The sequence below is a fragment of the Sturnira hondurensis genome, unplaced genomic scaffold (assembly GCF_014824575.4).
Source record: "Sturnira hondurensis isolate 20B ecotype Veracruz unplaced genomic scaffold, ASM1482457v3 Scaffold0004136, whole genome shotgun sequence".
Classification (NCBI taxonomy): Eukaryota; Metazoa; Chordata; class Mammalia; order Chiroptera; family Phyllostomidae; genus Sturnira; species Sturnira hondurensis.
Genome location: NW_028076767.1, coordinates 30,065,635 through 30,188,586, shown reverse-complemented (window position 1 = coordinate 30,188,586; position 122,952 = coordinate 30,065,635). Strand labels below are relative to the sequence as shown.

At 48.2% G+C, this 122,952-nt stretch overlaps 5 protein-coding genes and 1 long non-coding RNA gene across 11 annotated transcripts; 2 read left to right on the top strand and 4 right to left on the bottom strand.

Moving 5' to 3' along the window:
- Positions 1-6,625: 6,625 nt before the first annotated feature.
- NRSN2 (neurensin 2) lies at positions 6,626-12,496 on the bottom strand. The gene is made up of 3 exons (XM_037044720.1): positions 12,401-12,496; positions 9,637-9,831; positions 6,626-7,838 (listed from the first exon to the last, which is right to left on the bottom strand). The coding sequence occupies exons 2-3, from the start codon at positions 9,820-9,822 to the stop codon at positions 7,413-7,415; spliced, it is 612 nt and encodes a 203-aa protein (XP_036900615.1). The 5' UTR covers positions 9,823-9,831; positions 12,401-12,496; the 3' UTR covers positions 6,626-7,412.
- Positions 12,497-27,524: 15,028 nt separating this feature from the next.
- On the bottom strand, positions 27,525-30,829 carry SOX12 (SRY-box transcription factor 12). Its single transcript, XM_037044252.1, has one exon. The coding sequence runs from the start codon at positions 30,346-30,348 to the stop codon at positions 29,401-29,403; it is 948 nt and encodes a 315-aa protein (XP_036900147.1). The 5' UTR covers positions 30,349-30,829; the 3' UTR covers positions 27,525-29,400.
- Positions 30,830-31,704: 875 nt separating this feature from the next.
- On the top strand, positions 31,705-38,037 carry LOC118985916 (uncharacterized). The gene is made up of 4 exons (XR_005066228.1): positions 31,705-31,841; positions 33,462-33,625; positions 35,790-35,903; positions 37,932-38,037. It is a non-coding gene; the product is annotated as an uncharacterized LOC118985916 (long non-coding RNA).
- An 8,904-nt stretch (positions 38,038-46,941) lies between these two features.
- ZCCHC3 (zinc finger CCHC-type containing 3) lies at positions 46,942-49,829 on the bottom strand. The gene has a single exon (XM_037044251.1). It carries the CDS (start codon positions 49,586-49,588, stop codon positions 48,371-48,373), a length of 1,218 nt encoding a protein of 405 aa, XP_036900146.1. The 5' UTR covers positions 49,589-49,829; the 3' UTR covers positions 46,942-48,370.
- Positions 49,830-52,452: 2,623 nt separating this feature from the next.
- Positions 52,453-72,930, top strand: CUNH20orf96 (chromosome unknown C20orf96 homolog). Of its 6 annotated transcripts, XM_037044246.1 has the most exons (11): positions 53,841-54,129; positions 55,161-55,209; positions 55,467-55,554; positions 62,605-62,708; positions 67,047-67,205; positions 69,642-69,741; positions 70,652-70,809; positions 70,890-70,991; positions 71,143-71,229; positions 71,908-72,026; positions 72,628-72,930. In XM_037044246.1, exons 1-11 carry the CDS (start codon positions 54,110-54,112, stop codon positions 72,686-72,688), a joined length of 1,047 nt encoding a protein of 348 aa, XP_036900141.1. In that variant the 5' UTR covers positions 53,841-54,109; the 3' UTR covers positions 72,689-72,930. The 6 variants fall into 6 exon arrangements, with proteins under 6 accessions (XP_036900140.1, XP_036900142.1, XP_036900143.1 ...); XM_037044245.1 differs by lacking the exons at positions 71,908-72,026; positions 72,628-72,930 and adding an exon at positions 52,453-53,408 and having other exon boundaries at positions 53,959-54,129; positions 71,143-71,557; XM_037044247.1 differs by lacking the exons at positions 53,841-54,129; positions 55,161-55,209; positions 55,467-55,554; positions 71,908-72,026; positions 72,628-72,930 and adding exons at positions 52,453-53,408; positions 54,131-54,812 and having other exon boundaries at positions 71,143-71,557.
- A 44,605-nt stretch (positions 72,931-117,535) lies between these two features.
- On the bottom strand, positions 117,536-119,676 carry DEFB129 (defensin beta 129). The gene is made up of 2 exons (XM_037044757.1): positions 119,619-119,676; positions 117,536-117,978 (listed from the first exon to the last, which is right to left on the bottom strand). Exons 1-2 carry the CDS (start codon positions 119,674-119,676, stop codon positions 117,536-117,538), a joined length of 501 nt encoding a protein of 166 aa, XP_036900652.1.
- Between the last annotated feature and the right edge of the window lie 3,276 nt (positions 119,677-122,952).

Genomic DNA, 122,952 nt, shown 5'->3' with positions numbered 1-122,952 from the left:
GAAGGGGGCATTATTACCCCGTGTTTTAGATCAGAAACTGGGGCTCAACGAGGCTGACGTGGCTAAGGTCGCCCAGCTGGTCAGTGTGTCTCCAAAACACTCCCAGGACCTGTGCCCGGAGAGATGACTCAGTAGCCGGGGTGTCGTTCACACACCTGTCTGGAGCTTCTAGGGCACTTCTGGGGATTGGAATGTGGGCACATGCCTGGGCACACCCACACCCCTGGGCACCAAGGAGGGGCCTTTGGGCCACATGCTTCCCTCCCAAGGCTGGGGCTCCAGGTGGAGGGGCCTGCTCAGGGGGCACCGGGGCTCTCTCTGCTGGCAGGTCTCTACCACTGGGGGTAAAACTATTTTTTAAAGATTTTATTTATTTATTTTTAGAGAAAGGGGAAGGGAGGGAGAAAGAGCGGGAGAGAAACACCAATGTGTGGTTGTCTCTCTAGCACCCCCTACTGGGGACCTGGCCCCACAACCCAGGTATGTGCCCTGACTGGGAATCGAACTGGCAACCTTGTGGTTCACAGGCTCATGTTCAATCCACTGAGCCACACCAACCAGGGCTGAGGGGGTAAACTTTTATACTTCTCTGTGTCTCTGCCGAGGTACACGTTCTGGGTTGAGGAGGCCTTCGTCCTGTGATGGGAAATAGCAGCTCCAACACAGGGCAGGACGAGGCAGGTAGAGGCTTGGGGCGGGAAGAAGGAGGTTATGCTTGTGCTATGGGGACACACACACTGGCAGACAGCAGGCTGTTGGGGCACACGTGCACACACACATACCTCTCTTGCACACTCTCACTCTCTCAGACATGCCAACAGCTGCTCACACTGGCTGAGTCACTTTGTACCCAGCCTGCCTGGGGTCACTTGAGCTCTCAGCTGTGCAAAGGCAGGGAGGTGTCCACCCTGCTCACCAAGCTTCCACAGAGCCCAGCCCAGGGCCAGCCGAGAGCAGGCACTCAGGGTCTGGGGACCATCGTTACTGTCTTACCCTTCCCCCACTAACTCTCTAGGTCACTCCACCCCCGGGTCAGCACGGGGCAGTGCTGCAATCAATCCTGCTCCCTCCCCACCCCCACCCAACCAGCGGGCATCTGCTGAGTGCCCCATTAGATGCCTAGTCTTGGCAGCTCTCCCCCTGCCACACCTGCCTGTGGACCCTGCCAAGTGCACGCCCCAGTGGCCATCCTGTTTTCCTCCCTTTCTCTCCCTGCTCTGACCACGTGTGCTGATGAAATCCTGAGTTCTTTCATCACCAGGCTTGTGATGTCCAGAGCTTGACTTTCAGTCATATGCTCTGGGGCCTGGCGGGGCGGGACAGGAAGCTCACAGCCCTTGGTGACACCAGCCCAGGCTGACTTGGAGCAAGGCCAGAACCTCAGATAATCACAGCCCCATGGAGCACACCTGTGAACAGGCATGTGAGAATATGGCCAGGAAGAGGATGTTGTGTGTCCAAGGTCACAGGAAACGTCAGTGTGGGATCCCAACTGTGGCACCTCTGTCCACTCATGAACACGACTGCACAGTGATAGAGACAGACTCCACTTCCTGATAGCGCGGGACCAGGATTTAAGCCCGGCTATTCACTAGCTGTGTGACCTTGGGCAAGCTGCTTTGCTTCTCTGAGCCTTATCTTTCTTGGTTCTCACATAAGAGATACTCTGTTGGTGCAGCTGCTAGAAAAAATCGATAGCACAGTAAGTGCAAATGCACACTGTTTCAGCATGTTGGGAGACATACATCATCTTCATAATCTACATGCCTGTTGGTATGCACATGAACATACACTGGTGCACGTCTACACATGTAACATGCTTGTTCAAGGACTCATACATGAATCCACCAATTTACATATGGGCACAGGTGTCTGTGAGGTCGTTTGGGCGGGTTGTTTTTTTCCAACAACGACTTTCCAGAGAGTTCACTGAGCTCTCGTCATGGGCAGGAGCTGGTGTTTATCCAAGTGGATGAGCACGTTTGCCTGTGTCCGTGCGAGCCACCGCCGATGAGGTCGGTTAGTTGGTAGAATCTGTGAGGACTGGCATCGCCTCTGTGTCTGTGGATGCCAGGGGTCTGGGCATTCTGAACCTGGATAGTTTGGGCTCAAATCTCACCCATGCAACCATCGGCCGGATGCTTACGCCTTCCGTGCTCACTTTCCCATCCTGTGAGTTGGAGATCATGATAACCACCTTGTGGCTGTGAAGACTGACAGAATAGGTTTACGTAAAGGACGGACAACAGAGCTGGCCCAGAGAAGTGCTATCCCGCTGAATCTCCCTGCGTCTGTCCCTGTGGCGCATGACATGACAGCACTCCCCCCGTCACATCACCAGTGAGTGCCTCTCCACCAGACTGTTCTTTCCACTAGACTGGAAGACCCTGGCGAATGGGGCTGAGTCTGAGTCGTCTTCAGTTACAACCTGTGGCGGCGCATCACCTGCTCAGCCTGAGCCTCGGATTTCTCCTCCTTCATGACAATAGCTAGCATGTCACGGGCACTTCTATGGGCCAGGCACAGTGTTAAGCTCGTTAGGTCTTCAGACAGTCTCAAGAGCTTGGTATCCTTGTTGGCCTTGTATTAGAGATGAAGAAAGTGAGACTCAGATTGGTTAAAAAATTTCCCAGGCTCAGAGTGACTTGAACCTGGCCGACTGCCTGACATGAGATTTGAGTTGAAGAATTTGGGCCGTGAGTGTTGCAGACCCTCTGCCTCTCGGACTCCCCATTTGACTACCTCTCTTTCTCTGGGCACCCCCGCCCCATGAATATCCCTGTATTTCTCCTTCTCTCCGTGGGGCCTCTCAATTCCCAGCAGGGACACAGTGTCCCCAGAGCCCAGGCAACAGCGCCAGGTCACCCTTCTTTGGCCCAGTTGGGGGTGAGGTGGAGGAGCTTCTCTGAGGCTGGTCCCCTGGTCAGCAGGGGTGAGGGAGGAAGTGCAAGACTCAGCAGGAAGGAAGGGCAGCCTCTGGGTGGTGGGGTGGGCGCTCAGGCCCTGGCAGAAGAAGTGGAGCAAAGGTAGCCACCCCTCTCCTTCTCCTCCTCCTTCTCCCAGGTCTCCCCACCTTAGAGAGGGGAGGGACTGCAGGAGAGAGGGACAATAGATTCCCCACTGAGGTAGGGGAAGCTGCCAATCTGCTGAGCTGCCCCAGAGGGTGCCCAGGGCAGCTCTGAGCTCTGTGTCTGTTTAGTCCTCCCATATGCCCCTTGGGTCTCCAGGAGCCACCCAAGGCCCACGGCCTTGTGTATTCTGTGCTCGTTGGGTGGAGTGCCTTTTAAATGCCAATTAGGCCAAGTTGGGTGATGGTGCTGGTCAAACCTTCCCCACCTGTACTGATTTTCTGTCTACAGTTGCATCGTGTATTGAGAAGTATTGAAATCTGTGCCACAGGCTGGAAACTCAGGGAGGTCGCCAGGGCGATTGCAGGGCCCCTCTCATTTGTTTACTTCCTGGTTGGTTCTTTGGTTGTTTCCGGTGGGAGAGTGAAACTGACTCCCATTACTCCATCTTGGCCAGAACAATTTTATTATTTCTTTAGCTTTCTCTTGGAAATCATTTTAGATTTACAGAAGAGTTGCAAAGAGCCCAGGCAGTTCCTAGGTGCCCTCCTAGACGCTCTTCTTTAGTCGGTGAGTTTCGTGGTCTTTCTTTGTCTCCTGTGACCTTGACGCTTATAAAGAGTGCCGGTGGGGTTTTGTAGCATTCTTTAATTTGGGTCTTCCCATGGCAAAGCCAAAGCACGGATTTGGCAGGGAGAGAACCACACAAGGGAAGTACACGTCTCACATCATGCAGGTTCCGCGACATCAGCCAGACTTTCACCATTGGTTCGGGTAGTGCCTGGCAGCTGTCTCCACTGTGGGTCTCTTTCCCCTTCTACCTTCCGTGTGTTGGGAGTGAGTTGCTGAGCACAGCTCACACTCAAGGAGACGGGAACCAATCCTCACCATCCGGAGGGCAGAGCATCAAAGAACTTGCGGACGCAGGTTAAAGTCACCACAGAAATTAACTAATGAGTATTGGGAGGGGAGATTGTGCAGATACCCTCTTTCACCTGCAAGTTTCGCCCATGCCGCTTAGCCTTCACAGGTGGATTTTGCCTGAAGCAATCACTGCTGTGGTACGCTGGGCATTTTTCTATTTCTCTCAATCCCTCTGTGTCTATTTACGGAAATCCTTCTGTGAGGGAAGTCCCTTCTCCCCAACTTATTATATGTGTTTAGTCAATTACATTATTTTTAAAAAGTCAATGATCAGGGCCGGGGGCGGTGGGATAGGATGGGAGTAGAAGACAGAAAACGGTACTTGAACAACAATGAAAATAAAATAATAATTTTTAAAAAGTTAATTATGTGTTTAAACAAAATACCCTCCCATGGTTCAAAATTCAAAATGAGTGCAGGTCTCTCTCCCACCCCTGTCCCCAGCCACCCTGTCCCTGTCCCCTCCCCAGACAACCAAAGGCAGTAGAGACTGTGCGCATGCACCAGCAAGACCCATACATCTTTCTAGACAAACGGTTTTAAAGTGTTCATAGTGTTCTGCACCGTGCACCTTTTCACCTGACACTATATCTTGGAGATCAGTGGATCAGAACGCAAGGAGCTTTTTCATTATTTGACATAGTGCTCCCGTGTGTAACTGTGCCAGGATTGACCGCCTCGTCCCTATCAATGAACATTTAGGTGTTCCCAGATGTCTTCTGTCACAAACAGTGCTGCTGTGTCCCAAGTTCCAGTATGTATAAGGGAACCTACAGATTTACCCGCACAGGAGGGAGGGACCACAGGGCATGCTGGTTTCCATTTCGGTGTTGCCACACTGCCTCTCTTGCAGAATGCACCAGTCCACAGCCTGCCCGCTAAGGCTGCTGTACTGAGCACTCCATACCACATGACTTAAAGCAACACAAATGTATTCTCTCACAGTCCTGGAGGCTTGAAGTCTGGGAGATTTGGGCTTTTACGATGAGTGAGGTGGGGCCCCGAGCTGGTACAGAGCAGAGGAGGGTGTGGCCTAACTTATAGAACAGGGTTTATCTGGCTGCTCTGTCCAGACTAGACTTGGGGGGAAGGAGAGGCCGGAAGCAGGGAGGCCAGGAAGGAGCTGATGCAATAGTCCAGATGAGAGGTGGCCGTGGCTCGGGCCTGGTGGCTGCCTGTGCGTGTGGTGAGCTGTGGTTGGGTACAGGATGCATTTCCAAGGTTGAGTTGATAGGACTTGCCAGGGGACTGCATTCAGGCCGTGAGGAAAGGGAGGAGGCAAACATGACTCCATGCTTTTGCCAGGGGCAACCAGGAGGCTGGCACTGCCATTCTCTAAGGTGCGGGCAGCACATCACGGGATCGGTACAACACTGAGAACAGAGCCTGGACGGGGGTAAGCACCATCAGGGGTGAGCTGTTCTTCTTGCCTCTGAAGATCCCACTTTTGGCTCCAGCTCCCTCCCCCAAATAAACCATCCTTGACCACCCCCTCTCTCAGGGCTGGTGGGGCAGTAGGTCCTCAAGATGGCTGAGAAATCTGTTTCCCAAGAGGCCGGCATTTAAATGTACCCTTTGGAGGCCTAGGCAAGCAGTTTCACTTCTCTGACCATTAGTTACCTCATCTGTAAAATGAAGATAATAATTCCCTTTCTGGTGAGGAGCAAATGAGAAGCAATGGATGTAAGTGCCCAGCACGGTGGCAGCCTCCTTCCTCCCTCCCCAAGCCCCAGTGGTCAGGAAGAAAAGAAGCAAAGTCGGTACCCACCCCAGCTGTTTATTGAATGGGAAGGTGGGATGGAAGAGGTGCAGAATGGGGAGGTGGCCTGGGGCACAAGGGCAGTAGGGCCTGCCAGGTAGGAGAGAACTGAGGGACACCCGCCCGCCCCACCCAAAGAGGCCCCTCAAGGCTGGGGACGACACTGAGCCCAGGGGTAGGGGTGTGGCAAGGCCGGTTCTTTCCCGCTATCTTGGAGCGCCCCCTAGTGGTAGAGAATGAAGACGCTGCGTCACCTGTGGGTGATTGTTTCTGGGTGGGGGCTTGGAGGGACAAAGCCATCCTAGGTCTGCTGCTCCTAGTTCTTAGAGGCCATTTAAGAACATGTTCAAGAGCCACTTGGGATCATCAGGCTTCCAGCTAGTCTCCCTGGGCCAAGCCTGGCCCCAACCCCTGCGAGTCCCATGAAAGCCAAGAAGGTGCAGGGCCCTGCTCCACCTGTGGAACAAGAGCTGGCCCAGCCCTGCCAGGGCAGCTCAGTTGGTTGGACTGTTACAGCCTTGTCCCAATACGCCACAGTTATGGGTTCCGTCTCTTACCAGGGCACACACAAGAATCAACCAATGAGTGCATAAATAAGTGGAAAAGAAATCAGTGGCTCTCTCTCCTCTCCTCTCTCTCTCTCAAATCAATAAATGAAAAATTAAAAAATATTTTTAAAAGCCCTGGCTGGTGTAGCTCAGTGGATTGAGCATGGGCCTGTGAACCAAAGGGTTGCTGGTTCGATTCCTGGTGGGGGCACATGCCTGGGTTGTGGGCCAGGTCCCCGGTGAGGAGTGTGTGAGAGGCAACCACACACTGACGTTTCTCTCCCTCTCTTTCTCTTCCCTTTCTCCTCTGTCTAAAAATAAATTAAAAAATAAATAAGCAAAATGTTTTAAAAATATTTTTTTTTAAAAAAGAGCTGGCCTGGGAGGAGTCAGCAGATGTGAGTCGCTGTTCCTGCAGACTGCCAGCGGCCTCATCCGTGCACTGGGGCTCAGATAATAGCCCAGTAATAGCCCAGGATGGGATGGACAGAGGGGCTCAGATGCCAAAAGGCATGAAGAAAACACACTCTAGGGGCTAAATGGTTTGCGCCATCCTGGACAGGAAGTCCAATGAGCACCTCTGACCCATCCTGAGGCATCCTCACGCAGCTGACAGAGGGCAGGGGTCAAGGGAGGAGAATGACCCTGCCACCCCACCCCCACCCATGTTTGCCTGTAGGGGGTAACACTTAGATCAAGGGAGAATAGGAAAGTCATGGAACTCGAGGATCTGGTCCAAACCCCTTGTAATACAGAGGCAGGAATGTGGTTTGAAAGGGTAGGGGTCTGGGCCAAGGTCGCAGAGAGCGAAGAGTAAGGACAGGTTGACGCTTCCTGCCCCTGAAGGGCCTGGGGAAGGAGGGTGGCCGGGAAGTTTTGAGTGGACTTGGGGAAGATTGGCATCTGGGACGGGTTGGGGCCCTATCCCCTGGGAATGGGCATGAGGATGTGAGCTCCAGGCTTTCCAACCTAGAGTTGAGCCTTCTGGCAGCGTAGAAAGGAGGGTCCCTGCTGACAGGGAGAAGTTACAGAGACAATGGGAGGGCTGGGTGTGGTGGGAGGAGGAAGGGTCCAGACCCTGGGCCAGGTGCCTCCTTTGGCCGTGTGGGTGGCTCAGGAGTCCCACTTGGGCTGGATGGTCTGCACGGAGGATTTCCCAAAGGGGCTGGCGGGCGGTGAGAACCAAGCCTGGCCGCTGGCCTCGCAGAAGATGGGAGACAGCTGCTGCTCCGACTCATCCCCGAAGACCTCCACGTGGCTGTCGGCTTCCGTGTCCAAGGGTTCTGCCTTTCTGTCCTGGCTCAGCCAGCCGGTCATGGCCCAGAACAGGCAGATGGCCAGCAGGACGCCGGCTGCCACACAGAGCACTGTGCCTGCCAGGCGGCACGTGCCTAGAGCCTGGTTGTAGTCGGCTGCCCGCTGATCCAGCACCAGGAACTCGCCCTCTCCAATGCCCACGAGCTTCGGGGGCACCGCATAGCCTGTGGTCAGGGCTGCCACACCCAGCAGCAGAAGCAGGGTCCCCGAGGACAGGCTGATCTGGAGAGAGGCAGACAGATTGGGAGGCGGTCAGGGTCAACCCCTTGGCCAAGGGATCATCTTGGGTCCCAACTGGACTTAAAGGAGACCCCTTAGTCCACCTTAAGAGATGGGAGCCACAGAACACACCTGCTAGGGTCTAACTGACATGGGGCACACACTGATTCTACTTGGAATCTTGGGGCCTCTTGTTTAATTTCCTTCCCAGCTCCCACCTGGCAGGGGATTTCTCTTGCCAATCTTGAACCAGCCCCCATCATTATTCGGGTCCTATCTTATCCCTTTGTGCCATCTACCCTCTCTGTCTCTCTGTGTGGTTAACTCCTACACATCCCTGAGATTGCACCTTAAATCTCACCTCCTCAGGGAAGCCTTCCAGGATACTCTGAACTGAGTGTCACTTACACTCTGTGCAGATCCTGTGCCCATTCATTTTTCAGTGCACTCACCGTGGTGTATACTAGGGCGTGTAGTTTGGTTACTGTGTAAGTGATGTCTGCCTGCCCACCGGACTGAGAGCTGAGAGAGCCGTGAGAGCAGAGACTGTGTCCATTTTGGCTCACTAGGTGTGTTCCACGCCTAGCACTATGCTACGACAGAGCGGCAGCTGCGGGAGTGTTTGCAGAATAATTAAATGGACCACAGGTAGGAGCTTCTGGAGGGCAGGAACCACGTCTTCTTCAATTTTGTCTCACCAAGAGCCTAGCACATGGCCTGGCTGGAAGACGCTTTAAAAACATCAAATACCCGCTGGCTGGTGTGGCTCAGTGGACTGAGCACGGGCTGTGAACCAAAGGGTTGCAGTTTCAATTCCTAGTCAGGGCACATACCTGTGTTGTGGGCCAGGTCCCCAGTAGGGGGCGTGGGAGAGGCAACCACACACTGATGTTTCTCTTCCTCTCTCCCTCCCTTCCCCTCTCTCTAAAAATAAATAAATAAAATAAAATAAAAAAAGTCAAATACTCATTGACCTTCTCCTGCAAATCTTCCCTGACCACCCCAGGGAGCACTGAGAGCATTTCTTCTCCCAGCATCCTCTGCAAACCTGCTGAGGTTGAGAGCTCACCCTGCCCAGTTTATCAAAGAGCCGTGCCCGCTGCAGGGACTGGGCCTGCTGCCACCTCCACACCTTTGCCCACACGGTGCACCCTAGCTGGCCACTCTCCCAGGCAGATGTGAACATTGTTTCTCTCACGTCTTCCACCGCCCCAACAGCAGTACCCCAATAAGTCATTGGAAAGCACAGTAATATTTAAGTGGGAGGAACCCCCATTCCTGCCAGTCAGCATAACCCATCCCCCTGGCCATAATTATTACTTCAGGGCTGGGCAACTGAGCCAATCAGAGTCTATGCAATACTTGCCAGGACTTCCAGAAATAAAGCATTGTTTCTTTTCTGAAGGAAATACTGCAGGGTTTCCCTTGGATGCTGTAGAGTGGAAGACCGAGGGTCAGCATAGCAGCGGCCGGCTGGGGAACATGTGGGAAGAACCCGAAGCTAACAGGGGCTGCAGGGAGGCAGCCCATGGGAAGCCTGAAGACCAAGAGAAATCTCTAGTCCTCAGTGTGAGGGTTTGAACTGCTGAATCAAACCTTGCCTGAAAGCACACAACCTCTGGCCTCTTCTGCAAACAGCGACATTTTCCCTTCATTGTGTAAACCTATCCAAGCTGGGTTTTCTATTGCTTGAATGTGCAAAACTCCTAATCCCTGCCCTGTCCCTTTTCTTCCTCTCCACTGAGTCCTCCTCTTCCTTGAAGCTGCAGGAAATCACCAGTCGCTCCTCCTCAGGCCTTACCTTCCAGCAGAGTGAGGGCCAGGGTCGACGAGGACACAGAACAGGAGGCCCCTCAGGGTCATCGCTGAGGGCGGTACCTGCACAGTCCTCATAGAAGAGGTGCAAATAGGAACGGACCCCATACCACTTGCCGTCTTCCACGTTGGGGCCCCGGCTACATCCACAGGAGCGGTCATAGGTTGGCATCTTGGATTCCTGCGGGGCAGGCAGGGTTCAGCCAACAGAGGGAAGGGTCAGTGAGAGCAGCCCGTGGAGACCCTCCCAGGCTCCTAAATCTTCATGTGCCACCCACGTCTCCTGCTTCAGACACCCCACACTCAGAGCACAGCCTGGCCTTCTGGAATCCTGGCCTGGCTTTCCCTGGTATACTGTGAACAGGCCAGTGCACTGAAGGGTGTTAGCCCAGTGCCTGGCAATCGTAGGTGTCAGTAAAGGTGTGTGTTTGCTCTGGAGGCCCCTCAGTGGCTGGGACAGTGGGTTCTGGAGCCTGGCTGTCTGGACTGGAATCCCAGACCCACTGCTTCCTGACCGTGTGGCTTTAGACAAGTGCTTTTACCTCCTTGAGCCTCAGTTTCCTCATTTGTAAATCAGGGCTAATGACAACACCTTGCTTTGTACAGTTATTGTGTCCTCCAGCACCAAAAGAAGTGGTAGCTGTTGTGATGGTTATTATGACTGTAATTTCATCATTATTATTTTCACCCTGTACTTTTGGAGTCCCGTGCCTGGGATGAGAGGCCCTCATCCTCATCTCCTCTGCAAATCTCCCTCCCCTTCAGCGTATTCCTGGGGGTAGCTGACCTGGCTGATGCTTATCCACTCAGGCAGAGCTCCCCAAGCTGCAAGGCCTGAAAGGGTCTTTCCCCAGGGCTGCCACTCAAAAGGTGACAACCTCCAAGTCCCAGGGAATCTTGACTCCACAGGAAGTGAAAGTCAGGGGCCCTTGGGATTAGGGGCCCTTAGGGTCAGGGGCGTTAGATTTCTAGAGAAGCCTAGCTAAGATCCCCTCTTCTCACGCCCGGAACCACAGGTCTCAGGAATGAAAGGTATTTGCACATCCACACACAGGTAGGACCAGAATCAAAGCTGGGGAATGGGGCCGTGCTGGGGGAGGACTAGGCTCCTGCCCTTCCCACCTAAGTGACAGCCCTCAGACAAAATAAAGCAATGAGTTTGTTTACACTGAAGGAGAAAGCGAATTTCCAGCCCCCCTCTCACTTCCAATCAGATCCGGCCCTCAAAACCCTTCAGAGAGAGACTCACCAGCAACCCCCCCCCCCAAACAGAAACATACACAGATGGACACAGGTACACACGCACCACTGAGACCCACACCAACACAGACACACAAACACCCCAAAGAGACATTACCAGACAGCCACTCATATTATACCAAGCAGAGACACATGCAGATAAACACAGCACAGAGAAGCAAACACAGGCACACACAGACACACGCAGACGCACATACAGCCAGTGTTCATTGGGGTGATTCTCGAGGCCCCCCCCCTCCGAGATTCACACATGTCACAGATGTGTCGTAGCAACACCTGCCTATAAATCACAGCTCTTCACAGACCTCCCCTGCAATTCAGGAGAAAAAGAGGAGAAAAAGGAAGAAAGAGAGAAAATTGACAGGCAAAAGGCAGAGACTAAAAGCGAAGGCGGAGAATAAGGACAAGAGGGTTGGAGAGGGTTGGAGAGGGCGGGAGGGGCGGAGCTCTGAGGAGGCGTGGTCAGTACGGGGGCCGCCCCGGGCTGAAGAGCAGAGGAGCCGGGGTGGGAGAATGAAGGGGGCCCGCAGAACTGTCGAGATAGGGCAGCCACCATTAATTAAAGGCCCTAAGGGAGACGGCAGGGAAAGGGTGCAGGGATGGCTGGTCTGGGTTAGCTCCTCCCCTGTAATTCACTGTCCTTCCCCAAATATACATAATCACTCAATCTTGCTGGCAAGGAAGAGGGAAGGTGACCTTGACGCTGCCTCCCCCTCGGCCTAGCCCCTCCCCCCCTTCTCCAGTGCGGGGAGGCGGTCTGGCGGTCGGGAGGGAGGGAGAGGAAGCTGAGGACCCAGCGCGGGTACCCGGGACCAGGCTTGCAGAGGGAACACTGGGGAGGGGCCCAGAGGCGGGAGCGGGGAGGAGCTCGTTGGGGAACGAGCGGGAAGAGGAGGGGGCCCAGCTTCTGAGAGGGGGCTCCGCGGCCGAGTAGGCGCTTGGGGTTAGTTGCGCGGGTGGACGACCGGCGCGAGGGCGTGGAGATGGATGGAATCGCGTCTCTCTGCGCCGCCTCAGTCCTTCTTCCCAGAGCCCCAGACCCGCCCACCCGCGTTGCCCGGGCAGGAAGAAGGGGCGCCCTCCTGGGGGCCAGGCCGGAGGAATCAGGCCAACTCCCCTGCCCCCCACCTCACCAATGTTTCTGGCCCCACCTCGGTTCTCTGGTCGAGAGTAACTGCGTCCTTTCCCCTAGAGGTAAACTGAGTCGGGGTGGGTGGGGTAACGGCTTTTCAGTAGAGAGGTGGGCGCAGGTCTTGTCCTGTGAAGCCTCCGCCCAGCCTATCACCCCAGGGATGTCTCGGGGCGCTGGCTGGTGCGATCGCTGCCCCTTGCTACTTCCCCGAGAGCCCACCTCCCAAAGCCCGAGGCACCCCAGGGCTTGGGCGCTGCAGTGCTGCCCGAGGCGGGACGCAGCCTGGGCCAGGGGTGGGTGGGAATTCGGGCAGGGGTCGGGGCTCGGGGTGGGGGTCGTGGAGCGGCGTTCAACTCACCTCTCTGCCTGCCGTCTCAGCTGAGCCGGAGAAGGAGCGCGAGCAGACCGAAAGCCGGTTCGGTCGCGCCTGCGCCGCAGTCGGGGGTGGAAGGGCCCCCCCAAGGAGTAGCTGCAGATTGCGGACCCCTGCAGGACCGCGAGCTCCTGTCCCCTTCCAGAGTTCCTTTCTCTCTCTGAGTCTCCAGGCCCCTCGCAGAGACCCCACCCACCCCCTGGGCCTCACGCCTCATGCAGTCCCCCCAAACTCCTCACCCGAATCTCGCAGCACTCCTTCTCACCGAAGACCCTTGCCCTCACGGAGCCTTCATTTCCTCACTGTACCCTTCGTCCCCTCTCCAGGTCTCATTCCCCTCGTGGAGCCCTCACCCTCTTCGCAGACTTCCATCCTCACCCCTTCTCTCTGAGCACCCCCCATCACAAAACCTCACCTCTCTCCCTGAGATAGGGGCCCCTTATCTCTTACTGAGGATCCCACCCTCTCATTGAATCCCCCATCCTCTCTCCATTTTTTTTCCTCTTTGAGCCTCTACCGCTTGCTAAGGATCCGCCCCACCCCCCTTATCTTGAGAAGGGAGTTGAGATTGGGGTGGAGGGATTGGAAAGATTTCTTTCCCCAGGAAGGGCCGATGAGACAGGCTCCCTTGTGCTTTCCCAACCTACCCCTGATTCTGCCCTGGGCAGTGGGTGCCTATGGCCCCTCTCATTGGAAAGTCTTTGTCAGGTGCCTACAACCTTGGTTTTTTCCCCACATGTGCTGTGTGGCCTTCGGAAAGTCAGTGCACCTCTCTGGACTTCATCAGGTGCCACTGCACAAACATGTGTTCATGTCTTGAACATCCACTCTGTCTCTCTTCCTGCTAGGGCTGGAACACGGGGAGGAATGAACTCTGCACATCCTTTTTGTTCATTGTGGTCTACCAAGACTCACGCAGGGCTTGGCACTGAGTAGGCAGCTCAATAAATACTTTCTGAACACAGATTAATAATAATATCAAATACACAGAATGGAGCAAAAGTAGATTTACAAATGTTTGTATGAAAAACTACAATTAATAAATAATAATACAAGAATAAACTGTGTTTTGCCCTGGCTGGTATAGCTCAGTGGATTGAGCGCGGGCCTGCGAACCAGAGGATCAGGGCTCGATTCCCAGTCAGGGCACATGCCTGGGTTGCGGGCCAGTTCCCAGCAGGGGATGCACGAGAGGCAACCATACATGGATATTTCTCTCCCTCTCTCCTTCCCTTCCCCTCTAAAGATATATAAAATCTTTTTTTAAAAAAAGGATAAACTGTGTTTCGTAAACCTACTTTTGCTCCACCCTGTGTGATGCTCATTATGCGCAAAGGCTTGTCTGAGTGCTTTATATGTACTACTTCCTCACTTAACAGAGAGAGAGAGAGAGAGATGGATTTCAAACTATAAGCCTTGAGTGGAGAGGCAGGCTACAAGAGATCCTTCAGGGCCTCATAATGAGTTTGGACTTCAACCCAAGAGAAGTGGAGATCCATGGGAAGGTTGTAAAGAGGAGAGGGATGTGAACTGATTTGCACTCAAAAGCTCCCTCTGGCCTTGACTGGTTTGCTCAGTGCGTTGGAGCACCATCCAGTACACCAGAAGGTTGTGGGTTCGATTCCTGGTCAGGGTACATAGCTAAGTTGCAGGTTCCATCCTCAGCCAGGGCAAGTATGGGAGGTAACCAATCAATGTTTCTCTTTCCCTTCCTTCTCTCTCTAAAAACCAGTAAAAATATATCCCTGGGTGAGGATTTAAAAAATAACAATAAAACGATCCCTTTGGTTGCTGATCCCTTAGGGGAACAGGATAGAAAGCTCAAGAATGGCAGCAGAGAGACCGGCAAGGAGACTCCTGTCCAGAGATGCTGATGCCTTGCCCAGCGAGCTTGCAGAGAAATGGGTTCAAGAGACGTTAGGGGTTAAAATGAACCAAAGAGATGGCAACAAATTGGAGACAACCTGTGATCAGGTGAAACATGGCTGTAAATTCCTTAGCACTTCTCTTCTAGAGGACCCTCTCTGTGTGTTTGAGTGAGCTGATGACTGCTTCAACCGCTGGAGTATGATGGGCACGATGCCCTGACTTCCGAGGCTAAGACACGGAAGGAGGTGCACTTCCCAGGAAGCTCTAGCTCTTGGAGACCTGAGGCTTTATGCAAGAAGTCTGTCTCCTGTGAGGCTGCTGGGGTGCGAGGAAGCCAGTACCACATGGAGAGCCCACAGGAAGGCACTACAGTCTCAGCTGCACTTGGCCTTCGAGTCGTTCTAGTTCAGTCGTCGGACAAGCCAATGAAGAAGCACCTGGATGATTTCAGCACACTGCCATCTGAATCAGCTTCCGTTCTGATGGTATCAGAGAGGGGATGGGTGAGGCTCTGGAGGACTCGGGGCGGGGGGTGAGGTTAAAGGCACGGAAAGATGGGCTAGGCTTGAGCCCGAGCAGGAAGAATGCAGTGTCCTCTGCTTCATAACAAACTGAACCCTGGGGAGGGAAGAGAGAGTGGCCACTGGGAGAAGACAGAGGGTGCTGGGTGTGAACTGAACTCAGGAGTCAAACAGATTCAGGTGAGGATCTCCGCTCTGCCACTTGCTGCTTACATGATGTATCTGCTCCGAGCCTCAGTTTCCCTGATTGTGAAATAGAGATCGTATTCGTGGTTGCCTCTCAGGGGGTTAGAAAGAGTGAAATGAGATGTTCGTCTAAGACACTTAACAAAGTACCTGGAATGTGTTGTCACCATTAATAATGTTACGTTAGTTTATAGGTGGGAAGTTGAGTGACATGACACCTGATAAATTGAATGCTCTTGAGAGAAACAAGACCCATTATCTATAAAGAAAAAGAAAGGTTTTAGTTCAACAGGAGGCCTGAAAAGGGTGATAAAGCAGATACAAAAGGCCACATTTGGTGTGATTTTGGTGTGATTATATACAGGAACTATCCAGTAAGAAAATCTGTAGAGGCAGAAAACAGATGAATGGTTCCTGGCAGCTGGGGGAAGGGGAGAATGGGGAGTACTGCCTGCATTGATTTTTTAGGGTGATAAGAATATTCTAGAACTACATAGTGGTGTTAGTTCGCCAACGTTGTGAATACACTGAATGTCACTAATGATGTTTTCTGTTGTGTATATCTTACCACACTTTCTTAGAAAAGGTGGAGAAGATCCAGAACAATCGGTAATAACGACAATAGCAGTGATAAATACAACTTGTTGAGCATTTACTCTGTGCCTGGATAATCTACCTCCTCAATAACCTTGTGAGACAGAAGCTGTGATAATTCCAATTTTTCAGATGATAAGTCCTGGATCTCAGGAGGGTACGTCACTTGCCTGAGGTCATTTGGTCACAACCTGGCAGACTCTGAACTGGCTCAGATGGCTCTGAGGCCACGATCTGTGGAGACAGTGGCCCACATGGCTGTCGCTTGCTTTGCCATCGTCAGGAGAAACGGGGATGAAGAAGGCAGCTGATACCCCAGCTCCTGGGTTGGGTGAGGTTCTCCTGGTCGGGGCAGGGGGCAGGGGCAGAAGGAGGGAGTGATGGGGATGCAGAGAGTAGGGGAGAGAGCGGATCCCACAGTGAACCTCAGGAGGATCCTGACTCAGCGGGGAAGGACGCCAAGGCAGCCCAGGAGGGGAGCAGATGAATCTAGAGAAGATGCAGGGATTCTAGACTGAGGAGCTCAAGGAAGAAAAAAGAAATAGCTGGATGGGAAGGAAGGGAACCTGAAATCAGAGTGTGGGATGCTGTAGTTCAAGGTTTTAGATGTAGAACTTGTAAGAGGTGAGAAGGTCTAAGCCAGTGCCGTCCAACAGAAGTTTCTGCAAAGATGGGAATGTTCGTGCCGCCTGCACGGGGGCCACTGGCCACGTTTGGCTATGACGCCTTTGCAAAGTGGCTAGTGTGAGTAAGAACCTGAATTCTAAATGGTATTTAATTTTAATGACTTTAAATTAAGTTCAGCCCAGTGCAGTTAGTGGCCACTGTATTGGACAGCCAGGGCCAGCGGGACAAGCCTCACTGTCAGGGCCCTCCTTGGGACCTGCAGACCGCCATCTCAGACCCCCGTCCCTCCCCACTCACCCAGTGCTTTCACCTGCCCTCAGTGGCCTCTTCTTCACACTGCAGCTGAAACGATCCTTTAAAGCGTGAGTCGATTCTCTCCGTCCCCTGATGACACCTCAACTTACTCAGGGTAAAAGGAAGACGTGGTGGATTAAAGATGGCTCCAGAGTCTCAGTCCCCCTGCCCTTCCAGAGGCGGAATTTTTCCTGCCCCCCTGGAGGCTGCCCTGGCTGAGAATCGCTTTATCCCATGGGCTGTGGTAAAGGCAGGGACGATGCTGTGCCAGCTCTGGACGAGCCTTTCAAGAGGACTGGCTTCCTCTTCACTGTCCTGGAACACGCATTGGTGGGTCGCTCCCTCTTGGACCCCAGTCCCCATCCTGAAGGGGCCCAAGCCACGTGGAGGTGCTCCAGTTGACGGCCGCAGCCAAACTTCCAGCCCACGGCCAGCGCCGGCTAATGCACCAGACATGTGAGTGAGTCATCTTGGATGTTGCTGCCCACTTGAGCCCTCAGATGACGTCACAGGAGCAGAAGAACCATGCCAGTGACTCCCATAAACCCACCGAATCTTGAGACATACTAAAATGATGTTGTTTTACGCTACAAAATTGTGAGATGGTTTTGCAACAACAGATAGCTCAAACTAGTCCTAACTATGGCCTATAATTGTACCTCCTCCAGAACCTTACTTGCCTCCTTATGTCATCTTCTTTCACTCCCTCAGTCACTGTTCTCCAGCCACACTGGCCGCCTTGATGTTCCCGGAATGGGCCAAGCACATCAGGCAAACTCCTACCTCAAGGCTTTGCACTTGTCTGTCTCTGCCTTGTGCTCTCAGCTGGGGCTGAGGGTCAGGGGCCTCCTTCGGGCAGGACTCCACAGTTTATTGAGCTTCCTCATAGCCCAGTCCCTGGATCCCAAGGGCGAGTATCCCAGGAAAGGGGAGATGAGAGCTGTGAACTTCTTATGGCCGGAGTCTGCAGACTGGTACAGTGTCACTTCTACCTTATTCTGTTGGTCCCAGAGGTCATATTCAAGGGGCAAAAATGTACTCCCCAACTCTCTGTAGAAGCAATGTCAAATAATTTGGGGGCAATGTTTTAGAAAAGCTAGGGCACTCCAGAGCTGGTGCATGACCCTCCAGTTTCCTTCTTTCCTGTCACAACAGTTGTGGAGACTGCGTGTTTGCACGGTCATGTCAGAAGTCGGTAGTGAATGGAAGTAGGCTGCATTGTTGAGCCCGTGAGGGGAGGACAGCTGCTCAGGAGAGTCACAGCATCAGAATATGGTTCAGTAAGAAATAAGCCTTTAGCCCTGGCTGGTGTGGCTCAGTGGATTGAACACGGGCCTGCGAACCAAAAGGTCACCAGTTCGATTCCCAGTTGGGGCACATACCTGGGTTGTGGGCCAGGTCCCCGGTGCAGGGTGCGTGAGAAGCAACCACACATTAATGATTCTCTCCCTCTCTTCTTCCCTTCCCCTCTCTCTAAAAGTAAATAAATAAAATATTTTAATTTTTAAATTTTATTTTATTTTTTATTATTTTAATTTAATTTTTTATTAATTCTTGTTCAAGTACAGTTTTCTATCTTTAAATAAAATATTTTTTTAAAAAGAAATAAGCCTTGCCCTGGCTGGTGTAGCTCAGTGGATTGAGCACAGGCCTGCGAACCAGAGGGTCACGGTTCAATTCCCAGTCAGGGCACATGCCTGGGTTGCAGGCCAGTTCCCTGTAGGCCAACTCCCAGCAGGGGACACACGAAAGGCAACCATACATTGATGTTTCTCTCCCTTTCTCCTTCCCCTCTAAAGATAAACACATAAATAAAATCTTTTTTAAAAAAAGAAATAAGCCTTTACTGTGCCGGCCCACTGATATTTCCCATCATGTGTTAACTGGGTCACAATCCAGCCTATCTTGACTCATAAAGAAATTGGTACCAGAAGTAGGGTTTTTGGGTTACTTATGCAACCAAAACTAAAATAGGTGGCAATACCTTCGTGGCTGGCACAGCAGGCAAGAGGGCGGGCAATCTGTGATATACAAAAGGAAAATGTTTCGTAAAACCTTCACTGCGGTAATGTGGGGAGCAGGCTCTACAGGCACCTTGGGTAGCATTTGTCCAAATGTTTAAGAGAAAGAGGGGCTCAGGAAGGAGCTGGCTCATTTGCAAACAGAAACAAAAGGAAACAGAGTTGAGAAGTTTAGGTCCTTGCAGATGTGGCAAAGTCTGATGCCTCTTGGGCCCAAATAGTAAGAAATGAGCTTTTCAAAGATGCTGAGCGCAGTAAAATCGATGAATTCTCAAAATGCTCCAAGGCCAAGATTAGGTTAAGGCAGCAATTTCCAACCGTCCCGCTGCAGGAGTTTGTAAAACATGCAATACCTGAGCATTTAGTGGGGCGGAGGGGTGCGGGGGGCACTGACCTTTTTTCCTTCCGATTGCCCAATAAGAATTGACAATAGCCATCTGGTGTGAATGAATCAAAATTATACCTACTTTTTTTTGGTCAGACTGGCAAATATATATTTTCCGGTGTGCCACAAATTTCAGTAATTAGTTTATGTGTGCCAGGAGATGAAAAAGGTTGAAAGTCTCTGGGTAAAGAATATGGCCTTCACACTCATTTAAAAAACTTCTCAATGGATTAAAGTACCTGTGGCTAAAGTCAATTAAAATAAGAGATTGGATTTTAAAAGGTATTGGATGGAAAAATATGCTCACATGGATGAAATGATTCAGGGCCAAGATTATGTTAAGGGTGCGGCTTTACCGCCTGTTATTCCTGAGAACTGCCATTACAGGAAGAGACCTTGTCAGGGTAAGAAAGCAAAGGAATAAAGCAAACCTGAGCACTGTGTTCTGAAACATATGAGGGGTGCGGTTTGGGTGCATGCAACTGGCTGGAAGCAAAGAGATAAGATGACTGCATTTTTGAGGGAACTCTTCTGCCAAAAAAAAAAATCACGAGCCTGGGATAAAAAGCCCGTGATGGTTTGAATCGCAAAATGATCCAGGTGCCTACGTACGCCTGTTAGCACAGCCACTGTAAAAAACGACAGCAACACAAAATACATAACGTGTTGGTGAGGGGGTGGAGACGTTGGAACCCTGGCATCGTGTTGGTAAGAAAATGGTGTAGCTGCTGTGGAAAACACTATGGCAATTCCTTGAAAAATAAAAAAATAGAATTACCAAATGATCCAGCAGTTCCACTTGAAAGAACCAAAAGCAGGTATCTGGAAGAGGTGTTGTACACCCTGTTTATAGCAGCATTATTCACGGTGTTAACGTGGAAGTGACCCAAGTGTCCATGTATGGATGAGTGGATAAGCAAAATGTAATATATACACATGGTGAAATATTGTTTAGCCTTCAAAATGAAGGAAATTCTTGCTTTTTTAGAATATTTTATTTCTATATTTTTAGAGAGAGAGGTAGAGAGATATCAATGTGTGGTTGCATCTTGCATGGCCCCCAAGCCAGGGCTGGGCCACAACCCAGGCATGTGCCCTCCCTGGGAATCGAACCAGTGACCCTTTGGTTTGCAGACCAGCACTCAATCCACTGAGCCACACTAGCCAGGGCAGGAAGGAAATTCTGACACAGGCTATAACATGGATATACCCTGAGAACATTATCTTAAGTGAAGTAAGATAGTCATTAAAAGACAAGTAATGTAAATTCTGCTTATATGAGGTACCGAGCGTAGTCAAATCAGAGACAGAAAATAGAACGACTTTTGCGAGGGCCTGCGGGCAGGGGAAGGAGGAATTATTTGATGGGTGTAGTGTTCCAGTTTTGCAAGATGAACAGAGTTCTGCCGATGGATGGTGGTGGTGGTTACTCAACAATGAGGCTGCTTAATGCCACTGATCTGTACACCTAAAAGTGGTTAAGATGGTAAAGGTTATGTTATGTGTATCTACCGCAATTCTTTTTAAGTATCAAAATGTTAGAAGAAGGAGGAGGAGATCGTCCTAGGGCTCCCAACAGTTCGTATGCAGGAAGTGAAAGGAGAACGCTGTGGGCTGCCCAAGAATCCCAGGCAGCTCTGGGTCTGATTGCCTTCCAGTCCATTCCTTGCTCTTTCCTTTCTAGGCTGCATTTCCCAGTCACCCTTGTCAGCTGGCACACAGCTGAGCTCAGTGGAGAGGAAAAAGCAGGACTGGAGACTAGCAGGAAAAAGGGGGAAGCCACGATTTTTCTGCCCCGTCTCCTCTGCCTCTCTAGCCCACCCTGACTGATACAATCACTTCATCTGAAATAGTGGCCCCTTCTCACATTTCATCCCCTTCACCACATGCCATTATTATATCTGTTTAAGTGTTGATTTATTGTGTGTTTCCATCCACTGGAGTGTAAACTCCATGAAGGCAGGGACTGTCTGTTTTGCTCACTGCAGAATTCCCAATCCTTAAGACATTGCCCAGCTCAGAATAGGCACGGTAAACATTTGTTGAAAGAGTAAATAAACCCCACTACTGGGAATATATCTAAAGAAACCCAAAACACTAATTTAAAAGAACAGAAGCACCTCTATATTCATTGCAGCATTATTTACAATCACCAAGATATGAAAGTAGCCCAAGTGTCCATCAGTAGATGAGTGGATAAAATAACTATGCAACACAATGGAATACTACATGGCCGTGAAAAAGAAAACTTCCCCTTGTTGACAGCATGGATGGGCCTTGAGAATAGTATGCTAAGGAAGTAAGTCAGCCAGCAGAAGGCAAATATATGATCTCACTCATATGGGGAATCTCATGAACAAATTGAACTAACAAACAAAACAGAGGCAGACTCATAGATAGAGGATGACAGCTATGGGGGGCGGGGAGTTAGGGGGTGGAGGGATCTAGCGAAAAGGATAAAGGACTCACGGGCATGGACAGCAGTGTGGTGATTGCCAGGGGGAGGGGGTATAAGAGGGATTAATAGTGATGGGGAAAATACATTGAAAAAGTGAATAAATTTAGCAATCAGATAAAACAGACATGAGAAGAGAGAAAGCCTCCAGGAGCACCTGGCAGGTATTCGTAATCTGCATCAAAAGCAGAGGTCAGGAAACTTCTCTAAGTCACACAGCAAATCCTCGAGGGACTTCAAACTCAGGCCTCTTTCCATTCTGGGTTGGTATCCAGGTCTCTAAAGAGATCCTTGGGGGAAGATTGTTTTTTAAGACAGAAGAAGCAGAACTTGACATTCGCTTAGTTAACAGGAAATTCTGTTGCTAAGAGACCTCTGAGGATTGGGGAGAGGGTTAGAATCTATTGCTAGGCAACCTGGAAGAAGCCAGACAGGCAGGTTTGGCTATAAGCACCTTTCTCCCACCTTTTCATAGGCCAGGCAGGGTGTGCTCTGACAGGCCTCTAGTCCAGCCACCTGACTGAACAGAGGGGGACACTGAGGCTTCGGAAGGCCCTGTGATCAGCCCAGAGTTGCTCCCACTTCTCAACAAGAACAAAGACAAATGGCACGGGAGGCCCCTGTCATGAGTGGCCTGGCCTGGCTGAGGCGGTTTTAAGACGGAGCTGGTAGCCGAAGAAGAGCATGAAACAGTGAAGAAGTCCATTGCAAAAGGGCCCGAAGGCCAGGTGGAGGACTTGGACTTTATCTTGGATATAGCGCGGAGCCGCCGAGAGGTCTTCTGCGGTGGTCAGACTGCTGCTTTCAGAAGACCCCGCAGACTGCAGAGCGGAGACTTCGGAGAAAGTCCAACAGCCTCCAAGGCCCTTCATGCTCTTGCCGGTCTGTCTCCTCTCGCCCACCACCCCTCCGTCCACAGCTGACTTCTCTCCATATCAGCCTCCCTTGCCTTTACTGGTGTCTGAAAGCTTGCCTTTCTTTCCACTTGCCTTTACTGGTGTCTGAAAGTTTTGTCCTGTTCTTCTATTTAAAATCGCTGTCCCCCGACTCAGAAGTGTGAATAACCACACTTCTGTTCATTTCATTAGGCTCATGAACACTATGGGTCAGGAATTCAGACAGGGCAAGAGGAGGTGACTCGTCTCTGCTCCGTGAGGGCCGAATCTCAGCCTGAAAGGCACGCAAGAGCTGGGAGTGACTTGAGTGGCGGGGCTGGAATCCCCCTGGAGGCTTCTTTGCCTACACGTCTGGACCTGAGCAGGTGCCTGCATACCCGGAGCACCTCCCCGGGGCCTCTCCATGTGTTTTGAACTCTTCACCATGTGAGGGTCTTAGGGGTGATTGGACTTCTTACCTGGTGGTTCAGCGGGGCCTAACCTTGGAAATGCACAGCGTCGATCTGCTGTATCCTATTGGTTACAAGTGGATCACAAAGGCCAGCCCAGATTCGAGGGGAAGGACATTCACGGAAGCAATGTCCAAGAACTGGAAACCATGTTCTAAAACCACAACCACTTACTGAGATCTCACAGCTTAAAATCACCACCTCCTGGAGGGCACCCTGCTCCGAGGCCGGACCGAGTGCCTCCTCTGTGTTCCCAGCCCCGCTGCCCATCTCCATCAGTGCGTTTCTACCCCTGTGTTTGTGTATCTCTCTCCTTCTCAGATTTGTGGATTCAGTGAGAATGGACCATGTCTATCTTTTTCACCTTTGTCTGTCCAGAGTCTGACATCAGCAAACCCTTAATAAATAAGGGTTTTTCTGTTGAATGGGTGAGTGAATGAGACATTGAATAACCTGAAGTGTGGAGTCTTCCTCATGAAGCTTATATAATCATTGGAAATAGGGATGAAAATAAAAACCTGTATGTGCCAAGTATGATTAAGAAAAATAAAACAGCCCTGGCTGGTGTGGCTAAGAGGGTTGAATGCCAGCCCACAAAACAAAAGGTCACTAGTTTGATTCCTCATCAGGGCACAGGCCTGGGTTGTGGGCCAGGTCCCCAGTTGGGGGTGCGCAAGAGGCAACTGATTGATGTGTCCCTCACACATTGATGTTTAGCTCCTTCTCTTTCTTCCTCCCTCCCCCTCTCTCTAAAAACAAATAAGTAAAATCTTGAAACAATAAAAATACATAAAGAAAAATAAAGCAAAGGAGACAGTCTAAGAGGGGCGGGGTGATACTTTATGTAAATGGCTGGGGAAGGCCTTTCTGAGGTAGTGACATTGGAGTTGAGAAGTGAGGGTGTAAATATCTAGGAGACGAGCATTTTAAGCAGAGCAAATAGCATGTGCAAAGGGCCTGAGGTGGCTGTGTGCTTAGCAGCTTTGAGGAACAGCAAGGAAGCCAGTTTGGATAGAGCATGGTGAGCAGAGGGAAAGCCAGTGGAGATGGGTACCCAGGTGAGCCTTTGGCTTTGAGTCTGAGCGAGATGGAGACCCCTGGAGAGTTCTGAGCAGGGTGTGGGCGTCACAGTCTGATTTACAGATGAACCAGACCCCTCTAGCCGATGTGTGGACGATAAGACTGTGAGTAGGGTGAAGGAGAAAGGAGCCTAGTGAAGAGGCTGGTACAAGATCCAGGCAAGAGATGATGGGGGCCAGGCCCAGCGGAGTGGCCACAAAAGAGATGAAAAGTGGCAGAACGCAGGACACATTCTGAAGGCAGAGCCAAGGAATCTGAAGCTGTGGGAAAAAGAGGAGACAAAATGACAGAGAGGTTTGGGGCCTTTTACTGGTATGTGAAAATGTGGGTGAGGTTGGGGAGCAGGCTTGGGAGCTCTGTGGAAACAAGACTTCATTTTTAGACATGCTGAGTTTGAGGCGCCAATTAGATATTCCCAGTGCACATGACAACAAGGCAGCTAGACGTATAAGTCTGGCAACGTTGGGATGGAGATATAGACCTGAGAATCCACAGTTAGGATGAGCAGAATTCTTTTAATTGTATTTATTTTATTTTTAGAGAAGGAGAGAAACATCAATTTGTGGTTGCCTCTCTCACCTGCCCCTAAATGGGGACCTGGCCCGCAACCCAGGCATGCGCCCTGACTGGAAATGGAACCTGGTTCGTAGGCCTGCACTCAATCCACTGAGCTACACCAGCCAGGGCAGATAAGGGAATTCTAATACTGCTCCCAAGATTCCTACCCACGGGCATGCCTGCGGGACACAAGCCCTCCCCCACAGTGGGCAAGATCGGCTAGCATAATGGATGTCACTCTTATGATTAGGTGACATTATATGGCAAAGGTGAAGGAATTTTTCAGAAGTGTCTCAGGTCCACATTAGTAGAATTTCAGTTCATCTAAAAGGAGATTTTTCTGGGTGGACCTGATTGAGTCAAGCGCGTCCTTTAAAAAGAGAGCTTTGCCCGAGTCAAATGACCGGAAGCTGAGAGTCTCCTGCTGGCCTTGACAAAATACGCTGCCACGAGGTGGGATGGCTTCTGCAGAAAGAACCTGCGAGCGGCTGGCTGGGAGGAACCAAGCGCCGCACCAGGTGACGGCCAGGGAGAAAGCAGGAACCCTGTCCTTAATGACCGCAGGAACTGAGTTCTGCCCACCACCGTGTGAATTTGGAAAAGGGTGCTGGGCTCCAAGAAGGAATGCAGCCCAGCCAACGCCTGGACTGCAGCCTTGTGAGCCCGCCCCCAGCAGAGAGCCCAGCGAAGACACACCTGGACTCTTGTGAAATAATAAACACAGGTTGCTTCAAGCTGTTAAGTTTCTGGCGATTTATTATGCAGCAACAGATAACCAACACATTAGCGTGGAAGCGTCTTTAAATTCCTGGAACCAAGATGGCTCAAATAACCCAGGCAAGGGACCTGACGGTTCAGCCCGACTGCAGGAACACTGTGGGACACACCCCGACCCCAGCCCCAAATGCTTCCTACTCGTTTCAACCACTAGGTGTCCCCAGAGTCCACATAAGCAGATCTCTCCACCTTTCTCAGGTCAGAATCCATTTCCTTCTGAAATGGAAGGAACCAAATAGTAAATGGTGTCTCTTCTATTCCTGTTCCACCTCCTCCACTTTACTGCAAGGAAACGAAGGCCTGCAAAAAGGAAGGGCCTGGCCCCAAAGTCCCCCAGCGCTCTAGCTCTGTAAACCGCCAGGCTCTTTACCCCACCCCCCACCCCCGCCCCGACTCTGCCCTGCCCCCCACCCGGGGGATTCATTCTGAAGGGCAAACAGACTGATGCTGGCTTTGAAGATTTACCAGGGAAGGACTGGAAAGGAGAATGACATCAGCAGAGGGCTCCGGAGTGCCCTGGGGGGTGAAGCTGGCCTCTATGTGATGTCTACTGGAAAGGGTACAACCTCCAGTTTGGGACAGTGTTGGTGGTGAATGGAAGAGGCAACTCCTGAGGGTGGGGAGGCATCAGAGGTGCCCCGTGATGGTTGCTGAGCCCGCGAGCCACGCCCTGGTCCTGCCCCTGCACCCTCCATAGCAGACTGGGTTCTCCAGAAGCAGACACAGAGACTGAATTTGGGGTGCAAAGTATTTATTAGGGATAAACACCTGCGAAAAGAAAAGGGAGGAGGAAGCAGGCCTGTCAAAGGCCCCCTCACCCTGGAGGGGCCCTGGGCTAGGATGGGGGAGGGCGGTGCAGGTGCTGCCTGCCAGTATCTAACCCACACTGAAGTGAGATGGCCAGGCAGTCCAGTGAATCCCGCTCTGACACCAGACAAAGGCTGCCCCGGCTGAGTAGCTCTCCACAGCCTGGACAGACCGACCGGCAGAGTGCCAACAGCTGGGGGTCTCCACTGACCCTACTTCCCAAAGCTGAGGAAGTCCTTACCTGGAGGGGGTTCTGGGTGACACACCCATCTGCCACACCTCCTCAACCCATATAGGACTTCGTTTTTTGGTTGCCTTGCTTCCAATCAAGAGACTGAGAAGCCGGCACTGTAATTTCTACACTGCCCCAGGCCACCTTTCTGTATGAGCTCAGCCCTCCCAGAGCTGCTTTAGTTCTCCTTTAAGTCATCTGTAAGCACCCCAAGCCCCCGAATACCACCTCTGAATGAAGTCTGCACACTTGGCCTTGGTTCTTACCGGGGAAATGACTTTGTCCAACCTTAGGAATTTACAGGATCTGGTAGAGTGAAAACTAGGGTGAGGGGGCCTGGCGGGGGTGGGGGTAGGGCGGGGGGACAAAAGGATTTTGAAAAGCCTTGGTCTCAGTTTCCAAAACACACTGGTGAGAATCTCAAGGGCAGGAATCATGGCAGTTTGGTGCTTTTCTTCACTCACTCAATAAAAACATGCTTTGGGCCGGTTACGGGATAGGCACTGGGACAACCCCACCACTCCAGGCCCTGAGCCAGTCTTACACCAGCTACAGTTTCAAGCAGGGAGAGATAGTGCCCTTAAGGAATACAGAGACCAGTCCAAGATGTGGAGCTGTCTCTGACCTTGGCTGCTTGCAGGTCCTCCTGCACGTTGCGCCACCACTGTGACCCTGTTTCCTCCTCTCGACCGGGGAGTAGTACAGTTCATGGGACACCATGTTAAATGCTTCTCACTTCAAACTTCGTTTCCCCCTAAGCAGCAGATACAGTTCCCATGTTACACACAGGGCAGTTAGGGGGAAGTGAACTTGCTCAAGGTCATGCAGGTAATGGTGGACGGAGCTAGGCTTGGAGCCCACACAATGTGGCCCAACCCTGCTTTTCACTTCTCACTAAGATAAGGGTCAAACTCCCCCCCGCCCCAAGACCAGGTATGCCTGTACATTTCATTTGGTCCACAGAGATTTAAAAACCAGCTTTCACTCTGGAATTGAGATGTTCAGAAATACCCAGATTCCACTTTCTCTTGAAAAATCTAGCCACCCGGCCATTGTGGGCGGCAATCTCACAGGGTCACAACTGGCAGGAGGTGGGCAGTTGTCCCCACCTTGAAGCTGGTGTCCACCCAGACTCTCATGCATTTATGCTACCTGCCTGGCCCCTGCAGGAAGGAGTTTGGCATCAACGAAGACCAGGGAGTCCTGAGATAGAGGGAAGCAGAGGCCTGGAGCAACCAGGTGCCTTGTCCTGGAATTCCCAGCTCTTCCTATACAGTGCTAAATCAAAAGACTTGAACCTGGCAAACTGTTTGGGAAGGGTTGAGGAAAGGCACAGACATGTAGAACCACAGGGCGAGGTAGGGGCAAATACACTTTATTCAGTCCTGGCATCAGACTGGCGGAAGTCCTGCTGTGGGTGCCAGTGCCCCAGATGGGAGGGATCCCTCCCCTCAGCTACTAGACTAGTTCTCCAAGACCACAGACAATGACATCTCTTCACTCACATGACGTTTTCTGGTTTTTTTTTTCATTGTCTTTTTGTTGTTGTTTTACTTAAAAAAGAGAGAGAGAAAAAGAGCGCAAGAAAGGCCCAGAGCCGGAGCACCAAGCGTAAAGGAGGCAGCTGGTGGCTTTGTCAGCGATGGGAACGCGTGGGGCAGAGGCCAGCAGAGACCCTGGGCAGGGGTCCCGGAGGACTCTGGGACCGTTTGTTCCTGAGATTTGTGTGTGTGAATGAGAGTGTGTGCATACCCGGGGGGGTGAACACACGCCGGTGAGATACAGGTAGTGAGGGCAAAGGAGGTGGGGGTGGGGGAGGCCGGAGGGGCGGGGCCTGAGCAGGGAATTGGAGTTAGACGGGTAACATCAGGGGCAGGGTCCCTAAGGCACCCCGAACTGGACACAGCTTCCTCCTAAGCATTGCTATCCCTATTTTTCACGTGGAAAAACAGGCGCAGGGCACACCTCCACTGCTCCAACAGCCTTTCAGTCTCACTGGTCCAATCGATGGTCTCAAGTCAGCTGCTTAAAAACAAGGCTCTTAAAAATGAGGCTCTTCTTGACACTCCATCTGCTATCATGCTTCAGTCTCAAGCCCCTAGTAACAACGTGCCTCTTTTCTCCCACTGAATACTATCACTGGGGGGCACAGAGAGGCTTGAGTGATAGGACGAGGTTGTGGGCTTCAGGAGCCCAGGCTCGGGAGTGTGCCCTGAAGTGACCGGGCACTTCCGGGGCAGGGGGGAACGTGGCAGAACCCTGTCCCCCATACTGTTACATGTCTTGGTTCTGAGTTTTCTTGGTCATCCCTTCCTCTCATGCTGAATTTCCAGAGAAAGGTTCTACCCCCAATTCCCAGGTTGAGGAATGAAAGAGAGGTTTCTGGGGACCAAGATAGGCCGCAGAGGCATTCAGGTAGTTGGTGTGTGTGGGGGGTTGCCGGTGGGTCTGGGCGACCCCAGTAAGTGAAAGAAGGTTACGCCACTTGGGACAATTTCAAGTTCCAAACCAATCCTTCCAGACTGGCTAGTTAGTCCCTTTCTCCCCCTGCTGAGTGCTCCTCCCATTAAGGCAGTGACGCCCCGTCGGGTTGAAAGGAAGCCGCAGCTCCCGGATCAAAATATTTCTCAGGATAGCTCTGTACCCACTCCACTTCTGCCCAGTGCAGGCCAGAGGGACCAGCCCCCTCCTCCCAAGGAGCATTAAGCATGCGCAAAAAGGGGGCGGGCCCCTGCGCTCCCAGAGTAAAAGAAATGCGCCCCTCCCCCCCTTTGGGAGGGGAGGGGCCTGGGAGGAGTACGCGGGGCCTCTGGGCCCCAGCGCCCCCTTAAACGAGAGAGGAGGGGGGCTCAGCGAACGCGGAGGGATTCCGGAGCAAGGGCAGGGGCGTGTCCTCCGGCCTCGAGGAGGGGCAAGTGCATAGTGGGGGAGGGGCACAGGTCTGTAGGAAAGGACGGGAGGTATACCGGAGGGGGGCTGGCTGCTGGTGGCTGTGCAGAAGGGGGCAGGACGGGGAGGAGCTTGGATGCCAGGGAAAGGGTGGGGGTTGGGCTGCCTTGGGGTGTGTCTGCGGGGGAGGGGCATGTCTGGATTCGAGGGGGGATGGGCACGTCTAGGAGGGGGGAGGCTGCGTGGGAGATGGGGTGCCAGCCTCGGCCTCCGAGGGGCCCCAATACCTGATTCCTGTATGTAAACAGCTGGTTTGGGGGCTTGCGCGCCCCGCTGACGGTGGGCTCAGTAGGTGAAAACCAGGTCGGCGATGCTAGACGGGCGCCAGTCCCCCGCGATCATCTCGGTAACCTCAGGGGTGCAGTAGTCCGGGAACTCGAAGTGCGACGTGCCTGACGGAGGCTGCAGGTCAGGGTCGCGGTCCAGGGCGCTGCAGTCCAGGCCAGCTGGGCCAGGGGGCAGTCTGGACAGAAAGCCCAGCGGCTCCTCTCCCGACGCCACCGTCTCCTCTTCGCCTTCCTCCACCGCTGCCGCCTCCTCCTCCTCTTCCTCAGGCTCCTCGTCCTCCGACGGAGTGGGGGAGGCAGTAGTGACAGCCGCTCCCTCGCCCGACGGCCCCTGAGCGCGCTCCGCCGGTCCCCGGGCAGCCCGCCCTGCCGGGACCATCTTCCACAGCTCCCGTCCGGGGGTCTCGACCAGGCGCACTTCTAGCAGCTCCTCGTCGTCGTCCTCATCGTCGTCCTCGGGCGCCGCTGCGCTGCCCCCCAAAGGCCCTCCTGCCGCTCGGCGGCCCCCGCGGCTAGGCAGCTGGGACCCCGGCTTGAGCCGGCTGCCACCACCGCCGCCACCGCCGGGGGGGCGGGGCCGCGCCTTGGCTGGCGCCCCCTTGCTCTTTTTGCGCGGCCGGTACTTGTAGTCCGGGTAATCCGCCATGTGCTTGAGGCGCAGCCGCTCCGCCTCCCGCACGAACGGGATCTTCTCCGAGTCCTGCAGCAGCTGCCAGCGGCGGCCCAGGCGCTTGGAGATCTCGGCGTTGTGCATGTCTGGCCACTGGTCCATGATCTTTCGCCGCTCGTGCTGTGACCACACCATGAATGCGTTCATCGGTCTCTTAATGTGGCCGCTCGGGGTCTTGCACCAGCCAGGCTCACGCGCCCCCTCTTCGGCCGGCCCCGGCCCCGGGGGCGGCGGCCCGCCGTCCCGCTTGGCCCGCGTGCCCCGCTGCTGCACCATCGCGCCAGGGCCCGGGGCCGCTAGACGCCGCCGGGGGCCGTCCGCATCCTCCGCGGCTGGGGGTGGGGGAGGAGGCAGCAGCGACGGAGGGGCGGCCCCGCCCCGTAGCTCGGCCCGGCCCCCGAGAGCTTGGGAGCGAGGAGCTGGGCGCTCGGGCCCAACGGACGGCGGGGGGAGGTCAGCGGCTCGGTCTCAGGCGGGCTCGGCTCGTCCCCGCCGCCTCCCGCAAGTTGCGCCCCGCTGCACGCTACACATTGTTTTGCGGGGGCGGAGGAATCGCACCCCCGGACCCCCGCGGGCTCTCCTGGCAGGCTCCTGCTCAGCCGCGGCCTGCGCGCACCTCTCCCCGCCCGGTTGCCTTCCAGTGTCTTTCTCCCCGCGCGGCCCCGCTGGCGCGCGCACCACCCCTCCCCCTCGCCGTCTGCGGGCCGCTGCGGCGCGCGCGGGGCCGCCCCGAGTAAACACCGAGGTGCCCGCTTGGGCTGCGGCCGGGCCACGCCTCGCGCTCGAGTGGCGCGTCACCCGTTGCTGGGCAGAGAACCCGGTATTTGCATCTCCCAATCGCTGGCTGCCGGGACGGGGCGGGGCTGCGCGGTTTCGCGTCTGGGATTGGGGGTGTCGGATGAGATCCGTTTCTTTTCTTAGGTTAGGGACTGGAGGTGGGTGGGTACCAATATTGCCTCCCATCTGGTTCCGAAAGCTTGTCCCCGCCCCGCATTGCCTTTGAAATTTTAGATTACTCGGTGACACCTGTCGTCAGGTAAGACCTGTCCCCTCCTCTTTCGAGGCGTCTTTTTGGACCGTCCCGGAAAAGAATTTGGGGGACCCAAGGCTCAGGGGGGTCCCTGAGGGGGACCCTGGAAGCTCTTTAAGGGGATCGACTCATCGTGCCATAGATGTAGTTTCTGCCTACTATAGGACAGGGTCCATCCACACAGGGGCTCGACAATGCTTTTGGATCCAATGAGCCCTTTCATTTAGTATTTCGTTTGAGGCACCAGTAGAATTTTCTAAGAAGAGAATATTACGCTCACATCCAAAGTACGAAACACCGAGGACTTGTGGACTAGGGCTCGAATCCTAGGCTCTCTTCCCTGCTCAGCGTAAAAGGGGTCCGGACAAGTCGCCTAACAACCAAGTCCTGAGCAGAACGGACGTCCTGCTTTTCACAGTTCTAGCGCGAGATTCGAGAATGTGTAGATGCCCCATAACCAGATCCCATCACCTATTGCAACGGGTCTGCCGCGGGTCTAGGGCGCGACGCCCGTCCTGAGTGAGAGGGGCGTGCGCGGGCACGGAGGCGGAGTCTGGTCAAGGGGCGTGTCGGCGACGCACGCTCAAGGCTCACGGCGGGGAGGGGCTGCGCGCTCCCTGCTCACCACGTGTGAACCTGCACGGGCACTGCGGGTTATGTGCTAACCCCGGGAGAAGTCACCTTCACTGAGACCAGGACCTGGGCGATGAGAAGGGGCGCTGAGGCCTAGTCCCTCGAAGTCAGTTGCTGAAAGGGGTCGGAATTAGGGGCTTTAAAATGGCATTCAGCTGGGGTGTAGTGGGTGGGCACTGGCGGAGGCGGACGTAACTTATCTCTGACGGTATACTTTACCTCCACTCAGCGAGTGGAGGCTGAGAGCCTATCCGGAGGGTGTAGGGAGTGGGGGATGGGATGAGGTGAGGCTCCGCAGTAGCGAGGTGGGGGCGGGGTGATGCTCTGGGTGCCCTAGAGGGAAATTGGAGCATCGCGGGCGGGAGGGGATGACTCTTAAAGGCACAGGACACTCAGAAAGGGAAGGTGCTGCTCCCTACCAGATGCTTCCTTCCCTGCCTCACTAGGCGCTATCCCGGAGTTTGAACATTCATCATGGCAGCTGGTCCTCTCAGTGCTCGATGGGGTCAGAATTACTGTATTCATATCCCGGTTCTCTTCTGCTCATCTTAAAATGGAGAAAGATCAGTTTCTCTCTCATATGGTTGTTTCACAAATTAAGTGGGACAATGGATGTAAACACATCCTGGTTTACGCCTAGTAAAGGTATCAACGAATAATCATGGGGAAAATAAAAGCTTTAAGTTTTTTCTAACACTCACTTTTTCTACTTAATATTTGTTTTACTTTAAATCACATGGACACCGCCATCTTTTAAGTGTTTAGGGCCTCTTAAAGGTCTTACTCTGGCCCTGTAACTGCTGCTGCTATTATTGTTGTTGTGGTTGTTTACATGTTGGCCTCCTGGACATTCTGCAAAGACAGAAGACTTGGGCTCATCTGGTGGCCTTTGTACACGCTGTCTCCTCTGCCTGGAAAACTCTTCCACCCCCACCCTCACATGGCTGGCCCATCTCATTCTAGCCTCTGCTCAGAGGGGACCGTCCAGAGAGGCTGCCCTGACCACTCTGCTGTTGCTGACCCATCGCTGTACAAATACATCTCAGGTGCACAGCATTACTTGTCTGTGACACGTTTTCATCAGTGTCTGTGACGGGCTTACTCTATGTATGTATTCATTTATAAATAAGAAGAACCAGTGAAAGCAGCAACCTAACACAAGAACTGGGAAATTGATAATAACCTACCTTCCCTGTGAACTTCGGGGTCCCATCCCCTGCCTTCCTACACCTGATGTAATGCTTATCCTGAACCTTCCCTTGCAATAAAAAAAAAACATAACAGCTTTCTTGAGATAGAATTCGCATACCATACTATTCACCCATTTAAAGTGTACAAATCAATGGTACATTCAAAGTTGTGCAGCCCTCACCGCAACCATTTTCAGAATATTTTCATCATTCCTAAAAGAAACTGTACTCCCTTTGTTCTAACTCTCAGCTCTAGGCAACCATTAGCCTTTCTGTCTCCGTGGATTTGCTGCACCATTTTACGTTCCTATTAGCAGTGCACTGTGAGGATTCCAGTTTCTCCTCTCTTCTTTTTAAAATATGTTCTTTAAAAAAATACATTCTCTTTATCAAAGTATGATGCTGCATGCAGTATTCTGGTATTTACTTTCTTGGTCCACATTATAGTGCTAAAATTCATCTAAATTCTTGCCCCTGTGTGGGGCAGTACTGTTCATTTCCTACTGTGGGATATACATACGTTTCTTTCCCGTCAGTTCTGTACGTGGACATTGGGATTATCACCAGGATTTTGCTCTTATGAAAAATGTTACTGTTGCCCAAGATGTGTCCCTGGTGCTCGGAGCAGGAAGGTCTCCCAAGTCCCTCACGGCAGGCGTGACTGTGCATCTGGGGACATGTGATTGCTAATGTTTATGAGGTAATGCCAAACTTCCAAGTTGTACTAATTTACTTTTCCACCAACAAATACAAGCGATCCTGTGCACCCACAGCCTGTCCCGGGTTTGGTATTATCAGGTGTCTTTCTTTTGGTTGCATTATTCTCTTCCATCACCTTCCCTATCTTCTTCATGGTACCTACCACATCTGCAGTTATTTTATTTGTTCACTTGTTTTTCTTTTTTTTCTTTTTTTTTAAATTTTATTTATTTATCTTTAGAGGGGAAGGAGAGAGGGAGAGAAACATCAATGTATGGTTGCCTTTTCTGCGTCCCCTGCTGGGAGTTGGCCTGCAGGGAACCAGCCTACAACCCAGGCATGTGCCCTGACTGGGAATCGAACTGCGATCGTGTGGTTCGCAGGCCTGTGCTCAATCCACTGAGCTACACCAGCCAGGGCTGTTCACTTGTTTTTCAACATCGCATCTACACTAGAAGGTCAGCTTCAAGAAGCAGAGATGTTTGTTTACTGTTTTATCCTAAGGAGATTGCCTGGCATGCAGTAGGTGGTCAATAAGTATTTATTGAATGAGTCCAAGTCGGTGCTCTCAAATTCCTAGGGAAGCCCAAAGAAGGAACTAGAATTTCGGAGAACAACACTGCAAACTCCAGTCTGCACTGAGATGTGGTAGTTACCAGTACATGCAAACTACCTACCCTAAGTCCTTTCAAATGGGGGCCCCAGGGTCTAGACCTTACAGACACTCGGAGTTCAAGTCTCAGCTCACCATTGAGCGATTCAGTCCAGACTGCAGTAGGTAGGCAGCGAGGTTCTTGGAGAGCAGCTGACCACCACTACCCCACCAACCCAGGCCGCCATCATCTCTCATCTGGGTGCCTCCCCAGCCTCCTTTCTGGCCCCTACAGCTGTCAGGTCCCCTATCTGTTCCTCTCTCCTCCCTGAAGACAGAGTGATGGGATCTTCCAGTCACAGATGACTGTGCCTCTTCCCTTAGTACTCTCCAGTGGTTTTGCCATTACTCTCAAGATAAACAGCAGACACCTGGCTCACCGGGTTAAGCTTGGTCTGACCCTTGCTCGCTTATCTAACCTCCTCTCCCACTTTCGCTGTTTTGAGCCAGTTTCTAGTCCATCAGGCCACACAGGGTGTTGTGACACCCCTTCTCCTGCCCTTTCTAGCACTTGTCACCTGTCTCTCTCCTTAGAGCCCCCCTAACTCCGTGTTTCTTCCGTGCACCCACGGCTTACCTGGCTCACTTGTCACTTGAAACAGATCATTTTTAAATACTGCCCTCCTCTAAATGACATTTTTTTCAATAACAGTCATGAAATACAAGAAATACTAATGATAATGGTGAGAAAAGAAATGCAGACAGTGAAAATATTCTTTTATTGAACTTTGTACATGTAACTGTCAGTGAAAATAAATAGTACAATACAAAAAAGGAAAAGAGTATTGAACCAATGATTTTCAATTACATTAATATATTTCTTTGAAAAAAATACCCCTATAGCAGTCTGTTACAATAATTACGTTACATTAATGACATTACAGTTTTAAAACAAAGCACTTTAAACATAATCTGTAAAAGAATTTTACTAAATAATAGTACAATTTTACTGAATAGTAAAATTTGTAGTTACCACACTTTACAGTTTGCTCTTTGTTTTACTGGTGTACCTTTTCAGGGCAAAAGCTTTAAGTGGTCACATGAAATGAGAGAATTGAAGCAACTCAAGTTCTAGTTCCTTAGCTACGTCATCACTATGCCGTCATTGTTTATTTTGCATCTATTGTTTAAACACAGACATATGTTGTGCCAATGGGGCTGGAGACGCAAGTGCTCAGGAAACAAGCTTGAACAATTCCAGACTGTTAGGGACTTACTCTCAAACGAATGTGTGTGGCTGGGTCTGGCTTGGCGTGTGGTAGGGGCTGAGTATGTAACTGGGAGGGCTCCGAATTGACTTCCTTGTAGACCATAATGTTTATTAGTGTGTAAGGAATTAAAATATGCTGATTTGAACTTTACAAATACATTATTTAGACTCAAGTTAGACTCAACTTGATCTTTAGGGGGTGGAATTTTATCAGTGACATGGTTTAGAATTATGAGCACATGGTGATAATAAAATGCAGATTGCCTCTCAGTCAGTTTTATTGCTGTCTTAAATTCTCTGCAGACACAGCCCCACTTGGTACCTCATGGCAGAGCAGAAGCTCCATGCAATTGGAGGACCCACCTGATTCCCACTCTCACCTTTGTATCCCTAACACCCAGCCGAGTTTGGCACAAGGTAGACTGAATGTCTGTCCCACGAAGGAAGGAAGGAACCACTCAGATGGGCGTGGCTATCCCAGGCACCATCAAGCAATTCCACCCACCCCAACTGTCTAGCTACAAAACATCAGTCTGTAAACGGGTATGATCCTTTTATATATATATATATTTTATTGATTATACCATCACAGTTGTTCTATTCCCACCCTTCATTCCCCTCCACCCCCACACTCCCTCCCCCACCATTCTCCCCCTCTTAGTTTATAACCACGTGTCTCAAGTTCTTTAGATTCTATATTTCCCCTACTATTCTTGCCCTCCCCTCATCTATTTTCTATCTACTGTCTATGCTATTTTCTGTACCTTCTCCCCTCTTCTTCTCCTCCCACTCCCCTGTTGCTAACCCTCCATGTGTTCTTCATCTCTATGGTTCCACTCCCGATCTAGCTGTCCTCTTGGTTTGCTTTTGTTTTAGGTGTGGTTGTTAATAACTGTGAGTTCGCTGTCCTTTCACTGTTCATATTTTTCATCTTCTTTTTCTTATATAAGTCCCTTTAGCATTTCATATAATAAGGGCTTGGTGATGATGAACTCCTTGAACTTGACCTTATCTGAGAAGCACTTTATCTGTCCTTCCATTCTAAATGAAAGTTTTGCTGGATAAAGCAATCTTGGCTGTAGGTCTTTGGATTTCATGACTTGGAATACTTCTTTCCAGCCCCTTCTTGCCTGTAAGGTCTCTTTTGAGAAATCCGCTGACAGTCTGATGGGTACTCCTTTGTAGGTGACTGTCCCCTTATCTCTTGCTGCTTCTAGGATTCTCTCCTTCATTTTAGTCTTGGCTAATGTAATTATGATGTGCCTTGGTGTGTTCCTTCTTGGGTCCAGCTTCTTTGGGACTCTCTGAGCTTCCTGGATTTCCTGGAAGTCTATTTCCTTTGTCAGACTGGGGAAGTTCTCCTTTATTATTTGTTCAAATAAGTTTTCCACTCGTGGCTGTTTCTTTCCCCCTTCTGGTACTCCTATAATCCGGATGTTGGAACGTTTAAAGATGTCCTGGAGGTTCCTAAGCCTCTTCTCATTTTTTGGAATTCTTCTTTCTTCATTCTTTTCTGTTCGGTTGTTTTTTTCTTCCTTCTGGTCCACTCCCTTGATTTGAGTCCCAGTTTCCTTTCCATCACTATTGGTTTCCTGTGCATCTCCCTTCATTTCAATTAGTTTAGCCTTCATATGTTCCTCTAATTTGTGACTATAATCAACCAGTTCTGTGAGCATCCTGATGACCAGTGTTTTGAACTGTGCATCTGAGAGGCTGGCTATTTCTTGGTTGCTTAGAGTTATCGGCTCTGGGGCTTTGAGTTCTTCTTGAGCCATCTTTTGAACTGTTCGTGCCTGTTACCTATCAGGATCAGAGCCCTAGGTGTTCACCAGAGCAGAGCAACTCAGTCGCTGGGTTGGGATGCTGTATGTGGGGGCGGGGCCAAAGAGGAGCGATGGTGGTCTATTCTGCTGCCTCTCGCTGCTGCCGCCACCGCCACAGGTGCCGCAGCTGCCACCGTCACTGGGGCCCGCGCGTTTTGTCCCACTGTACGCGAGTGTGCTACCACCGTCAGCCCTCCACAACTGGGTTCGCCTGCTGGGGCCTGTGTGGTCCGTCTCACTGTGCACAAATGTGCGACCGCGGTCAGTCTGCCCCGCACCTTTACTGGGTCCGGGCTGCCTGCGTGCCTAGGTCTGGGGATCTTTCCTGCCCGACCCTGCTCCGCTGCTGTCTCCGCCCCCTCACCGTCCCGTTGAACAGTTCGTTGTTGTTGGACTTCCGTATAATTCAATTTTCTGTTCTTTGGCTGTGTCTTTGTTCTCCAAACCTTTGTTGTATTCAAACTTGGTTGTGGGAGAAGGCACAGTGTTTCCACCTATGCCTCCATCTTGGCGGAAGTCCCCGGATATGATCCTTAAAAACATTCATAATAAACAGAAGGTTAAGAGCAAGGTAAGTCATTTTTAAAGTCCTCACCTGAAAATATGTTTTTATTAATTTTAGGAAGAGAGAAAGAGACACATGTATTGGTCGCCTCCCATCTGCACCCCAACCAAGGACTGAACCTGCATCCTAGTTATATGCCCCGACCAGGAATCGAACCTGCGATCTTCTGTGCTCAGGACAATGCTCCAATCAGCTGAGCCATCTAGCCAAGGCAAGTCATTTTTTCATTTATCGAAATATCTTCTTAAAAAATTCAGAGATTATGATTGTGTATGTATGCTTATGATCGTGTGTGTGTGCTTCGGGCTCTTTCTTTTACTGCATAACAGTGCAGAGCTGTGCGTGTGGCCCTTGGGCACTTAAATATGGCTAATGCCAGTTGAAAGGTATTGTACAAACTCACAACTTTCCAAGACCGCATAAACATGTAAAAATGTTCTAGAAAATAAAGTTTATCACAAAAAATAGTACTAGGTTTTAAAAAGAATGAGTTTATCTAGACTTTAGAGCACTAAAGCCATTATACAGCCTGACTTCAAAATGGAAGTTCTTCAATGGATTAAGAGAAATATTAATTTATCCTACAGTTTTAGTATACTTTGAATCCAGGAGTTAAATTGTCTAATAGAAGTCAGCTACTTAGGTCAATGTCTCATGAACTCAATAGCAAAAACTCAGTGCCTTTAATTTGTATGTATTATATTTGAAATACATACAAGGAAAGATGACTAATTCCTTGATTATTTTAAATTAAATGAAAACACCCGTAATGAAAGAAATCCATGTAGAGATTTCATTGCCTAAAATTTAGTAGAGAATGACATATTCTGTTCTTGGAAATTTGTTCTCCTTAAATAAAATGCCAGCCAAAGATTACTCAAGGTGCAACTGACAGAGGCCTTCCTGTTAATTCCTTCTATTTTGGAGAATTCTTTTTTCTTTTTTGAAAATCGAGTCTGTTGCTACTTTGAAGCTAGAGGGAAAGCAGAGTCGAAGTTCATTAGTAGTGTCCCTGGGCCGAGGGCGGGCTCTAAGGTAAGGGACGGGTCCATTGGTGGGCTGTCGGGCAGCTGTGGGGCGGGGGTGCCTGGGATGGAGCTCTGCGTCCAGGATGGAGCTCGGAGCCCATTGGCTGTGTCGCTGGAGGATGGTGTAATGGACCGCCAAGGCCTATGCAGCCCGTTTCTACGGCAACGGAGGCTTGAAAGAACCACTCAGATTTCGGCGTTCGCCCCCAACTCCCCCTTCCGGAGGGGGCAGGGCGGCCTGGATTTGAGGACCGTTGCAGGAGGCATGGGGGCTGGGAGTTAAGGAGACAGGGCCTTCTTCGGACCAACCTAGCCAAGTAACGTTTGAACTGGGTTCGAGGAACCTGGCTTGCGTGGTCACTGGGGAAAAAAAAATCAGCCAACTAAAAAGGCATAAAGAAGAAAGAGGAAATGACATGTAATTCCATCCTGCACTAATTTCTGCACTGTTAACACTGACATGTGAACGAACACAAAGCCTGACACAGAGTTAGGAGCCCAGTACTCCATGGGAGGGAGAAAGAAAGGAAAGGGAGGGAGGGAGGGTCCAGGATGTGGGCAACGTGGCGTGAGACAAAGTGCCCGCCCTCTTGGGTGGAAAGTCCATAGACAGGCCCCTAGAGCTGACAGAGTATGACAGTCGTGGCCATGGGAGCTTGAGGGATAGAGGGGTGGCCAGTGCACTGTGAGGAGGGAGGCAGTGGCGAACAGAATCCTGAGTCTGCCCTAAGACAGCCTGGGTTCACAACCCCTCTGGCTCTGCCACTCACCAGCCGCCAGCGCTTCATCTCTCCAGATCCCAGGGTCCGTGTTTGGGGAGAAAGACACAGCACCTACTTCTCTGAGTTGGTGTCAGAACTGAACTGAGACAATACATGGCAAGTTCTTACTACAATGCCTGAGACAGTAAACTGCCCTCACCAGTAGCTATTACCGTAATTGAAGAAGGGGTAGGATTTGACTAGGTGCGGAGAATAGGGAGGTGATCATTACTGGTGTGGGTAAGGAGGGAGGAACTGTGTGGAAATCCTCCAGGTGAGACCGGTTTGGGTGTCATAGAGAAAAGCATGGAAGATGGTAGCCAGAGGGCGAAAAGGAAAAAATAGCACTGATAATTACTGTTTACCCAGGGCCTGGCTCTCTGCCAAACCTTGAATTGTTTCACCTCATTTTTTCACCAGCTCTGGTCAGGCAGATGCCATTAAGCCCATTTTTTCTGGTAAGGAAACAGCCCTGGAAAGGTTGCATAGGTAAGAAATGACACAACCAAGTGGGCATTTGTAGGGCCCAGGACAAGAGTACAAGTGGAGTCCCATATATCGCATGCCTCTAAATAGAAGTTACACGTCAATCTACAGTGATGTGTTAAATGAAATATATTCTGTTCTCCTCCTTATCTTCATAATCAACTGGAAAACCAGGTTCAAATTAAATTCCAAGAGCCTCAGGGTCCTGGGCCAGATGTGTTGGCCCAGAGAGAGCTACCCCCTGGATCCTGCCTCCAGCCTTTGTCCACCTGTCACCGCTCCTGTTGTGAGGAACGCCATGTCCGAGCTGTCTTGCAAAGAGCTACTTTGAGACCTAAGCCTGAGGTCTATAAAGGTGCACCAGACAGTGCAATTAGCTGAGATAGACCCAGAGATGAAGCCCACAAAGGATCTGTAAAAAAAAGCTTATGGATATTTTGGAAGGGAATGCTGGGGGCTCAGAGAATGTTCTAGAAAGGGAGGGCAGTCCTGTAAACCAAAACATTGTGGTTCCATCCCCAGTTAGGGTACATTCTTAGGTTTCAGTTCGGTTCCCAGCTGGGGTGGGTTCCGAAGGCAACCAATCGATGTCTCTCTTTGTCCCCCCCCTTCCCCTCTCTCTAAAAGCAATGAAAAAATGTCCTCGGGTGAGGATTAAAAACAAAAACAATAAAAACAGGGAGGGCAAAGACTGTGGGTAGGAAGTTCCTTTTGTGCCTACAGAATCCTCACCCTGTCCCCTGAGGAGGGAGTGGGGGCTCAGGGCAGGCGCTACACTCTCTGGGCATAAGGGAGTATTGAAGCCAGACGCTGGGAATCCAGGAGCCTGGTGCTGTCTTCTGTGCCTCTTGGTGCCAAGCGATGTGCAGACGACTTTTCGGTGATACCGCCTCAGAGACACAGGGAGCATGGGCCTGACCTCCCAGGCAGAAGGAAAGCCTCACCAAATGTGAGAAGACTGAAGGAGTGAATTACCCTTTTAAAGATGAAGGGATAAGTCCTTCTCCAGTAAAGAGCCAGTGATGGCTGTGCTTAAGGGTATCATTAAATAGGGACAAGTAGACACACGTCCTGACCTCTAACCTCAGCCAAGTTTCTAGATCATTCATGCCATAAATACTTACCGGGCTTTTACTGTATTCCAGGCGCAGTGCTAAATGCTGGAGCTACAGCCAAGAGCCAAAAAGCCATGGTCCCTGTCCCCTCCGAGCTCAAAATTGTGAGACAGAGGCAGGTATCAATCAAACCATGGCGTAAATAAACGTGTCACTGTATCAGCAGCAACTGTTGGGAGCAGAGGAGAATGTAAGAGAGAGGGTCTGGTCTAGAAGGCTGGGGAAGGTTGAACTAGGAAGTGGCATCAGTGCTGAGTGCTGGGGAAGGGAAGGGTTAACCCTGTCCGGGAGGGTGAATTCCTGGAATGACTAGCGGCAGCCTAGCCAGGGTGAGGGGTGAGGCCCAGAGGAGGCAGGGCCTATGGGCCCCAGGGAGAACACAGTCTTTGAAGGTCTTTAAGCTCAAATTTCATTTTTAGGACCTTTTTTTTTTTTTTTACATTGAAGGAGACCAAGCTTGGAAGCAGGGAGACCAGATTTGGTTGCTGTAGAGTGCTGAATTTTCCCACTAAAGCTGCTTATTTTTCAACGTAGGGGAAACGGACTCCTGCCTTTGCAGAGTCTACAGGAACTTCTTTGAAGTCCTCTGCCTTAGTCCTGATTTTTGTTATTAGTCTTTGGACAGTGATAATACGTGAAATAGTCAAAACAAAAACAAAATAAAAACAACGCCCCCCCCCCAAAATGTTTTCATCTCAAACCTCTAATTTCTAGTTCTTCTCAGAAGCTACAAGTTACCAATTTCAGTAATATCCTTCCAGTTATTCTATACATAAATAAGCACATTGATTTACTCCATCATTTAAAATCGTGATACGTATATAGATCACATCGAACATTTACATCTAATGATTTTGTCAATTACACCTCCATAGAGCTGAAAAAGTAGAATTGAAATGTAAACAGCATGCCACATCTTGCTTCGTTCACTTTAAAATGTGCTTAGAGACAGTTCCACGTTAATATATATAGAACCACATCTTTAGCAGCCGCACGGTGCTCCATTGTTTGGATGTGCCGTAGACCATCTAACCGGTTCCCTACTGATGGACAGTCAGATTGTTTCCAGTCCTGGGTATCCCAAGTGAGGCTTCAGTGAACTCATCCTGGTACATTCATATTTGTGATCATGTCCAAGTTTAGTTATAGATTCATTTCCTACAAATGACTGTGTGTTAAGGGATATGTGAATTCTAAATGTTAATAGTCAGTGCCAAACTGCTTTCCAAAGACGTTAGTCCACGTTGCATTTTAAAACGCTGCAAAAATTTCCATTCTTTTCTCTAATATTACTGTGCATATTTTCACAAAACCTGTCCTCTCCAAATATTCTTAGTCACACTGACAAGCCAGCAAGTGGTATGTATCCACTGGCTTTGCACATGGCTGGTGCGCTCTTCACGGAACTCTGCTTTCGACTTGGTATGATGTGAACCTTGCTCATCTCTAGCCTCCTCCTGCACCACTCCACACCCCACCATAATGAACTCTTGGCGCCACACCTAAGGTGACATGAAGAGAAGTAATGGGCATTCTGGCTGAGTATCAAGTCCCAAAGGAGCCCAGGAGCCTCCTGTTAAAGGAGTTGGATTGGCATTTAAAAAAATTTTAAAATTTATTTTAGAGAGGGGAAGGGAGGAAGAGAGGGAAACATCAGTGTGGTTGACTCTCGGGCGCCCCCTACTGGGGGGGGGGCTGGCCTGCAACCCAGGCATATGCCCTAGACTGGGGATCCAACCAGAGACCCTTTGATTCGCAGGCTGACATTCAACCACTGAAGGACACCAGCCAAGTGTGGCTGGATTGGCATTTTAAGATTATTTTTCCTTAGTCTGTCTCCTGCCCTCATCATTCTGCTCTGAAAGGCTCCCGCAAGTAACCTCCACGTTACTCAATCCAGTAGGTACTCTTCAATCCTTTGACATTTTTGAAAGTCAGTTTTACTTGATCTCTTGCAGCACTTGATACACTTGTTAATCCCGGCCACTTGCAACTCTCCTCCCCCGTTTGTATGTCTCCACACCCTTGTTTTCCTTCTCTCTTATTCACTGTCCCTTATTAACTTGTCATGATCTACTTTTCCGTCAGGGAAAACTCTCACAGAGTTGCTTAAGGTATGACCCAACTTGCTGTAATTTTTCTCCTCTCTGCTTTCTCTCGTGACCCATCAGGACATTGTAAAATCACTTAAAGGGTCATATAAGCATTTATAAAACAATGAAACAATAGAAAAAAAAATACCAGGGCACTACCCACAGGGTTAATATATGTTGTCAATTTGTTTTTTATATATATAAATACACACCTGCATACAGGTCCGATGGCGGCAACGTAAAATGTACATCTTATGTGGGTTGTGGATGGAGTGTGACAGCTCTGGCTACAGGACTCATATTTATTTCTTAAGCCCAGAACTCTCCTTAGAATTCAAGATTGTGCATTTGAATCACCTATTCCACATCTTCTCTCAGACAGCTTCTATGGAGACCGCAAATTCAACACATCCAAAATCAAGCTCAAAGGCGGGCACCTTTCCCCAGATGCTTCCTTGCCTCTTTCTCCTAAGCTCCAAGGGCCCTTCTTTCCCCTCTGTAACTGGTTCCCTGAGGCCACACAGCACGGCCAGCTCATTACTTCTTAAAAAGAAAACAAAAAACTTCTAAACATGGCCGACCAGCCCCCCTAAAATCTCTAGCCTAACTTGGTACTACCATCTCCCTCCCCCTCTCTGTATTGTAGCCACAGTGGCTGGGCTGGATATGGTCAGTCGGCAAACAACATCCATTCCCACTGTTTATGTGGTTCCTGCGCGATACCTGCAGGAGAGTCACAATGTTTCCTTTCAGGGGCTCCAGCAAGTAGATGCACTTGCATGAGATTTGGAAAGTGGAAGAAGGCAGAAGTCAAATAGTTTCAGCTATTTTTGCTTATAAGGTTGTTCAGACACCAGCTTACGGTCCCTGGCTTCACTTGACTTTTCACTGCTCTGGCAGAACTAGCCAGATGGAGTGGCTCTCGGATCCCAGCATCCTGTCCTTGGGGGGAGCTTCAGCAGTGTGCTCTCAGACTCAGCCTTTCCGGTGATGACCTCCTGGCTCCTTCCGGACCGTGACAGAGGCAGCGGCTCCCCTGGTAGGTCAGTTTCTGTGGTGTTCTAGGAGCCCTTCCATTTACCCAGCCTAGGGCCTATCACTTTCTTCAGTAACTAGAGTGGTTTCTGCTTGCAAACCTGGACTCCATTTGATTTCTGGATCAGACAGGGCTCCTCCTACTATAGAGTTGTCATACTTGTTATACCTTTTGCTTAGGCTAACACCCCAGCCACCCTTAACTCCCACCCCCATCTCTCAGTTACCTCCCTATATATCCTTCCCATCGCAGTTCAAACATGTTCTCTGCTATGTTATCCCTGATCTCTCAGACCGATCGGTTTCCCTTGTTCAACACGATGTCATTGCATGTTTAACGCATTAGCACACTTTGTAATTACGTACCTACTTGTGGGACTCTAGAATTTGAGCTCCAGGGGACTTGACTATTTTGTTTTATTCCCTTGCCTAGAGTTGGTGATTAACGTATGTGTTGAACGCATGAGCTGAATGGTGGCAGCTAGACTCGAGGGTGCTAGGACAAAATCAAACCTCCAAGTAACATGACAAACCCCAAGTCACCTTCACTCGGCCTTTACTCAGCCACCTCTTCCTGTGACTTTCTAGCCAGCTTGAACATGCTGTGTTCCAGGTCTCTGCACGGGCTGTTTCTTTTTCTTTTCATTATTATTATTTTTCTTTTATCAATTCCAGAGACAGGGGAGAGAAACATTGATGTGAGAGAGATGCGAGAAGCATGGATTGGTTGCCTCTTGCACACTACCTGAGTGGGGACCAAACCCGCCACTTAGGCATGTGCCCTGACCAGCACTGAACCTGCAGTTTGCAGGACAACACCCAACCAACTGAGCCACATCATCCAGGGCTGCACAGGCCGTTTCTGCTGCCTGGATATCTCTTCCCTCTTCACCTCGCTTCGTTCATCCTGCTGGCTTCAGATGAGACATTTTCTCTTCTAGGAAACCTGTCCTTCAGACAATTCTGTACTCTTCCTAATTTTCTCCAGTGTTTAAAAATACTTAATACTATATATATATATTAAAAGATTTTATTTATTCATTTTTAGAGGGGAAGGGAAGGAGAGAAGAGAAACATCAATGTATGGTTGCTTCTCGTGCATCCCCTGCTGGGAACTGGCCCCTGCCAGGAACTGGCCTGCAACCCAGGCATGTGCCCTGACCAGGAATCGAACCTCGATCCTCTGGTTCACAGGCCCGCGCTCAATCCACTGAGCTACACCAGCCAGGGCTAAAAATACTTAATACTGTATTAAAAATTGCTTGTTTCTTGTATGTTCCTTTGCAAGGGCACCGTCTTGTTCATGGGTGTTCGCAGAGTGCCTGGCAGCCAGGGGATCTCTGCACACTCCCCTGGAGTCCATGAACAGCGAGGATTTGTAATTTGGGGGCTGCTCGATCGGGAGAGGAAGCTGGGGGAGGGAGGTTTGTTCCACTCCAACCCCTGGCTCACTCCCCCAGTCGCCAGGCAGGAGGCCCTGGAGCGGATTCTGGGGGGATGGGCAGGGAAAGTTTCTCCCTCTGCTCCCTCCAGGAGAGTGGCGGGGGGAGGGGCGGAGAGAGGGAAGATCCTTCCTTAGGAGGCTTCTTGGCACAGAGCCTGCTAGGAAGAAGGGGGAGGGGAGCATGATGAATGCAGGCTTTTCTCCTGGCCACTAGCCTCCAAACCCTTGGAGGGAGGAAAACCCGAGGCAGAGAAGGGAGAGAGATGATGGCGAGGGAGAGGACAAGAGGGAGAACTAGAGGGAAGAGCCTGTTTGCTTTGGGAGACCGAATGGAGAGGGGCTGAGCTAGCTCTGAAAGGCAGGGTTCCCAAGAGCCACAACCAGGCCCCTACTACACTGTTACCAGCTCAGGAAATGCCCTGAAATCACTGGCTCAGAGAATCAGTACAGTAGGAACTTTCTTAGGACTCGATCATCTTAACGTCTCAGCTGGAAAATTCTTCTGAGGGTAGAGGGTAGTTCGTGTGGGGTAGAGGGGAGGGAAATCTCCAGAACCAGCTTGGAGTGAGTCAGCTCTCCAGGAAGAGCCCTGGACTTTTTCTCTCTTCCTTCCTTAATAACTGGAAGAGATGGCATTTTTAAAAAGCCCATAAATACTCTGCATCCGATTTCTGGCACAATAACTGTAAGATGATGAAACTGACATCTTCCCTCTGTCCTTCCCACTGGTTTGTAATTTTCCAAGGGTGGAGTCCCTCTATCTTAGTACCATTCCTAACTGTGGTCTCAAACCTGGCAGCCCATCAGAATTGCGTGGGGATGCTTGCTAAAAAATGTTTTTCCTCGTTCCAGTAATTCCAATTCCTTGCAGCTGAGTTAGGGACTTGCAACTTGAGTTTCAACAGTGTGCTAATAAGCACACTGGGTTTGGAGGTTGGGGGAGCAGCTCCAAAGGGCCTGGCACAACAGAAGAGGTGCTAAGTGTTGCCCAAAGGGGCTGGAACTGTATTTGCAGGGTAAACAAATGGTGTGTAGGAAGTATGGATTGAACTAGGGTCTGTGTACCCATGGATCTAACACCTTGAAAGGAAGTAACACAGCAGTGTTAGCAATACAAAAGATAAATATTTATTCAGAACAAAACTTTTAACAATGGATTTTACATTCTAAGCCACAAGGAAATAGCAAAACATAATGCAAAGGGAAGACAAAAACCAAAAGTAGTGTATTGTCTTTTCTCCTTTAACTTGATTAACAGTTGACCCAAAGCCCTCTCTTGGACTGTTTCGCAAGTATACTTTGGAGTTAACAACTCACTCGTAATTCCACTTTGAAACAGCCTTTCTCCTGGGAGTCAGAAGGCTGCAGATGAACTCCATTAGCTGCTTCTCTAGGGTTTCTAACTATTGAAGCTGAGGTGCAAATGTAAACCTTTGGTAGGTTTCCTTCCACAGGAGCACCCCCATTTGACACTGGTGGCAATGAATGGGGAAGGGGAAGGCCCCAAAAGATCAGGCACACTGTAATCCAGATGTGGTATCCCAGAGGGCAATGAGCACATCCTGGATTATATATAGTCTTTTGTCCCTTTTCTATATACCCCAAGTATTCAGAAGCCCCTGCTAAAATCTTGTTTTTCTGCTTCCTCCCCCAGATGATTTCTTAGCGTTCCTCTGGGCACGTTATTCTGCAGAGATCAGACTTTCTGGGCCCTGAAGTGTTGAGGAAAAATGTTGTGAAGTGTGAGAGGTAGTGGAATGAGCACCAGGCAGGGGTCAGGGAACTCTAAGCTACATGATTTCTAACCTCTCCGGGCCTGTTTCACTGTTGGAAAACCAGGGGATTGGTGTAAACCAATTTTGAGGTCCTTTCCCACAGGAAAATTTTAGATTCCATGATTCTGTGAAAAATGGCCTCTGAGCCACCAGAAGAGGTGTCACAACGTCCATGCGTTGTAATGCCGTAAGAGAGGCCCTGGGCCACGATTCAGAGCTTACTGACTCAGATTACATATACTTCTAACAATACTGGTTTCACAAATTCTCAGACCACACAGATTAGAAGCAGCAAAGTAAAAGGGAGAGAAAAAGCTGCAAAAGCTAGACACCCTGACAGAAGCCACCGTTAACACCATTTTCAAGGCAACCCTGATGGAGTGCCTACCTCGTGCTGGGCTTCATACCTAGTGCTAGGCATAAAACTGAGTCAGGCAGCCCAAAGGGGTAAAATCCAGGGAGAAGACAAGGGTATGGAGTAACAAGTACAAAAAAAAAATCTCCCAAAACAAAATTAAAAAAAAGGGACTGGAGACATATCTCCAGACTACAGTTCTCGGCAGTCATTACTGATGACAAAAGCCATCAATTCAGAAAAGGCTGAACCGGAGTAAACTTGGTTTAAAAAGGCAGAAAGAGATGTCTTTTATAGGTTTAAAAAGATCTCCTTCGAACACGATAAAAAACGGTTTGAAAAAAAGTTTTGGCACTTAAGAGGGGTAAACTGGCTCTGTAGTCACCCTGGCAGCAGGTGGGCGTTCAGTGCCCGGCTACGCCTGTCAGCTGAGCTGCCACAGAATTGTGAACCGCTTTGGGACACTGAGCAAAGGCGTGTCCACGCTTGCCACAAAGGTTGCACACGATGCCCTTCCTGCAGTAAGGGCTCAGGTGCCCCTCCTCCCCACACCTGAAGCACCTGTCCTGCGTGCAGCTGCCGCTCAGGTGGGTCCGGGAACCACATTTAAAGCACGTCTTGGGCTGCCCCTTGTACCAGCTGTAGCCCCGCTCGGCCCCTAGGAAGAAGGCCCCCGGAAGGTGCCTGACTCCACCCTCCCCCTGGCGCAGCTCGATCTCGCACTTGTACTCCCCAGTCCAGATCCCAAACCTGTCGGTCACTTTCACGGGCACGGCCAGCACTTCGCAGTGGCGCTTGAGCCAGGTCACGATGTCCTCCACGTCCACGGTCTCGTTCCGGAAGAGGATGAAGAGCGTCTTCAAGCTGGACTTGCTCCGCCCCAGCACCACGAAGTTCTCCCAGCAGTCCTCCTGTTCGCGCTTCTCTTCGTAGACGCGAAGGAACATGGCCAGCTTCTCCGCCGAGCGAAAGCTCACGTCGAACTCGCGGCTGCCCGGGATCTGGATGACCGCGTAGATGTCGCTGGGGTCCATACCGATGGAGCGCAGGATGAGTGAGCCGACCACGAAGTCCCGGGTCGGGCAAGCGCCCTCGTCTCCCTGGAAACAGATGCGCACGAGGAAGCGGCCCTTGCTCGGGCCAGGCGCTGGGCCCGCCACCGTTATCCCCGGCTCGTCCAGGGGCGGCCGCTCTGCTGTATCTTCGGTCGCGCCGGGCCTGTTGGGGGTCACCATGGCTGCCCCCTCGGCCTTCTTCCTCCTGCCCGCCTCTGCTGAGCCATTCTTCTTGCGGGGGTCCGCCGCCTCGCCGGCTGGGTCTCTCCGACGGCCTTTCGGGTCCCCGCGGCCGGCCGGGGGGAAGTCGCCCAGACCCGGCGCTGCCAGGCTCGCGGGGGCGCCAAGCCCCCCGCCCACGCCGCTGCTGCTTTCCTCCTCCCGCCGCGGCGGCCGCGACTCGCGGAACTCACCCTTCTTCTCCGCCAAGTTCTTCACCACCTGGGCCCAGCCCATCTTCTCGCGGCCGCCCTCGTTCTCCTCAGCCCGGACCGCTGGGCGCGAGGGGGTCAGAAGCTGCAACCGCCCCCTCTTCCTTTCCTCCTCCGGGCCGCCGCCGGTGGCCATTTTACCTCCTTCCCAGCATCCTCCACTCGCTCCTGCAGCCAAAGGGCGCCCATCGCGCGCGGTGCTGTGGGGTTTGGGGTGCTTTTTTTTTTTGAAATTTGATGCTGCTTTGCCCCGCCCCGCCAAAAATATTTACAAGCGGCGCGGGGCGGCCAGCGCCAGCCCGGAACCCCCTGGTAACGGCCGAGCCGAGTTTCCGCCGGGGCTCGCCAGCCCCACCTCCCGGGCACCGGCGCGGGACGGGGAGCTTGGAGCGAGTCCCTGTCCCTTGCGAGGGCTTGGCAGCCTTGAGCCTCGCTCTCGAGGATTTGGTATTTCGCAAGCGGTCCTCGATGACTTCATTCAAGCAGCATTACCAACGGCCCACAGCCGAAAGGCGGGACAGAGTTGAAGGAGATCTCGCCCATTTTGTTTTCTTTTGTATAGCTTTTCTATTAAAAGAAAACAAAAAGTAGCTCTCAGTCCTTCCAAAGCGAAGCACAGTGCTATTTTTTTAACGTGGTATTATGAACATTTTCAAACATGCAGAAAGTTGAAAGAATTTTACAGAGAACATCTTACCTTTAGCTTTTTACTATTTTAACTTTCTATTATTAAAAAAATAGAAAGTTAAAATAAATAAATAATAACTTTCTATTATTAAAATTTTACTATACTTCTATTATACTACATCTCTATCAGTCCTTGGTTTTTTTTGATACACTTTCAAGTAAGTTATATTCCATTATTTCTTTAGAAAAAGATCTCCAGCATACTCAATAACAGTTATAATACATCAAGCGTTAAAGTGCCCTGAACTGTTCTAAGCACATTGCAAGCCTTATCAAATAGAATCTTCCAAAACAATGCTGTAATTACCCATTTACACAGGGACTTGGAGATAGGGTTAAATCATTTGGCCAAGTGGCAGAGTTAATAGGGGACCCCTAGTTATAAACAGATAACATATTTATTAAACTTCTTTGCTTCTGACGTGTGGATCAAGGACTATTTGCATCATGCTCTCCAAGAAACCTCTTTACACATAGATTGTGTGGCTAAAGTTAGCACTGGATGGAATCTATTCCTCTGTCATTTGCCTCGACTGGTTCTTTGCAAGTATCGATACAATTGGTTGCGGAGATGGGTTTAACATCTTTCGTCAGCATTGCTTTCTTTCTGTATAGCTGTACATTTCAGGGTGCTCCAGTGACCTTTCCAACTTCAGTGGAAGAAAAGGTGAGCTGTGGAGTCAGGGAGACGCTAGCCTAGTGTGAATCCGAGTGCTTTGATTCTCAGCCTGGCCCAGAGGGCCAATGACTTAGTTTTCATGGCTTGGATTTTCTCATCCGTTAGGAAGAGGCATTAATATCTACTTGGCAGAGGAATGTGGGGGTTCGAGGACATAACCTGTGTTAAAGAGTTTGGTGCACAGTGCATTTCCTAGATAAGTAACAGGATTGGTTAATTTGATGGCTTGAAAATGCCATCCAGGCTATCCAGAAAGTGACAGGCCCCGTCACTTTCTTTTCCTCGATTCCATTCGGTTAACTCCCCTCCCAGTTCCACAGTTCTCGGAACACCACACAGATGTGACGGCATCTAGAAGCAGATGAGGGAATTTTTTTTTGCAGTGTCTTTTTTTTTAAGTGTGATGAAATTCTTTCCCAAAAGGCTCTGAGTAGACTTCCTACCCTACTCTTTGGCCAGATGTTTACTACAGGCCTAGACTAAGCCTGTAACTGGCAAGGGAAATGGGCCCTCAGCCTCGCTTAGATCAGTCAGGACTGCAGGAGAGGGAGCTGGGATTAGGGCTGGGGCCTACCTCCTCTAAAGATCCTGTGTATCTGAATAAGATCAGGGGCTGTTAGCTGAGATGGATGGGGAGAAATGGGTGTTGAGTAGGCAACCACCTAGGTTTGCCACATACTGATACCTCCTACTTTTTAACTGCTTCATGGTACAGAGCTTCCTAGCTGGAGTGCGGTGGTACAGTGGGCTCTGCAAATGGGGTCGCCTGACATAGTGAGTCCTTCAGCTCTAAGGGCAAGCCAGAGGGTCCTGGATGGCCAGAGTGCCCAGCTGATCACTTATCATAGCAGTCTCTTTTGTTTACCACAGTGTACTGTCGAATTTAAAACATTTGCCTATGATTTTAAAGAGGGGGATAAGGTTGGGAGCTCTGGCCTAGTATTCTTTTTTCTTTTTTAAGATTTTATGTATTTATTTTTAGAGAGAGGGGAAGGGAGGGAGAAAGAGAGGGAGAGAAATGTTAATGTGAGAAACATTGATCCGCTGCCTCCAGCATATGCCCCATGGGTGGGTGGGTGAACCTGCCACCCATGCTTGTGCCCCGAGTTGGAATCCAACTAGAGGACTCACACTTTGTGGGACAAGGCCCAACCCACTGAGCTACACCAGTCAGGGCTAGCCTGGGATTCTTTAGTAACATTTCCTGATTCAAGTTTAAATGATTTCAAATTCCTGTGGTACTCGTCAGCTTCCCAGTACGTGTCGCATTTTGGTGACAAAATAATGTTTCAGCACTTAGGCACTTGCTCACCAAGTGTAGCACTTGCTACAACTTGTATAAGTCATGATGTCACCTGGCAACAGAAAATGCTTCAAACAAGTAGCGAGGTACCACTATATTTGCTCTAAATTATTTTTTAAACTGGAATGCACTTTTTAAAAAAGATTTTATTTATTTATCCTTAGAGGGGAAGGGAAGGAAAGAAGGCGAGAAATATCAATGTATGGTTGCCTCTCATGAGTCCCCTGCTGGGAACTGGTCTGCAACCCAGGCATGTGCCCTGACTGGGAATTGAACCGGGATTGTGTGGTTCGCAGGCCCGCGCTCAATCCACTGAGCTACACCAGCCAGGGTGTGGAATGCACTTTTAAATTTATGCTCCATCCATCAAATCTGGGGTGTGGAGAGAGAATTGGAGTGGGGCTGGAGTGGGGCTGATACTATAGTCCAGGCGTGAGAGGAAAGTGGAGTGTGTGTGGGTGGTGGTAGTAAGTGGTCTGGTTCCAGACATACTTTGAAGGTATTGCTGACAGATTTGGATGACTCCAGGAAGAGCGCTGACATTTTGACTTGAGTGAAAATATTTCTGGGAAAACATTGCACGCTAGTTGCCTATTCGGTGTTCAAATGGAGATACTGAGTAGATAATTGGATGTAGGTGGCTGGAATTCAGGGGAGAGGCTGAAGATGTCAGTCTGGGAAGCATCTGGATAGAGGTGGCATCTGAAGTCATAAGACTGGAAGGGAGCACATGGAGTGAAAGGAGACAGAGAAGAAGAGAGGACCAGATCTGAGTCCTGGGGGGATCCAATAACAAAGGGAGAAGAGGAGGACCAGCAAAAGAGAAGAAAAGGAGGTAGGAAGCAACTCAAGCGAGTGGTTTCCTGGATGCCAAGTTTAGAAAGTGTGTCAAGGAGGGAGGGAATGACCCATTGTGCCAAATGCTGCAGATAGGCCACGTAAGATGAGAACTGAGACGTGACTGTGAGGTTTAGCAGAGTGGAGGTTACCGGTGGCGCTGACAAGGGCAGTTTCAGTGGAGAGGCGGAGAGTGAGAGCCTGGATGAAGAGGGAGAAAGGAACGGGAAGCAGAGTAGGCAAACCTCAGTTTTCCTGTGAAGCAGAAATGGGAGGGGAGCTGGATGGAAGTGGTCGAAAAAAAAAATTAATCCTCACCCAAGGACATTTTTTCATTGCTTTCAGAGAAAAAGGGGGAGAGGGAGGGGGAGAGAAACATCCATGTGAGACGGGAGCATCCATTCGCTGTTTCCTGTACACACCCGGACCTGGGACTGAACCGCAGCCTAGGTATGTACCCAAACCAGGAACTGAATTTGCAATCTTTTGGTTACAGGATGATGCTCCAACTAGCTGAGCCACACCAGTCAGGGACCACTTTTTTTTAAATAGAAGAATTTAAAATATATTGGTATGCCAGTGGGAATAATACAGAGGAGAGGGTGATGGGAGAAAATGGGGTGAATTGCTGGGGAAGTATCTTAGAGAAAGTGAGAATAGGATTCAGTGCATAATTGTAGGAATCGGTCTTAGCAGACAAAATAGATAGTCAAAGGAGAGAGGAGAGTATGTGGGCAAATGAGGTGGTGTGAACCTTTGAGTTTACTGGCCCTACGACTTTCTTAGTGAAATAGGAAGCAAAAGAGTATGGATGGGTAAGGAAGTGATGTAGCCTTCATGAGAAGAGAGATATGACATAGTTCTTTAGGATGTTGGGCGGGACCTGCCAAGGGATATTTGAAACCAAGTTGAGAAGAATGTGTAGAGAGCTACATTTTGCCCTGCGAGATTAGTCCCTCTAGGCGCTCGGTAGTCTGAGTCCGTTTCCTTGGAGATGTAGACCGAGAGGAAGCATTGGATGTCCAAGGGAAGTTTGAGTGGCCTGAGTTATCAGGCGATCCACGCTGAGACAAGAAGATGGAGAAGCTGAATAAATAGGCATCCCAAGATCAGTGGCCCACAGACTTACGACACTTCTTCCATTTTCTCCAATGGCGTACGTCTTTCCGAAGTAAGTAAAAGGAGCATCGCAATCGCGATGTGGTGAAGTGCGCAAGCGCATCCTCCCGTCCAGCCCTCGCTGGGAGGTCCTCACTCGGACTTTTGACCCCGCCCTCTCTCCGCTCACAACCCCCCGTAGCCCCGCCTCTCACTGCTGCTCTCCGGGTTCTGGCTTGGCTTGTGTCCCTAGTAAACTGCGGTTTTGGATTCGAGGCTCCACGCCTTTTTCACGTTTGCCGCTTGCATCCCCATGGGGGTTGGGAATGATGGAAGTTCTTTACTGTCTCAACTCTTTCCAGACCTTTCTACTCGGGGAGTCGCTCCACAGTCCAAAAGTTCCCAATTCTGGTGAGTTCGGGATGATCAGGGCGGGGGTTGGGGGCTCACTGATCCTGAGCCTGCTGTCCCCTCGTAAGCGACTGTCCTGGGTAGTAGAGTATGGAGACCTGAATTCCAGGACCTGCTGTGTCGCGCATTTGCTGTGGGACTGGCGCATGACTCCGAACCTCAGTTTTCTCACTACCTTATGGGAATATAAGGGTATATTATGTTGCTCTCTTATTTATGTCTGATTGCTACTCTTGTTTCCTATTGGGTCTAAGCAGAAAGGCAAGTCATCCACTCTGCTTCCAGTCCTACAAACCAGTGGCCCCAAGAAAAGCAAAATGAAGACTTGGATTAGCATCCAGCCAGGTGAGCAGAGGTATTTGGGGGCAGGTGTGGGAATTCCGGATAGGACAGAGGGGATGTTCTTGGCTCTTGGTGACACCGCCCCCCCCCCCCCNAAGTGCGCAAGCGCATCCTCCCGTCCAGCCCTCGCTGGGAGGTCCTCACTCGGACTTTTGACCCCGCCCTCTCTCCGCTCACAACCCCCTGTAGCCCCGCCTCTCACTGCTGCTCTCCGGGTTCTCTGGCTTGGCTTGTGTCCCTAGTAAACTGCGGGTTTGGATTCGAGGCTCCACGCCTTTTTCACGTTTGCCGCTTGCATCCCCATGGGGGTTGGGAATGATGGAAGTTCTTTACCGTCTCAACTCTTTCCAGACCTTCCTACTCTGGGAGTCGCTCCACAGTCCAAAAGTTCCCGATTCTGGTGAGTCCGGGATGATGGGGGGGGGGGGTTGGGGGCTCACTGATCCTGAGCATGCTGTCCCCTCGTAAGCGACTGTCCTGGGTAGTAGAGTACGGAGACCTGAATTCAGGACCTGCTGTGTCGCACATTTGCTGTGGGACTGGCGCATGACTCCGAACCTCAGTTTTCTCACTACCTTATGGGAATATAAGGGTATATTATGTTGCTCTCTTATTTATGTCTGATTGCTACTCTTGTTTCCTATTGGGTCTAAGCAGAAAGGCAAGTCATCCACTCTGCTTCCAGTCCTACAAACCAGTGGCCCCAAGAAAAGCAAAATGAAGACTTGGATTAGCATCCAGCCAGGTGAGCAGAGGCATTTGGGGGCAGGTGTGGGAATTGGGGATAGGACAGAGGGGACATACTCTCCTCTCTCCTTTGACTATCTATTTTGTCTGCTAAGACCGATTCCTACAATTATGCACTGGTGCATAATTGGCTCTTGGTGACACCCCCCCAAAACCCTGGAGTTATCTTCTGGAAGGGGGGCGCCTTGTAGTACAGGCTTCCCCCAATGGGTGAGTGTTCTAGGAATCCATCTATATTAGTGTACCAGCTGGTATTGTTGTGAGAGGCTGTGTTTGGCTTCAGTGAATTTTTTTTTGAAGAGTCTTTCAACACCTCTGCTTATTTTATGATGGGTGATTTAGGAGTGCACCTGCCCACACTGTGCTGAGTGTTCAGCAGTTTTTGACTAAAACCAGCATGACCCCCATGCCTCACCCTTCCTATTCACCCAGTCTTGCCCTGAGTGAATTTTTTTTGTTTCCCCAAATGAAAAAGTCCTCAAAGGGAAATGTTTTGTGGATGTGGAAGAGGTGAAATAAAAAACAGCAGCAGCATTATAGGGATCAAAATTGACGAGTTTGAAAACTCTTTTGTGCAGTGGGAAAGTCTCGATATGTGTATTGAGTCAAACGGAGAGTACTTGGAAGGTGACTGAAGTTTAAACATGTGAGAACAAATACACAACTTTTTATAAGTATATTGTTTTTGGTCCCCCCCTTGTATATTACAGTAAGCTGGTGACTTTAATCAACAATCCTCGGATTTCAAGTCTTAATACAGTAGCTTATATCTCAAATATGTCAATGTACATTTGTGGGTCTGGGCAGCAGGAGGAAAGCTTTTCTTTTCTTTTTTATTTTTTTAAAGATTTTTTATTTATTTATCTTTAGAGAGGAAAGGAAGGAGAGAGGGAGAGAAATATCAATGTATGGTTGCCTCTCGTGAGTCCCCTGCTGGGAACTGGCCTGCAACCCAGGCATGTGCCCTGACTGGGAATTGAACCGTGATCCTCTGGTTCACAAGCCTGTGCTCAATCCACTGAGCTACACCAGCCAGGGCAGAAATCTTTTCTACATGATTATTCGGGGACCTGGACTCCTTTAACCATGTGGCTGTGACGTTTTGTAAGGCACTGAAGTCCTCTGCTGGATACTTCTGTATCCAGCAGCAGAAAGAGAACAGAGAGAGAGCAAGAATATGGCCCAGATTTGAAGTGATATTCTTCCACTCATATTCCAGTGGCCACAACTCAGTCATCTGACCACCTGTAAGCACAAAGGAAGATGGGACATATAGCCCAGCTCTGTGTCCAGGAGGAAGAGAAAACAGGGCTTGGCGAATGCAGGATAATCCTGGCCACACCGCTGTCATTTCTGCCAGGGGATACTGAGTAGATAATTAGTATAGGAGAGAAGAGTAGGACTCCAGGGGCGTTCTGAAGCCCTGGCTCAGGCAGACGTGGCTTCATATCTTGGCTCTGCCTTTACTGTCTTGGGAAGGGCATTTATCTTTCTGGGCTTTAGTTTTCTCATTTGTAAAAAGAGGACACTTAGACTTTCCTGATAGGATTGTTGTGAGAGTTAAACGAGATCTCTTTAGATTTTAGTTATTTATTTTTAGAGAGTGGGGAGGGAGGGAGAAAAAGAGGGAGAGAAACATGGATGTGTGAGACAAACATCGGCTGGTTGTCTCTTGCATGCTCCCACCTGGGGACTGGCCCACAACCCAGGTAAGAATCCTGACTGGGAATCCCACCAGGGATCCTTTCAGCTCAGTTCGTAGGCCGTTGCTCAGTCCACTGAGGCACACCAGCCAGGGCTAAGTGAGATCTCTTTAAAGCATCCTTGTTCAACCTCGCCAGATCCAACACTCCTTTAATAACTACTATTTTATAATATTCCTTTAGTGTCCTGGAATAACCTTCATAGATAATATAACTTATCTACATCTATAGTAAAAAGTTAGTGTAAAGTAAAAGGAAAGCTGTTTATAGTTAAGTAACACGTAGTTCAGTATGTAATGCGCAGGCTAGAATCCACTGGAAGATACAATAACTTAGAAGTGTAGTCATCGGTGTTCAGTCCTGGTGAATGTACCATTTTCAGAGGCAACCACACATTGATGTTTCTGTCCTTCGCCTCCCCTTTCTAAAAATGAATAAATAAAATCTTTAAAAAAAGAAAAAATAATGTAAAAGTGTAAAAATTTTACAGAAAAACATAGGGAAGAAAAATCTTTGGGCCAAGTCTCTACTTTTTTAATGAAATCCAATTTATCTATTTATTTCATTTTTCTGTTACAGATCAAGCTGTCTGTAAAGATAAATTGGATTTCATTAAAAAAAACAAAAAAATCCACTTTTGTTCTGTGAAAACTTCTGTTAAGAGGATGAAAAGACAAGCTACAGACTTGGGGTAAATATTTGCAAACCCACATATTTGACAAAAGACTGCTATGTAGAACACATCAGGAATTCTCAAGCCCTGGCTGATGTGGCTCAGTGGATTGAGCGCCAGCTTGCCAACCAAAGGGGTGCAGGTTCGATTCCCAGTCAGGGCACATGCTTGGGTTGTGGGTCAGATCCTCAGTGGGAGGGCATGTGAGAGGCAACCACACATTGATGTTTCTCCCCCTCTCTTTCTCTTTCTTCCTCCCTTCCTCTCTGTCTAAAAATAAATAAGTAAAACTTTAAAAAAATTCTCAAATCTCAACAGAAAATTCATTTGGAAAATGGGCAAAAGACATAAAGAGACATTTCACTGAGGAGGATATACAGATGGTAAATAAGCGCGTGCAAAGATGTTCAACATCATTATCCATTAGAGATATGCAAATTAAACTACAGTGGGTTGTCACTGCACACCTCTCAGAATGGCTAGAATGAAGAATAGTGATAACAGCGAATGTTGGCAAAGACGAGAAACTGCATGATGCCGTCGTTGCTGTGAGAGTATGAAGTGCTGCGGCCATGCTGGAGAAGAACACGGCCGTTTTCAATGAAACCGAACATGCCCTTCCCATAATGACCTGAAAATCGCACTTTTATGCATGCATTTCTGAGGAATGAAAACTCACTGTCACGCACAGACCAGAGCATGAACATTTCATAGCAGCCTCACTTATCGTACCTCCAAACTGGAAACAGTTCAGATGTCTTTTAGGGGGTGAGTGGTTAGATCATCTGCAGGACCCCCATGTCATGGCATGCTGGTCAACAATAAAGAGGAAAGCACTACTGATACACTTAATGACTTGGATCAATCTCCAGAGAATTTTGCTAAGTTTAAAAACAAAAAAAGGCCAATCTCAGAAGTGACATACTTTATGATTCCATTTGTTTGACACTCTGGGAATGACAAAATTACAGAAATGGAGAACAGATTAGCGATTCTTAGGGGACAGAGATAGAGGTAAGGAGAGGATGGTAAGGGGAGGAAGGTGAGTATAGTTATAAAGGCAACATGAGTGATCCTGTATCTTGCCTGTCTTATTGTCAATATCCTGGTTGTGATACTGTAATTAGTTTTGCGAGATGCTACTGTTGGGAGAAACTGAGTTAAAGGTACACAGGATTTCTCTGTATTATTTCTTGAAACTGCAGATAACCTGAACTTAAAATAAAAAGGTTAAAAAAGAAGATAAACCGGGATTACAACATTAATGAAAAGAAATACTCATTTTTTTAAAAAAGACTTCATTTATTTTATTTTTAGAGGGGAAGGGAGGGAGAAATGGAAAGAAACATCAATGTGTGGTTACCCCTTGTGTGCCCCCTCTGGGGACCTGGCCTGCAACCCAGGCATGTGCCCTCACTGGGAATAGAACCAGGGACCCTTTGGTTCCCAGTCTGGTGCTCAGTTCACTGAGCCACGTCAGCCAGGGCAGAAATACTCATCATTAGAGCTATAGATTTTTCTAAGTACTTAAGTTCAATTTATAAATCTTATTTTTATGAATACTTGTAAGGGGGATTTTGGAAGGCAGCTATGCTCACCACTCTACCGCCAACTCCAACTGTAAGGGGGATTTCGGAACTTGGTTAATTAAATTCTTAATCTTTTAAGGTCCATTTAAAAGTGAATATATTCATTTCATTTCTAAATAGTTCACTTAGCTGATTAACAAAAACCAATGGGCATTTAAGTAATTCTTGTATATATAATAAATAAATCACTAAATACAGTTAATCTTAAGTTCTTTTAAAAGTTTGGGGGTTTAGCCCTAGCTGGTGTGGCTCAGTGGATTGAATGCCAGCTGGCTGACCTAAAGGCCGAAAGTTCGATTCCCAGTCAGGGCATGTGCCTGCGGATTGTGGGCCAGGTCCCCAGTAGAGGGTGTGCAAGAGGGTCTTTTTTCCTCTCACACAACAACGTTTCTCTCCCTCTCTTTTCCCTCCCCCTCCCTCTCTGAAAATAAATAAAGTCTTTGAACAAATTAAAAAACATTACACTAATAAAGTAGAACAATCAGTGATAGGCAGCTACTAGTGCCAGAAATAGCTGTTGCCTGGAGAGGCGGCCACTGAGCACAGGCAGCCACACGGACATTCCTGTGGTAGGTAATAATAATAAGGGGGAAGTACAATTCGGTCTCCTGACAGGTGGGCACCGGGACTGTACGGGAGCTGCTTCGGGAACGGGAGCCTGCCATCCACCGGTGCCTCCCCTCGTTGGCGCAGCCCACTCGGGGTATAGACAACCCTGTTATTAGAAAGATCTTTATTTTATTGAGACCAAAACATCATTCCCTGTAATTATGACCTTTGGTTCATGTCTAATCCTGAACATATACTTGGCCAGAAATTAGCCCCTGAGGGACCTGAAAACCGGATTGGGTGATTTCCGTGATAAATGTGTAGAATCACTCTGCTATGAAAAAGAAAAAAGAGCAGCGGGCCTGCGAACCACACGACCGTGGTTCGATTCCCAGTCAGGGCACATGCCTGGGTTGCAGGCCAGTTCCTGGTGGGGGACTCATGAGAGGCAACCATACATTGATATTTCTCTCCTTCTCTCCTTCCCTCTAAAGATAAATAAATAAAATATTTTAAAAAAAGAAAAAGAAAAAAAGCAGAACAATCATAATATACTATATGAAAAGTTATGTGAAGGTGGTCTCTCAAAAAATCTATTGTATTCCCTGGGTAGTGTTGCTCAGTGGGTTGAGTGCCGCCCTGTGAACCAAAGGGTCACCGGTTCGATTCCCAGTCAGGGCACATGTCTGGGTTGTGGGCCATGTCTCCTCTGGGCAGTGTATGAGAGGCAACCACACATAATGTTTCTCCCTGTCTCCTTCCCTACCCCGTCTCCTAAAATAAATAAAATCTTTGAAAAAAGATTCTCTAAAAAAATCTATTGTACTGTGCTGACCCTTCTTCTTTGATGACGTGAGGTGATACAATATCTATGCCACGAGGTACAGTGAGGTGAGGGAAGCAGGCCTCGTGACAGGACACTAGGCTACCGCTGTCCTTTTCATGACACGTCAGCAGGAGATCACTGAGCCGTGATGTCCTGTCTTCCACGCGCGGTTTAATGCCTTTTCCATCTTGACTGAGCGATTAACTCTGCACTGTGGCCATCACTTGTGCAGCCTGAGGTCGATGGCAAAACCAGCACCGATTTATTTTTTCTTCATCACAATTTCATGGTTAGAAGATTTGTTCTTATTGTAGACCACAGCAATCTCAGCATAGGATTTTTTTCTTTCCTTGTTGAGAACTTGCTTCACCTTTTCACTCAAAGGAGCTCTTGATGGCCCCGCTTTGGTACTGAATCTCCAGCAGCGCTGCTGTCCCGCCTCAGGGCCATTGTTGAGGAAAGGGAGGGTGCCTTGCAGGCAGGCACTGCGGTCCCTCGACAGTGGCTCTGGTCATGCAGATGGCTACCAAGTGACAAAGTGGCAGGGGCCATACAGAGTGTGGAGATGCTGGACAAAAGGAAGACTCACGCCCCAGGTGGGGCGGGCTGCATGGCGAAATTTCCTCCTGCTTCTCAGGATGGTGGACAATGAGAACTTTGGAGTTGTTTATTTCTGGAATTTGCCGTTGTCTGCTCTTGGATCGAGGCTGAGTAACCGAAACTGCAGAAAGTGAAACCACGGAGAAGGGGGCACCACCGTACAGGTGATCCGCACATTCACACAAAACTGTTTGAATTTACTTCATCGCTTCAATACTTAATACTAAAATTTTCCAGGACAAAAGGTTCCTTAGAAACAATATTTTTCTGACATTAACCAGGGACTCTGGCGGGGCCTGAGAACGCGGCTGTGGCATTTGTGATGGTTTGGGTGTCGTGTCTCCTGTTCGTGCAGGACACGCTGAGGGGAAGTGGGGATTCTCAGAACAGGCCCCTCAAGTGCCTCATTCTGATCGGGATTATTTCCCCATACCGCTTTTCTGGCAGGAGCACAGCTTTCATAGGCCTATCATAGCCCGTCGGAGTTTCCCAGCAGCCTTTGTTTGATGGTGTGGTCCTGAGGCCCGTTCTCAGGTCATTAGTGAGAACAGACGACTAGTAATGTATATCCAGCACTCAATATATTAGCGACTATTCCAAACACTGTAAAATACAGTAACTTCTTACTTAATTTTCAGGACAACCCTATCAGCTAGGCATGATGGTTATTTCTGTGACACAGACGGGGTGATGGAGGGACAGAGATCATGAGACCTGCACAAGGTCACACAGCCGGCAGAAGGCACAGCCTAGATTCCAGCCCGGGCTGTCTGGCTCATTAGTTCTTGTTCTCAGTCCCTACCCTGTTTGAGCTTGGAGGTCAGGAGATCGGAGGTGCCTGGCTGTTTCCTGTACTCCTGCTCTAGTCACTGAGTATGAGGAAGTTCCCTGGGCTTCTCCGTCCCTTACATCAAGGCCCAGAGTGGGGCTCGGGAGGAGCCCCACTGGTGGGTGTGAATTTCATCCTCTGCCTGACTGTCCCACAGTATAAAGTGGTGAGTGCACAGGGCTGGGAGCCTGGACCATCTCTCGTGGGATGCGTGTTCCCTGGGACCTGATCCCAGGCCTGCCTGTGCCCTCACTCTCTCTGCTCTGTCCCATGCCCTAGGGTATTCCAAGCCCACTATGTTGAGGACAGGCCAGCCGAGGAATCCACAGGAACCTCTGGGAATGCAGTTGGATTCTACAAAGGCCAAATTCCGGCTACTGAAGGTATTGGGAGCCTCCTCCCTCAGGCTCTGGGGCCTGGGTGGGGTGATGGCGGTGGGGGCCACAAGCACGGGCAGAGCGCTTTGTGAGTCTGACTTGACTCAGTTCCTCCTCACAGCAACTCCGTGGACTCACTTGTCATCGTCCCTATTCTACAGATGAGGAAACTGAGGTGCAGGGAGATAAATGACTTGTGCGAGGTCACACTGCTAGAAAGTGGCAGTACCTGGGGTCAAAGCCAGTTAAGCAAAGTGCCGTTGTATTTAAGACTCAGGAAGGACAGTCAGAATCCCTTTTTATTTCCCTGCATTAGGAGTGCAGTCTGTGGCTAGTTCATCTTCAGGAAAGTGCTTTCATGGAATACAGCGCATCTTGAAACAAGGCTTGGAAGAGTACTGTTAATTTGTTTTTACATCAACTGATACAATTTTGAATAATGAAGTTCCTCACCAACCATTGTTTTTTACAGCTTCTGACTGATGTTTCAAAATATTTGAAGTAACTAAAAGAAGGAGGGGGCTTTCGTGTCTATAGCAAAAAGTATAACACTAGCCCTGGCTGGTGTAGCTCAGTGGATTGAGCACAGGCTTGTGAACCAGAGGATCGCGGTTTGACTCCCAGTCAGGGCACATGCCCAGGTTGCAGGCCAGTTCCCAGTAGGGGATGCAGTAGAGGCAACCATACATTGATGTTTCTCTCCCTCTCTCCTTCCCCTCTAAAGATAAATAAATAAAATCTTAAAAAAAAAGTATAACACCAAATACTATAAGTATTACAAAATACTGTAGAAGAATTCTTAATTTCTCCAAGAAAGTGTTTAATAGCTCACTGAACAGTGATTACTGTATAAACAAGTAGCGGAAAATGTATTTGCTTTGAGATCTTTCTTTCCTTTAACCTTCAATTTTGCAAAAACAATTTAGAGGCAGCCCAGCATTCTTAAAGAACTTGCATTTCTGATGTTCTTGGTATTCTGACTTTCGAAGGGTGCGTGTGTTTTGTTTGATAAAGAATGAACCGAGTCAGTCTGGCTCTAAAACCTGTGCCCCTCCCAGTTTCTGACACTGCCTCTTGTCATCATTCATTTGTTTACTTAGGCAACAAATATTTATTGAACACTTACCGTATTTTGCTGGATATAATGCACTCTCGAGTGTAATGTGCACCCATTATTTTTGGGCCAAACTTTCAGGAAAAAAATCTTTAGTTTCAATTTTTAAATCCAGTTTATGTATTTATATTTAGAAACAAAACCAATTTTCATATTCCAGGGTATTATTTTGCATACAGGTATTATTATTACTCTCTAGAGTTACACTTTTAAAAAAAATTTTATTTGTTTATTTTTAGAGAGAAGGGAAGGGAGGGAGAAAGAGAGGGAGAGAAACATTGATGTGCAAGGGAGACATTGATCAGTTGCCTCTCGCACGCCCCAACTGGGGACCTGGCCTGCAACCCAGGCATGCGCCATGACTGGGAATCGAACCAGTGACCTTTCAGTTTGCAGGCCAGCGCTCAGGCCACTGAGCCACACCAGCCAGGACTAGAGTTACACTTTTAACACCTAAGCATAAATATAAGAATTAAAAATATTTATGTAGATATGGAATTAGTACCACCCATGTATAATGCACATCCTTATTTTCCCCTCAAAAATTTGGGCAAACAGTGCACATTGTGCAGGGTAAAATACAGTACTGTGTCCCAGGCCTGTGCCGAGTGCGGGGATTCACCAGCCATGTGGCCTCTGATGCTCGCATTCTACTGGGGGAGACAGACAATGAACAAGACAAGTGTGTAGTATGTGTGATGCTAATGGCTTGTGAAGAGGTGTAACAATAAGGCAAGGGGGCTAAAGAGGCACAGAGGAGGGAGTGGCCGTTTTGGAGAGACTGTTTCGGACAGGGTGGTCAGGGAAGTCTGTAAGGTGGTGACATCGGAGGGAGGAATGCTCCGGGCAGAGGAGCGACAGCTCAGAGGCCGCGAGGTGGTGTGAGGATTGCGTGTCTGGAGCAGTCGATGATGGGAAAGATGCTGGGATGCGAGGGTAAGCGGGATTGCTTGTGTGCGGCCCTGTGGGGGAGGAGGGTCCCGTGGTCCACGGTTCCACTTGGTGTGTTTAGACAGGGAGACCCTGGAGGGCTCCCTAGTGGAGCAGGGACATGACTGGCTCTGATTTTCCCAGGAGTCCTTGGGGCGTTGCTGCTGTGTGGAGAAGGACTTTCGGAGACAAGGGGGAAACAGGAAGGGAGTAGAAACCACCCAGTTGGTTTGTTTGTGGGGAGGGAGTGGGATCCTGGCTCTGCCTCTTGGCCTCAGGATGATTATGTATTTGATCTGCAACTTGAGGGAGAGTGCCTACTGTATGCCAGGCACCATGCCAGCTGCTGGGGACATAGTCATGAACATGGCACTCAGCATTTGTGCCGTTACAGAGCTTCCGCTTCAGTGGGGAGAGACATAATGGATCTAAAACACCCGGGGAATAGGTGTTCATTCAGCCCACCCCTGCGGGGCTCTGGGCGCTGTCCTGTGTGCTGCAGATGAGAGCTGTGACAGAACGACCCCTGCCCCTGCCCTCTTGGCTGTGACATTCTAGGGAGGACAGACAGGGAACAAGATAATAAGGAAAATGTGTTTTGTTGGGTGGTGGTAAGTCCTAGGAGAAAAATAAATTGGGAAAGGGGAAGACATAATTATAAACTATAATTCGTAGTTACTAGATCTGGGGGTGAGAGAAGATCCATTTCTAGAGTGGGGTTGTTAATGCTACAGTTTATCTGAATCTCTGGGAATGGGGTGTGTTAAATGCACAGATTCCTGGTGTGAGCCCCAGCGGTGCTGGCTCAGTGGCCCAGAGACTGGCATTTTTCACAAAATGCTTCTGGGTCCTGTGGGCCATATTTGGAGATATTTTGGGGTGGAGATGTGGAGGCAGGGTGGTGGAGTGATCTTGGGTAACTTACCAACTCTTCGGATCCTCAGTTTCTGGGTCTCTAAGGCGAGGTTAACTGTAGTGCCACTGGAGGTGGTATGTGTGACGTGCTTAACGCTGTTCGAGGCACACAGTGAGCACCCCATAGGTTTGCCCTCTGACTCTTACTATTACGTGAGGAATAGGGAGCTGAGGGAGTAAGGCGGGTGGTTCTAGGGTTCTAGCAAAGGACCTAGAAATAAGGAAAAAGAGAAGGAATAAGGGAAGGGCACAGAGGTATGGCAGAGGTGGAGATTTAGAGCCGGCGAGAGAGTGCCAGCAGCTCCTGTTCACTGATTGCACACTGAGTGTGCGAAGCATTGCCACTAAGTGGCCTGATTGTGAATATGATCTCACTAATGTGTTTTTCACAGCAGCTCTCCGAAGTGGATGTTCGTTATCCGTGTTTGAAATGAGTATACTGGGGCTCTGGGGGCTTAACTCACCCCTTGTCCTTTAGGTGGTAAGTGACAGAGCTGAGATGAAGCGAAGTGTGTCTTGGCCTAACATCCAAGTCTTAATCACTTGGAGGTTCAGCCACGCCTTGCAGCTTTAGGCCTACTCAGCCCCTTGTCTCAGCATAATGGAAAGACAGACTGGGGGTCAGAGGCCTGCCTTTCCAGTTCCCCGGGCTCCCACTTCCTGGCTGTGTGACTTGGGCAAGTCACTTAACCTGTCTGAGCTTACACCTGTCAGTAAAATTGAGTTAGTAAACACAGTGTTGTTAGAGGATGACCTGACACCATGTGCCATGTGCCAAATGAAGCACAGTGCTCAGACACACAGTAGGCCCTCAACAGTTGGTGGCAGTGGTGGTGTTGTGGATTCTGTGTACCTGCTGGACAGGACTTAAGCCCTTAGACCCTCACTGTTTCCACAGGGGTGTTGTATGAGATGCCTGATGGGAAATGTTAGCAATTATCATTCAGTCTGCCTCCCTGCGGCTTCTTCAGACATGGCCCATCACCTTTGCCACCTTTTTTACCTACCTGGGGCATTTTCTATTATAATGATTATTATTATGTATCATTGATTCTAGGGAGCCATTGATAATAAGGCACACCTTTATTTTATTTACCTACTAATAAAATATATGTCAGTTAGATTGCGACACGCACTAACTGGAAGATGCATCCTTGCATTAGAGATGCAAAATGTTGGGAAAAATGGGCATTTCCGAATGGATGAAATAGTTGGAGATGCTGTGACCCGTAGACAATGGGGAGCCGCCTCCCAGTCCTGGCCGCAGTTGCCAGTCGAGGCCACTAGGAGGCGAGTGTGCGATGGGAGGGAAATGGTCCCCAGACTCCGGGAGCTCCGGCTGCCTGGCGCAGCACCGCCTCCCATCCGCTTCTCTCCGCCCACAGGTGATGCTTAGGAACCAGCAGATCTCACTCCAAGAGCTCCGCAACCAGGAAGTCTTCCTTACCAAGCTCAATCAGGATCTGATCAAGACCATCCAGGACATGGAGGACAGCTCAGCCCTGAAAATGCGCAGCATGCTGCAGCAGCAGAACGTCTTTCGGGTGAGGCCTCGCTGGTGGCCTTTCAGCCCCGCCTCTGCCCTCCGAGCCTGGGACCTGCCCACCGAGCCGCCCTCCTGAGCGCTCTGTCGCCCTCTCCTGGCCGCTTCCGCTGTTTGCACAGCTACCAGGGCTTTGAAATCAGACCGGGTTTGGCGAGGCTCATTGTAATGGCAGTACTTACTACCTGAGAGACTTTGAGTTAACCTATGAGCTCTGTAAAATAGGGCTCAATAGCACCCATTCCAAGGGTGGGGGGCGGTTGTACTTTGTACACAGTAGGTGTACAAGAGAAAGTCGATGCTATAGTAACCAGGCAGCAGCAGATACTTCCACAGTGTAATACTAAGTGCTTTGTGTATAATCAGGTATCCTTACAAGAACCTTATGGGTGGGCATTATTATTTTCTTTATTTTACATATAAAGAAGTGGATACACAGGCTAGGTGACTTGCTCAAGGTCACTTTCAAGGTCATCCAGTCAGCAAGGGTCAGAGTTGAGATTTGAGCCCAGGCAGTCTGGTACCAGGATCTGTGATCCTTCCACCAGCTGGGATTACCACCCTCATCCCATCGTGGCACTTCCGGTCCACAGGTGAAGTGCGACTCTGCAGATAGCCCAGGGAATGTCCTCTGCCTCCACTAGGAGAGGCTGGGTGAAGCTGTGGTGAGAGGCTAAAGGTTCACAGGGGGCCCAGGAGTTTGGGCCAGAGAAGAGGCAGAGAAAGTGGTTTAGTGGAGAAATGAGTCCCCTCTCTGACTGCAGTTTGCCCAGGAAGAAGAGAGACTAAGTTCACCAGAGCCTGTGAGACGAAGAGAAAATTAAGTTTTGGGAACCTGGTTGGCCTGCTTCGGCTGCCATAAGCAAAATACCACAGAAATTTTGGCTTAAACAACCTAAATTTATTTCTCATAGTTCTAGAGGCTAGAAGTCTCAGAACACGATGCCAGTAGGGTTGACATCTGGGGAGGTCTCTGTCCCCAGGGTGCAGGCAGCTGCCTCATTGCTGTGTTATAAGACCTCACACGGCCTTATCTCTGCTCACGTGGAGGGGAGGTCTCTGGCGTCTCTTCCTCTTCTTATAAGGACTCCAGTCCTACTGGATGAGGGTCCTATCCTTTGGATCTCATTTACCCTTAATTACCTTCCCAAAGGGCTTGTCTCCAAATACAGTCATGTTTACAGATGAGGAAACTGAGGCTAAGAGAAGTGAGGTAGCCTGCTGAGGGTCGTACAGCTGGGGGCCAGAATCCGATCTGAGCCTGCCTCTGTGTCCTGCCAGGGTCGCTCTGGGGGTCTGTGCCTGGGCCAAGCACCAGGTCTCCTGGCGTGTATCCTGCTGAGGCCGTGGCTGCAGTATATTAGAGCTTCAATATATGAGTTTGAGGTGGGGTGGGAGGGACACAGTTCCGTCTATAACAGAGACCAGGGGCATACAGAGTTATTCAGCCCAAGGAAACTTAGTAGAATATTCTCCATACAGACAAAGTCGTTGTCTGATTTCCTCTCATTGATCCATTCATTTTTTTCATCCTGAGGACTTCCTGTAGGCCCTTGGGAAACTGATCAGTGGGACACCTTGTGCACTGATCCAGGCTCTCATTCTAGCGGGGTCACAAGCAGTCAGAAAGACATTTGTGTGTACTGTGATTGGGACTCAGGACTCGGAGCATAACAGGGCTCTCTAACCCAGACATGAAAGGATCAGGAAGGCTTCCTGGAGGAAGTGGTGCTTGGGTTGGCACATGCAGCCGTAGGTATTAACTGGCAGAGAGCAGACGAGTGTTCCAGGCAGAGGAAATGGCTATAAAGGGCCTGGGGTGAGAAGGAGCTTAGCCAGCTCCAGGTGCCACGTGTTGTGTAGTGTGGCCAGACAGTAGGTGTGAGGAAGGGATCAGAGGGAGGTGAGACTGGCCTGGGCCAGATGGAGGAGGACCTTGTTTCCAGGGCAGAGGGGAGCCATTGGAAGGTTTCAAATAGGAGAGGGACAGGTTGCCATTTTTTAAAGAGACATCCTGACTTCTGCAGGGAGGATCAGTCAGAGGAGAGGACCAGTTAGGGGTAGCTGTCACCACGTTTCAGACCGGAAATGAAGGGACCCCGAGTAAGGTAGTTGCGGTAGAGAAAAAGGTGTGGCTCTTGGTGCAGTTTGGGGTGTAAAGTCCATACCACTTGGTGACGTTCTGGGTGAGAGAGGGTAGAGATGGATGCCTGGGTTTGGGCCCGTGTGCCTGGCTGGGTGGTGGGGCCACTGGCCGAAGTGCTAGTTAAGGGGACCTGTGGGAGGCAGTAGGGAAGTAGGTGACTGCTTTCCAGCCTCTGGAAAGGGGTCGCAGCCTGGGAGTGGGGGTGGGTTTGGGGACTCCTCCAGGGCAGTGCTGAGCCCCCCAGATGGCCATGCTCTTTGGTGGGGCAAGCCAACCCTGCCGCCCCCGCAGGCCATCGTCCACCTCTTGGTGTACTCGAACGAGAAGAAGCTGCAGCAGACGAGGTGGGAGCTGCAGCAGTGGGAGGAGAAGGAGGACGCCACGATGCACTGTAAGAATCCACGCGGAAAGCTTCTCGATCTTCTCCCAGCCCCCCAGGGAGGCCGTCTGCAGGGCGCTGACCCGCTGCCTGCTGTCCTGGGACCATCAGGCCCGTCGTTTCCCTTCTTAGACTGGTGGAGTAGCAGACATCCAGAGCTGATAGCTTGCCAGTGGAGCACGCGGCCCTTGCAGGCCCACGTGTCTTCACTTTTATGGGCACACTCTGTCATTTGAACCACCTGAGGCAGGGAATATTCTCGTATTTTACAGATGAGGAAACTGAGGCTAAGAGAAGTGAGGTAGCCTGCTGAGGGTTGCACAGCTGGGGGCCAGAATCCAATCTGAGCCTGCCTCTGTGTCCTGCCAGGGTCGCTCTGGGGGTCTGTGCCTGGGCCAGGCGCCAGGTCTCCTGGCGTGTATCCTGCTGAGGCCGTGGCTGCAGACTTTCCCCTGAGCAGACTGAGAAGCCTTCTGAGCAGAGGAACGAGTGTTAGCCTCAGCTGCTGGGGGTTCCCTCCAAGGAGGACAGCAGGGGAGACTTACTCCTGCTGTGGTTGTGTCTTGGGAGCCAGCATTGCCCCGTCTCCCTGGGCTTGTTGTGTTGGGGATGTGTGTATGAGGGGACTGATGTCCGGACAGGGACGGTCTTGGGGAGGGTCACAGTGCAAGTCAGTGGTAGAGCGGGAACTAGCTTGGGGACGTTGCACCAGCTTCGTTTCTCTTCCCCACCCTGTGCTGCTGCCTCTGTTGGGGCAAAGGACTCTGGGGCCTTGACTTTTTCACTCCCTCCCAGCCTGGTGTGAGCTGGCTTCAGCCCAGAACCCACTCCATTGGCCAAGGAGAGCTTTGCCTCCACGAGAGGGGGTCCTGGAGGGAGGATGAAAAAGACCTTTGCCTCCTGCTCCTCCTGACCTCTCCAGACCTGGAGCAGCAGGTGGAGCAGCTGAATGTCAAGATCAAGAAGATTCAGGAGGAAGTGAACTTCCTGAGCACTTACATGGACCACGAGTACCCGGCCAAGGTGGTCCACATTGACAACCTCGTGCACCAGCTGCAGCAGGTGGAGGACAACCAGCAAGTATGTGAGTCCCTGGCTTTGCCCTGTGGGACCAGCGGGGAGGCAGGGCTGGGGGCCAACACGCTCCTGCTGGCCCCCAGGATGAGTTGGATGACCTGAAGGAGATGCTCAGAGCAGTCCTGGACTCATTGTCTAATGAGATTCATATGAAGAGAAAAAAGCTGCTGAGCTCCCTGGTGGTGGTGAGTTGCCCAGCGGGGACCCAGGTCCTCCATCCAGTACTGCCTTCTCCCCTATCCTCTGCCTCCAGGCCCCCTGCGCCCCCTCTGGCCTCTGCCGTGCACTGCTGCGCAGGAAGAGGCGTGTGGGGGCCAGACTCCGCTTCATTCACAGAAAACCCAGCAACCCTGCCAGGAGGTTCTTCTGCAGAAGACATCGGAAAACCGTAACATGGTGAAGTACACAGACAAGTTCAGAGACGTGAGTGGGCAAGGATGGCAGTGGTCCGTCTGTGAGGGAGCAGAAGGGTGGGCAGTCCCCAGGACCTGTGGGTGTCAAGCTTGTCCTGATCTGGTGCTCAGGGGGGTCTCGGGAGTCTGGTGTCAGCTGTTCTCCTTGCTGGTGCCATTACTGTCACTTGTCACTCATCTGAGAAGGGGATTTGCAGTGGCTTAGGCCTTGCCTTACGAACTGTCACCACTGGGCATGACCCATGGGTAATATCACCAAGCTGCGCCCACCCCACCACCATTTTACTGTCACTAGCCACCCACTGTCTTCACCCCTTAATTCTTGTCTTGACTATCACTCATCAGCCTCTTCATTGTCATCATCTCGCACCTTCATCAGTTGTCTTTGTGAGTGGCCTTCCCCGTCTCTGCCAGCCCTCATTCATCTTCATTACCACTCACTGCCCCCTGCTTTGCAGTGTCTCCATTCTTTACAGTCCCCTCACTTTTCTTAGGACCAGCAAACATTGTCACTAACTCGTGAGCCAGGCCTGCCCTGCCTGAGGGGACCCTCTCCGGAGCCCCGGGATTCCCAGGGACAAAGCCCAGGCCACTTCTCTAAATGTCTTTATTCCTTGTCCATTTGCCCTCGTCTTCCTTTGGTTGGGGGGGAATTTGGCTTCTCAGTGTCCCCTGCTGTTCCCCTCAGTTCGCCAACCAGTTCGAGCGGGAAATACCCAAGTTAAGGGCCGAGGTGAGACAGCTCCAAGTCCAGGTCCAGGCCCCCCGAGAGATCGTGTTTGCAGACGTTCTGCTTCGGAGACCCAAGTACGTGAGCACGGTGCAGTGGTCTGGCCTCGCCAGGAACTGTTCTTCTTGCTCCCGGTGTGGGAAGAATAACGCCCGTCACTTGCCAAGCCCTCACCACATGCTGGCACGATCCCATGTAGTCTCCAGCCAACGACTGAGGTTGGGTTGCTCTCTGTTGGCAGATGAGGGACGGAGCCCGGGGGCCTCTGTCCCACAAGGAGTGCACTAGCGCCAGCTGGAGGGGCGCTCAGGGCAGCTCGGAGCCAGGTCTCCACATGGGTCACCGACTCCAAAAAGAGCATTGGACCCGAGGGGCCCCGGCATTTCAGAACAGAGTTCCCTCTCCCCCTTGTCCTTCGGCCTCTTCAGGGCATCGTTGGTTCTCACACACCCTCTCCTTTCTCGTTCGAATGAGTGTGTGAATGAGTGTGCACGGTGTGCAAGGGCAAGCCCTCACACAGTTGGGCTGTGAGGTTGCAGATGTGTTTTGGGGTGGGGCTCCCCAAGCAAGTACCTGTGATCTAAAGGGCAGGGCTTCCCTGAGGACATGCTCCCCCACCCCATCACTCTGGCGCCCCTACTTGGCCTCTCACACCCCCTCTTTGCTCTTTCCTACCAGGTGCACCCCAGACATGGATGTCACCCTCAACATCCCGGTGGAAGAGCTGCTACCCTTCTAGGTGGCAGGGCCAGCCATAGCCACTCCTTCCCTGCTGTCTTCCTACACCTGGAGCCTTGAGTCATCTCCTTCCCAGACCACATCCCCATTTAGACTCCCCTCATCTGTCTCCCCTGCATCCTTCCCCTCCCCCTCCCTTTCTCCCTCCTCCTCTTCTTTTGGTGCTGCTGCTTGGGCCAGGTGGGCATTTCCAGTCAGGTTTACCATTTCTTTTTGCCAATAAAACTGGATTCATATTTGTGCTTTGCCGGTGCCTGGGCGTTCCCAGCAGGCCCTGTGAGAAGATGCAGTAGGAACGGACTCTGTCTTAGCGTAAGAGCAGCTGTGCCGGCTGCACCTGGGGCGCAGAGCATCCTGAGGAATACCACACTGACCCCTGCCTGAATCTCCAGGGCTCTGTGGCTCCGGCCACCCCTCCCTGGTGCAGTGGAGGCCCAGGTTCCTGTCCAGGTAGTGCCCAGACCTGTTAACACTGGTGCAGACCAGTGCCAGGGTAGAGGGGAGACTCCCTGAGTTTGGTGCACATGGGAACCGGCTGGGCCCTCATTGTGGGTGGCTGTCTCTCTTCTGGTCCCACTGTCTGTCTGTCCATGGCCTCACCCCAGCTATGTATGGACATGGACACAAACTAATGCTCAGGTCTACAGCTCCCCACTCCACGCTCTTCCGTGCTGGGCTTGGAGATGCGTCATCCGGATCCCCCTTGGAGCAAGGGCTTGCTGCTCTGGTTATTGGGGGTGCCGTGGCTGGTGGCCTTAAGCTGTTGGGCCCTTTAGGGTTTTCCGGGGCTGCAGAAAGCTACCATTTTACTTTCCCACAGGGTTCCAGTTTCTCATATCCTCATTTACAGTTATTTTTTCTTGTTTTATTTTTGTTTGTTTGTTTGTTTGTTTATTTAAGAGAGAGAGAGAGAAACATCAGTGTGGGGTTGCTTCTTACCTGGCCCCCACTGGGGACCTGGCCTGCAACCCAGGCATGTGCCCTGACTGGGAATCAAACCTTTGACTCTTTAGTTCGCAGTCCACGCACAATCCACTGAACTATGCCAGCAAGGGCTTCTTTTTAAAAATTTTTTTATTTATTTATCTTTAGAAGGGAAGGGAAGGAGGGAGAGAAATATCAATGTATGGTTGCTTCTCGTGCGTCCCCTGCTGGGAACTGGCCCGCAACCCAGGCATGTGCCCTGACTAGGAATCCAACCTCGATCTTTTGATTCACAGGCCCTCACTCAGTCCACTGAGCTACACCAGCCAGGTTCTTTTTTTATTTTAAAAAAATATTTTATTTTTAGAGCGGAAAAGGGAAGGAGAAAGAGAGGGAGAAAAACATCAGTGTGTGGTTGCCTCTCATGCATCTCCTACTGGGGACCTGGCCCACAACCCAGGCATGTGCTCTGACAAGGAATCAAACCGGTGACCCTTTGGTTCATAGGGTGGCACTCAATCCACTGGCCCACACTAACCAGGGCCAGAGCATGTTGTCCTAACAGTGAGTCTGAATGTTAGCTTCCTTTGCCATTGGGTAGCTTGGGTACTTCTAAAACCACCAGATTGTGCTTGCATTTGGGGTAACAGTTCTTTCCTCAGTTTATCTCTTCTCACATTTTACTAGAAGCAGCAAGAAATCAGGCCTCACCTGCAGCACTTTTCTTGGAAACCTGCTCGGCTGGGTGTTGAGGTTCATGGCTTACAAGGTCTCCTTTCCACACAGCAGGACGTGGGTCCCCTAAGCCACAGGTTACAGGACCACTTTGTCTCCAGTTTGCAGTGGGTGTTGCTCATTGTCTCCTGACTTCCACCAGCGTCGCCTTTAACATCCACATCTCTACCCACAATCTATAAATAAAAACTTCATTGCAACCTCAGCGCCCCTTTGCTGTGTATCATGAGGTATTCACAGATTCCAGAGATTGGGACATGGATTTCTTTGAGGGGGCATTCTGCCTCTCACACTTCCTCTTGCCACATTGCACTTCTGCGGAGAAGCCCCCATTTCTCCACACCAGGGGACTCTTGTCCCCAAGGCCCACCCAGCACTCAGGCAACCTTTAGGGGTCTTGGAGGCTAGGCTTGCTTGTGCCCGACACCTTGGGTCACGTCTGGGGCACTGTTTCCTTCGCTTTTCTGCTCTGCAGCAACCCAGGAGAGAGGAATGCCGCCCAGATGAACCCCACTGGGACAGACTCGACAGCCTGCTTCCTGGAAGCATCACTCTCACCCATCCTCTCCTGGACACAGAGCCATCCTCATGGTGGGGGAGCCCATCTTCCTCGTAGGTAGTCTTGGCTCCAGAGGGTGGCTGGCCCAATAAAACCTGATGGCCAGGAACATGAAAGATGGCCCTGTGGCCTTGTTAGTTTGGGCCAGGAATGTCCCATACCCATCCTAGGAGACAAATGAGCCCCAAAAGATCTAAGCATAGCAAAAAGGCCGTACAGTGACAGTCCACGGTCGTGATCATTGTGGCTGAATCCCACGGTTGTGGGTGCGTGGGAAGGGGGCAGGGAGAGGGGGCAGTTGCCCATGGGTCAGCAGGAGTGAGCCCTGGGCTGACAGCACCTGGTGGGGAGGCCCGGCCAGGTGTTTGAGGTGTTTCTCAGAAGTGTCAATTTTAAGTTACTCTGCTCACGACTCACTGTCCACACCACAGTCTCTGTGAAGCCGGTGCCTTGCCTCTGCCTCATGTGAAAGTTCATCATTGTTATTAGGGAGGCCCTTGTGTCTTTGGAATTTTGGCAAAGCCTCATCAGGATTCCAAATCAGCACATTTGGAGCCATGGTTGGTGGGGTGGGGGGACTAGATAATGAAAGACCCCACGCTGTCATCTGGTCAGCCCGCCCACCACCCGCTATGGGAGCATTACAGGGCTGCGGGAGTGAGAACAGCTGCGTGGAGATGGGAGGGGGAGGGGGAAGTTGCTCGGTATTATTGCCTTTAATGGCAGGAACAGGCGTCTCCAGAGCGTTTTTGCGAAGGTGTAGAATGCCCAGAAGGTGGAGAATTTAGCGTGATAAGGGGTGTGAGCAGGCATAACCCAGGCACTGTTGGATGACCAGGTATTATTTTTAAATTTTAGTAGGGGGTGTTTGAAAAGCCTTCTCTGGTACTCAGTCCAGATAATCGAGTAAACGTAAGTTTCTTGTTCTAAGGCCCATCTCTGTGGATATTGTGAAGTTCTCGGATCTTAATCTAGTCTAGCACGCCAGGAGGATTTAGGAGAGTTTTGGTAAGGTTCTGGGCATGGAGTCTCACAGGGTCCAGTAGAAGCGGGCACTAAGCCATTGTGCGTCGACTTTGGCGTGGGCATGCCGAGTATAACCAGAAGGTGGCGGTAAAGGGCAAATAAAAAGAACCCGTCAAGCACTTCATGGTCCGGCTCTTGGGGAACAGGATGGATCCCCAGTTTGTAAAATCGCCAGTGGCGGTTTTTATTGAGGAATTCACAATTGGAGACGATCATTTTGGCCATCAGTGTGCAAGTGGGAGGTCTTTTTCTTTTTTTTTCTTTTTTTTTGCTTCCATCGCTATCCCTCACTCTATCCGCCTGAACCGGCCTCCAATCAAATCTCACCGTTCTCCTGTCCCTGTTTCTTAGTTTCACCGGCTTTCTTTACTCCGCCGAGCAAGCCTTTGCAGTGACTGGTCCACTGATCAGGATACTGTTCTCCAGGTCTTCATGCAGCTGAGTCGCCATGCCTTCTTAGTTCTAGTTTCTTATCTCAGGGAAGTCTTGCCTGACCACCATTTCCCCTTGCCCTCCATCACAACGCTGATGCATTTTCATTAGAGCAGCGATCACTATCTGATATTACACATTCATTTTGGTAGGTTGTGTTTGTTACCGGATTCCCCCAACCATAATGTAAGCTGCATGAGTGTGAGCAATTTGTCCTCTTGTTCACGGCTGCCGCAGTGCAGGGAGCAGCACCTGGTATGCAGGTGGTGCTCAATAATTATTTAGTCCATTAGTCCTGGCTGTAGCTATTGGAAAGCCAGGTCTCAGCAGTGACACTTCCATTGCCGTGGCAATACAGCTGCATTTTAGGGGGACATCCAATGATGGGGTAAAGCAGTGCAGGCTCACACCCTGCACTGTGAGGTTCCTGCCGGTCTGTGAGCCTGTGACGACAGGCTGGGGCGATTGGCTGTGTCCTGCCACCCTGCTGAGGCAATAAACAGCGCTGGGTACCTGAGCTGTCCTTCTTCTCTTTCTTTGAGTACCTATATTTTACATTTTTATTGGATTAATAGGGGTGACAGGCTAATAAAATTATATGTGTTGCATGTATACAGTTCTACAGCACAGCATCTGTATATTGTGATGTGTGTTCACCACCCAAAGTCAAGTCTCCTTCCATCACCGTTTCCCTCCTTTACCCTCTTATTCCTCCCCCTATCCTGCTTTCCCTCTGGTAATCTCCACACTGTTGTCTGTGTCTCCGAGTTGTTGTTCTTTGCCTAATCCCTTTATCTTTTTCACTCAGCCCCCCACCCATCCCCCACTCATGGTTGTCAGTCTGTTCTCTGTGTTTATGAGTTTGTTTTTATTTTGTTTGTTAGTTTATTTCTAGGGTGCCAAACTCATTTTCACTGGGGGCTACATCAGGCTTGTGGTTGCCTTCAAAGGGCCGAAATAATTTTAGGACTGTATAAACGTAACTACTCCTTAACTGTTAAGGAGTTGAAATTACATTTGGCCGTTTTTAAAAAAACATTTTATTTATTTATCATTTAGAGAGGAAGGGAAGGAGAGGAAAGACACATCAATGTATGGTTGCCTCTCGTGGGTTCCCTGCCGGGAACTGGCCTGCAACCCAGGCATGTGCCCTGACCGGGAATCGAACCATGATCATGTGGTTCGCAGGCCTGTGCTCAATCCACTGAGCTACACCAGCCAGGGCAACATTTGGCCTTTTGAAGGCAATTGTGAGACTGATGTGGCCTCTGGTAAAAATGAGTTTGACACCCCTGACTTAGCATAATAATCTCCAGGTCTATCCATACTGTTGCAAAAGGTAAGAATTCCTTCTTTCATATGGCCGTGTAGTACTCCATTGCGTAAATGTACCACAGCTTTTTTTATCTGCTCATCTACTGATGGGCACTTGGACCATTTCCAGATCTTGGCTATTGTAAATAACACTGCTATGAACGTAGGGGTGCATATATTCTTTCAAATTATATGTTTTGGGATTCTTACGATGTATTCTCAGTGGTGAAATCACTGGGTCAGAAGGCAGTTCCATTTTTAGTTTTCTGAGGAAACTCCATACCGTCTTCCACAGCGGCTGCACCAACTGCATTTCCACCAACAGTGCAGAAGGATTCCCTTTTCTCCGCATCCTGCCAGCACCTGTTTGTTGATTTACAAGGGTGAGGTGATAGCTCGTTATGGTTTAATTTGCATGTTTTTGATTAGTGCCTTTGGCCATCTTTTCCTATGTCTATTGGCCATCTGTATGTCCTCTTTGGTTGGAGAAGTGACTGTTTAGGTCTTTTACCCATTTTTTAATTGACTGGGGGTTTTTTTGGTGTTGAATTGTGTAAGTTCTTTATACATTTTGGACATTAACCCCTTATCAGATGTATCATTGGTGAACATGTTCTCCCATTCAGTGGATTGCCTTTTCATTTTGTTGATGGTTTTCTTTGCTTTGCAAACCCTTTTTAGTTTAATGTAGTCCCATTTGCTTATTTTTCTTTTGTTCTCCTTGCCCAAGGAGATATGTCAGAAAAAAAAATACTGCTATGACAAATGTCTGAGATTTTACCCCTTGTGTTTTCTTCTGGGTTTTTAAAAAAATATTTTATTTATCTTTAGAGGGTAAGGGAAGAAGAGAGGGAGAGAAATAGCAATGTGTGGTTGCCTCTCAAGTGTCCCCTGCTGGGACCTGTTCTGCAGCCCAGGCATGTGCCCTGACCAGGAATCGAACCACGATCCTTTGGTTCACAGGCCCGAGCTCAATCCACTGAGCTACACCAGCCAGGGCTCTTCTAGGGTTTTTATAATTTGGAATCGAACACTTATATCTTCGATCCATTTTGGGTTTATTCTTGTGTGTGGTGTGAGAAGGTGGCCTAGTTTCATCTGTCACACGCATCTGTGCAATGTTGCCAACAGCATTTATTGAAAGGATCTCTCGTCTTCACAGAGGTGGGTCCCACGGTCACACATCACAACAGCATTTGTGCCGCTTTTTCTGGTTGGGTTGAGTCTGCAAATTGTCTTCTGAGACACAGCAGCTGTGGCGCCCCATCTCTCGTCCCCTGCCCCGCCCCCCAGCCTGAGCAGGGTGCCTCTGTTTCCTGTGAAAGTTCATCACTGTCACTAACTGTGAGTTTGCCCCAGCGCCCCTGGAATGTAGGCAAAGCTTGTGCCTTAGACAACGCACCGATTCCCACAGGGAGATGCATAAGGGGCCTAATGGAAGCTGGAAAGTTAACTGTGTGAGCTCTTTGTCCTCAGCGCTCAAGCTGGCGGTTTGGTTGTTACTAGGCAGTGTCCTGGGGCTGGGCTGGGCTTTTGTTAGTATTCAAGTGTAGATGAAAATAAGTGTTTAAATAACTGTATAAAACTTACGTAGACTTGCATAATTATGGGCAGACTCCTTTTGAACAAGTCAATGACAATACTGGTATGACAGCGACTGAACGATTTTTTGTTTTAAAAGTTCACTGTAAAACAATTCTAAGTTAAAAACACGTCGGAACACGCCGTGGTGCTCTGGCCCGAACCATCCTTGAGAACAGCAGGCTGTTCCATCATCGCGCCCCTCGGTCTGACCCGCACCCCTGTCCCTGAGGCTGGCTCTCAGCTTTGGCGCTTGTTTCAAGAAAAAAGGAAAAAGGAGCTTTCAGACAGTCGGCTGGGCTTGTGACCCAGAACACTAGATATGGCCAGAAGTGGCTGCAAGCCGGGTGGCTCTTGACTTTGCCTCTCCTCCCTAAGTTTCCAGGGACCCCGGCTGGCCCGTCGGGGCGCTCTGCCCGCGGCGTCTCTCCTCTTCCATCACAGCCCCCGCATTTCCACTTGGGGAGCCGACTCCCGCCCCATTCTCCGTCCATCTCTCGGTGAGGAGGCCAGTTCTGTTTCTGAATTTGGGGCTGGGCTTTATATTCGAGAGGAAGGCGATCAGAGCTTTCCACCTTCCCGGCCGCTGGGGGTCAAAGATGTGTCGGTGGCCCGAGTCAGCCTCGTTGGGTTAGTGGGGCCCAGGCTCGGGCTTCTCACCGTGCAACGGAGGGACGCGGGCTCCTTCCTGCTGGGTCTGCCAGTGGAGCCGATGTCTCATGGTTGTGTGAGGCCTTATGCACAGCCTGACAGTGAACCCAGTACAGAGCAGGTAGCGTGGTGCCCTTGGAGGTGAGACATAGATGGGTTTTAATGGTACCACGTGAGCCCAGACAGCTGCCCTTGAGGATTGTCCCTGGCCTTTTAGCCCATAAATTGCCTGAAGAGCCTTGGCTGATGGGTAAATCACTTTCTTTTGTAATTAAGCCTGTAATTCACTTTGAAATACATCAGGAAAATAAGGTGACTGGCTAACATCAAGAGGACTTGCTAAGGTTGGCGTTCTTAGGAAAAGGAGGTGCATAAGCTTAAAGCATCATTCTCATTTATCAAAATGCGTGAATGGATTGTGGAAACGGAGCTTCCTGGCTATTAAATTCTGTGATTAATTCAACCAGTGCGGCCTGCCTTGTCTGTGATGGTGCTGGGCGCTGTCCCTAAATGCGGTCCCTAAACGTTTCCATTTGCTCCGTCAGCTGGCCTGGCTCCAGCGGACCGTCAGCCCTGCCACGAAGAGACGAATGGTTCTCACCACCCCAGCAGCTTCGGGTTCAGATTATTCCGATGTTTTGTTGTGTCTGTAAAAATAATTACCTTGTTAACTATGGGGGTCAAGGATGGCTTCGTGGGTGTGTGGCCTGTGCAGTGACCCAGGTCCTCATACTCTGCTGGGTTTAATACCCACTGGGACGAAATGGGAAGCAGGTCAAAGTCTACTGTGAATGGACACCGGTTTTCTGGGGGAAAAACATGGGCGCCACTGAACTGTGAGCTGCCTCAGCTGCTGTTTTCATGAAGTACCACTTTTTTTAAAAAAAGATTTTATTTTATTTATTTATTTTTAGAGACAGGAGATAGACACAGGAGAAGGAAAGGAGAAAGAGAGACAGACATGTGCCCTGACTGGGAATCGAACCAGCAACCACTTGGTTTGCAGGCCTGTGCTCATTCCACTGAGCTACATCAGCCAGGGCCCATAAAGCACCATTTTTACTAAATGAATGACTTACAAACTATGGCTCCCCAGACTCTGGTGTTTGCCAGACAATTTTTCTCTTAAGTGGTCCATCTGAGCCAGTTACTCAAGGAAAACAGCTGATTGTATTTTTGGCAACGATAAAATTCCAAGTGTATCCACCGCTATGAGTTTGAGGCCTCTCAGGTCTTAAAGGTTTTTCTGATAAGCGGTGATGGTAATGAACATGATATTTTGGTGTTGTCTAATGAAACATCAAAATGTGGAAGAGGTGTATAACTCGGTGAATGGACATTTTCTAAGGGACCAGCACAGTAAGTTACCAAATCATAGATCCAATTAAAGAACAAAATAGGCCAAAGCATTTTAATGTAACAGTGGACAAGAAAGTTCTTTGATGTGGTTTCAGATTCCATGTTTCAGCTTACCTTCAAGAAACTACCACATGTTTGGGTTTTGGTATAATATCAAAGAAGACTATCCAGAAACATCTGAAGAGGCACTTAATTGAAGAAAATACCCCTCCCTCTTCCCACTACACATATGTCAACCATAACAACATACGGCAGCAGAACGAATACAGAAACAAATATGAGATCTTTGCTGTCTTCCACTAAATCTATGAGATTTGCAGAAACTAAAACAAAGCCAGTTTTCCTATTCAGTTTTTCAAAATATATTTATTTTTCATAATACGCATGTTAGCATGTAATGAGTTTATTGCTGCTATTTTAAAATCAATGAATAAAGAAATATTTAAAATTTCTTAGTTTTAACCTCAAATGTAGTAATTCCTGACAGATCTAATGCACATAAACAAAAGCTCTCTTAGACCCTCAATAATTTTTTAAGCCACACAGGGGCCCAGAGACCAAAAATATTGGCGACCTGCTGCCCTAGCTCATCCTGACCGATAGAAATTTAAGTTTTAGCTACATCGTTTAAATATTCTTTTATTTGGTCATTTGTGTGTTCATTCAGCAAATATTCATTGAGCATCACTACACGGCAGTTATTTTAGGCCTTGGGGTTTCAGCAGAGAATTAGAGACAAGACTCTTCATCTTTGTGGAGTTTACATTCTAGTGTGTAGGGGGAACAAAAACTAAACAAAACAAATATGTACAATGTCTAATATGTTCGATGTGTTAGCGTTAAGTCTGTGGGGAATAATATAACTGGGGTAAGGGTATTTAATCTTATTTTACGTTTTAAAGATTTTTATTTACTTTTAGAGAGAGGGTAAGGGAGGAAGAAAGAGAGGGAGAGAAACATTGATCAGCTACCCCCCATACCTCACACCCCGAACTCGGGGCCTGGCACACAACCCAGGCCTGTGTCCCGACCAGGAATCGAACCAGTGACCTTTCAGTTTGCAGGACAGTGCCCAACCCAGTGAGCCACAGCTGTCAGGGCAAGGGTATCCAGTTTTAAACAGGACAGGCAGGGAAGGCCTCACCAAGGTGACATTTGATAGCGGACTGGGACAGATCAGGAAGGGAGCTGTGTGGATGTTCGGAAAGGCCACTTCAGGAACAAGGAAGGAGCAGGGTGCGCTGGCCCTGAGCAGGAGGTCTGGGGATTCTCGGAGATTACCCAGGGAAGCGGCGAGGCCGGATTGGCGGGCTACGGTCCGCATCACAGGGTGGATGGGTCCTAACTTTTTGTCTGGTGTGACTGAGTGGGTGTAAGCCATTTTGCTGAATAATTCTGGTTGGTATCATCTTCAGAATGTGACCTATAATGTTCATATATTACTCACATTTTTGATGATGACCCATTATCACAGACAGCAGGTGTGTAGCAGCTATGTCCTATGAGGATTCATCCCTTAGATTTGTGAGGCAAGTGGGAGCAAGTGCAACATTTAGAAACATTAAAATCTTTTACATTGTGTATAAGAAGGTCTTCATTCATTCCTTCATCCGACAAACACTTCCTGTTTGCCAAGCCCTGTTCTAGGCTCTTGAGATGTATTTGTAAACAAAGCAGACAAAGATTCCTGCCTTGGGAAGCTTGATTACTAAGTAAAGGGAGGTAGAGACTAAGCAAATAACATCACAAGTAAGTGAATTATGTGCTGTGTTAGAAGGTAATATGTTGGAGAAACCAATGGCTTGATTGTGGCGATGGTTTCTTTCACAGGCATATACTTATCTCCCAGCCCATCAAGTTGTAGATATTAACTATATACAATCTTTTGTATGTGAATTTTACCTCAGTGAAGTGACTTTAAGAAAAAGAAACTATTGAGCATTGGCCTGCAAACCACACAATCGCGGTTCGATTCCCAGTCAGGGCACATGCCTGGGTTGCAGGCCAGTTCCCAGCAGGGGACTCACGAGAGGCAACCACACATTGATATTTCTCTCCCTGTCTCCTTCTCTTCCCCTCTAAAGATTAAAAAAAAAAATCTAAAAAGAAAAAGAAACTGACAAATGCCGTGGAAAAGAGCAGAGAAAGAGATTCTTTTAATTTTTGCATATAAATACTATTAAAAACTTTTCTTGTAGTGATCAAAAAAATTTTTAAACAATTTTGTGGCAAATGCTCTTTACTTTTAAATTGAGACTCACAGAATCTACTCAGAGAGGAACCTAAGAAGATGGATGAGGTCACTCATGGTTTTCAGGGTAATTTCTTTTCTGCTAAGTCTTGGTCATGTTAGTGCCTGTTATGTGACTGTCCCCTTCCACGGAGGAGGGGTTAGTACTGTCCCGATCTGTCTCTATTTCTCACATATTTTGGTATTAGTTGTGGTGACATTAGTTCATCTAAAATTCTAGTTCAGCAGGTCAAAGGATTTACTTGTCACACACACCCGATCCAGAGTTCGAGGGGTGGTTTGCCCCTCCGCGAAGTCGAGACCCAAGCTGATGGAGGCCCTGCCCTCTTCAACGTGTCACCCTGGGCATTACCATCCCTCTGAAGGATATTCAGTGTAAGAGGATGAGATATTATGCAGGAGGATTTTACAGGTCACCAAGAGGCATAATCATTTCTACCTACATTCTATTGGCCAGAGAGAACTCAGTCACATGACCTCCTCCATTGCAAATAAGTCCATGGGACAGCATCTAGCGGTGTACCCAGGAGGGAAAGAAATTAGTTTTGGTGACCAGTTACCCTGGTTCCGTCACTTTTCTTCACTGTCATATCTTCAGCAGGGAACAGGGGCCGTGTGCTTCTTCTGCTCTAGATGCTGTACTCTCTCACATTTGCTGCCTGTGGCTGAGGCTGTCCTTGGAGAAACTGAGCTGGGGATGTGATGACTGTTCACAAGTCAGCAGCTGCAGGTTCTTGTCGGCCCATGTTAAAGGGCTAGTCATTTTTTTCCTTGGAAAAAAGTATTGGTTACAATTTTAAAATTTATCCAAATATTAAAGTTTTCAATTACTTTTTTTCTTTTCTGATTTTTCTCACTCTTCCCCTCACTTATAACTTGTATGATAATTTTAAATCTTAGTTACTACTCCCCTTAATAATATTAAAATAATCTTATCACCCTGGCTGGTGTAGCTCAGTGGATGGAGCATGGGCTGCAAATGTGAGGGTCCCCAGTTTGATTCCCAGTCGGGGCACATGCCTGGGTTGCGGGCCAGGTCCCCAGTAGGGGGCATGTGAGAGGCAACCACACATTGATATCTCTCTTCTCCTCTTTCTCCTTCCCTTCCTCTCTTTCTAAAATAAATAAGTAAAATCTTTAAAAAATAATCTTATCTATATTGTCATAGCAAAGAATGTGTTAAAATTGTATTATTATTTAAAACAAAAACAATCTTAATGAAAAACACAGTTAACTCTAACTTAAGCATATTGTTAAGATACTATCCGCAATGCACTATTTTGTTACAGGTTTCAGAGAAGTCAAGATGTTCACAGTTACACCTACACAGACTCAAAAGGCATTCTAAAATAGCAGAAAATGGAATATGTCAATGAAAATGATATTAAGAATTACTAGAGTCCTGGCTGGTGTAGCTCAGTGGATTGAGCGTGGGCCTGCGAGCCACACGATTGTGGTTTGATTCCCAGTCAGGGCACATGCCTGGGTTGCAGGCCAGTTCCTGGCGGGGGACTCATGAGAGGCAACCATACATTGATATTTCTCTCCTTCTCTCCTTCCCTTCCCCTCTAAAGACAAATAAATAAAATCTTAAAAAAAAAGAATTAAACAAAAAAGAATTACTAGAGAAGTGTTATCCTGTTAAATCCATTCAGAAAATTTTAGCATAATTTCAGTTCACCCATCTTTATAGTACAATTGGTGTATGTGAGCCAATTTGTAAGTCATTAGCTCATAAAGTCAAGAAACATTTTATTTGGAAAACTCTCTTAGATTGTCATCGCTGCCTAACAAATGACCACAGATCAGCAACTTAAAACTGCATGTGTTTTTTTCAGTTTTGGGGTCAGAAGCCCAGGCAGGCTCGCATGGTTCCGTGCTCAGGGTATCACAACTCTGAAATCAAAGCATCAGCTGGGTTGGCCTCTTTTCCGGGGCCTCTGGGAGAGAGCCCGCTTCCGGGCTCAGTCAGGTTGTTGACAGAACTCAGTTCCTGGCATAGGACTAAAGTTCCTGCTTCCTTTTGGACTTTTGGCTTCCAGAGGCCACCCACATTCTTGGACATGGGTCCCCTCCATCTTCAAGGTAGCAAGGATGTGTGAGATCCTTGTTTTGCTTCAAATCCCTCTGACTCCTGCTACCAGGCAGAGAAAACTCTGCTTCTAAAGGGCTCTCCCGATTGGGTCAGACACGTATGGATAATCTCTCTATATTTAGGGCAACTGACTTGAAACTAATTATACCTGCACATTCCCTTCCCAGCCGTACTTGGGGTCGGTGTTTGACTAACCAGAGGACAGGAATCTTGAAGGTGGCAGTGTGTGTGGGGGGGCAATGCTAGAATCTTTCCTACCACAAAATCCATGTTCACAGTGCATTTATATGTTCTCAAGGTAATGGAAGATCTACTGCTTAATAGCAAGGCAAAGGAAATTAAAATGTATATAGACAGCTTTGCTTTGGTGTAAAAAGCTTATTAAAAAAAGACAGAATGAAGTATGCCATATCCGTATTTTCAAAATTATCTACACTACATAATCAATACACCATTATAAAAGAATTGAAACATGTCTAGTTATTCTCTCAAAACAATTACATTTACAACTATACCAATAGATATTTTAATTTTTGCTAATTGGTATTTTTAAGTATTAAAATGACAAAACTGAGTGTGATAGATCAAATGTTTCTGTCTCCCCCAAATCCATGTGTTGGGTCGCAAACTTGGGGGCTCCTGGGGTGAAATCTGAAACTGGATCCCCAAATATGGAGAGCAAGGGGAGATGAAAGAAAGACGCAGGCCACTTCAGGTGGGTGGGTGGCAGTTTCATAAGCAAGGGAACTTCCACAGGAGTCTTGTCTTAGGGGAGCTGCAAGGTGAGACCTCCGCCTCCGCCAGCCGGAATCTTCAATGTTTAGTGAGAGGCCTTAATGGGGTGCAGTCCCGTGCACAGTCCAGAGGGCCTCAGCAATGCGTCGCTCTTCCCAGGCTGTGTCCTTGAAGATGGCTCCGGCTCTGGGCGTGACTTCCACTCCAAGGACAGGGCAGGAGGAGCCTCTGCGTGCCCAGGTGTGGAGCCATGGTCAAGTCCTCTGGGTGAGCATGCGCTCTCTGTCCACCTCATGAGGACCCAGCAAGAAGATGGCCAGCTACACGCCGGGGAGAGAGCCCTCACGAAAACTCATCCTACCGTCACCTTGACCCAGGACTTGCAGCCTCCAGAACCGTGAGGAAATATGTGTCTGTTGTTTAAGCCTCCCAGTTTTTGGTGTTTTGCTATGGCCGCCTGAGCAGACTAAGGCACTGAGAAATACTAGCATTTATAGTATGATTGTTTTATACATCTTATTATTTGCCTTTACACTTGGAAATAAGATAATAATTATGAAAATTTAAAAATCAATCCTCATGTAGGTTATCCTGAAAAAGGGGTGGTTTTATTATTTTCAGCTTAACAACCAGTGGCCATAAGATGTATTTTTCAAAAGAGAAAATAAACATTTTATTTTTAAAAGCCTCAGGATTTCAGCCTTAGAAAAGAATGTCTCGAAAGAAGCCACTGCACCATTTTTCTGGGCATAATGCCATGACAAATACATCATTTTGTCAATTTCATCACTTGCTGCCAGTTTAAAGTTTTGATAGCACACAAGTTCAATTTCTCCTGTGAACACGATGATACTTAAAGATAGAATATTAAGGATAATTTAATTTCATAATAGCATTTTGGTTTTACTGATTAAAATTCCTTTTGAAGTGGGTTAATAGTACAACCTCTTAGCATATTTCACTCCTCTGTCTCCGTTCCTTCCCTCTCTTTTTTCTTTCTGGGCCAAAAAATACAATTATTAGGCCATTATCTTTGAAAGAACAAGATTCAGAATAGTTTTTCTTCTTCTTTGCAAGAAAAAAAACTAGCCAAGAAACAGGAGCAGGCTAAGCGCATACCTATTAAAATAGTTACTGCATTTGTGTACGGTTAAAGCTGTTTTCATTTTTCCAAGCATTATGTGCTCATCACAATTACTGTTTCGGTTAAGATTTGATGAGAACAGGAGAGGAGAAGGAAAAAATCATTACATTTTTTCATACGACAATTGCTTACTTAAGTTTTTTTTAATTTTTAAAGATTTTATTTATTTATCTTTAGAGGGGAAGGGAAGGAGAGAAGGAGAGAAATATCAATGTATGGTTGCCTCTCCTGCGTCCCCTGCTGGGAACTGGCCTGCTACCCAGGCATGTGCCCTGACTGGGAATCAAACCGCGATCATGTGGTTTGCAGGCCCATGCTCAATCCACTGAGCTATGCCAGCCAGGCGCTTGCTTAAGTTTTATGTAGGGGTTTGTTATAGCTCTTGAGAGTTTATATTTTAATATTTTATATTAATATTTTATTTTATGAAGGCTGAATTTGTATAGAAGTATATTATTTTGATATATTGAAGCATTTTTTTTCCTGTGGTACAAATGAGATTTTTGTGATTATATCTTTTAGTTTTTAACTTTTGAAATACAGTAAAATTGCCCCGGCTAGTGTGGCTCAGCTGGGTGTCATTCTGCAAATGGAAAGGTCACTGGTTTGACTCCAGTCAGGGCAGCATGCCTGGGTTTCAGGTTAGGTCCCAGGTTGAGGTGTATACTGAAGGTAACTGGTTGGTCTTTCTGTCACTCTCTTTCTTCCTCCCTTCCTCTCTTTCTAAAATAATAAAAAAAAACAGTAAAATTGACCAGATTTGGGGTGATAGCTGTATGAGTTTTTAAAATTTTTTTGAAGATTTATTAATTTTTAGAGAGAGGGGAAGGGAGGGAGAAACAGAGGGAGAGAAACATCAGTCTGTGGTGGCCTCTTGCGCGCCCCCTACTGGAGACCTGGCCTGCAACCCAGGCATGTGCCCTGACTGGGAATCGAACCAGTGGCCCTTTAGTTTGCAGGCCAGCACTTGATCCACTGAGCCACACCAGCCAGGGCTGAGTTTCTTTCTTTCTTTCTTCCTTTTTTTTTTTTAACTCTTACCAAAAAGGTTTATTAATATAACACGGAATTACTTCTAATACAGATAAAACCAACTTTCTTTTCAAGTTTGAATATATTCAATATACGAGAATGAGAAGGAAAATATTCTGAATCTTTATGTTGCAGTTTTATTTGTTTTTTACCTTTAAAAAGTTTTTGGCTCTACAGTGTTCTGTAAAGAATAGAAGATACACATGTAAAACACGTGAGCGTCTTCCCTAAATGAGTTTTAACTACCACCAAAAGGAGGATGCAGACGAGGTCTGTCGCCTCCCGGATTTCCCTTGGTATCCCTGACCACCGCAGAAAGGAGTTCTTCCACCTGTTGCCCAGGAAATCTAAGCCTGGCTGGCAGCCTGTTTATAGAGGGGGAAGGAACCAGCCATCTGAATAGGTGTGTTCTTTTTTTTTTAATTGAATTTATTGGGCTGACATTGTTTCACAAAACCATGCAGGTTTCAAATGTACAACTCAAAACATCATCTTGTGCACACTGCATTGTGCGCCCATAGCCCAAAGCAAAGTCTCTGTCCCCATTCATCCCTGCTTTGTCCTCCTCCGGGTCCTCCCTCAGGCTGTCACCACACTGTTGTCTGTGTCTATTTGCTTAATCACCTTCTTTCACCCAGCTCCCCAACCCCCTCCCCTCTGTTTCTATCTTGTTCATCGGTTTATTTTGTTCATTAGATTCCACATGTTTAGTGACATCATGTGGTATTTGTTTTTCTCCGACAGGCTTATTTCACTTGGCGTAATGTTCTCCAGTCCACCCGGGCTGTTGCCAGGGGCCTTCTTTCAGTCCTGCCGTTTTCATACGGCTTTCATCTCCCCTGCTGCCCTCGGGTTCAGCACCTCCTTTTCATATTTTCTACAGAGGAGACGTTTAGTTCTTTTCATATTAATTTCTGATCTTACTTTGCTCTGAGTAAACACTGTGAAGTATTTAATTTCTGCTTTTAATTTTTTAAAAAATATTTTATTTATTTATCTTTAGAGGGGAAGGGAAGGAGAAAGGGAAAGAAATATCAATGTATGGTTGCCTCTGCCAAGGACACACAATGTATCGTGTGTCTCCTGCCGGGAACTGGCCTGCAACCCAGGCATGTGCCCTGACTGGGAATCGAACCGCGATACTCTGGTTTGCAGGCCCGTGCTCAATCCACTGAGCTACACCAGCCAGGGCTAATTTCTGCTTTTAGTTTTATTTTTAAACATTTCTATTACTACCCAAAACTTTGACTCTTCCGTAGGTAATTGAAAGAAAGGTTTCTTTCTTTCTAGTCATTCAGAATGTTCTTCCTCTGTATTAATTATTTCATTTGTTGATTGTTTAGTAGAAGTTCTCTATGTCCTTATTTCCCTCTTTTTGTACTTGATTTATTGATTTCTAATAGAATTGGAGGTCATTTACCTGGAAGAAATTTTAGGAGAGAAATTCCGGCTGGGAGAACTTTGTAAGTGGAAATATCTCAGCACCCTTTTAAAGATGTATTTTTGGGGGAAGGGAAGGAGAGAGGGAGAGAAACATCAATGTATGGTTGCCTCTTGTGTGTCCCCTGCTGGGAACTGGCCTGCAACCCAGGCATGTGCCCTGACTGGGAATCAAACTGTGATCCTTTGGTTCTCAGGCCCACGCTCAATCCACTGAGCTACACCAGCCAGGGCTCACAGCACCTTTTTAGTATCCTCTCAATTCTTTCTGCCTTTCTCCTTTCTCCATGGATGGAGGGAATGAAAATTAGTTGTGGTGTCCTGTTCTTTCCAGGGGTCCCGTCTCATCCCTTGATGTGTCATTTTGATTTATTACTTAATTATAAAGCTAATCTTTGTGTGCCACAAGTCACCTACCCTCCTGTCCCTTAATATATCCCTTTAAAGAAAAATCATGTTATGTGTTTTAATTGAATGCTTATTGGGAAACATGAACTGAGTAACAAATGCTTGTTTAAGAAAGGTCTATGCCCTGGCTGGTGTAGCTCAGTGGTTGAGTGCGGGCCTGCGAACCACACGATCGCGGTTCAATTCCCAGTCAGGGCACATGCCTGGGTTGCAGGCCAGTTCCCGGTTCCTGGCAGGGGATGCACGAGAGGCAACCATACATTGATATTTCTCTCTCTCTCTCTCTTTCTCCTTCCCTTCCCCTCTAAGATAAATACATAAAATCTTAAAAAAAGAGAAAGATCTAGATGATGTTTTATTAAAGGTTTATAACATGATCTTTCTGAACTTAATTTTAACTTTTAAAATTAATAAACACTTGTGATAGCACCACAAATAATTTTGGGATTGTGCCTTAAAGAAACCATTTACCTACATTTTATGTATCAAAAAAACTGTTTTTTAATAGTTATATTCTGTAATCAATTATTAAGAATAATAGAAGGCCAACAAAAATTATGTATATATATATATAAACTTACATATATTATAACAATACATATAACAATATATCCCATGGATCCTTGTGAGTCCTTACTAGAGAGTGGGAGAATGAGTAGAAAACTAGAAAACGCTTTGCCAGTTTGAGTTGTGATTTGCTTTATACTTATCATGTTTTTGTTAAAAAATTACTTTTTCTTGGTGATGTGTTTACTATAGACACTTAGAAATATATATAATTAATAGTAAACATTATCCATAATCTCATATCTTCAAAAAATTTTAAAAGATTTTATTTATTTACTTTTAGAGAGAGGGGAAGGGAGGGAGAAAGAGAGGGAGAGAAGCATCAATGTGTGGCTGCCTCTCACATGCCCCTACCAGGGATCTGGCTCACAACCCAGGCATGTGCTCTGACTGGGAACCGAACCAGCGACCCTTTGGTTGGCAGGCCGGCACTCAATCCACTGAACTACACCAGCCTGGGCCCATAGTCCCATATCTTATCTTTTAGGGCCTTTTGCTATTAGAAATGTACTTATGATTGTTACAGAGCAGAGGTCCAAGGGGGCCAATATTTGGCCTGCCCAGGGACACCAAAAACTGTTACAGAACAGATACACCGGGGCTGGACTCCAGAGGATGGTATACTACTACTGTCCAGACTGCTTACTGGGCCCGATGGTCTGTTGCTAACTGGAAAGACATCTCTCAATGCCAGAGATTTGTGAAAAGGAAAGGAAATGTTTATTTATTGCTATACAGACCTATCATAGTAACCTAACATCTTCATTAAAATATCAAAGTCCTTTAGGATATCCACCTATGCACACAGCGCTCCCTGCTCCCCCTGCCCTAATTCACGGTACCGTAACTAAAGAAAAGAGAAACACGTCTGTGTTTCAGGCTGCTGGCACTGTCAGCTGTGTCACCATCCAGGCAGGATCTCTAATTAATCCAAAGTCGTGTGGCACCTTCTCATGGTCCACTGGCAAGAGTTCTTTGTACCCATTTCTCCAGGCAAAGTCTCTCCTGCTTCCCAGGCCACGCAGACAAAGGGGGCACCCCAAAGCCTCATGGTCCTCTTCTACCAAAGCTGCAGGGGTCTGCACTCCGCCAACAGCGCACGGCTTTCTTCTTCACCTGGCTGCAGGGGTCCCCACTCTGGCAAAGCCATGTGGTTCTCCTTCACCTGGTCAAGAGGAGCCCTCTGCTAAAACCACATGGCTCTCCAATGGCTGCCGTGCCTGGGTTTAAATCCCTGCACCAATCTTCCTCTGTACCCCTATTTCTGACTCCTCCCACAATCAGTTACACCTGCCAGCATTCCTGTATTATTTCAAGTTTACTGGGCTGCCATTGTGAGTCTGGGCAGGTATGGCCCCATGTCCTGGAGCCAATCTTCTCCAAGCTCCCACGCAGGTGTTGTAACTCGGGGGACCTGCCCCCAGTTACATCTTGGGGGGAAGTGACTTCATCCCCTGGCTCCAAGCCTGGCCACAGCCATTTAACATATCCAAGTGACCCGCCAAAGGCTGTAGATATGTTAAATGGCCCTGCCATGGATTAGCTGCAAGGCTGTGGCTGTCCAACACAGCCCTGCGTGTGCCTGCCCCACGTGTCCCTTCCCCCAACTCACACCTGTGGGGGAGGGGTGAGGACATCTTATATGTCTCTCCAATATTTCCTAGACACCTTGAGTTCTGGACCCCATTCCAAATCCCTTTTCGGGGCCCCCCTCTTGGCTGCATTCTGCATCATGATGACAATGAAATAATTTATTTGGAATCCCATGCTATTTTCTAGAGAGTGAATACCTGTTGACCTGGGTCTGGATGCAAAGATGTGAATAGGAGAAGCAGAGAGGGGACACAATGGCCTTCCTGTGACAGGGGGGAGAATTGGAGGCGGTTGGGGGCAGTCGGAGGGGCGTGTGTGGAGAAGTGACCGCAAGACCCACAGCCTGTGGGCTGAGGCGTCAGGTGGTGGTAAAGAACGTGAAAATAAAATGAGAATTTTTAGAGGGAATTGCTGTGAAGATTTGCTGCGTGGTGTTGATGGGAACCTTCTTCCACCTCTCCCCACGCAGTCCTCAGTAGAACACTCAGTTCTCCTGACTGTCCTGCGGAGCTGACTTTGGGATGCGCTGCATTTCTTCTTTGAGAAGGGCATGGGGCAGAAATAGTTCCCCAGCGTTTGGGGTACCTTGTAGTGTGTGTATTTTTGTTATAAAATAGGATTAATAATATATATTTTTATTTAGTATAGTATAATACTATAGTATAATAATACTTTAGTATAATAATATAATATATACTATAAAATATATATTTATAGTATATGAAATCTTTTATATAAGATTTAAAAATTTGTTTTTGAATTGATAACATGACTAGATTTATTCTGTATGATTGAAGAAAACTCTAAATTTATATTTTAAAGGGGTATGTAGCATTCCACATTATGAATATATCTACCTTATTTAACAATCCTCTTATTTCTGGACATACAGGTAGTTTTCAGTTTTTCACTGTTTTAAACTATGTTGTTAGGATTATGCTTGTACATTTATTATTTTATATGGATTCTGCCTATTTCCTCAGAATATATTTATTCCCAGTGTTAGAATTTCCTAAGCCAAAGAACATTTTTAAGTTCTTAAAAAGTGTAGTTAAATGTCTCCCAGAATTTGCCCATTCAGTCCTAAATATGAGTGGTTACAAATCTTGTTTCTCTTCATGCCTTGTCAAACTTGGGCTTGCAAATCTTCCGACTTTTTAAAGATCTAATAGATAAAAATTGACATCTCATTGTAGTTTTAATTTGCGTTGATTTCATTACAAGTAAAAGAGATGTTTTTTTACCCAGGTTCTTTTGGCCATTTTAGCGGTCACGTTGCTAGTTCACGGCACGGTCAGTGTCTCCTGGAGCCTTTATGTTCCTTGATACTCAATGGGAACTTGCTATGTTTTCAGGGAATCAAACCACTTGAGCATCCATGTCTCAGTCTGTCATTTGTTTTCTTAACTATGACACTTTAATTTTTCTGTTTCGCTTTGAAGTTTATTTTAATAGCTTCTATTGAGGTATAATTGACGTACAATAAACTTTCAGCGCACATTTGAAGGGTAAAACTTGGTAAGTTTTTTACTTACGTATATCTGTGCTAGGCCAAGGCCTTAGCCACCACCCTTCGGAGTGTCCTGGGCCCTTTGTAACTTCTCCCACCGCCGTCTCTCCCCGCCCCTCATGTCCCTAGGCAACCGGTAATCTTGCTGACGTTAGAGCTTGCTTTGAATTTTCTTCTAGAATTTCACATGAATGGAATCATACACAATATGCTGCTTTGGGTAATTGCTTATTAAAGAAACAAATTAAAATCACAATGAGATACCAGGACAGGCCTTTAGAGTCGTTAAAATGGAAAAGACTGGTCACACCAACTGTTGGTGAGGATGAAGAGCCGCTGGAATTCTCCTAGGCTGTGGGGGGGGGCGGTGGGGAGCGGGAATGTATAGTGATATGGGCGTCTTGGAAAACAGTGGGGTATTTTCTTACAAAGTTCAGTAGTTGCCTGCCGTGGGAGACAGTCATTCCACTCCCAGGTATTTAACTAAGAGAAATGAAAACACAGGTCCGGACGGAGACTTGGTGGTGAGCGTCACAGACGCTTTGTTTTAATGGCCCCAACGGGGAGCAGCCATTAAATGACTGTCGCCAAGTCCGCAGATACATAAATTGTATATTTGTACAATGGAATTGTATTCATAAGTTAAAAAAAGAACTATTGATACACACAAAAATATGAATATATTTTAAAACGATATCTTCTGACAACCAGAAATTTGGTATTTTATGTTATATAATCACTAATTCTTACATGAGTTTTACCTTTATTGCCATACTTACTGAGAGCTTCCTTGTTCCCCAATTAAATATTTGACTCCATAATCTTTTAGTACTCCATTTTTCACCCTGTCATTTTGAAACCACCTGGAATGAATTTGGGCCTTGTAGGAATCGGCATTATGTTTCTTTGCTATGGTTAGATGTTTCCAGGATTGCTCGAAATTGTCTAGTCCTGAGTGTTCTGGTTTCAGTACCTGTCAGGTAAATGTTATACAGAATTAATGGGCGTCAGGCTGTGTGATGAAATTTGTGCATGACCCTGCTTTCCTACAGAAAGCGTAATAAGAAAGTCATAATTTTCATAAGAGTTTCATCGTGTCGCTTGAAGAGACAAGTTTGCCATAATGGCAACCATAGTATAAACACTATTTTGAATAATGTCATTAGTATGTCTCATTATGCTGCAAGCATTCCCATTTGTCTGTAATTATACATGGCATTGACATACAGTATTCCATCATTTAGAATTCTCATTTTCTTGCATTTCATTGCATCTTTCTCATTGCATTTAAATGGCATGGCATTGAGCCCCTTTGTGCCCATAACTTTTTATTTCTTTGGAATAACTCCTGTTTCATGGATCCCCAGAAGTACTGTTAACTAGACTAAATGAATAGAAGTTCTGTTTCTTTGTGCTTATGTCTGCTCTGCTTTCCAGCAGGGTTATGCCAGTTTTGGGCTGGGGGTGGGCACTGGGGATCACCGGTCTCGTTGCAGCTTTGCTTTCAGAGAGTGCTACCAATGTTGGCTCTGAGTACACGGCGGGGCAAGGGTAGGTCTGCAGTTGTGTGTGTGGAAGATAATACAATAATTAATGCATAATAACACAAGAATAAACTGTGTTTCACGTGCTCCCAACTGTAAATGACTGTTGCCGGGATGTAATTGGTCAACAGCCCCCGGTTGCCAAAACTCCAAATTGACAGTAGCATTCACCCCAAAGCCGTGTTCTGCAGGAGCCGTCCCAGCCAGTGCCAGAACCCGGATGTCTCTGTCCCTTGGTGGGGCTCCTCAGAGGGGCGGTTCTTGCTTTGGGCCTCCCTATTCCCAGTCCCACGGCTGAGACTTCCTTAGATCTGCCGTCTCAGGCTCCTTCTGTTCTCTCTCCTTGTCCGAACATCAGACCAGCCTTGCCGTCTGAAGGTTCTATTTGCCTACTCCTCCCTCTCACCTTTGTCTACCGCCGTGTTTCTCCTCAGTAAATCTTTTCGTGTCTAATTCGTCTTGGCATGGCTCTTGGAGGACCCAAACGGACACATACCCTGTGGATGAAGCCGCATGGCAGTAATTCCTGTAGGACAGGTACAAACCCCAAATTCTCTTTTAAGCAAATGGCAAACTGATGGAAAACACGGGAGCTTTGAAGTTGATTATAAGCTGAAGTCCCAGGAGGCGAAAGCCTCAGCTTTTCGGAGTGGTGGTAATTCTCTGAATCGTTGGAGATGGTAGTGGTTTTGGTGTTGTGCGCATTCCTGGCTTCTCATTTTGGCTTTTTGTGTTTTTTCTGCATGGGTGCTTAGATCTATGGACAGATGGGGACACAATGGGCTCTGGTATCACGTCGTTCTTGACACAGCATTGTCTGTACCTGTCACACATGAACATAGGTCTTGTGAGGGGGCCGCAGTACAGCCTGCAGTGTCCGGGCAGCAACCGCCCACAGCGTGTCCCACCCGCGCTGGCTGCAGGGAGAGAAGGAGGCCGGAGAAGTCAAGTTAGAATTGGCATGGGAGCTGCCAAGGGGTCGGGGCCAGAGGGGGGCGTTTGGCTTTTTATTTTGAGATGTATGCTTCAGATACCCTGGAATGAGACTTGGGAAGGGCTGTGAGGAGCAGACACAATCTCCCTTGATTGACATCCTCTGGGAACTCCGAGGAACTCTTTCTCTTGGCCGGTATCTGCATTTTTGCAGCCAGCGAAGGCCTGTGAGTTTGCTGTGGTTGGTGCCTCAGAGTGCAGGGTGAGAATGAGGGAGTGGGGAGAGCCAGGCCTTCCTTGTCAGGGGGCGTGTGGACACAGGAGAGGAGGAATCGGGGCTCTTCTTACTCACCCCAGCCTCCCCTTTTACCGCATGTCTGCTTCATTTGTGTTCTTAAGGAGTAAAAAAGCTGTAAATAGCAGTCAACCCAGGGCAAAAAAAAGCGCCTCATCATTGCCCAGGAGCATGAAAGTGACTGCTACCCACAGTTCATTTTTTTTTTTTTTGCATTCAGACACTGCGTAGCACCAGAGACCACCTTCTGGTTAAATCTGGGGGCTCTATTTCAGCTGTGTCTGCCTTCGGCTTATAGCACTTCTGAACCCCACCTCCCCCACCTCTACCCCGCTCCCCGTGTCTGTCCTCGCCTTCGACCTTCGGTGAGGTCCCATTGCCTGGCTCTCTGATTTCTTTCTCTCTCTGGTTCTTCATTCTCTCCTCGTCCCAGGGTTTGAGTGAGTAATGTGTGTGCATCCTGTGTGAACTTGCCGGGAGGTTTCATCACCCCGCTTGCCAGCCCTCTGTTGGGCATGGGGGGTGGGACCTCTCCGAGGCTCATTCTCACCTCTGAACACTAATCTGGGCTAATCTCAAAGGATGAAAATGGTGAGGAGAGATGCCTTCTCAGCATTTTAGACACTTGGGTGTAGGGAGAGCAAAGTGAGGAGAAATATTTTGGATCAGGTTGAGGCTGACTCTGGTTTCGGAGCACGAAAAAAGTTTGGGGAACTGGTTTTATTTTGTACAAGGTTACGTAGGCTGGTGGCTGGGTGTAGGATAAGAGACCAGTGGTGGATGCGGGGATCCCTACTTTAAGTTGGAACTCAGTGGGGTGAGCCCTGCCTCCTTCCAGCCTAGCTCGTCTGTCACCAGAGCAACCGCATCTGCTACTGCTCCTGGCCCCCAGCTCTCCTTTCCCTCCCCGACCCGGTTTACCTGCAGTCACCAGGAATCTGAGGGCTGCAAAGATCAGGAGCAGGAGCTTCATGGCTGCAGGAACGGCTCGGAGAGCAGGTGGAGGTTTAATGGCGTCAGGGCCCTTTATAGGATCCACACGATGCCAGGGTGTTGGCAGGGAACCAGACGGAGCGGTCCTGCCACTCGGATTTGTCGGTTCAGATCAGAGTGTCTACTGGTCTGTGGCCTGGACTGATTGATTGGACACCTGTGTTCTAGGCTGTTAGGGGGTAAAGAGGCAGAAGAAAGAGGATATCAGTTCGCAGTGCCCCATCTTTAGAACCGTGCTTTCCAGCCAGCATTGGTGAGGATGGGGGAAGCTAGTGTCCTCCTGCCCTGCTGCTGGGAGTGTTCATTGGTAGCACTTTCTGAGAGCGATTTGACGATATACATTAGAGATCTTAAAAAGTACCTACCATCTGATTCAGAAACTCTGTTCCTTGGACTTTTGCGTCATGGAAATAATTGAGCGAGTATGCAAAGAGGTTTATCTGAACAATGCTTGTAATAGCAGGAAGCCAAAAGCCACCTAAGTGATGGTAAAACATAGATACGATAGACTATAGACTGTCATAGAACACCATGCATTCATTAAAAATGTTCAAAACGTAAAAACGCCGCAAGATCTACATCTAGTATGATTTAATCTTTGAACAAGAAACATCTGTGCTTCTGGTCAGGCTGGCAGAGTAGGTAAATGAGGTACTTTCACGCTCCCACAGCCACATCAGAACCACAGCTAAATTATAAAACTACGGTCGTGCAGAACCACCTGAGGTCTAGCTGAACAGGAGCCCTAAAACTAAGGCTGCAAAGGGGAAGCCACGTTGGGACTGGTAGGAGAGAGAGAAACTTGGCGTGGGCTGGTCCCACACCCGTGTGCAGCTGTTAAAAGCCAGGACGGCCATCCCAGCTGCAGAGACCCCCCCCACCAAAGAGTGAGGGGTCCCACCTCCACACCAGGACCCCCAGCCCACGTTCCAGTGCTGGGAAGAGACGTCCCCATAACTCCTGGCGGTTAAAACCAGTGGGGATTGTGGCTGAGGGGGACCAGGGCTGCTGGAGTCTCAGGCATTCCTCTTAAAAGGCCTCCCTGTGGACTGACTTGGACTCGCCTTCTCTGAGCTTCATCACTGAGGCAGCAGCTTGAAAGGCACCCGGAACACATGGAGAGGTACTGAATTGTCTGGCATCACGGCGAGGGCTGGAGGGGCAGCTTTCTCCCAGGCGGGAGTGCTGGCAGAGGCCGTCATTCCTTTACTGAGACTTCCCCTCACAGAGCCAGCAAGCGAATGCCATCCCTGAATCTCCAGCCACCTGGCTAACACTATTTACTCCACCTTCGTGAGTCTTTAAGACCCCACCTCACCAAACTTGCAGGCTCATCCGAGTCTTTCCAGTGGCTTTTCCATATAAGTGGCCTGTCTTGGCTCAGGCTGTGGACTTTTCCTAAAGCTTCTCAAATAGGCAGCATCAGGTCTCTGCATACCCTGTACCTCTTGCTCTGTGACCCCAGGCCCGGCATGAGCGGCAGCCAGCTTTGGTTCGCAGCTTGGCCTCTCTGGGGCGGCTCTAGGCCCAGCACAAGTATCAGCCATCTTCAGCTCACTCGGTGGCTTATGCTGGGTGGCCTCAGGCTCAGCACAGCGGTGGCTGAACTTGGCTTGCAGCTCCTGGGAAGTCCAGTGCACCCAGTGGACAGCTTCAGGCCACCCAGCCACCTCCATAAATGACACACTCAAGGGGCAGACTCAGGGGGCCCCAGAGCGCTGTCTAACACGTAGAAACAAACACAGGGAAGCAGCCAAGATGAGGAGACCAAGAAGCATGTCCCACATGAAAAGAACAGGAGAAATCTCCAGAAAAAGAACAAAACAAAATGGAGGCAAGCAATCAACCTACCAGATGGAGAGTTTAAAACACTGGTTATACAGGTGCTTAATGAACTTAGGGGAGGGAGTAGATGAACTTGGGATTTCAGGAAAGAGATAGGAAACATAAAAAGTGAAGATAGAAGACAGAAAAAAGAACCAGTCAGGAATGAATACACTAACTGAAATGAATACGTGACAGGGAATCAGCCGCACACTAGATGAAACAGGATCCAATCATTGATTTGGAAGATAAGGAAGCAGGAAGCAACCAATCAGAACAGCAAAAAGAAAAAAAGAATTAAGAATGAGGATAGTTTGAAGATCCTCTGGATCAATTTCAAGTGTACCAACATTTCACATCATGGTGTTGCCAGAAGGATAAGAGAGAGAGCAAGGAGTTAAAAACCTATTTGACCCTGGCTGGTGTGGCTCAGTGGATTGAGCCCTGGCCTGTAAACCAGAGGGTCGCCAGTTCAATTCCCAGTCAGGGCACATGCCTGGGTTGTGGGCCAGGCCCCTGATAGGGGGCATGCGAGAGGTAACCACACATTAATATTTCTCTCCCTCTTCCTCCCTCCCTCCCTTTCTCTCTAAATAAAAAATCTTTAAATTAATAAAAAAAACTATTTGAAAAAACAATGATGGAAAACTACTAATCTGGTGAAGAAAATAGACATACAAGTCCAGGAAGTGGAGAGAATCTCAAAAAGATGAACCCAAAGAGATCTATACCAAGACACATCATAATTAAAATGACAAAGGTTAAAAAAAATGCCAAGGGTTAAGGACAGAGAAACTTCAAAGCAGCAAGATGTAACTGTCAGCTAACGTGGACACAGCCTTTTTCCGTGATTCCTGTTAAACGTTCCAATTTTCACCATCCCATCAACCATCACGTTTTCACATTCTAACTGAAGCCTAAGTCAGGGCTTCCCCAGTGGACTTCCGGTGCCACAGTCTGTGGGGCTCCTGTGCCAAGGGGCCCTGGAAACTCCTCGTTTCCACTGCTTGGCCCTGTTACCCACTCCTGTGCCAAACGAGAGGTGAAGTCAAGGGACCCTTGACTACAAAGTCTCGGGTCTTTAAAAAAGTCCCCCTTTTTTTAAACAGGAAAATTGCTATTGTGATTGTCTTTTAGTTTTGAGGGTTTGATATTATTTTTAGTTTTTATGCTTTAAAATTTTTCAATTACAGTCGACACATTGCATTAGTTTCAGGTATGCAGCGTAGTGATTAGACATTTACATAACTTATGAAGTGATTACCCGATTAGTCTAGCACCCGGCACCGTACACAGTTACTACAATAGTATTGACTGTATTCCCTCTGCTGAACTTCACTTCCTGTGACTGCTTTTATAACCGGCAATTTATACTTCTTAGTTCCTTCTCTTTTTTCACCCATGCCCTCAATCCCCCTCCCATCCGGCAACCGTCAAAATGTTCTCTACATCTGTGAGCTTGTTTCTGTTTTTGTTTGTTGATTTATTTTGTTTTTTTCGATTCTGCCTATAAGTGAAACATACTATATTTATCTTTCTATGACCAATTTGTTTCACTTAGGAAGATACTTTCTAAGTCCATCCAAGATGTTGCAGATGGCAAGAGTTCCTTCTTTTTTAAAAAAAAAATGTTTTATTTATTTATTTTTAGAGAGAGGGGATGGGAAGGAGACAGAGAGGGAGAGAAACATCAATGTGTGGTTGCCTCTCATGTGTCCCCCACTGGGGACCTGGCCTGCAACCCAGGCACGTGCCCCGACTGGGAATCGAACCGGCGACCCCCTGCTTCACAGACCTTGCGCTCAATCCACTGAGCTACAGCAGCCAGGGCAAGTTCCTTCTTTTTTATGATTGATTAATAGCCCGTCGTGTATGTGTGCCATGTCTTCTTTATCCACTCGTTTATCAATGGGCACTCAGGTTGCTTCCATATCTTGGCTGTTGTAAATAATGCTGCAACGACCATAGGGGTGCAGACTCTGCCCTCCTTATTTCAATATTTATTTTGATTAATCTGTCTAACCACTGCCCCAAGGGTCAGATTTCTTATTGTAACCTCTGTCTTCCTGCTTTTAATCAAACTTTCAAATTTCTTCCAACTGGGGTAGATAGGGCGGACCTGTTTGGGGGCCCTTTAATGTTGGAGAATCACCAGGGGATCCCGTCGTCCCGCCCAGCCTTTGGTAGGGCTGCACTAAAACCTTTGTTCGAACCCCATTAATGCTTGTTTTATTGATCCCATTTCTTAACAACCGTCTACACTGATGATTAGGAAACTGATGATACTGATCCCCAAAATGAAATGACTCCCTCACATGAACGCCCAGGTTTCTTTTTTCCTCTTCCCCCAGATAGATCGCCTTCTTGGTGACCAGAGGTACTTTCGGGTGTCCCTGCATAATCTCCCCTTGGGAGTCAGTTCTCTGGCCAGTGGTGGAAGCTCCGGCTCACTGAGATCTGAGCTTGGTCCGGCCTCCAGGTGTGAACCAACTTCTCCTTCACTTTTAGTTTCGTATTGCAGACAACAGTAAGTAAGGGATCGACTATTTTGCTTTTTTCTTAATAGTTTGCACTTCCTTATGCATCCAGTGGAGGCAACTTCCCAGGAGTTGGAATAATCTTTAGATTCCGTTGGTGATGTTTACCTTTAGTGGCTGGTTGCAGCCCAACTCCTGTTCCATCCCAGGGGGCCACGCGGCCTCCCAGGAACCACAGGTTCCTCATTCCACACCCCTTCAGCCTTTCTCTTTCAAAACCATTTGTCTTCATGAGCTAGGATCGTTTGAGCAAATCCCAACTCTGACACTGGTTTGAATGTGTGTGTGTGTGTGTGTGTGTGTATGTGTTTCGGCTTTTTAAAGAATTTTATTTATTTGTTTTAGAGAGAGGAGAAGGAGAGGGGAAGGGAGGGAGAAAGAGGGAGAAAAACATCAACGTGCAATAGATATATTGATGGGTTGCCTCTCACACACCTCCAACTGGGGGCCTGGCCCACAACCCAGGCATGTGACCTGGCTGGGAATTGAACCAGCGACCTTTTGGCTTGCAGGCTGGCAGTCAGTTCACCGAGCCACACCAACCAGGGCTGAATGCATGTTTTTCAACACCAACACCTATTCAACTCAATACTGACACCCTCTATGTGGAGACAGCATCAGATCCCACAGTTTGAGAGCTCAGTCCTAAAGACTGCCCCTCCCCCCCATCAGACACCAGTCCCAGGTCCAGGCTGTCACCAGTGCTTCTGACCGACTGGCTGCATGGCTGTGTGAGTACCTCACAGGCAGCATCAGGGCTGTGGGATCAGAGTTTCCGCCACCCCTCCTCTGGTTCAGCTAGAGTGGCTCACCGAACTCAGACAAACACTCACTCTATAGGGATACAACTCAGCCGGATCAGAGAGATCCATGGGGCAAGGTGGGGGGGAAGGGCGTGGAGTTTCCCTGCCCTCTCCAGGCATGCCCCTCTCTCTGGGTCTGTAAGTGTTCACCACCCGAAAGCTCTCTCTCTCATTTTCTCAGTTCTGGAGGCTGGCAGTCCAGGACCAAGGTGCCAACATGGTGGGCCTCTGTTTAGAGTTCTCTTCCTGGCTCGTAAATGGTTGCCTTCTCACTGTGTCCTTACATGGCCTTACTTGGGGAGCATGCGTGGAGAGTGAGCAAGCACTCTGGTGACTCTTCTCATGAGGACACTAATGCTATCAGATGGGGGGCCTGTGCTTATGACCTCATTTACCCTTAATTACTTCATAAGAGGTCCATTTCCAAACGCACTCACAGAGGAATTTTTTGGAGACATAAATATTTAGTCCATGACACCCCGTAAGACCTATTTCAGTTTGTCTTATCTCTCAAACTTCCTTTAATTTGGGATATTTATATAGCATTTCTTTGTCTTTTACAACATTGTGATTTTTTTGATTAATGTAGTCCTTCCTATTTTGCTTTAATAGGATTCTCCTCAGTTATTTCTGTCTGATGTTTCCTTGTGATTAGATTGAGCTCCTGCATTCTCAGCCAGCCTGTTGCACGGGTTTGCAGAAGGACACAGGTGGTACTGTGTCCTCCTCAGAGTCACATCTGGAGGGCATGCTGTCTGTCCCTCCTGGGCGATGTTAGTTTTGACCAGCTGGTGAAGGTGTTGTGCCATCTTCCCACTGTGATGTTGCTCTCTTCCAGCTGCTCAGCAGTCAGTGTGGACATGCTGAAAGGCCACGCAAATCTCTGCCCGTGGTCAAAATCTCACCCCGGATTTGGCAACTGTGGGAGGTTCTGGCCTGCTGTGGTCTCTGACTTGATGGTTGCAAAACCAACCTACTTTTTTTAAAAAAGATTATTTATTTATTTATCTTTAGAGGGGAAGGGAAGGAGAGAGGGAGAGAAATATTGATATATGGTTGCCTCTCATGTGTCTCCTGCTGGGAGCTGGCCTGCAACCCAGGCATGTGCCCTGACTGGGAATCGAACCACGATCCTTTAGTTCGAAGGCCCACGCTCAGTCCACTGAGATACACCAGCCAGGGCCCAACCTACTTTTGAATGCTCAGTCTTTATAACTTATGATCAGAACTTTAATTTCTTTAGATTTCTTCGCTCTCATGCAAACATGAAAAGTTCATCGTTTTTTGAAGCTCTGTTTCAGGAAGAAACACATTTAAAAGTCAATTCGTAAGCGTTACAGTGTTTGTGTCTCTAAGCAGAGAACAATAAAGCCACTATCAGCCAAGGGCATCAGCAACTGTCTGGTTTTCTCACTGTTATCTTCGATATGTGCCTCAGAAAAATGAATAAAAGCCCAAATTTCAGTGGCCTCCAGGGTTGCCCACAAACTATGGAAGGAAAGTTTTAATGTAGGAATGTGAAGGGTACACGGTCTCTGTATTTTTATATAGAACCGAACACTTCATTTACTTTTTTACTGGCCACTCCTTGTCAATGAAAAACCCTGCGCGTGCTGCACACGGGCCACTGCTGGAATAGTCCTCCTCTTCCCGTGGCTTATTTTTAGATCCAAGTCCAAGGATGTTTCAGTTATTCTCTTCGTTTTGTTGGGCTCAGCCATTGCTATAGCTTGTTGAGATTTCTGATTGTCTTTGTGCATATTTACTGTTCTCTCCATGAGAGAGCACGTCATCAGATTTTATAATCATGCTTATTCTTGCTTCTTCCAAACATTAATAAAAAGTGAAATATATATACATGTATGTGTATATATATATGTAGCACTTATATATTGAGATCCCCAAAGAGTGTTTTTAAGAATTTAAAACTGAGAAATTAAAAAAATTATTCATTGGGTAAAAATAACAGCCAATTAAAATAACTGAGAGATTACAGTGTGTACTGGCCATTTCTTAGAACAACCACAGGGCACAGGTGACTGTTTATTTACAAATTCAGGACAATACCAACATGACCCTAAATGCAGCCATTAAAAAGCAATTAAATGCTTATTGCAGAAATATTGGAATTTGAATTTCAGCAGAAAATGGAATTTCTCATTTAAAGAAGAAAATTCTAAAGAAAGATTAAAATTGTCCATAATTTTTAAAAAAAGGAGACCCATTACATGGCTAAGAGTAATGACATAATTTTAATGAAAAGAATTGTTTTCCAAAACAAAGATCATTTAGTGAGAACAGTGCCAGTTCACGTGTTCTCCAATTCCTTTAAAGACCCGACTGAAGGAAAGACACCTGGGTTCTCGTACCCACTTCTGCGTGACATTGGTTGTGGCACCTCGCGCCACGCAGCCCCTGGAGAATGCACTGAGAGAGGAGGACACTGAAAATGGCAAGTAACATCTTAGTGTTCTTACAGGAGTAGTTTTGATTTCATGGACTCCCTTGAAATAAAAAAAAACCTGAGAATTTTCAAAACTAGACTTAAAGAATTAAACCCCAGCTGACATGGAAAGGAAATAACCACGTGTGTTTAGGGAGAGAGGGAGGGGGAGAGAGAGAGAGAGAGAGAAACATTGATTCGTTGCTGCACTTGATTCATGCACTCATTGGTTGGTTCTTGTATGTGCAGTTTTGACCAGGGATCGAACCTGCAGCTTTGGTATATCAGGATGATGTTCTAAACAACTGAACTATTTAGCCAGGGTTAGACTTAGAGAAGAGATTTTATTTATTTATTTCTATTTTAGAGAGGAGAAGGAAGGGAGAAGAAAGGGAGAGAAACATTGATTGGTTGCCTCTCGCATGTGCAGGAACTGGGGACTGGCCAGCAACCCAGGCATGTGCCCTGACTGGGAATTGAACCTTGATCCTTTGGTTCACAGGCCCGTGCTCAATCCACTGAGCTACACCAGCCAGGGCTTTTTTTTTTTTTTTAAGAATTTTTGATTCATAAAGAAGAGAGGTTTGTCTTGAGAAGTATTGCAGACTTGTGTTTTGGACCACGATGTCAATGCTAGTCAGATCCATGCAAGGTCCACCAAGTTTTAAAGATAGTTGTACAAAGAAAAACCATCAAACTTCCGCCAAGATGGAGGCATAGGTGGAAACACTGTGCCTTCTCCCACAACCAAGTTTGAATATAACAAAGGTTTGGAGAAAAAAGACACAGCCAAAGAACAGAAAATTGAATTATATGGAAGTCCCACAACAACGAACCATTCAACAGGGACGGTAAGAGGGGTGGAGCCAGCAGCGGAGCAGGGTCGGGCAGGACAGATCCCCCGACCTAGGTGCGCAGGCAGCCCGGACCCAGTCAGGGTGCGGGGCAGACTGACAGCGGTCGCACATTCGCACACAGTGAGATGGACCACGCAGGCCCCAGGGGGCGAGGGCTGACGGCGGTGGCACACTCGCGTGCAGTGGGACAAAATGCGTGGGCCTGGTGACGGTGGCAGCTGCGGCAGACGGGACGCCATAGTTCCTCTTTGACCCCGCCCCCACATAAGGTGTTCTAGTGAGCACCTTAGGGCTTCAATCCTGCTACAGAACAGGCATGAACAGCCCAAAAGATGGCGCAAGAAGAACTCAAAGTCCCAGAGCCCCATAACTCTCAGTGACCGAGAAATTGCTAGCCTCTCAGAAGCACAATTCAAGACACTGTTTAGCAGGATGCTAACAGAACTGGTTGATTATAGTCAGAAATTAGAGGAACATGTGAAGGCTAAACTAATTGAAATGAAGGGAGATGTCCAGGAAACCAATAGTGATGGAAAGGAAACTGGGACTCAAATCAATGGAATGGACCAGAAAGAAGAACAAAACATCCAACCAGAAAAGAATGAAGAAATGAGAATTCAAAAAAATGAGGAGAGGCTTAGGAACCTCCAGGACATCTTTAAACATTCCAACATCCACATTATAGAGGTACCAGAAGGGGGAAAGAAACAGCCACGAGTGGAAAATGTATTTGAACAAATAATAAAGGAGAACTTCCTTTATTATTTGGAAGTCTGGCAAAGGAAATAGACTTCCAGGAAATCCAGGAAGCTCAGAGAGTCCCAAAGAAGTTGGACCCAAGAAGGAACACACCAAGGCACATCATAATTACATTAGCCAAGACCAAAATGAAGGAGAGAATCCTAGAAGCAGCAAGGGATAAGGGGACAGTCACCTACAAAGGAGTACCCATCAGACTGTCAGCGGATTTCTCAAAAGAGACCTTACAGGCAAGAAGGGGCTGGAAAGAAGTATTCCAAGTCATGAAATCCAAAGACCTACAGCCAAGATTGCTTTATCCAGCAAAACTTTCATTTAGAATGGAAGGACAGATAAAGTGCTTCTCAGATAAGGTCAAGTTCAAGGAGTTCATCATCACCAAGCCCTTATTATATGAAATGCTAAAGGGACTTATATAAGAAAAAGAAGATGAAAAATATGAACAGTGAAAGGACAGCAAACTCACAGTTATTAACAACCACACCTAAAACAAAAGCAAACCAAGAGGACAGCTAGATCAGGAGTGGAACCATAGAAATGAAGAACACATGGAGGGTTAGCAACAGGGGAATGGGAGGAGGAGAAGAGGGGAGAAGGCACAGAAAATAGCATAGACAGTAGGTAGAAAATAGATAGGGGGAAGGGCAAGAATAGTGGGGGAAATATAGAATCTAAAGAACTTGAGACACGTGGTTATAAACTAAGGGGGGGAGAATGGTGGGGGAGGGAGTGAAGGGGGGGAATAGAACAACTGTAATGGTATAATCAATAAAATATATTAAAAAAAAGAAAAACCATCAACTAGGAGTAAAACAGACTTGAGACAGATCAAAATTAAAAGATCCCTCTAGGACTGCAACATCCTATAGGCAGGAGGTAAGATAAGCAGCTGCACAGGCCATTTCTTCTATCTCACAGGGTGCAGCCAAGGGTCAGGATCAGGGAATCACCCCCGGGGCACAGAAATGCTTGCTGATCAGAGAGCATTCTCTCTCCACAGAGAATAGGAAACTCTCGGTGTGTGCCTGATTGGCCTTAAGAATTGTTTTGGACTGGGGACTGTTCCCTATGTCTCCTCCTGTCCCCCTCCCCCTTTGAACAGGAGTGTTAATGGTAGCCATTCTGCCCTTGTGTCTCCGTTGTGCTTTGGGTGAGATGTGTGTGTGGGGAGGGAGATAACTATTAGGGGGGTGAGTGACTCTGGCCGTGAAAGCATTCACAAAGAGAAGAAAGGGTAGAGAATAAAGTTTTTATTCATTCTCCAAAAAGGAGAGGGCAGGTGTAGAGAGATATACCAGCGAGGAGGGGTAGGAGCTTCGAGCTTTTGTTGGATTCTGATTGGATTAGAAAAGGGCGGTGGCTGGGTCTGGGGTGGTGGGGTGGTGGAGGCTGCTGCTTTGTGGGCCCTGGGCTGTGTAACACAGGCTGCAGTTTGTTCCGATGTTATCTTCTGCCTGTGGCTGTGGGGAGCGGTTAGTTCTCTTCTGGCTTTCCAGTAATTTCCAGTCCATAAACTGAGAAGAGTCAAATGGCAGTCATGTTTAACGAGGTCACAGGCCTGCTGGGCCAATGGCGCCACGGGCAGCACACGGGGATGACATCATCCTTTTGACAACCTGCTCTTTTGGTTTCTAGGTCTCTGGATCAAGAGGGTCAAATTGAAGGAGTTTCATCTTTATTTGGACCCAGTTTAGAGCTGGGAGTCTATTTCGTATGTGGGAAGGATGTGAATTACTGGGGTTGGAGGAAAGACTATAGACTACTGCATGGATGGCCGCCACCGAACGTGTCTCCCAGGGTCCCATTCTGTGTTGGACTGGAGACTTGTGGGAGCAAGTCCTGACCCTGATACTATCGACTGGCACGATCTCACTGAGATGTCTCGGATTCTCTTTTCTTTCCTTTTTTTAAATCCTCACTCAAGGATATGTGTACTGATTTTTAGAGAGAAAAGAAGGGAGGGAGGGAAGAGAGGAAGAGAAAGAGAGAAAGAGAAACATTGATGTGGGAAACACTGATGGATTGCCTCCCGTATTAGGCACCTCGACTGGGGATCGAACCTGCCACCTTTTGGGGTACAGAATGATGCTCGAGCAAACTGAGCCACCTGGCTAAGGCTGTAGTAGATTTTTCAAAGATAAATGCTTCTTGATTTGCTGTATATACTTAGGTCAATTTTCAGGGACTTTAAATGGTTCTTTTTAATTCTCTCCTCCATTTAAAAATTTCCCTTAAAAATAGGTGGATCTAACGTTTCTGTCTCCCCTCCCCTCCTCACTTCCTCCTCAACATGGAGAATTCCAAGTTACTTAAGGTCACTGAAGCCAGGAACAAGTCAGCAGCAAAGCCAGAGGCAAGCGCTTCATGCCTGAGGGACAGGGACAGGCCTGCGGAGAGTGCAGTGGGGTGGATGGGACAGAGCTACCTGTGTCGCTTGCCTGGAGCTCTAACCTTTATTAGGCCTGAAATGAGATCAAAGTTGGGCAGGGAGCCAGCGGTCCAGCAGGAATCGATAGGGCAGGAATCGCTGCCCTCAGGCAAACAGATTTGGTCAGAGCATCTAATTGGCTACTGCATAAATTTACTGAGTACTCACCGACCACCTCAAAGTCTAGCACCCACTCTTTGAAAATAAGCTTTGCAGCTACTGTGGGCAAGGGTGAGGCAAACCAGGGACCCCGGTGTACTGTTTCTGTGATTTTAATATATTGGTCCAATATATTTTGGAGAGCAGTTTGTCAATATATATTCAAAGCCTAAAACAAAATTAAACAAACAGCAAAAAACACTGTTCTTGCCCTTTGACCAGAATGAACACACATGGAATAAAACGGGTAAGTTCACGAGGCGATGAGCTCCTTAGCTCCTCCTTAGCATTACCCGTAACAAGGATTTGAAGATCTTAATGTTCAGCAATGGAGAACTTGCTGGTTTGTGGTGTATAACACGTTAGAATTTCATGCATCTTTAAATGTTAATAATTGAGTATTTATTATGTAAAAAGCCATCAATGATATGTTAAGCGTGAAAGAAAAATTATGAGAAAACATGCATTGTCTGATCTAGTCTTTGTTACCCATATATGTACATGTATAAAATATTTTTAGCCCTGGCTGGTGTAGCTCAGTGGATTGAGCGCGGGCCTGCGACTCAGACGATCGTGGTTCGATTCTCAGTCAGGGCACATGTCTGGGTTGCAGGCCAGTTCCCTGCAGGCCAACTCCCAGCAGGGGATGCCTGAAAGGCAACCATACATTGATGTTTCTCTCCCTCTCTCCTTCCCTTCCCCTCTAAAGATAAATAAATAAAAATCTTAAAAAAAATATTTTTAAAGTCTAGGAGGGCATATACCAAAAATTTTAAGGGTTTATCTTTGGGAAAGGTTATGTGTGATTTTTACTTTATCTTTCATAATTTTATATTTCCTCTGAATGTTATAAAATGACATTTACCTGTAACTTCATAATCAAAAAAATCAATTTGGCTATCATGTAGGGGAAACATCTTTGAAAGTTTTGAGACAATTATATGTACCCAGGAATATGTGCTTTCTTTTCCTGATTAACACAGAAGATTAATTGAATTCCCATCAGATTTACAGGAATCAGAGGTCTTTCCTATAGTAAACTTTAGTAATAATTTCAAGGATACAGGTAACTATGAAGTACAGGTGAAACGCGCAGAAGTCGAGGTGTCCACCCCGCTTCCTAGGTCCCTCTTTGCCTCATAAGAATGAGCCGTGGGTTGGATTTAACGTGAATTCTCTGTGCGATGTCTAAGTGACACGTGTAAGCACATCAGTTACAAACTCGGGACTACAGTGAGAAACATCTCCATCTTATTCTCTGAAAGTTACATTGCATGATAAATGCATGGCATTTTTCAAAGACCCATGCCCTGGAAATCCGTGGTTTCCAGGTTTGTTTACCAGAAACATGTCAGAGAGAGCAGATGCACTCTGCCAGATAAAGCGGTGGTGCCAGTTAGTGAGTTCTTCCGGAAGTCTGCGTTGGCGTATTTACAAAGGGGATCTGATGGAGTCAGCTTTGTTCTTTTCTTTCAGGAGCAACTCTGGTTACGGGGGAGGACTGAGTGCAGGGATTGCTGTGAACCCTTTCTTTCCCACTTCTTGAAATGAAAGCATTGAGAGGTATGACCACTGAATTTATGACTTACGAAAAGAGTGTGTGTTTCTTATTTTTAAAACATTTTCACGGTCTGGACTCGAATTCTTTCTCTCCTAAATTCCTTTTGCAACGTGGTGGTCAGAAGTAAAGGCAATAATCCAAGTGTGAGCTGACCCGGTCGCTTACATTTGGCAGTTGCAGGGGCTGTTGGAGTCCTTCCGGATCGGCGTAGCCCCTCCTCCTAACCTTGGGTCCCAAGCAGATGCGATAACCAAATCTTCCAGAGCTTCTTCCAAGCCATTGCCAAAAGTGTGAGATGAGGTTACCCACATAGACGGCCTTGTCTTATAACTGGCACTGGGCACATGCTCCAAAGCTGTTGTCCCTGGGAGTGAAGGTCGCGTGGCAACTAAGGGGCTCAGGTGTTAGACGGACATGGATTCAAGTCCTGGTTCTACTACTTATCTGTGACCTTTAGCAGTTCAACTTAAACTTCACTTGTATTACTTACATAATACATATAGGGTTGTTGTAAGGACTAACTGAGATAATACATTCAGAGCTTTCAGTACTGTGGCCTGGCACTTTAAAAATGCTCTATCACTCTTAAATGTTTGCATTATTAATATTGCTTTTCTATAGATCTTCCTCCAGGCTGCTATTCTTTCTTTAATGCCCTTTGGCATTGTCATGGATCACTTATTAATTCATTGGGTTGCTTTTGAATTGAACTTTTATTTACTGATCTTGTTCTTCAGGGTCAAGTGTCAGTTCTCAGGTTCTCTGAGAGTCAGGATGCGCCAGCGATAAGCCTTGGACATGTGAAATCTAGAGTCCTGAGAGGTTCTTTGTCATAAATGCATAAACTCTCTAGAGCCGAGGTTGTTTTCCCATTAGTGTCAAACGGTACTTTCGTAATTTGTTAGTTTCTGGGACTGTGCTCCAAAGCTGCAATCTGAGATGGAGGACAGAGGGCAGGAAGTACAGTGGGTCCTGTTTCCTTCTTTGCCCAGATGCACTCGGGAGGAAGCAGCAGCCCACGGTATCGCAGTTCCTGAGCTTGTTTTCACACAGTCACTGGTTGGATTCCCGGTCAGGGCACGTGCCTGGGTTGTGGGCTGGGTCCTCTTCTGGGGGTATGTGAGAGGCAATGGATGGATGTTTCTCTCCCTCTCTTCCTCTCTCTAAAAATCAATAAATAAAATCTAAAAAGAGAGAAAGTTTCCTGTATCCCTACATGTTTCCCTATGTAGGTTTCTGTTAAAAATTTTTTTTGTTGAATTTATTGGAGTGACGTTGGTTAATAAAATTATATAGGTTTCAGGTATAAAGAAATGGTGACTTTGCCCTGGCTGGTGTAGCTCAGTGGATTGAGCGCGCGCCTGCGAACCGGAGGATTGCAGTTTGATTCCCAGTCAGGGCACATGCCTGGGTTGCAGGCCGGTTCCCTGCAGGCCAACTCCCAGCAGGGGATGCACGAAAGGCAACCGTACATTGATATTTCTCTCCCTCTCCTTCCCCTCTAAAGATAAATAAATTTAAAAAAAAAGAAATGGTGACTTTGCCGCTTTGACTGCCAGCCCAGCCTGGCATAGGCAGGCACCCATGACAGTGGGGGAAGAGGGAAGTGGTGTGGACCTGAGAAGGGGCTCTAGGCTGCTTCCTCCTGAAGCAAATGGGGATGGTCAGTTCTGGAGGCTCAGACACACTCCATCGAAGGACCAACAACAAATGAGGAACTGGGAGTGAAAGGGAGAGAACCACTTCTTCCAGGGAAAGAAAGTCATGCCTGAGTGAGCCAGGGTTCAGCGACCCAGCACGGAAGGAGCTGTTAGGTGCTGTCCACCTGCCGTCATCATTTTATAACAGCCGTATGCTCGTGGGTCTGCGGCGAACCAAAAACAGGGGACCAGTGGCAGGGACACTCTGTTTTACATCCTAATAAGTTACTTTCAATTTAATGTCCTTTGCAATTAGAATGTAATCCTCTTGGGAGCAAGACCTTATTTGTCTTGTTCACTTCAGAGCCCCAAGAATTTAGCTTTAGCCTGTGTCTGGTATTTACAAGCTGCCGTCCAATGAATGAAAGAAAGGCCAGAGACCTGTAATACAAACACAGCCCTGTCCTTGTTTATGATGTGGGTGCAAAGAGAATCATTTCTGTGGACTATAACTGTGGGCCACAGAGTGTTCCAGGTGTCTAATGTGTTGTATCATTTAGTACTTTCAGCATTTATTCAAGGAGAAGAATATTCTAGCCATTTTGCCAGTGAGGAATTAGAGGCTGTGGGAATTCGAGTTTCTTAAAAGACATCCTACCGTGAGCAAGTGGCAGAAATAAAACTCATGCCATGTCCATCTGACTCCAAGGGTTGTGGTTTGAGAACCTTGGCCCGAGGAATGGTGTCAAGGCCATGACCAGGGCAATCACCAGGTTGGGGCTGTCACCAGAGGATGCAAACCAGGAATCCTTTCTCAGGAAGAAAGCAGAGTGAAGACCACAGGGATACTCATCCAGCTAAAGAAATAACTTGCCGAGCCAAAGGGCGAGGTCTGCAGAGGGAACACGGGCAGGTGAGAGCCCTGGAGGCTAGCGTGGGACCTGGCGTTCCCACAGACCTCTTCTAGGCCAGGGGGCACTTGCCATAGAATTTGAAGTATTCCCAGTCTCATTGGCACAAAACACTGAGACTGTCTTTTGTCTTACAGGGGAATCCTATATGTTTCTTTATTCGTTCATTCATTACATTTGTTGATTCGTTCATTCATTCACTACCTTTGTTGATCACCTACTAATGTGCTAAGCTGTGGTCTGGCCACAGAAAAGCACCTGCCCCGCCCTCCCCTCCCAAGGAGCTGCCCCTCTAGTGGGTCCACAGGAATATGCTATGCAGGGCTTTTAACTCATTTAATCAATTTCCCTTGTTCTGACTCAACACACTTCTAATTATATTTGGGCTTTCTGGATAGGCCTGGCTACACAGAGAGAATTTGTGAATTACTTAGGATGGGAATATTCTGGTCTGATGTGTATTTATTTCTCCCGAAGTTGCTTAGTGTGAGCGATGGAGTCACTCTTAGTGTGAGCACAGCAAGAAGGAGACTGTGAGGAATTTATCGAGGAAACGGTTCTGGTTCTGGTCCTGGTCCCTGCGGGGCTGGGAGTCCCAGGGAAAACAGGAGGCCCGCTCCCTCCCTGCTGCCGAGAGCGGAGGTAAGTCTTGTGCCAGGGGTTGGTAGGTTGACTCGGTCCAAACAGCTGAAGGAGAGCCTTCGCTGTGCTACTCCCTGGCTTTGTTATCGTAGGTGAATCCCTTCAGGCCCTAGTTTCATCACCTGTCAGATTGAGATAAATGACCCCTCATGATCGGGCTGCATAAGGATTAAATAAGATGATCCATGTGACTGATCTGTCACAGCACTGGCTCATAGTCAGGACCCGATGGCAGTGATTGTCCACGTGAAAGCTTTTGTAAATGGGATCGCTGGTTGCGTCTGCCCCCGCAGCAGTGGGGAATGCTGTGCTCCGGTCCACTTCCGGGCTCCTGCCGCTGTCCTGTGCAACGTACACGCGCTGAGCACGCGTGGATTCCTTTCTCTCCCCACCCCCTGAAACACCAATTTTTGATATTTATTAGTAAATTGAAACCCAGGGTGTGTGCGAAACTTCAAATTATTCGACAATGGTGAAATCATCATCCCCTGCTTGTTTCCTTCCGCAATTCATTGCATGGGTTTTATTTTCATAGTGAACAATAAAGAGTCAACTCTGACCAGTACTTTCTATAAACTGATTTCTTCGGTTTGAGTATAAAAGTCCTATTCAGGGTGTTTTAGGAATCATCTGTCATTCTTTTTTTTTTTTAAGATTTTATTTATTTATCTTTAGAGGGGAAAGTAAAGAGAAGGCCAGAAATATCAATGTATGGTTGCCTCTCATGAGTCCCCTGCTGGGAACTGGCCTGCAGCCCAGGCATGTGCCCTGACTGGGAATCGAACCACAATTGTGTGGTTCGCAGGCCCGCGCTCAATCCACTGAGCTACACCAGCCAGGGCATCATCTGTCGTTCTTTCGTCTTTTCACCCAGAGGTCAGAGAAAAGGAGGAAAAGGATACCATCTCTTTCATGGCCCGTTTCAGTCTGCTAGGGCTGCTATGTAGCAAAATGTGATGGGGGTTAGACAACAGAAATGTACTTTCTCACCGTTCTGGAGGCTGGACGTGTAGATCAAGGTGTTGGCAGGTTTGGTTGCTGCTGAGGCCACCTGCCGTGGCTTGTGGATGGCCGTCCTGTCTCTGACCTCACCTGGGCTTTCCTCTGTGCATCTGCACCGCGTGTCTCTTCCTCTCTTACAAGGAAACTGGTAATGTTGGATCAGAGCCCACCCATTCACCTCATTGAACTGTAATTGCTTCTTTAAAGGCCTTGCCTCCAAAGGAGCTACATTGATGGTTAGGGCTTCAATCCATAAATTTTTGTGAGGGATGCAGTCATTCCATAACACGGCCCTTGGCTGATTTAGTGTGTTGTCAGAGGACGCAGACGACCCCTGTCTTCACAGGAACAGGTCAGGCCGGGAGAGTCAGTCCATGGCTCTCTGAGCAGATGAGTAGAGGGCAGGGAAGCTATCACGGTGCTGTTTCTTGCTCAGATTGTTACCCACTCACTCAGTTGGGTGCAGGCTGGAGCCTGGACAAGCCACGCCAGCTGTGGTCTGGCTCCCTTGTTCTCCAGGACCCTCCTACCCCATTTATTCTGAGCCTCGGCTATTGACAGATGGCTTTTACTTTATTAAAATTAACATTTTTTTCTGGACATTGTCTTCAGCTCCCAACTTTTAACCTATTGTTTTATTTAGGACCCTTTTCTCCATCATCTTAGGTTATTTACAGGCCAAATTAATTTATATGTATTCCTACAAGTGGGGACCCCCCCAAAACCCAGAATTAGCTTCTGGAGGGAGGGCCCCTTCTAGTACAGGCTTCCCCGGATAGGTGAGTGTTCTAGGAACCCATCTGCCTCAGTGTACCAGCTGGTGGTGTTGTGAGAGGCTGTGTTTGGCTTCAGTGAATTTTTTTAAAGACTTTCCATGCATTTGCCCATTTCATGATGGGTGATTTACAAGTGCACCTGCTCACACTGCACTGAGTGTTCAGCAGTTTCTGACCAAAAACGGCATGACCCCTGTGCCCCACCCTCCCTGTTCATTTGATCTCACCCCAGAGACATTTTTTTTTGTTTCCATTCCTCCCCCCAGCACCCACCCTCCCCCCACAAAGAAAAATTCCTAAAGGGTAATGTTTTGCCAATGTGGAATAGATGAAACAAAAAATGGCACAAGCACTAAAAGGCATCAAAATTGACGAGTTCAAAAACTGTTCTGAGCAGTGGAAAAAGACATCTTGATACATGTATTGCATTAAATGGAGAGCACTTGGAAGGTGACCGAACTTAAAACATGTAAGAACAAATACACAATTTTTTATAAATAAATTCTGGGGTTTTTTTTGATCCCCTCTCATAGTTCTCAAACTTTACAATTTTTATGTGGCAATTCATGTTCATAGATAATATGTTTAAAGGAGTTCTAAACTGGAAATCGGACCATTATAAGTGATGTGAATAGTAGAGAGAAGGTCTTCTAGTAGTAAGTCAGGGTTCTCCTCAAACGAGTTTCTTCCCCAACCTGCCGTCTTTCCTTCCCTGCCCTACAAGCAGCAACATTATCATTCTGGGTGGGATTAGCCTGCCACCTGTCGGGAAGTGGGAAGAATTCAGCTTCACACACAGGTGCTTTAAAATCATCATCGTCATCATCATCACTGTATGAGAACTATAAGTCCTTGTTACAAAGGCAGATTCAGCCCTGGCTGATGTGGTTCAGTGGATTGAGTGCCAGCCTGCAAACCGAAGGGTTTCCAGTTCGATCCCTGGTTGGGGCACATGCCTGGGTGGGGGGCTGGGTTCCTGGTTGAGGGCATACCTGTGAGGGGCAGCTGATTGATGTTTCTCTCTCTTCGTCTCCCTGTTTCTCCCTCCCTTTTCCTTTCTCTAAGAATAAATAAATAACCTCTTAAAAAGAAAGAGGCAGACTCAGTGCTGCAGTCACCAGACCTGGTGTCTTCTCCAGGGCGTGCAAACTAGAATTCTACTCCTCTGCAGCCCTGTCTGCTCTGGGAAGCTCCTGTGAGAATGATAGCAGAATGTAAACTGTAGGTATTTCAGCAGTATCTATTGAACGGCGCAGGACAGCGGAAACAGTTCTACGTCTTATTTAACAGAAAGCAAAGATACAGAGGAACTTGATGTTTTAAGGGAAAGACCCCCACCCCCACCCATCTGCTTCCTCCAGCTCCATTTGTGGTGTTGGCAGTGTCTACGGTGGTGGTGATGGTTGCGGGGAGTCCGTGGCTGACCCTCTGCTCTTGTTGGTGTTGCTCTTGGTAGAAGTGGCAGGGCGTGTAATCAGTCCTGAGTCCACGGGATTGGTGCTGGCAGAGTTCCCAGTGCTGGTTGAGATGCTGATGGCGTTGAGATGATGATTGGCAAAAGGGCTCATGACTTGGGGGGAGAGAGATAAACTACGATATTTTGTCTGGACCAGAGCCCTAGAAAACTTGGTGATGTTCAGCCGTTTGGGGATGTCCTCTTTAAGTGCGGAGAGCAGGTCATTTTGCAGGTAGTTATTTATCAGTCGAACCGTTTTTGATTCAACACAGCATTTTTTCTTTTTGCATTTCTGTATTTCTTTTTCACCCACAGCACAGTCATCTTTGCATCGCCCAAAACCCATTAAACATCTTTTCCGGCCAAAGACTTCTGCACAAAGAAAAGAGGAAACCACTGGGTTAAAGTTAATAACTAGATAGGATCTGAAAGCTGTTGGAGGGACAGGATAAAGAAGGAGCCTGTTAATGCTAAGTCTTAAGTACAGTGTTCAGGGAAGTTGATGGAAGCCCACTGCAGACCAAGAGAGTCTCTGTATACCAATGAAACCCACAATCAATCTCTCCAGTTTCCCTTCATTGAGTTACTTTAAAAATCTAGGGCACATAGAGGGAAGAAGAAAAGGGAACCAGATTATTTGCTTCTGGATAGGATTTTCAACCTCTAACTTAGCATGTTAGACACTTACAGAGAAGGCATCGCTATCTCTCCATGATCCTAGGAGAGAAGTAAAATCTACCAAGAAGAGTAAAATCCGCCATAAAACTCATCCAGGAAAGAATTTCAAAAGAGAATCAATAGGACTTTTGGGAGGGCTGACGTCTTGCCAAACCCAGCGGTTCTGACCGCGCCCTTCTTGGGAACAGCTTCCCCTGTGGCCTCTGGGGCATGGTGTTCTGCCATTTGCAGCCTGCCTGGGCGCTCTGTCCTTCCGAGGTATTTTCCTATTCATAGCCTTACCCTCATCGCTGTCAGTGTGATCCTCACATTGCTGTCTATCGTTTTCGCTCTCAGTTCTCTGCTCAGTTTGTACCTCGTCTTCATCTGCTAGATGAGTTTTTTCCATCCCAGTGTCTCACCTTTGTTTTTTCTCAATCAAGAAGTTTCTTTTTACTCATCTTAACAATTCAGCAGATAATGTTCACATACCTTTCAACATTGGTCCTCAGCCAAAGACAAACCAGTAAAATTCTTGTATTTCAAACAGCTCCATTGATTAACCCTGTTACACTCACATGGAATTTGAGGCTCAATGTGGCTAAGAGACTTTAACCAAGGTGACAGTCACGCTTGCTTATGTTGCTCCCCTTCTCTTAGGGTCCCAGGACAGAAACATCAGAAGCATCTTTGACTCCTTCCCTTCCCTGACCCATTGGCCGGTTATTCCGAACGTTGGGATGATTCCTGTGTTTGGAAACCGGTCTCACGGCTTCCCTCTTCTAGAAACGATGGCTGATCCTCTGGTTCAGCCTTTTGCCACAGTGTATTTCTAGGTACTCGCATGGGTAATTTGTGTGTTTCCAAGACGAAGAGCGCTGAGAGAAGGGATAACACTCGAAAAAAGTTGAGATGGAGAACGTAGACCTGTTCACTGGATCTTGGACTTTTTTTTTTTTTTGCGCATAAGATAGGGACTTCCTCCTTGCTACTGACAGGAACCTGTGCTTTAAGAGGGGGTTTAAATTAGGAATAGAGCAGAAATGAGCGAGACTTAGGCTGGTGCCCAGCTGATAGCTCTGTAGAGGGTAAGAAGGCATATGTTGGATGGTTCCTGGGCACACAAAAACACCCTGATTTTGCTGGCACTAGCTCCTGGTGTGTCCCCATCAGACAGTTTGTGTTTAGGGCCTGTGGGGAGGTTTGGGGGACGGCACACAGCTGGTGTGACAGGTGGACTCTTCCTGTGGGCAACTCATCTTTCAGCCTCTCTTGGGGTTCCCCTTGTCACGGACAACCAAGTCTCTGCTTCCTCACGCCACCCGCTCTAAGACAGGACCTGTGTTCCACATTACCTGTGTCCACCTGGTGCTGGAGCAGGAGGCTGGCAAAGATAGGAAAAAGGAGCTTCATGGCTGGGTACCAGAGAAGAAGGCCTGGGTCTGGGTGGATGGTCTTGAGCTCCAAGCTTTATGGGCCTCTTCATGGCCTGAGGCGGTGAGCAGCGAAGTGCATCCGCAGCGCACAGAAGCTGTATTTTCTCTGGTTCTGTTTGAGAACGACCTTTTCTGAACGCTCCATGCGACACATTTCCTGCTCTTGATCCTGGGGCAGATACAAGACGTAAGATACGACAGTGCAGGCCCTTTGTGTCTCTCCTTCTTACAGCTTGAGCAGAGAGAGAATAATGAATTAGCTTCCTTATATATCAGCTAATTCTGCCCGTGGCACGCAGGGTGTGCGAATCAGAAGGGCAGAAGTTGCTATAACCTTGGATCCCTGTCTTTTTCTTGTACTGATATCTTCAGAGCCCAGCAAGGCTACTAAATCAACATAAGAACTCAGCACGTATCAGTTAAATGAGCTTGGAGGAAGCATCTCGTAGCATAACTTTAGCTTACCATATTTTTTGAGATATAATGGACATGTCACATTATATGAGTTTCAAGTGCAATAAAATAATGATGCAATATTGTATAGATTGTAAAATGATCACAATGTCTAGTTACCTTCCATCACCACGCAAGTTACATTTGTTTTTCTTGTGATGAGAACTTTTAGGATTTCCTCTCTTAGCAACTTTCAAATCAACCATACAATATTGTCAACTGTTATCACACTGCTGTACGTGACACCCACAGAGCTCATTTACGGTAGAACTAGTCGTTTGTGCCTTGTGACCGCCTTCACCCACTGTGCTCCCTGCCCAAACTCTGGCAACTGCCATTTTTTTCTCTATCTGTGAGGGTTTGTTTGTTTGTTTTTTCGTTTTTAGATTCCACATTTAAGGGATGTAATATGGTATTTGTCTCTCTCTGACTCACATCACTTAGTATAATGATTTTAAGGTCCATTGCAAATGACACAATTTCTTTTTTTGCTATGGCTCAATCATATTTCATTATATATGCGTATATATCACATTTTAAAGAATCCATTCATCCATCAGTGGACACTTAGGTTGTTCTGATGTTTGGCTATTGCAAATAATGATGGGAGAGCATATGTCTTTTTGAGATAGTGTTTTGGTTTCCTTCAGAAAAATACCCGGAAGTGGAATTTCTGGATCATGTGGTAGTTTTATTTGTAATTTTTGGAGGAGCCTCTATACTGTTTTGTAAGGAGCTGCACCAGTCTGCATTCCCACCAACAGTGCACAAGGGTTCCCTTTCTTCCGCATCCTCACCAGCACTTGTTACTTCTTTTTTTTTAAAGATTTTATTTATTTATCTTTAGAGGGGAAGGGAAGGAGAGAAGGAGAGAAATATCAATGTATGGTTGCCCTTGTGAGTCCCCGGCTGGGAACTGGCCTGCAACCCAGGCATGTGCCCTGACTGGGAATCAAACTGTGATCGTGTGGTTCGCAGGCCTGCGCTCAATCCACTGAGCTACACCAGCCAGGGCTGCTTCTTCTTCTTCTTCTTTTTTTTTTAATTATAGACATTTGAACAGGTGTGAGGTAATACTTCATTGCATTTTTCCCTTGCATTTCCCTGACAATAAGTGATGTTGAGCACCTTTTGGCCATCTGTGTTCTTCTTTGGAATAAAATGTCTATTTAGATCTTCTGTCCATTTTAATTGGATTTTTCTTTTTGCTATTGATTTGTGTGATATTGATTTTTAGATATCATCTTATCAGATATTTGATTTGCAAATATTTCTTCCCATTCGGCAGGTTGGTTGGCTTCTCATTTTGTTGATGATTTCCTTTGCTGTGGGCATAGTTTTTCCTTTTAATGAGCGTCACAGAGTTGTAATCATGAAGTTTGTGTCTTTTTGAGATTGGCTTCTTCCACACAGTAGTTACATTTTCTCCATGTCCTTTAATGGCTTGGTAGCTCACTTAAAAAAAAAGAGTTTATTTATTTATTTACTCTTAAAGAGAGGGGAAGGGAAGGAGAAAGGGAGAGAAGTATCAATTGTGTGGTTGCCTCTCACATGCCCTCTACTGGGGACCTGGCCTGCAACCCAGGCATGTGCCCTGGCTGGGACTCAAACTTGTGACCCTTTGATTTGCAGGCTGGCACTCACTCCCCTGAGTCACACCAGCCAGGGCAATAGCTCATTTCTTTTTAGCACTGAAAATATGCCATTGTCTGAACGTACCACGGTCAAGTTATTCATCTGTCTACTGAAGTACATCTTGATTGTTTCCACACTTTGGCAGTTACAAATAAAGCTGCTTCAGCCCTGGCTGGTGTGGCTCAGCGGGTTGAACGCTGGCCTGGGAACCAAAGGGTCTCTGGTTGGTATGTAGCTGTCCAGGTCTCCCAACACTATTTGTTGAAGAGGCTATTTTTAGTCCGTTTTAAGCCGCTGCCCTCCCTTGCTGAATATTAATTGACCATCCAGACGTGGGTTTCTTTCTGGGCTCTCTATTCTGTCCCACTGATCTATGTGTCTGTTCTTGTACCAGTTACCAGACTGTTTTGATTACAGTGGCCTTGTAATACAGTTTGATATCAGGTAATGTGATCCCTCCTACTTTGTTCTTCTTTCTCAGAATTGCTCTGGCTCTTCAGGGTTGTTTATGGTTCCCTATACATTTTTGAAATGTTTTTTCTTTATCTGTAAAACATGTCACTGGTATTTTAATAGGGATTGCATCAAATCTACGAACTGCTTTGGGTAGTATGAACTTTCCGTTTTCTTCACATATTGTTATCCTGACTTTGTTTAGTTGCCTGTCTGTATTTGCTCGTAGTTCATTGAACTTCTTTAAGAGGTTTATTCTGAAATCTTAGTCAGTTCATAGATCTCCATTTTTTAGGGTCAGTTATTGGAGCTTTATTGGTTTCTTTTTTCCCCTGATTCTTTGTGGTCCTTGTCTCTTTGCACTGGTGTCTATGCATTTGAGGAAGCAGTCACCTCTTTTATCTAATCTTCATAGGTTCACTTTCAAACGGAAATACCTTTCCAGGTCAGCCTAGCCTGAGGTCCCTGAAGGGCTAGCTCGTACCATTCATGGGCAGGTGTGACTTGCCAAGAGATCTCTGGCTGGGTGGGGCTGCTGCCTGTGCCTCGATCTTGGGTAATGCTTCTGGCTGGGCTCCTCAGTCAGGTGGGAATGTTGGTTGGGCTCCATGGTCAGCACAGCTGCTGAGTGGGCTCTGCAGGCAAGTGGGGCCGTTGGCCGGACTCCGCAGTTGGCCAGGGCTGCTGGTTGGGCTCCAAGGTCAGGCAGGGC

Coding starts and splice junctions, on each gene's coding strand:
- NRSN2 (XM_037044720.1), bottom strand. CDS start 9,822: ATGCCAACCTATGACCGCTCCTGTGGATGTAGCCGGGGCCCCAACGTG. Junction 7,839..9,636: donor GGCCCTCACTCTGCTGGAAG/GTAAGGCCTGAG, acceptor GCCTCTCTCCAG/ATCAGCCTGTCCTCGGGGAC.
- SOX12 (XM_037044252.1), bottom strand. CDS start 30,348: ATGGTGCAGCAGCGGGGCACGCGGGCCAAGCGGGACGGCGGGCCGCCG.
- ZCCHC3 (XM_037044251.1), bottom strand. CDS start 49,588: ATGGCCACCGGCGGCGGCCCGGAGGAGGAAAGGAAGAGGGGGCGGTTG.
- CUNH20orf96 (XM_037044245.1), top strand. CDS start 54,110: ATGGCGTACGTCTTTCCGAA. Junction 55,555..62,604: donor TTGGATTAGCATCCAGCCAG/GTGAGCAGAGGC, acceptor CCCATGCCCTAG/GGTATTCCAAGCCCACTATG. Junction 62,709..67,046: donor CCAAATTCCGGCTACTGAAG/GTATTGGGAGCC, acceptor CTCCGCCCACAG/GTGATGCTTAGGAACCAGCA.
- DEFB129 (XM_037044757.1), bottom strand. CDS start 119,676: ATGAAGCTCCTTTTTCCTATCTTTGCCAGCCTCCTGCTCCAGCACCAG. Junction 117,979..119,618: donor CCAGCACCAGGTGGACACAG/GTAATGTGGAAC, acceptor TTCTTTGTGCAG/AAGTCTTTGGCCGGAAAAGA.